The sequence below is a fragment of the Lactuca sativa genome, chromosome 1, assembly GCF_002870075.4.
Source record: "Lactuca sativa cultivar Salinas chromosome 1, Lsat_Salinas_v11, whole genome shotgun sequence".
NCBI classification, from domain to species: Eukaryota; Viridiplantae; Streptophyta; class Magnoliopsida; order Asterales; family Asteraceae; genus Lactuca; species Lactuca sativa.
The window spans coordinates 56,917,960-57,062,138 of record NC_056623.2 but is presented as its reverse complement, the minus strand read 5'-3'; the positions used below and the strand labels follow the sequence as shown (position 1 = coordinate 57,062,138).

Genomic DNA, 144,179 nt, shown 5'->3' with positions numbered 1-144,179 from the left:
AATCTACAAAAAACGGCTTTAAATTAAAATATCAAAAGATTTAATTATTTTTCTTATATGTAGATTCCTCAAGGAGAATTAGATCATGTGTGCACATGTAGATAACATATCAATCATGTTATTTAGTTGAAATAATGATGCATACGTAAACATTAAACAATTTAATTCAAAGGTAGTTGTTTTTTATTATTGAATAGTAGTTCTTATGTCACATCCATCCATTCGTTTTCCATATTATCAAATAAATGTATTGAATTATAAACTGGGTGATATATTTCTAGTTCAGTTTTTGATTAATCAACTTAAAAATAAAACAATACGACTTTTTATATTATTTTTGTTAAAAAGATGATCATGATAATGGGTATAGTGTTATTAGTGAATGAATAAAAACTAAGTGTAAAGATAATCTTTTTTATGATAAGCCGATAGCTCCAGCACGAAGCCGACTCACTCAATTACTATTTATAAGCCTTACCACCATTATATATATTTTTTTGAACCGGCAAATACAAATATACTAATCTACTCTTAAACTAACACCTAATTCTACCTATGTCCACGACGGGACTTGAACCCTCGACCTCAAAGAAGGAGGGCACCACCTAATACCGCTGGGCTAGAAGCCCTTTGGTTACCACCATTATATATACTAAGCAAATCTATGTGCATTGCGTAGTGGAATAATTATATAGTTTAATATGATTATATATATATATATATATATATATATATATATATATATATATATATATATATATATATTATGGTAAAATAAATTGTTAACATTCTTTTTAAGCATATGGTTAATTGAGAAATTATGATTTTAAAACAAATAAGATATTAACATAATGCAATTAAAAAAATTATGGCATTATAATTGATATAATTTAATATATTGTGAATTGATTGTACATAAAGGTTGTATGTGATTTAATATTATTTATATTTACTAATAAATAATGCAAAATTATTATTAGTTTAAATTGTAAATGTAGTATCTAATGTAATTATTTGATAATTGGTTAAATATGAGTTCTCAATTGTGGATGTGTGTCTTTAGTTTATGAAGTAAACCCCACATGTGTTTGAATCGTATTTTTTCAAAATTACTGAAATAGGATTAGAGAACTTACTTATTGCCTGCAATGTTTGGTAATTATCGCATTTTTTTCATTGTAGATTTTGTAGAACTTCTGAAGTTACGCCATTAAATCTCTATGCTCGAGTTTCTCATTCATTTTTAACGGTTTTAAATCTTCTTTCATTCTTGGAGTTTTAGATCTTCAAGAATCGTGGTAGACCACCTGTTCTTGCATTCTTTAGTAAGATTGGAACAAATATAGTTCTGGAAACCTATCTAAAAGGCAAAGGTTTTGATATTCTATCTTGAGACATTAACTTCAGTAGAAAATATCACCTTCACCAGCTGATTATCATAAAACTTGGATTCATTTCTAGGGTATCGTATCTGCTTTAGTTCATCTCCAATCCATATTATCCTATCATAGCTTCTACATATTCATAATCCGTTTAGAGAATTTGAAATTATACAAACTAAAGGAGTGGAAGTTATGAAATGAATGATATAAATGGATTTAATTATCATATAGCGGGAGCAAACTAAAGGAGTGGAAGGTATGAAATGAATGATATAAAGATTACCATGCATGAGCTGGTTTCGTTTCATCATCCTTGCCAAATTTTCATTAGAATTGGGAACATATTTATAAGTACGTAGGAGCAAAATCAATTTTTCATTCATGCCATGCTCTAAACTTACCATCCATAATTCCATTTGTAGCTTCAAAATTTCAGTTATATAAAGTGTGTGATATGTGATTAATTACTATGAATGTGAAAAGGTGTGGGAGTTTTAAATGCATGATGTGCTTGGAAATATGTGTAGGGGTTTCAAATGCATGAGGTGATTGGAAAAATGCCTCCTTTTGTAAGTATAGTATGATAACTTATAATAATTATAAGAAAGACACTAAAATTTATCACTTTTAACTATTTACAAAATATTATTTGTGTTGTTTAAGTTAAACTAAAATTTATATTTAATTTGGCCCCGTAATGTTATATTTAAATTAATAGTTTAAGTATTTTATACAAATTGTTCAAAAGTTGTATCTTTAAAATGATAATAGTTTACATCAAAGAATATATTAAAACTAATAAATTAAGTACAATGTGTTAAAAGTTAAAAAAAACATAACTTTATAAGTAGAAGTAATATAGTTTTTTAATATTGAACTTTAGTTTATATATGATTACACTTCAGGTTTGATATTTATTTAACCTTATAAACCAACTTATAATTATTATTAGAAGGAAATTGAAAAGTCATGGGAATGAATGTGGTGAAAGGAAAAAAGAATGGGAGTTTCAAATGAATGTGGTGAAAGGAAAAATGTTTCTTTTATAATATAGTACTAGGCGGATGCCTGCGCGTTGCGCAGAAACACCTATATAGTTTAATTCTTTATAAATATATGTTTTTTTAAATATAATAATAATGTTGTTGTTAAATTTGATATAATAATTTTTATACTAAATTGATATAATTTACTAATTATTTTGAATTATATGATAATATATACATCTATTATAACTTCATAATCTCAATCGTTTGAATGACTTCTACCCACGAGTTACACATGAATAAAAATAAATATAATATATGGTCTAATGTTATTTATAGTTGTTGTTATTGCTAATTAATTTTTTAAAATTTATTTGCTTAATGTTTTAATTTCTATCATTATAATTATTTAAAACATCAAACATTATTTTTTGATTTTAAAGGTAACAATATAATCATTTATATAGATTTATTTTTAACTATTATTATTGTAAGTTATTTTAAGCTACTTATTTGAAAACTTTTAACGATTATAAAAATATCTTTAAGAAATAATTTAGTTAAATGAAGATTACAATTTAGTTTTTGGATTTATCACTACAATTTATCACTTTTAACTATTTACAAAATATTCTTTGGTTTTTCAAGTGGAATTGAATTTTATATTTAAGTTGACATTGTAATGTTATATTTAAGTTAACAATTTAGGTATTTTGTCCCAACTGCTCAAAAGTTGTAGCTTTAAATTGATAATGATTTACATATAATAACATATTAAATCTAATAAATTAAGTATAATATGTTAAAAGTTAAAGACATAACTTTATACGTAGAAGTAAATATATTATTTTAAAATTGAAATTTAATTTATTTATGATTATACTTTAGGTTGATATTTATTTAATCTTATTAACCAACTTATAATCATTATTAGAAAGACACTACAATTTATCACTTTTAACTATTTACAAAATATTCTTTGGATTGTTTAAGTTAAATTAAAATTTATATTCGAGTTGACCCAGTAATATTATATTTAAATTAATAATTAAGTATTTTATACAAATTGCTCCAAAATTGTATCTTTAAAATGATAATGGTTTACATCCAACAATATATTAAAACTAATAAATTAAGTATGATATGTTAAAAGTTAAAAAACATAACTTTATAAGTAGAAATAAAGATATTATTTTAATATTGAAATTTAGTTTATATATGATTACACTTTAGGTTTGATATTTATTTAACCTAATTAACCATATTACAATTATTATTAGAAAGAAATTGAAAAGTCATGGGAGTTTCAAATTAATGTGGCGAAAGGGAAAATACATGGGAGTTTCAAATGAATATGGTGAAAGAAAAAAAATGTTTATTTTACTAGTATACTAGACGAATTCTCGCGTGTTGTGCATCGAAGATTAAAAATATATTGTTAAAATATTGAAAAGTATATGTTTAAAATGGTTATGTTATTGACATTAAATTTTAGATAATATTTTTACACTAATATATATATATATATATATATATATATATATATATATATATATATATATATATATATATGTGTGTGTGTGTCTATATATATATATATATATATATATATATATATATATATATATATATATAATCTCTATTATTTTGAACAATAATATTCATTGACATCAACCCACATTCATCATTAATATAATTAAATATAATTATCTATTTAGTATTATTTTTAACAATTATTATTATTGATTAATTATATTTTTACTTATGCGATCATTTTCTAATTTCAAAAATGATCTTCATTTAAAATACAATTTATTTATAGCTAAATGTAATTTATAATTTGATGTTATTATCATTTAAAATTGTTATTCATTAATTTTAAACCACTTATTATTAATAATAAGTTAAAGAAGACTTTTAAGAAACACTTAATATTATTATTAAAATGTGAAACATATATTAAATAATAAAGTGATAAGATAGAGAATTTGCATTTCAAAAGAGAATTTGCATGGATAATATGACATATCCATGTAATTTGATGTTATTATTTATAATTATTGCTTATTAATTTTAAAACCACTTGTTATTACTATTAAGTGAAAGAAACTTTTAAAAAACACTTATTGTTATAATTAAAATATTAAACATATACTAAAATATAAAGTGATAAGATAAAAAATTTGCATTTTAAAAAAGGTTTACATGGATACTATGGATAATATGACATATCCATGATTTTTAATTAATTATTGTTTTGAAGCAACATGAACATACAAACATGTATACAATAGTTAATTAAATATTATATATATCACATTCCATAACATATGATCGATAATGAATCTAATCTAATTTACATTAAAATTTCAACCACAACATACAATCATATTCTTAAAAGAATACCTAAATCAAGAAAATACAAAAAAGAATTAGTATATAACAAACTTACAAATTAAAAACTTCAACATAATAACATGGCTCGAAAATTTGTTCAAAGCCCTCAAAACCAACACAAAAAACTTTAAACTTGTTTTCTTTGTGAATTTTGTCAGTGGCGGAGCCAGGATCAAAGTAAAGGGGTATCCTAATTTTTTTAGGGTAACCCAATTTTTTTCCCGGGGTGCTTGGGTTTCCCCGGTTCGGTTTCGATTTTAAACCCAAATCTTAATCGAATCCTTAGCTAACCTCAAGTCTTGTTATATAAACATGAAGTTGAAGTATATTTTGATACTTGAATCGATGTGGGACTCAAAGTAGATATCAAATAAAGCATGAGAATAACAGGTTTATATAATAGAAAAAAATGGTTGAGTTTACATGTGTTTAGCGATGTGGGATTGAATAGCTGGGAAAATAAAACAAAAATAAACAAAGAATATGTAAGAAGCGAGAATTGATCTTGGGACCTTTACTTCAATAAGCCAACGCATTAACCAACAAACCACCTGTTTGTTTGTATTTATAAATGGAGGGATGCGTATATATACACTATACCGAAAAAAAAAATTGAGGTACCGAAAAAAATTTGAGGGGTATCCCGGGATCCCCTTGGATCCACCCCTGAATTTTGTATGTGATTTGTATTTGTGTGTCTACTCAAAAAGATTGACATTTTTATAGTAGAGTATCCATTAATTGTTTATTAAATATATTATATAAGTTATAAAACCTTTGAATTGTTAATCGTTATTAAGAGAATTTTGAGTGGTATTCATTAAAATAGTAGGTTTCAAATGCATGAGGTGTTTGCAAATTTTTATGGGGGTTTCAAATGCATGAGGTTCAAGGAAAAATGTTAGCTATATAAGTATGTATGATAGTCGAATCCCTGCGTGCTGCGCATGAATATAATTATTTAATTAAGATAATAACACTTAACAAATTGTGATTTAATATTTATACACGTAAAACCAAGGTCGATAGCAAAACAAACTCTATAGTTAACATATTAGTTTTATTAATTATAATAAATTTGTGTAATTAGTTATTTTCACTATTAATTCATGATTTTAAAGATCGTTTTATGTTGTGTAAATTATATATCAAACATATATTGATTTCTATGTATAAAAAAACAAAGTAGTATGAAAAAATAAATACTACAACTTTTGATGATTTTATAGAACGTTTTAAATTGTAGAAATTATATATAAAATGTACGCCGATTTATATATTAAACAAATAACAAATAGTATAAAAAAACATTATAGCTTTTAATAAAATAAAAAAACTACAACATTATAACATTTACATTAAACAAAACTTATTAAATATAGTACTTATAAATCATTCAAAATGAATATTTAGAAATCTACATATTAGTTTTTAATCAAAACTGACTTATATATTACTAAATAGCTACAATGTGTAATAACCAAAAGTTTAAAAAAAAATTGAATGTATTGGAAAATATAAAGGCAAATTACGTTAAATTTGAAATCATAATTACATTTAAATAAAAAAAACTATTGAGTTTTAGTGAAAGTTTTAAACTCTTGATAATAATATAATACAAATATTAACATTTATATGTTATAAAAACAATATCATAAGTATTTATCATTGAAATAATGATTTTTATACTAATTTCTAACTAATATTATAATAATTTTAATTATACGATAAGAAAGATATAAAAAGTTGTGCTTGAATCAAATTGAATTAAGTTATTGATTTAATTTTTTTTTAAATTATAGGTATTTTTAACTAATTTATAAATAATTTATTTGAATATTTTTTATTTCCTATATTATTATTATTATTATTACTATTATTATTATTATTATTATTATTAATATTATTATTATTTTAAATAACAATAATTTTTTAATATAATATAATCTATTCTTTAGTTTTATGTTATTTAAACAATTATTACTTTTTACTAATTAAAAAGTACTTATTTGAAAATTTTCATTATTATATTTAAAAAAATTATCTTATTTTTTATTGTACTTTTATCTTTTTCCTTACAGCGATAAAATATATGAAGAGAATGAATTGTCCAAATAAAATGGTAATTTGAATTTTAAAACTATAGTAATTATTATATACTGCGACCAACTTTTAAAAGAATATGTTAAGAGTGGGTTAGGGGAGAAGAAGTGTTACACTTAAGTATATTATATTAAAAGTTAAAGACATAAATTTATAAGTAGAAGTAAAATATAATATTTTAACATTGAAATTTAGTTTATTTATAATTACACTTTAGGTTTGAAATTTATTTAACCTTATTAACTAACTTATAATCATTATTAGAAAGACACTACAATTTATCACTTTTAACTATTTACAAAAGATTCTTTGTGTTGTTGAAGTTAAACTAAAATTTATATTTTAGTTGACCATTTAATGTTATATTAAAATTAATAATTTAAGTATTTTATACAAATTATTCAAAAGTTCTAGTTTTAAAATGATAATGGCTTACATCTAATAATATATTAAAACTAATAAATAAGTATAATATGTTAAAAGTTAAAAAAACATAACTTTATAAGTAAAACTAAAGATATTTTTTAATGTTGAAATTTAGTTTATATATGAGTACACTTTAGATTTGATATTTATTTAACTTTATTAACCAACTTATAATTATTATTAGAAAGAAATTGAAAAGTCATGGGAGTTTCAAATGAATGTGGTGAAAGCAAAAATATATTGGAGTTTCAAATGAATGTGGTAAAAGAAAAAATGTTTTATTTTTTCTTAAATGTCATTCATTGGATCCTCCTTTTTTAACTAATGCAACTCAAAAGGTTTCTTAATTATGATTTAACACTCAAAAGTTTTATAACTTATATTATGTTTAATTAGCATTTAGTGAAAAATTTACTATAAAAAGGCCAATATTTTGGGAAGACATGCATACAAATCAAATACAAATTTTAGAAAGAAAACAAACTTAAAGGTTTTTGTGTTGGGTTGAGGTCTTATGACCACTTTTGGAGACATGCTATTATATTAGAGCTTTTAATTTATAAGTTCGTTATACTAATTCGTTTTTATATTTTCTTCCTTTTTGGATTATTGTAATACAGTCGTTGTATATTGTGGTTTAATCGTTAATATATTGATCATATGTTATATATAGAGCGATGTCGAAAATATTTAATTAAATATTTTAAATATGTTTTTTTAAGGTAACATTTTTTCTTGAATCTCATACATTTGAAACCCCCTTTTTTAATTTCCTCAAACCACATTCTTTTCAAACCCTCTTTTTTAAATAATGCAACTCAAAAGTTTTCTTAATTATGATTTAACACTCAAAAGTTTTATAACTTATATTATATATAATTAGCATTTATTGAAAAGTTTACTATAAAATAGTCACTATTTTGGGAAGACATGCATACAAATCATAGACAAACTTCAGAAAGAAAACAAACTTAAAGGTTTTGTGTTGGGTTGAGGTATTTTGACCACTTTTGGAGACATGCTATTATATTAGAGCTTTTAATTTGTATGTTTGTTATACTAATTCGTTTTTATATTTTCTTTGTTTTTGGATTATTGTAATACAGTCGTTGTATATTGTGGTTTAATCGTTAATATATTGATCATATGTTATATATAGAGCGATGTCGAAAATATTTAATTAAATATTTTAAATATTTTTTTTAAGCTACTATTTTTCCTTCAATCTCATGCATTTGAAACTCCATTTTTTAACTTCCTCAAACCACATTCATTTGAAACCCCATTTTTTAACTAATGCAACTCAAAAGTTTTCTTAATTATGATTTAACACTCAAAAGTTTTAAAACTTATATTATGTTTAATTAGCATTTAGTGAAAAGTTTACTATAAAAATGCCAATATTTTGGGAAGACATGCATACAAATCATATACAAATTTCAGAAAGAAAACAAACTTAAAGGTTTTTGTGTTGGGTTGAGGTCTTATTGTGACAACCGTCAATTTCTGGTCAAGTCAAAGTCAACTAAAGTCAACAAGTCAAACCGGTCGACTTAATTTGCCCATGGGTACTAGGGTTTACGTTATGTAATTACTAAACAACTCATTATTCTAATGAGAGATCATAAATTGAAAACTTCGTACATCTAGATTTCCTTAACCTAAAACTGTGGTAAGTAACGAACCAAACCGATAAAACATTGTTGCATACTCATTGGGAGTGTGTAAGATCCTTAAACATGACATAATGGGGTTTATAGACCTTGCGTTGCAGAACCAAACACTCACAAATGTCACACACGAAACCTCTCTTAATCGTTTTCACTCTATCTCTCTTTATCTAGAATCTCTCCCAGATCTCTCTTTGTAGGAGAAATCTCTCTAAGAATGTGAAATCTCTCCCAAATCTCTCTAAGTATGTGAAATCTCTCCCAAATCTTTCTTTGTATGAGAAATCTCTCCAAGAATGTGAAATCTCTCCCAAATCTCTCTAAGTATGTGAAATCTCTCCCAAATCTCTCTTTGTATGAGAAATCTCTCCAAGAATGTGAAATCTCTCCCAAATCTCTCTAAGTATGTGAAATCTCTCCCAAATCTCTCTTTGTATGAGTAATATCTCTAAGAATGTGAAATCTTTCCCAAATCTCTCTAAGTATGTGAAATCTTTCCCAAATCTCTCTAAGTATGTGAAATCTCTCCCAAATCTCTCTTTGTATGAGAAATCTCTCCAAGAAAGTGAAATATCTCCCAAATCTCTCTAAGTATGTGAAATCTCTCCCAAATCTCTCTTTGTATCAAAAATCTCTCCAAGAATGTGAAATCTCTCCCAAAACCTCTCTCAAAAACCTCTTTCGAGTTTTATAATCATTTGAGCCATCCCGACACTTAACCGGGTCAAAAACCGCTTAAAATGGAGTTGGAATGGAGAAAATACCCTAAAAGACCCGAAATCCCCTTTATAGGGCCGAAGCCTCTTAAGGCCGAACCCTCTTGGACCGGAAACAACCAAGACTGAAGCCCTAGGGTGCAGCCGCAACAAGCTGACCGCAGCCAGCGAGCCGCAGCAAGCCGACCGCAGCTAGCGAGCCGCAGCGACATGGAGCCCGCATCCGATATTCACCTCCGGTTCTCCTGACTTCGGACCGCAGCCTTCCCTTCTCCTCGGACCGCAACCAGGCGACTAAGCTTCAATTCGGATCCTCCTCAGCAGCTGATCCACTCTGGTTCCAAGGCTGCTGATGACCGAACGTTAGCACCTTAGACCCTGAACTTCGGATTTCAGCATTTCCTTCCCGGTTTTCAATATTTTTAACATTTTAAGACCGTTTTTCATCCTTTTAACGCGGGATTTTCTCCAGAAATCATATTTTAACATATAAGACCCTAAATATTCATAATTTAAACATATTTTTAGGGAAATTCATATTTAAGAATAAAATCTATTAAATGAGATCTTGTGGTGGAGTGTTGACTTATCTTTGATTTATGACACAAGCAACCACCTCCCCCACTCCATGATTAACCCACACACCTCCCCACCATACCTTGTCACTTTCTTGTACCTTCCCACTCACTTTACAGCCTCTCCCACGTCCAAAGAGTTGAAAGACTCTCTCCCTCTCTCTTCATTTCACTCATTTCCATCACAAACCAAGCACCACTTTTCTCTCAAATTCTCTCACACAAATTCAAGATTTCCAAGGCATTTTCCAGCTTTTCTCCTTCATTTTGGTAAGTATCATCACCCTCCTTATGATTATCACACTTCCCTTTTACTCAAATCATTGATTCCTTACTCAAACATTATCACATTCTTGTTAGATCTTCGAATCTTCAAGTGATCCTTCAAGTGTTCTTGAGTTGAACACTTCTCTTCTTCAACACTCATCTACTGAAACCACTCAAGGTGAGTTCATACCCCTACATTTTCATTTTTTCTTAAGTTTTTAGGGGGGGGGGGGGGGGGGAATACAAGTTAAAACACACTTTTTTAACAGCTTTCATCAGAAACGTTAGACTCCATTCACGGACTGTTTTGGGCAACTTAAACATTTTAGTTTTCAAAAATGTTTTAGGTGCAAGTAGTTCCAGTTCTTAGATTTAAAATGACTACTTGCACGCCTCCACATGATTTTTCTACGATTTATGGTGATTTTTACAAAACTGCCTATCATTTCAAACATCAATCCGGACCAGTCTGTGATTATGGACTTTTTCACACAAGTTGGAGGTCATTAAAATTCATAATAAAAATTATGAACAAACTAGACTCATTTTCCAAACTATCAGAATTTTTGGATTCTGATTTGGACCTTTGATGATTTTTCTACAAATTTTCTAATAACAAGGATAGAAACTGTTATCAACAGAAAAATGCTATTAATTTCATTTCACCTTGTAACATGTTGAGCAAGGTGTATATATTTATGTGATTATATGTTATTGCAATATATGACAATATTGTCTTAGTATGTAGACATACATCAGTTAACAAATGGATTTTTCTAGACAAAGCATAGAAATAACAATTTGTTATAATCAAAGTACATCTATTACATACAAACATTTGAATAAACAATGTTAAGTATAGTTTATGTACATTACCACTTTTTCCCTTGTTTTGATAAACTATAATAGGTATAGTTTATGATACATCACATAACACACTCATACAAAAATGGTACATTTATACAAAAAGGTTCTACACTCACGCACACTACACGTAAACTTCTTAACTCAGGTTGTGAGACATTCTCTCCCCGTACGTCCGAGTACGGGATCCAAATTCCTGTAAGTTATAACCAAAATCTCTTGTAGGTAGAGCGTGATAATTGTGTATAGATCTATATTGGAGTTGACATCCCACACCTCGCTGCTAGCTACAGCCGGACCGACAGGTCTGCAGGTGACAAGAGTCATACGATCAGGGCATCTGAAAGACGTTGTGCAGGTTACCTCTAGTCATAGTATGGTTATAGCGATTCACATAGGGAGCTAACAACACATAAAGTTTACGGGACTTTTTATAAATCAAAAGGGTTTTATGTCGATTTAAAATCACTTTTTATATCAATAAGTACGGATATTACTATACACTTTCATTCTTGGTATTTAAGACTACACATCATTCGTTACGGGACTTTCCTTCAAACCAAAAAGGGTTTTATGCCGATTTAAAACCACTTTTATATCTTTAAGTATGACAAATACTTGTTATTTCTCGGTCTTGAGATTTAGGACTACATAACTTTTATAAAGAAAATATTGGATTTTCTGGATATATACTCTATCACTTTTACAAGGAAAACGGTTTACTTCTCTAATGAAATCTCTTATGAACTCACAAACCTTTGTGTTGACACTTTTTCAAACAACTTGTATTCTCAGGAAATCAGTGAAATAGGAAAACCAACAGCATTTTGAGGATGGGACATTGAATCGTCAAACAGTTCATTTTGTCATCATAATGTAATTGATTTGAAACATGTAAACATATACTTTGGTGTAACTTTTTCAATTATATTTATGATGGTTGTATTTACTTTGAGCACTATTATACTCGTTGTTGTGATACTACATGAAGTCCTCCACCCTCGGACGTTTCCGCCATCCTTGGTTTGGGGGGTGTGACACTTATGACCACTTTTAGAGATATGCTATTATATTAGAGCTTTTAATTTGTAAGTTTGTTATACTAATTCGTTTTTATATTTTCTTCGTTTTTAGATTATTGTAATATACTCGTTGTATATTGTGGTTTAATCGTTAATATATTGATCATATGTTATATAGGGTGATATCGAAAATATTCGCCTAGTAAGTATACTAGGTGAATACCCATGCGTTGAGCAGAAACACCTATATAGTTAAAATCTTTACAAATATATATTTTTTTAAATATAACAATAACATTGTTGTTAAATTTGATATAATAATTTGTATACTAAATTGATATAATATATTGATTATTTTGAATTATATGATAATATATACATCAATTATAACTGTATAAATATAATATATTATATCAATTTAGTATACAAATTATTATATCAAATTTAACAAAACCTTTATTGTTATATTTAAAATAACATATATTTGTAAAGATTTTAACTATATACGTGTTTCTGCGCAACGCGCGGGTATTTGCCTAGTATACTTACTAGGCGAATATTTTCGACATCAACCTATATAACATATGATCAATATATTAATGATTAAACCACAATATACAACAATTGTATTACAATAATCCAAAAACAAAGAAAATATAAAAACGAATTAGTATAACAAACATACAATGTTAAATCATAATTAAGAAAACTTTTGAGTTGCATTAGTTAAAAAAAAAAAAGGATTTCAAATGAATGTGGTTTGAGGGAGTCAAAAAGGGAGTTTCAAATGCATGAGATTCAAGGAAAAATACTAGCTTAAAAAAACATATTTAAAATATTTAATTAAATATTTTCGACATCGCTCTATATATAACATATGATCAATATATTAACGATTAAACCACAATATACAACGATTGTATTACAATAATCCAAAAACAAAGATAATATAAAAACGAATTAGTATAACAAACATACAAATTAAAAGCTCTAATATAATAGCATGTCTCCAAAAGTGGTCATAAGACCTCAACCCAACACAAAACCTTTAAGTTTGTTTTCTTTCTGAAATTTGTATATGATTTGTATGCATGTGTTCCCAAAAGATTGACCATTTTATAGTAAACTTTTCAATAAATGCTAATTAAACATAATATAAGTTATAAAACTTTTGAGTGTTAAATCATAATTAAGAAAACTTTTGAGTTGCATTAGTTAAAAAATGGGGTTTCAAATGAATGTTGTTTGAGAAAGTTAAAAAATAGGGTTTCAAATGCATGAGATTCAAGAAAAAATGCTAGCTTTATAAGTATGTATGATAATGATATATATATATATATATATATATATATATATATATATATATATATATATATATATATATATATATATATATATGTTCAGGTTCTATGGAAAACAAAAAACCCTAAAAATTATTAAAATGCATAAAAAAATACTTAGAGATCACAAAACTTTTTTTTGAATTTTTTATCAAAAAATCGCAACTTTTAGGTTAAAGTCGCTGAAATTTTTTTTTCTGAAAAAATTGTTTTTTACAAAAAAAAAATGATTTTTTATTTTTTTTCAGCGAAATTGCAAAAAATGCTGTGATTTTTTGATAAAAAAATTCAATAAAAAGTTTTGTGATATCTTGGTATTTTTTATGCATTTTTATGATTTTTAGGGTTTTTTTGTTTTCCAAATAACCCTTCCCTATGTGTGTGTGTGTGTGTACATATATATATATATATATATATATATATATATATATATATAGAGAGAGAGAGAGAGAGAGAGAGTAGGTTATAACCCGTGGAAACCACGGGTATGTTTAAAATTATTATATAGACGAAAAATAATACTCACTCCGTCCTAAAATGATAGTTCATAGACAAAAAAACACATATATTAAGAAAAACATTAATTACTACTAACTCTAACCAATAACATTACATTTTTACCCTTTCTTACATTTAATTTCAACATTAAATGTTTTTGTTAGTTAACTAATAATAAGGGTATTTTGATAAAAAAAAAATGATATTTATTTTTAGAAGTGAACTATTATTTTGAGATAAACCAAAAATGAAAAATGAATTATCATTATAGGATGGAGGGATTAATAAAGAAGATAATTAGGAGAATATGTCCCTGATCTTTGGGATATATTAATATCTAAAAGATTTAATGAGATTTTTAAAAGATGGATACAATATATTTCAAAAATGTTATTAAGATAAAGTTTTTTATTTTTTAAATTTGAATAGAAATTGATTAATTTGATACCAAATCAATGGCAAATAATAAAAATTATAGACAAATATCACGTGTCAAAAAGGCAAAGTATGAAAAGGAATTGTGATAATTTTAGGTTTTATTTATTATGATAGATAGAGATAAATTTGATTTTAATAGCAAATATTTATTTATTTTAAAATTATTCTAAATATTATAATTATAAAAAATAACACATTAAAATTTTATGAAAACTAAAAATTTTAAAAAACCAGAAACCAAAAATACTAAAGGAAAACGAATCTTCTTGTAACGTCCCAAAAAACAAGGTAAAATTTTCATTTTTCAAAAACCAAAACACAAACCATAAATGTTTATAACACTTAGTTTCCAAAAGTCAAAATCACAGATCAGGGTATCCTAAAATCAATTCTCATAAAAACTAAAGGATGTGCACGATCAAACATTTGCCTTGCCTTGATCATCTGAAGTGTCTCAAACATAAAACTTAAACTGTAAGCCAAAGTTTAGTGAGTTCCCCTAAAGTACCTCACACAATTGAACAGATAGCATGCATATATGAGCCTTCAACCTGACTAGACCGCCTCGCACGGCCTACAACCTATCTGGACCGCTCTCCAAGCCTCCGACTTGACTGGACCGCCTCTCAGGCCTTCAATCTATCCGGACCGTCTCGGTTATCTTGGCCTTCAGCATAAAGTAGGACTGCCGCAACCCAACAAACCATAACATGTCGACATATACAATAATAATCAATAACCATCAACACAGGTAATCATACAGATTTACCAATCTAACGCATACTCAGTGCTCGTAGGTAATCATACAAATCTACCAATCTAACACATACTCAACATCACATCAATCCAATATATTAGGATATAAAATCTAGTGGGCAGACCTTGGTGCCTTCGACCCATAAGTATAGTGAGGAAAATCACCTCACAGTCTGAAAATTTAGTTGAACAAGTCAGTGCTCCAACTGCTGCCTCTACCAGTCACCTATACAATAAATAGTGGCCTAGTATCAAACTACTGCGAAAAATACCTAAATGACCTTAAGCCAAACTTGGTCAAAGATCAAAGTTAGCAAGACAAAAAGTCAAAGAAGGTCAAACTGACTGAGTACACCCAACGTACTCAGTATCTACGATGAGCGCAAACGAGACTTAGCCAAAAACATGAGACTTTAACCCAGTACACGCAGCATACCCTTTGGTACGCCTAACATACTTCGTCTGAATTGTATTCTCCCCATTAAGTTCTTATTTCACAAGGATTGTCCATCCAAACTCATATCTAGCCCCAAAAGATTGTCTTAAGTTATAAAGTTTCCACCTTTATGACTTTCCATGGCTAGAAAAGGTCCAAAACTAAAACCCTAACTTATTAATCCATTAATACATCATAACTCTTGCATGGAAGGGATATAAGGACCAAGATCACATTTTTATGATCATTAATAGATCCATAATGGATAAAGTTTCATACTTTATCCATTAGGATGGTCCAAACAACTAATATCTAGTCTTTAAGTCTCAAAGGGACCAAAAATGCATCTTTCTCAACGTAATCCATTAAGTCCAAGTCTCCAAACTTCATATCTAAATTAATATGATGTTTAGATGGATAAAGTTTTCAACTTTATCCATAAGATTGGTCACAAACTTTCAATATATAAACTTTATGCACTAAAGTAACCAAAACGCTCATAAAACCCAAAGCTAGCTAGATCTAACAAATGCATCATCAAGATTCAAGCTTTATACCTTCTGGAGTTGAGAAAAGCAATGTAGGCTTTGGATCCACAAGCTTGAGCTTCAACAATCAACAAGCTTGAACTTCTCTTTTATCCAAATTGAAATTAAAAACACTTAAAAAGGCTCAAGATTTGTTCTAGGGGCTAGGGTTTCGAGTTGGAGGCTCATGATAGGAAGGACCCCCTGCGGGTTAGAGAGATTAAATAGGGCTCAAAACCACAAAAATAGGGTTTTTACTATGCGGCAGCACACCCAGCGTACCTAAAGTTATGCCCATTATAATTCCCTAAAAACGCAACTTCCTCAGCCCAGTACGCCCAACGTACTCCTAGTATACGCCTAACATACTACCAGATTCCCTTTTCCTAACTTCAAACAGTCATAACTTCTTCGCTTCAACTCCGTTTTCGACGTTCTTTATATGCACAGAAAGGTACCGAAGAGCCCCACAATCCTATCCAACTAATTTTAACTCAAAACATACCAAACTAAAATCCTTATTCCATGAAAGAATTCTGAAACATCACTTTTCCCATTTTACCCTTTGACTCCAAAACACAAACCAAGGACTTGGATCGCATAACCAATATTATCAACATCCAATATGGTCTAAAACTTATTCCCTTAAAGCCCATGGCCTTTAGTTGATCCATTTATTGTCCACAATCTCGAAACAAGAAACTTCTTGAAATGGGATGTTAAACTTTTGCAAGTAAAATAAACTTGTGCAAGACCTTAAAACATAAAGTGTTTTTTTTAATTATGACTGTATAGATTACATTTGACCTGATAAGGGCTACTGTAGATATATTACACGTCTTAGATCAAATATTGATTAATAAACTATAATCAATATGGTCAAATTGTTTTAAATATTACAACTTCATATTATAAAAGTGAAGTTCAATTGATAAAGTAATTAATTTGATTAATTGGCATAATGAAATAATTTTTCCATATTTTTAAACCATCATTTTGCATATTTATACATGAAATTGGTCCCATTGTCCACGTTACATGATATAAAGGGAGTCACTTGTTATTTAGATGGCTTTTACTTGAAAAGAAGGCTACAACAACAAAGTCATTTAACACATTACACGCTCTTGAATAATGTTTTCAAATGAGTTGATGTCATCCTTCGATATAAAAAATAAAAAATTTATGCTATTTCTATCAATAAAGATTTAGGAACCTCGAATATTATTTAGAAAATTACATGGATAATAGGGAAATTATCATTGACTTCAAAGTAGAAACCACTTGGAGATTCATAATTCTTAAGGAAAGCACCTACAAATATTAGTAAATATTCATGATTATGTTAGAGAACATTTATTTTTGTAGAAAGATAAATGAAAAAGAATAAAGACTTTAAAACTCATATGTGTAGATGAACCAAGACTTTTAGAGGCCCACAAATAACATCAAGATGCTTATAGCCTTTTGAATCCAATTTGCATGACCAATTTACCCTTTTGCTTAGAAATTATGCTAAATAACAAATGACTCGTGATTTTATATAAATAATGATACATATGCAATTATATTTTATAAAAACATGATTAGTAACTTAAACTGAACAAAAAAAACAAAGCCAAGAGAAGAGAAAATTTGACCTTTACCCCCAACAGAATGTCCAAAACGGTCAATTTGCCACCCAATTCTTGGTGTTACATTGAGTTGTTGCTTTATAAATGCATGTCCAACAAAACATATAATCAGACAATGTTCAAGAGACCCTTTTAATGAATGTGTAGCAACCACTTCACTTTTGCCATCACTGTTTTCCTTCACAAACAATGTTGCAAGATGATTGGTAAGATCAGTTCCTGCCAAATATCCAACAATGGAAAGAGTACCAAAATGATAAGACAAAACAAAAAATTTTGTCATTGAATTGTATATGTAAAGAGTACCAAAATGATAAGATAAATAGAAAATTATGGTGTAATAATTCAGATAAAGAAGAAAATTGACTATGGAAATTTGCTCCTGGTTGCATCCTTCACGATAATTAACTACTAATATATTGGGCATTTTTTGCTTCTATGTGACCTAGAAAGAAGAAGAATAACTTATTTTTTAAAAAACAACTAATATGGTTGAACAATCCGAATAAAGTTTCAAAATAATTTTTGATAGATTTTCTTCAATGAAGATTACACAGACAGAGACTCTGAATCTCGTTTATTTAAAGCTTTGAAATAGTCATTATTAATAAATGAATCACATTATTCTGAGAATGACCCATTCCATTCCATAAATAGATTTTTCCATTTGAATGAAATTAACCATTTAATACCTTCAGTGACTTAATCATAGCAAACACAACATAAGCATCGAGCTATGAGTATTCCATTTGTAGCCCTCAAAAAGACATAATTTTGGGATTTATGTAGCTTAAATTACAGAAACATTGTACTTACTTGATGCATCACAAATGACTCCTTACAAATGGAGATATCAACATAGTACTAGAAAATTCTTTGGAAATAACAAGTGTTTTTTTATGTAATTTCATCAGGTTAATAACCATATATCAAGAACTTGTAGATCCTTCAAACCATCTTGAAAAGCATCCGATTCATCAGTCATTCCATCTGCCCCAAAGCTTTTTCTCTATCTTTATCACCATACTCTAATTTAAATGGTTCTTCCTAATCATTTTCGTCAAGATAAGTTTCAAGTGACGAACTTGTCAAGTTTTTGCTTTATGTTGGCAATGCACCCAATATCAAGAGATTTGAGAAAACACCATAGCCTATCGCGAGCCCATATGAGAAGAAAAAAAAATCAAACCTCGAAAATGAAATAAACAAAAATATATACGAAAACAAAAACAAAAACAAAATAATCAATGGGACTCACAAAAAAAACTCTTGGACTACATTGTCAAAAGAAATTGATGAAATAAAACCCAAAACCTTGGTGTTTTATGTCAAATAAATTCGCATCTAACAAAATTTTACATGTTTATATCTTTAATTAATTCAGATAGCATGACTATGCTAAGAGAGCTAAAGCTAAATGAAACTCCCAGTTTTCATCAAGGGTATGTCTTGATAAGCAATGGCTTTGATATCTTAACCCTTAACCTGTGGCTGGTGTTGTGACGAAGGTGGTGGCAAGCGATGACTTTGATGGAGAATGTGAGATCTAGGCTTTATTTGGATAAGCGGTGATTAAATGATAAACATACATAACTTAATTCAAAGAATAGTGGATTAAACTTTACCTTATATTAAAGAGTTATTCTACCATTGTATTTGAATGGGGCGATTTTTTGGTAATATTACAAAAATCAACAACAATAGGTTAGTAGGAAGATTGAATGGGGCGATTTGGTAATCCAGACGAAAACCCCAGTAATTTGAAACTTGATTTGTTGGCATGATTTTGGAAATTGTCAATAGTTTCATTCTTTCTACAAAACTATGAATGAGACAATACCATATTTACAAAATTGTGATCAATTCTTGATAACGAACCCCTGATTTTTAGTTCAAATATCAATTCAAAATTTTCAAATATCAATGCAAAATATTATTAGATATCAAGAGCGAGCGGGAATTGATATAGGACATGACACATGTAATTTTTAGAATGTATTTGAAAAAAATTGTAAATTATAAGGAAATGACACTTGTCCTAGAAAGTTATTCTTTTATTAGTACACACACACACACACACACACACATATATATATATATATATATATATATATATATATATATATATATATATATACTAGTTTATAACCCGTGAAATCATGGCTATAAAATTAATTAAACTTTAATAAAACACAAAATTATTAATAAATTATAATCGTTAATTTAAATAAATATGTGAAATTATATCACCTTATAATTTATATTAATTTTATTTTAATTTTTATTCCATTGTTATTAATTTATTGTAATTAAAATGAAAATTTTAAAATTTGAAATAGATAATTAATAGGTTGACAAGTGGCATGCATTAATTAAGAAGTTTAATAGGGTGACACATGGCAAAAAAAGAATAAAATGTGTATTAATGAGAAGGCCTAATATGATGACACATGTCAAAAGGAGATTAAAACTATTCTTTTATTAGAATAGGGATATAGTTAGGATTAAATATGAATTATAAGTATTGTGTAATTGTATGACTAGATATGGGCCCTTGGATTATATATTAATGGCTAAAATTGTTAAGGTATACCATAGTTATTGTGACACATTAACAACGCTTTATTAAAAAAAATTATATCTAAGACATTTTATTCAACACCAAGTAAGGAAGTTGTTATTATTCAGGGAGTTATAGTTCTCTCTTTTTTCAAATCCATATCAGCTACCTATTTTCTTTTTTTAACGTTGTTTCAGATCCTATATCCATGAACACAGATTTCTTTCATTCTTAAAGAATCTGACTACACTTTAGTGATTATTTGAGTAATTAAAATTCTTAAAGAATACAACTCATTCTTTGAAAAAAAAAATATTCAAATATAATAAAGAATATATATTATAACAATAAGAATCATTCTTATAACGTAAAACAATAATTTTTATAACAATAAATAATAATGTATACAACATTTTAAAAAATATACACAACCTTATATACTATATATTACATTCTTTAAGAATCTGTTTATAATATATACTACATTATATATGTAATATATATTTCATTATTTAAGAATCTTTTTTTCAAAAAAGAAAAATGAATTACAAGAACTCTATATTTTTCTCCACTGTTCATCGGTTTTCATCATCTCTGATTATGTTCAAACAACCAACACTACCTATATTATTGTTTCCCATGAAATGATGCAAACAACCCTTTTGAAGTATGACTTTCATCCTATTCAATGGAATAATACACTGCAATATATATATATATATATATATATATATATATATATATATATATATATATATATATATATAAGTCATATTACTAAATGAAATAGAAAAACATCTAATATTCTCTTATAATGTTTTTCTAAATATCGACAACTACCAAAAAACAAACTTTTCAATACATTATTGATTCTTGACAAAAGTAGTTGAACACATACTACATTGCATTTCCATATTCTTTATTCTTTGAGATTACAAACATAATTAAGTAAATTGAATAAATTCTTATAGATTTGTTATATATATATATATATATATATATATATATATATATATATATATATATATATATATATATATATATGGAGAGGATGAAATGAAAACACCTAGAAGGTTGAGAACGCGAGAACAGTTCTAGACCAATCATTTTATAAAGGTATATTAGTAACTTTATATAAATATTAATTAATGATTTCCTAAAATCTAGGGATAATGATTTTAATTACCTAACAAAATTAATATTTCCTTTTAGTTAATGAAATATATATAAATGTTTTTTTATGATTTTTCCCAAAAAATATTTATGACGGTTTCAAAAAAATCACCTAAAAAAATTAATATTTCCTTCTATTTTAAATCTGAAAAGAAAATCTTAAAAAAATATTATTTTCTACTATTTCACGTTTTTGTTTTTAAAAAAAATGAATAGAAATCCAATCCCAAATCAATACACATCCAATAAAAAATGAAAACACATCAAATTACAAATAATTCAATGCAATTTTCATAAATTGAAAATAAAAAATAGTGTAAAAATTATCATTTTTTCATAAAATGAATACCTATAATCATAAATAAATACACTCATTCGCATGAATACACTATTATTCATAAATAAATACAATCATTCACACATGAATTGCAATTCACAAATGAATACACTTTTATTTATAAATTAATACACATTCTATCATAAATAAATACACGTGCTATTCATAAATAAATACAACCATTCACACATAACTACAATGTTATTCATAAATGAATACACGTGCTATTCATAAATAAATACAACCATTCACGCACCCCCTTCAAGAAACTATTACCAAAAAATTCGAAAATTAGGATTTTTTTTTCTTTCTTTGCCACTGTTCTTCAAAAAATTTTCCAGTTGGTCCTCCCATTGCAACCATTCTACCTCCTGAACACTCAAGCAAATATTAATACAAAGAAATCCAATTATATATCATCCAGTAAACCAAATCACTAAATATACACACCAATTGGCTAACACAACCTTTTCATTTTGCCTTTTTACAAGTATTTATCATTTATTTTCAAACATGTATCTATAGAAGCTACAAGAAATCAAGGGTAATTCTGTCATTTGTCATTATTTGTATTCTGCAGATTTACAAAGGAATTCCATTCCCTACCAATCAGATCTCAATTCGATTCTCATTTCTTCCAATACTTAATATTTCAAATTTGGTTATCCACATGTTAAATATTAATGGTAGAGGGGTATAATCGTCATAAAAAAATAAATATTAACAATTGTTTGTTAAAGACACACGTGATGCTACCTGAGTACTTAATGCAAAAGCCTACAGTCGATGAAGCCATGGACGCATTAAAGAAAGTCGGTGTCCCTGAAGACGAAATGGCCGCTTTAGAAAGACAGCTGGCATCTGCCGCCCCCAAAACCACCTCCACCACCATGGATTCCAGCAACCGGAAGCTTGGATTTATGAGTGGTGGTGTACAGTCGTCGGAAACTGCCTCCGGAGAGTGATGATGAAGAAGAAGAAGATGATGATGATGGGAAGGTTGAGATCTCACAGAAAGATGTTCCGAAATCTATTTTTGGAGGACTTGTGAGAAAAAGAGATGATGAAGAAGAAGATCAGGAGGCAGCGATTTGCAATGATGATTGAAGACCAGGTAGCAGCGATTGAAAGTGTCGATTGAAGTGGGCTTACCTTCTTGCTGGAGGCAAGACACAACTATCCTTCCTCGTCATTTTCATCTATCTTCCTTCGACAGAGGATGTCTAACAGCCGATTTGCTATGTGGTAGGGATGGAAGCGTATTTCCATCTTCAATTGGTTACAACCCTAATTTAATTAGAGAGACGGAGAAATAATGATGCCATGACCGAATCAGTTAAGCTGATTTTATGGAATCAAAATGGAAATTCCATTACTACCCTTGAGACCCTTAATTGTAAATATAATAATTACAATTTGGTTCCACATTTCTTGTAATTTACATAAATGACACATTAATATGAACCTTTGATTTTACGATTTAAATGGCTCAGATCTGTTCTCGCGTTCTCAACCTTTTTAGTGTTCTCAATTGATCCTACTCCTATATATATATATATATATATATATATATATATATATATATATATATATATATATATATATATATAAGTTAGTTCAACTATACGAGAATGATGAACATACACTATTCTCTAAGAATATATAGTTTGAACGGTCAACTTCTAAAAAAAAGTAATAAATTTTGTATTCTCATATCATAATTCTTAAAAAATGTTCAATGCCAAATTCATAATTGAAAAAAAAACATATAACTTCTCATTTATCATGAGAAAAAAAATTGAATGGTCTATACCATTTTCATAATAATAAAGAAAAAGAGAAAACATTTGAAGTTTAACATGTAATCTAAAAAAGCATGCCTTTCGTGAAATTTTAACATATATATATATATATATATATATATATATATATATATATATATATGGAAAAGTTCAATAAAGAACCATAATTATGGGTTTTTCAAGGAACCAAATCTTTTTTTCAATTTCTATAGCTTATTTTTTATCGAAAAAAATATCTAAATTCATATATTAACATTGTGAATGTGAAAAATGTTTTTCGGATTCACCGTGTGAATCTGGATTCACGTTGTGAATTTTCGAATATTCACATTGTGAATTTTCGAATATTCACATTGTGAATTTGACGTAAAAAAATCGAATTTTATATCATTGGAAAAAGGATAAAAAGTTATGAATTTTTGTATTTTTAGTTTTTTTTTTTATAAAAAATAAGTTCTAAAAGTTGAAAAAAATATTGGTACCTTGGTTAATTACGGTTCTCTATTGAACATCACCATATATATAAGGGTTATACAGTATAACCATTAGGGATGAGCATATGCGGGTACCCGCCTTATTTGGCGAGAACCGGAACCGGAACCGTTCTAGGCAGTTCTTAAATGTTTAGAACTAGTCCCGGAACCGGCGATTCCAGTTCTGGGAGCGGGTAACCTGATTACATTAATTTTGTTAACTTTTATCGATAAAACTGCAATTTAGCTCGATTCAAATCAAGTCAATTCGGGCCAAAGACGAACAAAACCAGACCAATATATATTCTAAACCAATCTTAGTAAGACACATATTTATATGAAATAATATATATATATATATATATATATATATATATATATATATATATATATATATATATATATATATATTAACCGGTTCCGGCGGGTACCCAGCGGGTAGCGGTTCCGAAAAAACGAGAACCGGAACCGCTTAAGGCAGTTCGAGTTCCAAAACCGACAGTTTCGAGATGGTTGCAGTTTCAAAAACGGGTACCCGGTTCCGATGCTAATCCTTAATAACCATAGTGTAAAAATAGAAAAAAACAAAACATACTTTCATCGTCAAGTGATTTAGCCACTTAAAGTGGATTAGAATTTGGAACAAAGGTATAAAAAAAATTTTAAAAAAAATCCATGTGTATAAAAAAGAGAGTCCAACTGGAAATGGCATGACATTTGCTCTATATTACTTAAACTAGTTTATAACCCGTGGAAACCACGGTTACAAAATTAATTAAACTTTTATAGTATAAAAATTCAAAATTATTAATCAATTGTTTTAAATAAATTATTAATTAAGAGATATTTTTAGTTATATAAAATTATAATCATTTATTTAAATAAATATATGAAATTATATCACTTTATAATTTGTATTAATTTTATTTTAATTTTTATTCTAATATTATTAATTTAATGTAATTAAAATGACAAATTTAAAATTTGAAAATTTGAAATGGAGATTGAATAGGTTGACAAGTGGCATTTATTAATTAGGAGACATAATAGGGTGACACATGGCAAAAGAAGAATAAAATATACATTAATTAGAAGACCTTGACACATGTCAAAATGAGAATAAAACTATTCTTTTATTAGAATAGGGATGCTTTGTTGCTTTGTTGAGACCGGGTCCTAACAAACGGGGAATATGTTTGATGACAAATTCAATGTCAAAAAACCTTGGTGTTTTTAGCAAATTTTTTCACTAATTCTTTAATTATTCTTAAGACTCTTTAACCCTTCAAAATCCATGTATTCTAGTCGTATCTTTTGTTCTTGTGTTGGCCATTACACAAAATTAAATGAATAATTTCTAATACAAATTGCAACATGTCATTGAATGTTTATTATTATAGTAGATGTAAACCCCATGTATTACATGAGTTTATTTTAAAGAAAAAAAATAAAATTCTAAACATTTGTAAAGTTTAAATTTAAAAAAAAAATTTGAAAAATATTAATTATTAAAATTAAATGTTTGTTTTTCTTTTAAAGTAAACAAATAATTTAGATAAATAAACAAAGGAAACTAATGAAACTTTAATTTAGAAAATTTAAAATTAAAAGGAAGTTAATGAAATTGATATGCATTTATTATTACATTTATTGCATTTATTACACTTAAATATTATGTGGAAATTAATAAAATAAAAAAAAAACAAAATGCCATGTGGAAAAAAAATTAATTGAAAATAACACAAAATGATATGTGGCCAAATCAATGAGAGTGTGACATGTGGCAAAAGTTCTTTATTTATTAGGGATGATAAGATAAAGTTTTTTTTAAACGAAAATAAAAATATAAACTAAACCACTCCTAAAATATTCCACCTATGTCCACAGTGGGACTTGAACCCTCAACCTCAATGAGGGAGGGCAACACCGAATATCGTTGGACTAAAAGCCTTTTGGTTTAGTTACCTCTTCAACATGTTGAGCATCACCAAACATGAAAATTTAACAGAGGATGAGGAATGGATGGCAACTTAATGCACCAATGGTTCACTCTTGGGAAAATTCACTCAAACAGGTACAAGTATGAATGGTAATCTGCAAACACCAGAAATATGAAAATATGCAACCTAAAATAAAGGAGAAACATCCCTCAAATCAATTGTCAAGAACCTAAAAAATTAAATTTAAATGAGAAAGGCAGGTTAAGGGAAGCAGGTTAATTGGAGGCATAACAACTGAGAGGAGAAAAAGATTCATTCTCAGTTAAAGTAGACATGGACCTCAATTTAATAACCTACAAAACTCCACATCGATTGACCAGATGCTGAAACCTGAAACCTGAATCAAATTAAACAACTAAAAAGTTAAACTCAAAATGGAATTAAACCTTAAAATATATTAAACAACTAAAATATTAAACCTCAAATTAAATTAAACCATAAATCGAATTAAACCCAACTCAAATTTCACCTAGAAGCGAACAAAAACCATGATTCATAATAAAATGCATAAAAACTACATGGTCAAGGCCTATTCTTGATAGATATAGAGGGCACAAAAAATTAGAGACTTTCTTTGTTTGGGATACCTCCCAGAAACAGGAACAACCCATTAATCTATACTATATCTATGTATATAACTTTTTTTTTACCGTTGAAGGCATCTCCCTCTAGTATCATCTTCTTTGGTTCGCCTCTATGCAGAAGATGTGTAGCTCGAAATATACTCCTAAATGCCAACGATTACTGATTTGGGGGGGGGGGGGGGGGGGAAGAAGAGGGATGAAAGTTGGAGTCGTCGAGAGAATGATGAAAATCATGTCCACTTTATATAACTTTCACCTTTTATGGCTTTTTGAAATGATGATGTCATCTTCTGTAAAATGAGAGGATGAATCAATTGCATCTATTGGGGCCACTTTGATAATCGTATATGGTTTATTGGTGATGGAAGCCATAATTAGGTTTAAATAAAAACCCGGTTACCAAAAATATAGGAATGTAAATTTGTGTTATTAAATTAATATTATGCAATCTTTCTAATTTACTCTTAGATATTGATTAGGTCATACATTCATACAATAGTTAATGGATATATATGATCTTATATATATATATATATATATATATATATATATATATATATATATATATATATATATATATATATATATATATATATGGAAAAGTTCAATAGAGAACCTTTATTAATGGTTCTCCAAGGAACCAAATATTTTTTCAAGTTTTAAAACTTATTCTTTATCGAAAAAACTAAAAATATCTAAATTCATATCTTCACATTGTGAATGCTAAAAAATAAATTATATATTTTCAGATTCACATTGTGAATCTGCACAGATTCACGGTATGAATTTGACAAAAAAAAAGTAAATTTTTTTATCTTATTGGAAAAAGGATAAAAAGTTATGAATTTCTATATTTTTAGTATTTTTTTATATATAAAATAAGCTCTAAAAGTTGAACAAAAGATTGGTTCCTTCGTTTCATGGTTAATAATGGTTATATATATATATATATATATATATATATATATATATATATATATAGAGAGAGAGAGAGAGAGAGAGAGAGTGTTAGGTTCATATATGAACCCTAATTATTATGTGATTGTGTGACCAAACTTTAAACAATTGATCTCAAAAGGGTATGATCGACAATTTCTTTTTTATTACCTAAATAAAAATAGCTATATATATGGAATCAATCTGAATGTTTTAAATGATAATATATTTTCCATTGTTTAATTAGGTATCAGTTTGTTTAATTAGGTTTTAGATCGCCGTCTTTATATCATGTCTCCTATATTAATTAGGTTTTGTTGTAGTTTGTTTGAAGCTATCATACTCACAAATTTCGAATTTTCTGTGAGAATGGGTCTCGTAGATGATGAAATCAACACCTGAATAAGTGAGGGATCTGTTTGATTTCTGTTTGGAACAAAGGTATGATTTTCTCTTGTTTTTGTTTATATTATTTACATTATGTGAATTTACACGGGTCTTTTTTCCTGGTTATTGGATTGTGCCATCGTCATATGAAATTCTTAAAGAATGGTCTATTTTATCATTCATAAATCATCTTGGGTTATAACTTTATTAAAGAGATGAAACATATAACTACGTTAAAAGCATATTGATAAAAGACTTTTTTTTTATGATTTGTGAATAGGAAAATATATTCTTATAGAATCATATATTCTTTGAGAATTTTGAAAACAATTTTGAATGTTTATACATTCTACAATATTTTACATAATTAACTTAAATAGTTGTGTTCAATTGAACAGGATTGACTCTGTTTTGTAGTAGTTTCAGTTTGAACAGAACATCCTATTACAGTCATGATCCAGTGAAGTTGCTTGAGTACTTAGAGGAGTTGAATAAGTTGAAAATGAAGTTCTGCCTTTCATCTTTTTCTAATTATTTGGTTTACAGAAATCATTTTGAGTAGATTATAAGTGTTACTCTTCCAAAGGAATGTGAAATTGAGAATCGTTCTCTCATCAACAACAAAGGTTCTGGTAGTCATGGAAAAAGACATAAAAGTAAAAAATATATGTTGACAAATCAATGCAGAAGCCAAAGAGAATGTGTAACTTAAGCAAACAGAAGATTAATCATGATAAGAGAAATTGTCCCATGAAGGCTAAAGTAGTATAGTCTTATTTTTTTTTCCAATTCATGCAACAAATCATTTAAATGACTTTATGTTTTTCAGTTAATTCCTTTTTCAAAAAAGATTATGTGTTATTTACCTTGTTATAGTATCTAAGTAATCTATTATTTGTTTTGCTATATAGCTTTCACATGTTCTCGTTTATTATTCAATATATAATCATTTTTAACACAATGTGTTATAACTAATTCTTTCAAAATATATACGATTATTACATGTAAAAGTAACATACTTGGGAACCATCAGTTACAAGTAATACCAAACTAAATTTTTTTTAAGAATCTATTATGGCTAACAACATTTTTACCTTCATGTATTTCTTACTTAATAGGATAATATTACAAACAATTCTAAAATACTTTATACCATGATAATAGATTACAAACTATTATTAGAGACTGTCCATGCAAATGGTAAATCCTAGGAACCATTAATTTCAATTATTGCTTCCTCATATTCCTAATGAATCTGCAATATAAAAAAAAAATCACATTCCACGGTTATCTGTTAGAGTTACCAGAAAAATGATTTCTTAGTGCTATAAGAGTTAAAAAGAAAAGTCACAACCAAAAAACTTTAATTTTTATTTCAGCCATAACTTCCATAAACCATCATTTTTTGTTCATAACATAACTTCAAAATAGTAAAAGGTTCCATCAACTAAAGAATGACATAAACTAAAACAAACGACGTACATAAACTTAAACCAAACCAAATAAAATAAAAACTATTTTTTTGCAAACCATACATTCAAAAGACTAACATTCTTCTGTTTCCTCATTGTTTGTGTCTTTTAAACTCCTATCAACCCCTAATTGTAATCTCCAACATCAGTAACCCTCTTCTCACTTGATGTTCTATCCATCATATCCAATACTTTATCTACAACTCCAGGCAGTTTAAAGAATTGTGAACTATTCAATTCCTTTATATTACCCTATTCTTTGTTATTTTCACCCATGGGCGTCATGTAGGCATATACAATGCCTTTCCTTTCCTTATGTTGCCCAATGTCTTCTACATTCTCTTTTATCCCAGATGGTGTAACAAGACTTTTATTTGACCCTGAAGCTTGTCCAAAATTTTCATGTTGTGCATTTTTATGTAGCATGTTTTCATATGTGTATGTGTCCTCATCAATGCCATCACTTTCATTTTCAATTGCATCTTCATTACTCGCCACATCCTTAAACAACATTCTCATCAATGCCATCCTTTCTCTCAATAGTTCACAAATTCATGATCAGGAAACTTTTTCAGACCTCCAATTAATACTTTTTCCATGCTGCCTTTTTCAGTCACTATTTTATTGTACCCGATGTCAAATATCGCACAATACGCCTACATGTAGCAAATAATTAAGCTGTCATAAACAAATAATATTACATATTCATTCATTCTGAATAATTTATACCTGGAAAATGTCATATTAATCCATTTAGATTTACATAAGTTTATAACTCATTACATGCTCATATACCTCATACCATGTCATCATTCTAAAGGAATCATATAACATAAACAAGTCAATCTGATAGAATGTGTAATTCAAAATTAAAAAATTCATTTTCATAAGCCCATTCTTATATAAAGTTCGTTTACATCAACACCAAAAGCAAACTTAAGAACATTATATGTCAAATAGAAAATAACAGTGTTTACCTCCTCATCTGCAAATTCTCTCTCAAATGTTTCCAACTCCATATTTGTATCACTACTAACATCTTCCTGATCATCATCTTCCCTTCCGATGAACTTCCACATCCCAAGAGAATCTGCATTCACCTCAAACTCCTCGATCTTTTCCAACTTATCTCCAGTAACATGTGTTATGAAAGGAGTCCTTTTTTTCAATTTAATGCTTTTACTTATGCGAACATTAAACACATAAACAAGTTGCATACATATTACTAATTTGTTAGAAAATATAATAATATAGACATCATAGACTAATAATCATTTGTATTTAAAAATATATTTATGACATTCATACCAACAATACTGTAATAGGCCCCGAGTAATAGCATAACCGGTCATCCCGATTCCACAATCGCATCCTAATCAAGTTGTCAACCATGTACTGACACAAATTATAGTAGCAATGGTTCATTTGAACGTCAAAGGAATTGAAATAAACCACTAATTCTTACACCATTACGTGTACAAGAAAAGGAAAATATTAACAGAACAATTACTAATAAGCTACAACACCAGCAAACCCAAAAAAAAAAACCAAACTTTTTGAATACGTTACCTGTTCAAACCCTACATTATTTTAAACTTAAATTCATACCAAATTCTACAAGAATAACGCTTCATTAATAACGCTTCATTCTTACAAAATGAACCATATTAGACAAATTGCATTAGAATTCTTGAAGAATAAATCGCAAACTTGTTTTTAAGTAAACTAACATGTGTAAACCCAAACTTGTTTTGAACTACACTTCATAAAAATTCTCCTACATTATGTTTTCATTCTTATGGAATGAACACTATTTTGCAAAATAGCACTTCAATTCTTGAAGAACATATCGGAAAACATAATAAAACATTACCAGACAGTAGTGGATCGACAAAATCATGGTCTTCATCAATCCAAAGTGGCGCATATGTGTTTGTGAACTTCGTTTTGAAGTTCTCTTGTAATCTTGAGCTTGAACAGTTTCTCATTGTTCGATTCTTAAGTCGGTGGTTGCGTCTTTACTTTGAATGTAAACCCTCTATCGCTCTTCTTATAGGTCTACTGTATTTTTACAATTGTGGATATGATATCTTTTAGAGTGGATGATTGATTTGTTTTCAGGAAATCGTCTATTCGTTTGTTAATATCATTAACAGTCTGGCCTAATAATATGAGATGATATTAAACGGTGGAACGAAAGAATCGGGTAACATGTCGACTTCCTTTTTTTAAATCCGACAAAAATACTCAATTACACTTCTAATAATATTATCAGTCATTTAATTTAAAAATTAATTAAAAAATTAATAAAATCAACATTCATTCTTAATCACATAATTTTTCTCATCCGATGGTCCAAATTCAGTCTTACATTCACACTACATTTACCATTCACATATAATCCTAACTATATATATATATATATATATATATATATATATATATATATATATATATATATATATATATATATTAAAAGTTAGGTTCTATATGAACAATGTTTTTTTATGAGTTCTGAATTCCGATATTGGCCACATCAATTTCATCTGTTGCCAATTTTAGTCCCTTTTGTTCAGATTCTTTTTTGTCACATGCTTTTAACGTATTCACTTTTTAACTCCGTTGCATTGATATTTGGTTTTGACTAGATGCGTGTTTTGTCTATGTCTTCTCCTGGTGTTAGTCATTATCCTCCATTCTTCAAAGCTGTTTCTTTTAAGTTCTTCTTCCACCGTCTTCCATCCCTCCACCGATTGAATATACCCTTCTTCAACCAAACAACCTTCCACTTCCTTCCATCGAAACCCTACGTTCCTCCAAACCTCCGGTCTATATCAAATTCAACAAAAATCCATGAATATGTATCAATATCAACCAAAAACCACCAAGTTGTGTAGCACTAGAGTTTACAAAATAATGGCATCATGTGCCATTTTTTCATCCTTACGGTGAAGCAGGTCGCCATTGTTAGATGCGGTCTTGGTGTCGGTGGATCTGAAGAATGACGTCGTGGGTTTGTTAAAAACCCTAACCAACATCGCATCGGACCTCGTATATTCATTCTCTGTCAAAACGCCGCCGTTTTAATAGAATAATTCTAGATCTTCAAACTGGAAAGTTGAATTGTTTTTCGTGTTTTTGGATTTCATTCGTGAGTTAGGTGAATGGTTGTTTGATTTTAGTTTTGATTTTGATTCTAATTTGTCTGCTCGTTTTAATTGGTGCAATCGATACATGATCCTTCTAGTTTTGTTTGACGAGTTGTTTCTGGCCAAATGAGTGAAACATTTGAAGGTTCTGAACGCCAATACTGCAAGCTTTCGGCAAGTTTGTCGAAGAAGTGTACATCAGCTACTTTAGTTGACGGAGGTAAAGTGTGGTTCCTTTATGAACAGTGTGCTTTTAAAAATTTAATCTGTTACTTTTAGTCCCTTTCGTTCATTTTTTTTAATTTTTTCCATAGGCTTTTAACTAATTCACATGTTAACTCTGTTGCATTGATATTTGGATTTGACTAGACAAATTGTTTGTCTATGTCTTCTCTCGGTGTTAGTCATCCTCCTCCATTCTTCAAATTTGTTTATTTTATGTTCTTCTTCCATTGTCTTTTATCCCTCCATTGATTGAATATACCCTTCTTCTACCAAAAAAAACCTTCCACTTCCTTCCACCGATCCCCTACCACCATTGTCGTTGTTATGTGGATTAACTTCTTTATAATATATTTTCTAATTTTTTTTTGCAGAGGTTTAGAGAACAGTATAGTTTTTTGTCTTTACAAATTTGCCATATAAGTTTTTTGTCTTTATAAATTTGCCACATAAGTGTTTCCAGTTTTGTAAAGAAGATTAAGACTTTCGAAAGTTGTCAGTTTTGATCCGTTAGGTTTGACATGTTGTCGGTTTTAACCATAAACACAACTTCCTTTATTAAAACTGATTTTTATGAAAATTACAATACAGTCCATGGACTATATATTTCATAATTTATTATTATTATTATTATTATTATTATTATTTCACTACACGCGTCTATGTCCCATACATTCGTTTTTATAATGTTTTAAAAATTGTTGTTTTATGAGTTTTTTGTCTTTACAAATTTGCCACATAAGTTTTTCCAGTTTTACATGGGGAAAAAGATTAAGACTTTCGAAAGTTGTCACTTTTGGTCCGTTAGGTTTGACATGTTGCCAGTTTTAACCATTAACACAATTTCCTTTATTAAAACTGATTTTATGAATATTACAGTACAGTTCCTGGACTATATATTTCATAATTTATTATTATTATTATTATTGACTATTGTCACTACACGCCTCTATGTCCCACACATTTGTCTTTATAATATTTTAAAAATTGTCGTTTTATGTTTCTTAAAAGTCATTATAGATATTTAAAACTTTAGTTTAATTACTATTATACATTTTTATCAAATCTTTTAATTATCTCCAAAATAATGACATACAAATTATTGACTTATTGTCATGTTTTTATTATATCATATGATATTCATTATAAAAAATTGTTTGACATTAACAATTTCAAGCTTATCAAAAAAATTATTTAGTTTAAAACCAATCGATCAAGGTTTAAGTAGAATCTTCACATTTATGTTCTATTTACCTTTATGTTCAAGTGAGTTTCAATTTTATTTAGAATCTCATAATTTTGTGAATTATAAGAATCGAAACTATTTAATAGTTCTTATTTTGTTACAGGTTTGCATAACAAAAAATTTTAACGTTGTGTTCTTGTATCCAAGACCACAAACAAAAGCTTCTTGAGGTTCAAACAACAATTGCTTAAGTTGTGAAAGAAATTTATTCGAACCCACGCCAATGGCGCTGTGACTTTTTACTATTACAAATAAAAAACGCGCCTTTGGCGTGACTGGGCATTTCCTAGTTGCTATGAAATTGAGTAGATTTTTAGAGACTGAAATTCAAGGCTCCATACTAATCTATCATCCTCAACATCTGATCTTCAATTCCATAAATTCAACTCTTTTTGACAAGGAAAAAATTGTCATCAATGGTCAGATACTTACCTAACCTAAAATGATTTTCTAAATCAATTTCATTTTCATTTTGTGTCTTGTGTTTTTTCATTTAATGTTTTGTAGGTTTCTATAACAATTTAACATTAATCATCTTACATTGAGAGCACAAAAGGAAATGCATTGACGTTTCTGGATACTTATTTGTGATGAGCATTTAGGTTTTGCACCTTTGTGTTCAAATTCTTTGTTTGTCCAGTTTTTGCTTAGTATCCTATTCTAACTCTAAATTGTAGGTTGTGCACCTGTTGGACATGGTGGATTTGCTTGAAGATATTGTGAATGCTTCCATGTTTAACCATGATAATCCACTTTTATGTTTTACACAAGTTCTCTGGTAAATGTTTAGATACTTTATGCACTACATACAAATAATTAGTGATTATTTTGAGTTGTCATTCTATCTCTTTTTACAAAAGTTGCTATAAATGGACATTTGTTTTTCCAGGAGTTACTTATCAAAGGATAACTAACTAAAGAAAATACCCAATATTATGATATCTAAAAGCCTCTTGGTATTTGATGCTTCATTCAATGAATTATATTAATCAAAAAGCACGGGTAATCCTTTATGCATATTTTATTTTCGGTTTCCTAACAATAGTTGTTATCAATTATCTTGTTATTTACATTGGTTAAAGATAGTTATATGGACTGGGTGACATTGGTCCTATCGATATAAGGTACTCTCAAAACCTAATTCTCATATATTTTCTCAGTGTGATTTATGGTGCATTTGGAAACTCAGCAGACCCCGATTTTAAACAAATGGAAAGAACAACAGACAAGTAAAAAGAACCACATGGAGAATGGGCAGGGGTAATACATTAAATAAAAAAATACCCAATGCTACCCTTTGTCATTACGTTAGTGTTGGTTTTAATGCATGAGTTTTGATATGTTGCTTATTAGTTGATTGCCCTTTTGTTTCAGGGAAGAAAGTTGCGAACATGATACTTAAACATACAAGCAGAGGACGGGAAAAGGCACAAGCAGAGGTAGAGATTTCATCCGTGTTAATAAATTTATTCCATATTGTTGTAGAAAATCCAAGTCACCATTTGATTAATCTGCCATTACAAGCTCATCTTCTTGGTAATCTTTTCATCTATGATTGTCACCATTGTCAATGCTTCTCATTTTTTTGGTGGTTGTAGATGTGTTTCTAGAAACATGCACTTCGTATTGAAGCTCACTTGTGAGGTTGTTTTGATTTTCTTAAGAAAAATGAAAATTGGAAATCTTTATTGGAAATTTAAGTAAGAAAGATGTGTAAATGAAAATTATGCAAGAAATCTTTATTGTAAATGTTTTTTATTTGTAATTCCTAAAAATGCAATGTCATAGGTAACAAAATAGGCACAATAGTTATTTGTTAAGACTTAAAAAGGTTATCATTGATCCATCATCCATGTTTGTCAATTGTCTTTGACATTATATATATATATATATATATATATATATATATATATATATATATATATATATATATTCAAAATTTTAATATGTCACTATTTGTAATTGCTAATAGGTTACTTTTAATATAAGTAATATTCGGTAGAACCTAATTTTATTTCCATCATTTTCAACAAACTGTTTGAAGTGTTGTATATTTTAAAAGTGTTCAAAGTGTAATATGTCTTATATAATCACATCACAACAAAAGACATGTCTTAAAAAAATTAGAATTATATGTGCTTAAAAAATAGATTTTTTTTACATTTGTTAAATTTCTATGGGTTCTTAATTTGATTAATCTTTACTGACTCTGTTCTTAATTTGATTCATCTTGGATTTACTTCGTATAGAACCACAATCGAGTATTTGTATGATATTTGTTAGGATTGAATTTTGAAATTCTTTGTTATTTTTTTCAGGTCTTGACGAAGTTCTTTTTAAAGTTGAAAAGAAAAACATGAAAATGGCATCCTACTTTCATTAACAACTATTGAAGGATTGTACCGATCGGACACACTTCAAGTATGAACAATAAAGAACAAACTAACTAAACAAAGATTAAACAAAAAAATAAAAAACAAAAAACACAAGTAATCATAAAGATTTTTCACTAAGAAAGAATGTTCTCACAAAGAGAACGAAAGTTACAAAGATGGTCACCAAACATACATTAGGGTTTCACCTTAATGTTGAATATATACGATTAGAATAACTCACAAATTAAGGGATATAAACCCATCTAAGTAAATGTCTGATCATAATCACAAAATTATATATATATATATATATATATATATATATATATATATATATATATATATATATATAATGAATTATAATCGAGTATACATTTTATATTTATAAATTAAATGGATTTCTCAAACAATTATAATTTTATATTTTGATAGATGTTTTGTTATTTATTTAATATTATTTAACTAATTTATATTACTATTATAAAAGAAAATTAAAAAGTAACGAGAATTTTAAACGAATTTGATGAAATGAAAAATATTTTTTTTATAATTAATATGATATGCTATGATATATTAATGAAAGTTTCATATGAGTTAATAAATTATTTTATAATTATTTTGATTAATAATCATATAATAAAATAATTTTTACATATATAAACTCAAATGGTCATTTTTATCGACATTAATTAATTAATGATTGTTAAAAGACAAAATAACAAATTTAACGTTAAATCGTTCTAAAAAAACTAACCCAAAAAGTCACCGGTTTGTAAAATGTCTTTGATCACCGCCAAAACCCGAAAACCGTCACAATATCATAGTATTATGTTAAAAGCTTAACTATCTATTTTGATATTTTATAGTTCTGTGACATGTTACAAAAAATATTATATTCTTGTCAGATAACAAAATAATATATTTTATGTGGTGGCCAGTCCCAACACTATCAATGAAGTGTCAAATGCCAAAAAATATACAACGTATCTCTCCTGGACTCCAGCTTGCTTTATTAAGATTGGCGTCGACTTGAAACATTTATAAATTATAATAATACGACCAAATATTAAAAATTGTCTTGCTTAAATCTTTAAAACGAAGGCTACTTTTCCGCTATAGTAAAATTTATGTAGTACACATTGGTAAATAATGATTGAATTAAAAGTGTTCAAAATTAATAACCGAAAATTTAATTCAATGTCACATGCACAGATTGTTTTTTTTAGAACGGCATATATTAAAAGACCTAGCTATAGCAAGAGGCTAGGAGAAAAAGAAGAGATACAAAAGAGGAAAAAAGAAAAGAAAACAAAATTACAACTAATTCTTGAATTCAAGAACTTGCCACTTGATTTGATCATCTTTTTTCTTCTTAGCATTTAACCAAAGGTGAGACACTAATTGTATCTCTTTAACCAACACCGTTCTCGTTTTAGATTTTTCCTTGAAAATTATAGAGTTCCTATGTCACCATATCACCCAAATGAATATCATTGAGAGGGCTTACCTTAGACAAGTATGTTGGACATAAGAAAGCACGGTTGCAGTTATATAAATCTGAGTATGTAGAATAATTAGGGACCAAGTATTACCACCAACCTTGTAAATCATTCCAAACCTCCCAAGCTAACGAGCAAGAGACAAAAATGTGACCCTCATCCTCGGGCTCGCTATTACACACATGCACCCGTTGTTATTTGCATGTGAATTCCACTTATCAACTACTATATTGTTTGTAATCTCCTCGAAAACTTTTCTCTTGTTTCTTTCTTTTGTCTGCTCCGTCTAGTTATTTGTTAGACGGTGACCTTTAATAAAATATTTGTCGGTTCCGTAAAAACTTACCAACTATAATAATTATGTCATGAAGATAAATTTTATAGAATTAATGCTCATGGTTATTTTATGATTAGTCATGCATATTATAAAACATGGTTTTTATTGATATTTTTAACTAAAACATGTTATTTAAACATGTTAAGATGAATGCTATATTACTTGGAAATTGTGATATATGATAACAGCATGCGCGTGCGCGTGTGTGTATATATATATATATATATATATATATATATATATATATATATATATATATATATATTGAACAGTTGAATTTTTATAAAAAGAATACAAAAAAGCCTTAGCTAAATGCCAAACGGAACTATTACATCATAACATTCCAAATGGGGTTTGAAGCCATAAATTCCACGGAATAGAGAGAGAGAGAGAGAGAGAGAGAGAGAGAGAGAGAGAGAGAGAGAGAGAGAGAGAGAGAGAGAGAGAGAGAGAGAGAGAGAGAGAGAGAGAGAGAGAGAGAGAGAGAGGAGAGAGAGAGAGAGAGAGAGAGAGAGAGGTGAGCCCTCTCATTTTTTTTAATAATTAAAATGAATAAATAATTATTAAATTTAAAAAATGGAAATAAAATACCCCAAGGGTATTACAGTCATTTCACTATTCAGAGAGACAAAAAACGTAACGAAACTAGCTCAAAAGGACCACCAATCCAAAAAAGTCATGGTTTGAACTAAAGCACCAAAAAAATGCATACCATAGGGACCATTTTTGCAATTTTGTCTTTAAATAATAAATGTTGGATATAAACCGTAAATTGAATGAAAATATTAAGACTTTATCATAGATTTCTCATTCATCAATCACACACTTAAATAAGAACAATAATTGAAATTGTAAAAAAAATTAGAATAAAATAAAATACTTGAGTAGATGTTTACTTAGGCAACCAAGTGTTTTTGAAACCTAAGTTTACCCGAAAGAAGACGAAAATGTTAGGGTTTCCAATTAAATTACCTATGGATCATCATGCCAGTAAAGGAACCGTCGATGACAGCCTCACAACAATTTGCGAATTCTATGAAATCTGATAACAATTACAAGAATTTGTATTTTACTGAAGGAAGTTTCGATTAAAAAAAAAGAGTAAATATATAATCAACATCAAAAAATCCCGGTGATTTGCTGATTTCTCGGAGTGGAGCTTGCTGATTTCTTGGGATATACCTATGATACTGTAACACTTAAAATGCATATGTTTCCTTTTATCACTTCGTAATTAAAACATTGCATTTTGGTCCTTGGGGTTAGTATGCGAGGCGTACCATAGGGTACGCTTAGCGTACTAGCTGAGAAACTAGTACGCGGGGCGTACCACATGTTATGCTTAGCATACTAATGCAGATGTTGATCGCAGGTTCGAGCCTCGTATGCTGGGCGTACGAGGGTTACGCAGGGCGTACGAGGGGTTTAATGAAACCCTAATTTTGGGGTGTTGTACCCTATATATTCATCTTAAGTCCCAAGAATTGGCCTCGTTATCAGCCTCCATTGTCCTAAAACCCTAATCTCGAACCCTAATAGCATCTTTGAGTGTTCTTGAGCCTTGGTCTTGATTTTTGGTGGTTTGTGCTCCTTGAAGTAATAGAAGAAGAAGAAGTTGGAAGACTCATTCATTGGAGGGAAGCTTAGAGAACCAGATTTAGCTCAATCTTTTGGTAACTTTTGAGGTATACAGTTCATACCTTGTCTACTGTTTGCTTTGATATACTCTTTAGCTTGTTATGGTCATTTTGGTCCCTTTTTGGTTGGTCTTGATGAGTTAAGACCATTTTAAAAGCTAAATCTTGTAGATGTGGATGTTTGGAGGGTTCCTTAAGCTTGAAGGTGCAAACATTATGGTGTTTATGGTCTCATGCATGTATTAAGTCATTTATTAAGATCTTTTGAGCTCTAGAGTCTCATTAAGCCATGCATGCACGTAAAGTTGGCAACTTTACGTGATAAACTATCTTAAGGAAGTCAGATCTGAGTTTGGGTTGAAGTCTTAATCGGTTAAGAGAGTTGGAAAATGGAAGTTGGCCAAATAGAGGAGTACGTTGGGTGTACAAGCAGTTACACTTAGCGTACAAGCCCTAGAGCGAGTACGCTGCACGTACGAGCTGAGTACGCCCCGCGTACTCAACAAGTTGGGCTTCAGACTCTTGGGCCTTCGGTTTGGGCTATGTTTGGACTCGGATGTTTAGGGCCTTGTTGGGTCGTCAAGTTTTTGGGCTGATGCTTATTCTAGGTTCGCTTGGTGAAGGCCCACAAAGGGATATGGGCCCAATTTTTGGAAAATTGGGCCGTGATTAGGCCTTGGGTGATTAATTTGGAATTGGGCCTTTTGGATGGTAGGTTTGGGCCTTAGTCTTAAACCAAGCTATGTAAGGGGTAAAATGGTCCTTTACCTTAATTTAGATTGATGGTTATGGATTGAAATCTAATTATTAATTTGGAATTGGGCCTTTTGGATGGTAGGTTTGGATGTTATGTTATGTTAGGTTGCTAGATGTCTACGTGACTCTTGCATGTGTTATGTACTCATATGCTTACCGGCAGGGCTCGATGACCATTCTGTACGCTATGTATCTTTGTGATCATTGCATGTGTTATGTGTTTATATATTTATATGCTCTATATGTATACCAGGAGAGGCCCAATGCCGGACGGGGCCCGATGACTGACATATTTGTATACCAAACGGGGCTCGATGCCGGGCGAGGCCCATTATGTTTTTATTATGTATGACATGTGCTTACAGTTTTCAGTTTATGTTTTTGGTACTTCTGGTTCCAAAGGGAAGAACTCGGGATGATTGTAGAACACACACCACTTGATTTCATATTTTGTGATTTACTCTGATATTGATGATGTATCGATACATTTGACTACTTTGGTTTTATGACAATGATATGGTTTGTTGTTTATTAATATAAAAATGAAAAAAATTATGGTATTATTTTTGGAACTTTATAGATACCGAAGATTCAAAATGAACTATAAATAGATAAATGGTAAATACATTATTTATCTTTTATGTGAAATATACTGAAAAACTTTTTAGAAAACGATAATGAGATATGATGTTGCATTATTTTAGAGCACGATATATGATACAAGCCTTGCATTATTTAAAAGGTCATGGAACAAAATAGTTTTATAATTATAGTTAGTAATATGGTAAATTAAATAAAAAATAATATTACTTGGTCAAATGGATTAATATTATTGAAAATGATATATATTTAAATAAAATAAAAAATATCAAAAAAAAAAAAAAAAAATGAAAAAGAAATTACAACAAACCCATCATCATCGTCATCATCTCTCATCCTCCTCCTTTCCCTTTACTCTTTGTTTCACACAGTCTGCTTCTTTCTCTCTCTTCAATGGCTTCTCTCTTCAGTAGAGAAAGAATACTCGGCCAATCCAAGAGAGACTCAAACGGCCCAGTCATGAACGGAACAAACAGCTTACGCTACTCCTCCTCCTTCGCCGCCGCCGCCACCACCACCACCACTTTAGATCCACTCCCATCGCCATTCGGTGACCTCACGCCAACTTTATCCCCCACTGACCTCCGTGAAACAGCTTACGAGATCTTCGTCGCAGCTTGTCGTACCTCTACAGGAAAACCCCTTACTTACATTCCCAATAACGCGTCAAGTTATACTCCCGATCGATCTTCACAGTCGCCGTCACTGTCGGGCTCGCCATCGCAGAGATCGATCACTTCTACTGCCGCGTCGAAGATGAAGAAGGCGTTAGGCCTCCGATCTAGTTCGAGCGCCGGTAGTCCTGGTTCGGCTGGCTCCGGTGCTGGGTCCGGCGGGAAGGTTAAGAAAACGGTGATGACGGTTGGAGAGCTAATGAGGATTCAGATGAGGATTTCTGAGGCTGCCGATTCCAGAGTTCGAAGGGCATTGTTGAGAATTTCTGCTGGCCAGGTATGATGTGTGTGTGATCCTCAAATCGTATAAAGAATTCACTGTTTCACTTCTAAATTCTTCGATTTCTTGATGTGATTTCTTCTTCTAAATTGCTTTCCTAATATTCTCCCGATCCAAAATCGAAAATGCTTTTCACTGGCAAGATTGAAAGGATCATTTTTCAAGTGCAAAATTACTGTGGATTCCAATATCTTTGAAAAAAAAATCTGATTACCACATTGAGAAATTGCATAATTTGCAAATCACCAACAAAAAAATGGAATTACCATGCTCGATAATAAGGTCAAAAAGTAACTGTTCTTCCAAACAATTTATGGTAAATTTTAATTCTCTGGTGCTTTAATGGTGTCTAAAATTGACGATTTTTGTTCTAGAAAAACGACAATTTGATAAAATTAATGCTTTCATTATGACATGACAATTGTAAGGCGGTGTAATGTACCAAAACACCGTCGTCTTGTTGTTTTTATAGATGTGATAAAAGTCGAGTAATCAGACAAAATATACAAAAACTGTGAGTCTGTGACTATACTTCAATATTTTTTTCCCCAATTACCTCAACAAAAAGATCTATTAATCATATGTTTCTACGTTTCTACCAATTTAATTTAATTAACTAACATAAATATTTGTTTCTTTTTGACCTAATGAGCTTAATTATAATGTTTATATCACTTAATGGGTTAACCTAAAGAACATGGTTTAAGGTATTAACACACTAACACTTTATCTAAACACCCAATTTCTTTTTTTTGAAAGAAAGTGATGTAATTGATGCTTAACATGAACTATAAATCTTTTTCTTCAAATCTTGGATACTTTTGTCATATTCTCTTAGCTAAATGTTCAAACATACTATTATCAAATAAATTTATAAATCAACTTTCAACATCAAAAAGATATAAACTTTATTTACATGTAACAGGTTGGAAAACGAGTGGAGCTAATGGTACTCCCTTTAGAGCTATTACAACAATTCAAATCATCAGATTTCACCGACCAACAAGAATACGCCACCTGGCAGAAACGAAACCTAAAAATGTTAGAAGCCGGATTACTTTTACACCCTCACATCCCCCTTCCACCCTCAAACACATCTTCTCAAAGACTAAAACAAATCATTCACAATGCATTAGAAAAGCCAATTGAAACAGGAAGAAACAACGAGTCAATGCAAGTCTTACGTAGTGCTGTAACAACCTTATCCAACCGGTCAACCGATGGTCAAACCGAATCATGTCATTGGGCAGATGGATTCCCATTAAATCTCCGAATCTATGAGATTCTTCTAGAAGCAATCTTTGATGGGAACGATGAGTCATCAATCATAGAAGAGGTTGATGAGGTGGTGGAGCTTGTAAAGAAGACATGGGGTATTTTGGGAATTAACCAAATGCTTCATAACATATGTTTCACTTGGATTCTATTTAATCGGTTTGTGGGAAGTGGACAAATGGATAATGATTTGTTGTATGCTGCTGATTGTCAGTTAGTGGAAGTTGCAAAAGATGCAAAGACTACAAAGGATGCTAATTATGCTAAAATATTGAATGAAACACTTAGTGAAATATTGGGGTGGGCTGAAAAAAGATTGCTTGCATATCATGATACGTTTGATAAAGGGAATATTAATTCTATGCAAAGTATTGTTTCTTTAGGGGTTTCAGCTGCTAAAATATTGGTTGAAGATATTTCTAATGAGTATAGAAGAAGAAGGAAGAATGATGACGTGGCAAAAAGTAGGACGGATACTTATATTAGGTCTTCACTTCGTACAGCTTTTGCTCAGGTGAGTTTATTTTTCGGTTTTAATGAGTTTTTTCTTGTATTTAATATTTTATAGTAATTGGGAAAATTATGGAACAACTATTGTATTTTGGTGAATTTTGCGGTTTAACCACTTATATTTAATTTTTTTTTTGGGTTAATCTTATAAAAGACCTTGTATTTTGTGCTTTTTTGGGATTAAACCTGAACTTTATTATTATTTTTTTTCGTTAAAGCTACTTTGCATTTTTTCATTTTTTCTGATCTAGCCCTTTTAGTCATTTTTCTCCAAAAGAAAGTTGTAAAATGTGAAGGTTTCTTCAGGAAAAACTAAAAAAGTTGAGGATTTATTTGGGAAAATTTAGAAGGGTGAGGGTTTTTTTTTTCGGAAAAAAAGGCAAAGTTGAGGGCTTTTTCGGAAAAAATGAAAAATTTAAGGTTTTTTTTAATGAAAAAATAAAGATGAGGTTTAATCCGGAAAAAAACACAAAATATAAGGTCTTTTATGAGATTAACCCTAAACTTTTTTTTCAATCAAACCATTAAATTTTCAAACATTGCTTCAAATTAGCCATTTTGACCGCATATAATAAGTCAAAATGGTTAATTTGGAAAATTACTGGTGAAACCTGATGATATAACTTGTCAAAATGGTTAATTTGGTAAAAATTATATGGTTTGATATGGAAAAAATAAATTATTAATGGTTAAACCATAAAAGTTGAAATAAAATTTTCCAAATTTTGGAAAATTACCTGTGAATCCTGATATAACACTTCAAACTGGTTAATTTGTAAAATTGTTTGGAAAAAAATAAAGTATTAGTGGTTAAATTACCCAAAATACAACAGTTTTATGAAATGTACCCTTTATAATATACAGAATAGTATTAAAACTATACCTTTTCTTACATATAATACAAAATATTCATGTGAAAATTCATCCCATTCCTACATGTCAACCAAACATGATCATGGAATGGAATGACTCATTCCATTATCTTAACCATTCCATTCCATTCCTCCATAATTCCATTCAATCCATGATTCCATTACATCCAACCAAATCTGAATTGTATTGAAATTTGATCTTTTAAACACACAGATAATGGAGAAAGCAGATTCAATCAGAAGAGCATCAAGAAACCAACCAAATCCACTTCCAGTTCTTGCAATCCTTGCAAAAGACATAGGTGAATTAGCCACAAAAGAAAAGAAAATGTTCAGCCCAATTTTAAAAAGATGGCACCCTCTTGCAGCTGGTGTAGCTGTAGCCACTCTCCATGTCTGCTATGGAAACGAATTAAAACAATTCATTTCAGGAATTACCGAATTAACCCCGGATGCAGTTCAAGTCTTAAGAGCTGCAGACAAGTTAGAAAAAGACCTTGTACAAATTGCAGTTGAAGATTCTGTTGATAGTGATGATGGTGGAAAAGCAATCATAAGAGAAATGCCACCTTTTGAAGCTGAAGCTGCAATTGCAAATTTGGTCAAAGGGTGGACTAAATTGAGATTAGACAGGTTGAAAGAATGGGTTGATAGAAATCTCCAACAAGAGGTCAGTCACAGTCAGTTCATTAAATAAAAAAACAATGTAATCTGGAGGGTATTTTTGGTATTTTACAACATTATATATAACAGGTATGGAATCCACGAGCTAATCAAGAAGGATATGCTCCTTCAGCTGTTGAAGTCTTGCGAATTATAGATGAAACTTTGGATGCTTTCTTTAATCTCCCGATTCCAATGCATCCAGCTTTGCTTCCTGATTTAATTCTTGGCCTTGATCGATGTCTCCAATATTACTCAAACAAAGTCAAATCCGGATGTGGTAATTACTTATTACTAAATACTTAGAGTAAATTACATGAATGGTCCCTATGGTTTGGGGTAATTTGCGCATTTGGTCCCTAAATTGTTTTTTTTTAACTCGGAAGATCCCTTCTGTTTGTTTTTGTTGCACGCTTTGTCCCTTTCGTACCTAAAAAGACTATTTTGCCCTTGATTTTTTAATTTATTTAAATAAACACACCCCACCTCACCTTATCTTACCTAAAAAGACTATTTTTATTCATTTAAATAAGGGCATAATAGTCATTTTAGGTAAGATAGGGACCAAGCGCGTAACAAAAACAAACAATAATGACCTTCTGAGCTAAAAAAAAATAAGTTAGGGACCAAACACACAAATTACCTCAAACCATAGGGACCATTTGTGTAATTTACTCATAAATTAATTTAAATTAGGGTTTGTAATTAAAGTTGTTTACATAAAACGTTTTTTATTTACAGGATCAAGAAACACGTATATTCCCGCTCTTCCCGCATTAACACGATGCACAACCGAGACAAAATTCCACGGAGTTTTCAAGAAAAAGGAAAAAACCACAACTTTACAAAGAAGAAATTCTCAAGTCTCGACAACAAACGACAACACATTAGGGGTCCCACAACTATGCGTACGTATAAACACTCTCCAAAAAATCCGATCCGAACTCGAAACAATCGAAAAACGAATCATAACCCTTTTGCGAAATTCCGAATCTGCCCATGTCTCCGACTTCTCAAACGGATTACAAAAAAAATTCGAACTCACACCCCCCGCATGCCTCGAAGGCATCCAACAACTTTGTGAATCAACCGCTTACAAAATCGTGTTTCATGATCTTCGAAACTCGTTATGGGACAATCTTTATGTAGGTGGGCCCACATGTTCCCCAATCGAACCTTTCCTTCAAGAACTTGAACAAAATTTAACAGTTATTGCGGATAATGTGCAACACGAAAGGGTTCGAACGCGGTTAGTTGCGGAAGTAATGAAAGCGAGTTTTGAAGGGTGGTTGTTGGTTTTACTTGGAGGTGGGCCCACGAGGTGTTTTACTATACAAGATTCGAGAGGGATTGAAGATGATTTTAAGGCGATTAAAGATTTGTTTTTTGCAAATGGTGATGGGTTGTCTATGGATGTGATTAATAAGTTTTCGATTGTTGTGAGAGATGTGATTCCGCTTTTTGGGATGGAAACGGATGCGGTTGTGGAGCGGTTTAGGCGGTTGACTTTGGAAGCGTACGGGTCGTCTGCTAAATCTAGGTTACCGTTGCCTGCGACTACGGGTCAATGGAGTTCGAATGATCCGAATACGCTTTTGCGTGTTTTGTGTTATCGAAATGATGATTCGGCTTCGAAGTTTCTTAAGAAAACGTATAATTTGCCTAAGAAAATTTGATGATTTGGTGGTGGGAAAACGGTTAGTTTGTGTATAGTTGATCTTCGAGTGTGTTGAAGGTAAGGTGACATGTGGAGATTGATTCATTATTGTTGAGTGTTAATATAAGTTCTTGGGATCTTTTATTTTTTTTACTTGTGTTTTTAGGATGGATTTATTGTTTTGTTTTGATGGGAGAATTTGTTTCTCTTTTGGGGAGATGCTTTTCATGGTAGGTGTAGTTGGGCGTAAAACGGTTGGTTTTAAATTCGTGTTAGGTATTTATTTATGATTTTGTATAGTATTATTATACTTGTTATTGGCAGCGGTTTTTGTTGCTATATGGTTCGAATTATTGGTATGTTAAACAGTAGTTTGGATTTTATTTATTTATTGTTCCTGTTTAGCTTCACAAATGACATAAAACTTAATTTTCATACGTTTTTTTTGAGACAGCAATGAGTGTCTTTGTTGTCCACAAAAACTGTAGTAGCTTAAACTTAGTGGGGGAGGTGCTGAATGCAGAGTTACAAATTTTAACTATGTTTAAAGAAATTCATCATTATGTATACATATTAAAGGGACAATGTTGGGGAACAGCACCTAACCAGGATACTGTTCCTCAGGTTCACTTTGTCAACCATGGTAACCGCCTATCACCGTCCCCCTTTCCCAATGACATGCAGTTGCTTCCACCGCCTTCTATTTCTTTCATCTGCCTCCGTCTTTTCGAGACAATCATTCCTTCCGTCGTTTCTTAGTGTAAATAAACCCAAATCCAGCGGAAAACGCACCATCGAGATATGGAATCGCAAAACGACTTCCATCGGGTTTGCCTCGCCTCTGGTGATAGAAGGTCACATCGAAACTGGACCTGCAGATGGTACCGACGTCTGCTTCGGTTCCCCGTTCCCTCTCGCTTTCTTCTCTATTCGATTACGGTTCTACAGATTTCATTCGATTGACCAGTTTTGCTCCGGTTGGTAATTGCTTTTGACTTCGACCCACTCTTTCCTTTTCTACTTTCTTTCTGAAATTGGAACTTGCTCTTCTTATCAACTTTGCTCACCACATGTTCGATAAAATGCCTTTGAGGCATTCACAACGATTGTAACCAGCTCACAAGGTTTCCTTTTTCCATTCAGTCTTGGAATATTAAAGAAAATCTTTTTTTTTAGATTAAAGCGGAGAAACTCTTGAACCTTTTCTATTTTTTAAATCGATCGAGCCTTCCACGATTGGAGGTCGTCAACCGTTTCGACCCCTAAATCGGTTGAAGGAATACCTGTCGATTTCCAGTTCGGAGGTAAACGTAGACCCTCTTTTCCTCTATCGAGACCACGAAAGCAATACAATACGTTTTCTTTTGCGTTTTTTTAATTTTGATTTTTTTTTCCTTTCCATGTTAACAGCTTCAATTGCGTTTCGACCTGTGCTTGCTCTAGCTATTGGATACACAATATCTAAGGTTGGTTGTTTTGTTTTTTAGATATGCACACCACCTGTTCGATATAATTCCTAAAAGATTATAGTGAATTACGGAACTTATGATTTTACTATATTGACTATCTTGCCAATTTCCTCTTAACAGGTGTTTCCAAAAAAAAAAAAAATTAGTATTTACATTATTTTAGATCATTACATGAATGTTTTTTTTTTTTTTTTTTTTGTAATAGGAACTGTATGGATTATATAAAGGAATTTGTAAGCAAAGGATACCAATCAAGATTACTACTTCATCCTCTAAGATAACTTCTCTTTCCATTTTCCATATTTCATTATCTTTTTTTTTTTGTGTTTTCTTTAGATGCTGAAAGTACATTGACTATGTTGACCAGGATGGTGCTGAATTTATTTGTGGAGGTCCCCCATGTCAAGGAATAAGTGGCCATAATCAGTTTAGAAACTACATGGATCCTCTAAAAGATCCCATGAATCATCAGCTTGTGGTTTATATGGATATAATTGATTTTTTAAAGCAAACATTTGTTTAATGGAGAATGTTTGTGACATTGTGAAATTTGTTAATGGGATTTTGGGATTTTTTGCGGTTGGAAGAGTAGTTTCTATGAATTATCAGACTTTTTTATTATAACTGTAATTCAATATTTCATGATATTCGATTTTTCATTTTGTAAACAAATTTTTTAAGTGATAAGTAAACATTTTTGTACTATTGAAATACATGATGTGAAATATAAATATTATTGTATTTGTTTATGAATTCAATGTCATTTAGTTTTCTAATTGGACACATGTTTGAATGGCTCATTGGTATTGGAATGTAATAAGTCATTCCAATTCCATGGTCATTCCATTCAATTCCTTTCTGATTCATTCTATTTCCATCATGTTAATTATCTAACAACATTTTATCCAACATAATTTTCCACAGTTTCCTTTACCTACACATCAAGTTGTTGGGAGAGGTGTTGTTCCGGTTGAATTCAAGGTGTTTATACTAATTTCACATATAAAATAAATCTCCGTGAAATGTCTATCACAAAGTAAGTTGCTATTTTTTTTTTGTCAGGATTGTATTGTTGGATCCGATGCTGACAAGTACTCTAATTACTTTTATATCTTGCAAATTGCAACTAAATAAATCTTGAAAACAACTCAAAAATAATTATTGAAATTCAAGTCACAAACTACAATGGAAAAGATGAAATAGAATACGAAGGTGCCCTACGTACAACTTATTAAAAATACATCCGAATGAGAAAACAAGGTGAGTATATTTATCTATTCAGTTATATAATTCTTATGAAGATTATAACCATGATCCATTTTTTTTAGTTTTGGGGAAAGATTCTTCAAAAAGAAAAATGCTTTATAGGCCATTGGAACTAAATGAAGATGATTATGCTCGACTTTGCCAAATCCCAAAAATAAAGGTTTTATTTCTCTTGCTTTATTGTCACATTAACACTTTTTTTTTATAGGAATTTACATTAACATTTTTTTTGTAGAAATTTACCAGAGGTAAAAGTTGGAACAAATAACAAAGTGGAATGGGACCTTTAGTTGAAAGAGTCATGCTATCTTGAGGAAAACCTTTGGTACTCTTATTTAAACATCAAATCTATTTATATTGATTAAAGGGTAAATTAGTAAAGAAACCATTACATTATACAGGTTCCAAATTATGCTATCATCTTTGTTGGTGGAACTTCAAAAAAGTAAGTGTTTTTTTTTTTTTTTTTTTTTTTTTTTTTTGAAGTATCTTATTATTTTTTAATTTAATAACATTGGTTGCTAAAACTTACTAATACAATAAATAAAATACAGGGCATTTGGTGGTTTGGGAATGGATGATGTTGTCAGAACTGTAGTGAGTAGAGCCGAGCCACATAACCAGGTTTGTAAAATTTTAAATTGTATTTTGTGGTAAGATTGAGGAAACATGTATCCATGTTTTTCATGATGGCAAGTGTAAAATTGTAAAATTGATTTTCTTTCGCAAATCACTTTGAAATTTCTAAAGAATAGTAATAATTTACTTCTATTGTAATATAATGGAGATGGTATTTGGCTATTCTTAAGATTACTACCACATCGTGTTGAAACGTAAATGGAAAAGGTACAGTTTATTCTTATTAAACATATAAATATAATTAAAAATAAGGTACTGTTTTATTAAAAATAAGGTATTTCATTATTTCTGCAATATTAGAGGTAAGAAGTTTTGTTTTCTGTTACTCTGATGTAGCTTTACTATTTATCGTGTTCAATATGATTATGTTAAATTTGATCCTATGTTAAAGTACTGATTTAATAAGATTTATAGTATTGAAATTAAATCTTTTGTTTGTGGAATTATAACAGGTGAGATAAATCATTGCAGTGTTGGATGTGGATGTACTATTTTACTCTTTCTCAAGAAATGACCCGACTCTTCGGCCCCAAGTTGGCCAGATGCAAGTTCACCATCAAAAGATGCTTTACTTGAAGAGGCTTGCAAAAAGTATGATAAAGCAACCCCTTTAAACCCTAGATTTCATGGTGTGCGCATTTCCAGTCCCTATATTTTAATCAAGCTGCATGATATTTTTACTAAAATGATTGATTTGTATGATTATATGCCTATTGCCATATCTGATCCCGAATTGTGGAAACAGGTTTTAGACCTTTAAATTATATTAGTGATTTTTGTTCCATTTTATGTATTTATATGTTTTACAATCGTTCTGGTTCTATTAAAGTTAATTAGTGAAGATTGTCAAACAGTAAGAAATATGTGTTTTTTGTTTCCTTAATATTGCATGCAACAAATAATTAAGAAAAAGTTGTTCAACTAAATTGGAACAGTCCATAGGTAACTTTGAGAAATTGTTAGAGCATGTTTGCTTTTCGGATTTGGTGGAATTGGAATTTGTGATTACATTCCATATGGTCTTTGGTTGCCAAATGGATTGAATTCAACTCGACTGGAATTCTTTAAATTGAAATTTTGATGGGTTTCACCATACCTAGGGAAGGGTAGAAGAAATTCAGTTCCTTACTTCCCTTTTATTTTAAAGACCAAAATTGTCTTGAACTATATGTACATAGTTAGAACAGTAATAATGCTTTGTAAATTGGATAATACTTGCAACAGTACAAATTAACTTTTCACTAAGGCTTCCAACCCCTGCAAAGCGGGGGTATGCATCTAGTTCATATTAAGTATAGACCACAATTCTTGTTTCAAACATACACATACTAGTCAAATAATAGTTACTACCAAAGATTCATTAGAACTTGAAGAACCTGGTTGAATCCTGGCTGAATTACCATTGGGTATCTGACTCTTTGATAATGCATGCCACTTATCAACATACCCCATCGACTCAATGTCTAAGTTGGGAAGTTGGCGCTTTTTAAGCATTTTCAGGATGTTTTTGGATCTACCAAGAAGCTGAGCTGCAGTTCTGATGTTATCTTCCCTTTTCTCTATTGCATCAACATGACACTTCATGGTTATGACACGTGGCAAGTTGGTAAAGCAAGCACATAGCAGATCTGCGATTATGGTTGATATCCACTCAAAAAGCTCTTCATCTGTTGGACAATTTTCTTGCTCATGGCAGTGAAGCAGTATGGTTTGGCTGATCCTATACATAGAACTTGCAGCAATGAACTTAGAGAGTGAGTGATCCAGACTTACATTTTTCCTTGTCTTGAACTGTATCACAATTTTTGCTGCTTCATCACCCAACCATTGAAGAATGTCCTTTGATGTTTTTCCTTTACGAGCCTTCTTTTGAAGATCAATTTGTAGCCACTTGCAGTATACTTCAATGTCTGTCCATACGTGTGTAGCTGCTTTTCGTGCCTTTATCATCTCATCATAATCATTGAGGCTTTCTTCCACATGTCTCACAAATTGAAGACCTTCCTTCATACTTGAAAGCAACCCCTTAAAATGGCAGTTTGCAATATTAGGAAGCGCAAGAGCAATGGCAGTTAATGTTACTGTTACTAGGCTCCAGCAGTTCTGGACTTCTTCTGGATGTAATGGTGGAACTTGATCATTGTCGAACTCTACTACGCCAATGAATCCTGTAGATTTCTCTAGAAGCTTCATAAGATTCCTTGGCTCTTTCTTTTCAGACTCTTGAAGAAGTCGAGTTATAGAACTGAGAACATTTCGTAATATTCTCTTTGAAAGCTTCGCATCCGGTTCGATTTGCAAGATGTAACCAGTATATTCTTCCATATCTGATATCACATTACTATCAGATGCATTTGGTTCTTCCTTAAACCTTTTCAAGTATGACTTGCCGAAATGGTAACAATAAGAGAATAAGATTAGAAAAAATCTGGGAATAAGACATTCTGTTTTACATATAACTACAATCGTTATCTGAAGTGCTATACAAAAGTTCAAAATCAAGTTTCGGATTTTATGGAAAACCTTCTTGCAATGGCGACCTGGGATATGCTTAGGGACAGGGCTGCTTTTCCACAGCTGAAGTGTTTGGATCCAATGTTTCTCGACTCGGAACACGTTTATATGATGCTTGCTCCATTTCATGGAGAGGTTGAAATGACCTGTGGTAGTCAAACATCTGAAAATTGGTGCTATACTACCTACTATTGCCCCAATTGATTGAAAAACAATAATCACATTGATTGACCACTTATAATCTGAATCATAATTCTGAAAATTTGATATATCAACAAACTGGTCGACCAAAATTATAACTGAATTGAAAGCAAGGACTAAGCATACATCTCCAAAAGCACAAGAAACTGGTGAACAAGCAATTACAAATTGGGGGTTACCAGTCTCTGCCATCATCCAATACTTTTTAACATAACGTATGAGTTCCTTGCTGGAGAAGTTTATCTGTTCATAATTAGAAGCCAAACTGTGCAACTCCTTGTACCGTTGCTCTAAAGCTCTTCTAGATGCTGACACTGTCAAGGCTACTGAAAATGGACATGGAATTAAAAGAATCAATAAAAGGATTGTTGTCCAGCTTACCAAACTCGACTGAGCAATAATAACTTGAATCCACATATTTACATTAATGGTAAGTATGAGGATACACAAGGCCACCGTATTCAGCAGAAGTTCCTTGTCATTCATAAGCCCTAAAGAAGGGAGAATGTTGGCTAACATGGCGACCAAGAAGCAAATGCTCACAAACTTTGCTATATTCTCATGATCGTCAGACAAGTTGGTGCTCAGATCCACTAGTAGCTTTGTTGTTATTGCTATCAGTGTGATAGAAGCAGCATTGATAGTGAAAAATCTGCATGGAAACCAAAGTTTCCATTGTCCAAAGCCTCGAAAAACATCGGCTACCATTGCTAGAGTGCAAACCAGAGATGCTACACAAATATATAATCCCACCCATGGTATGGCGTCTGCAGGAGATGTCCATGCCATCTTTCTAGACCAGAGAAAATGAAGATTTATATAACTTGATGTGGTAGAACAAGAGCTAGCGGATGCTTGATATATATATATATATATATATATATATATATATATATATATATATATATATATATATATATATATATATATATATATATATATATATATATATATATATATATATATATATATATATATATATATATATATATATATATATATATAAAAGTTCCAGGAATCTGTGATCAATGCTTCTATTTTCCATTTTAGCGTGTTTATATAATATTCCACCCTCCTTCCTTCTCAAGGGCTGAGCAATTATTGATGAAAGCGTGTGGTTGGAAGAGCGTAGTAAACGTATAATGTGTGCATAGCTTGAGCCCAAGTAACATTTCTTAATTTGACAACAAAACCACTTATTTTAAAATTTGTTAATTATTTATTTAATATTTAATAATATTATTTTGAAAATAAAAAAATACCCGGCACCCCACACATGCTGCCCAACACCCCACCTAATGTATTTTTTTTTCTCTTTCTATAATATAACATGTCATTTGAAGCTGCTCCGCCAAGACCAACCGGATTGCCGTTGCCGTCCGCCAGACTGCCACAGGTCAATTGGACCACCGTCGGAAAGCTGTTTTTTCGCGCTCTATGAAACTGCTTCACTTCCTTTTCTCCTATAAACCACCTCCCATATCTAGTTTCACCAGATCTGTGAAAGGTTCGTGATCTGAAATCCAGAAGACATCGATAGTTGCAACCCATTGGTGTCTCCCGTCAATGAAGACAAACAAATTTGCCGGAGAGGCTATAGCGGCGGCGAAATTGATGGAGTTGGTAGGAACATCCTTCCTTGTTGGAACTTTCCTTATAGCCTAAAAGCATTATCCTACATTGGAGAAAGAAAGAACATTCACTAGATTTATAAGCGTTTGTCTCCATTTAAGAGATTCTTAAATGGATAAAGCAAGACAAAAAGGCATTTGGGCTAGAATTGTGATATTGGGCTATCAAATTAGTCTCGCATTAAGCTTGTCATTAAATATAATTAATGGTCAAAAGATGGCCTTAGGGATCTTCTTGCCTAATTAATTAACTTTTATATACACAAATTCCGAAAATGATTTTTATTTTTTAATTATAACATCTATTAATTGTTAATTAATTGATTGGAAGTTAATTAGGTAGTTAATTTTGGTTTTGGAACATGTATGATGGTTGACAGTTTTAACTGCTACATGATAGGCTATAAATAGATGATCAATTGACAGATTAAAGGGTTGATCAGATACACAATAACACCACTTTCTTTCACTTTCGTTTTTCTGAAAATCAAGGAAGCATGAAGAATTTCGTCAGGATCATGATTCAATCTTGATCAGATTGTTGTATCCTCTAGACAAATCCCTACCAGGGAAATTTCTATATTATGACACTGCAAATCAAGCCTCAATCTCTACTAATTTTCATGATTATTGAAACTGTTGCAAACATCCAAATACAAGTATGTTCTTCTGATTTATGAATCTGTGCATATTAATTTGATTTATTTATGTTCCTGTTTGTTAAATTCCGTATTTGATTACTTTTGTCATAACAATCTAAGAAATAAATCAAAAGGGTGAACAATGGATCAAAATTCCATCATCAAAACACATGTGGAAAAGCCTGAGAAATTCAAAGGCTCAAACTTTCGGAGATAGCAACAAAAAATGTTGTTTTATCTAACAACCTTTCATGTTTCCGATGTTCTCACTGATTATTTTCCCTCTCCCCATACTGGTGTACCATTGTAGAAGGAACAACACCACCCACTGCAGCCCAATTGACAGAACATCAAAGGGCTGTGGAAACTTGGAACACAAATGAGTATAATTGTAGAAATTATTATTCTGAATGCCTTGGATGATTCCTTCTATGATATCTACTCTACCATGACTACTGCAAGAGATATATGGGAATCACTGGAAAAGAAATACAAAACATAAATGGCATGTTCCAAGAAATTCGTGATTGGACATGATCTTGAAGTTGAAGGTATGGCAACTAACTCTAATTTTTTTTGTTGGTTCATCTTTGAAAAACTTCCTCCTTCTTGGAGGAATTAAAAACAATATCTTAAGCACCTAACTGATGACATGAGTTTTGAGCAACTTGTGTTGAGAATTCATGTGGAAGAAGATAACAAATTGAATGAGAAGGCAGATGCAAATTCATTGGAACCAAGTGCAAACTTTGTTGGAGAAGCAAGTACTTTAAGGGCCAAGCATATCAACAATAAAGGGAAGAAAGGCTCCAAAAACTCTTCCAAAGATGGCAAAAATCATGGCCCAAACAAGAAGAATTTCAAAAAGAATTCTGGTCAATGCTATGTTTGTAGCAAAACTGGACACAAGGCCAAAAATTGCAGATTCAAGAGGGGTCAAGGAAGAAACAATGGAGGGAACAATGTAAATAATGGTGGTAATTCTGGTGGAGAAACGTTTGGTCAAACCAACATGGTTGAATCACCAAATCAGTTTGTTGTTGTGATTCAAACCAACATGGTTAGCAATTGTGTGGATTGGTGGATTGATACTGGAGCCACAAGGCACATTTGCAACTCTCGAACCATGTTCTCTACAAACCAAAAAGTCTTTGATTCTGAACCAATGTTTATAGGGAATGACTCTATTGCAAAAACTGAAGGAAAGGGAAAAGTGAAGCTACAATTAACTTCTGAAAAAGAACTTGTTTTAAGTGATGTCTTGCATGTTCCTAAAATTACTAAGAATCTGATTTTTGGTCCTATTCTTAGTAACAAGGGATTCGAACTTGTATTTGAGTCCAGTAAGTTTGTTCTCACCAAGGGTGGGATGTATGCTGAAAAGATACCTTAATGAGGGTCTCTTCAATGTTAGTGTCTTACCTTTGTGCTAGGATGCTGAAACACCAAACAATGATGTAAATAATGTTAATGCTAATGTAATAATGGTCACTACTAGCCCCTCTTCTATGTATATGCACAATCTTTTTTTTGTGGCATTCTCGATTGGGACTTGTCAATTTTCATTCTATTCAAAGAACGGCAAAACTTGGCATGTTACCAAAATGTTCATTAGATAAAAACATAAAAAGTGACGTTTGTGTAGAGTCAAAATTTTCACAACATCCTTATAAATCAGTTGAAAAATCTAATGAAATACTTGGCTTAATCCACTCTGATTTATGTGATTTTAGAGCAACACCTACAAGAGGAAGAAAAAATTATTATATTTCCTTTATTGATGATTACAACAAGTATTATTATATTTACAAGGTTGTTAAATACCAAAGATGAAGCCTTGAATTCTTTTAAGAATTACAAGGCTGAAGTTGAAAATCAAATTAACAAAAAGATCAAAATTCTAAGGTCTGATCGAGGAGGAGAATATGAATCCAAAGACTTTGCTGGATTTTGTTCTTTAAATGGTATTATACATCAAACAACTGCTCCATATACCCCTAAAAAATGGAGTGGCAAAAAGAAAGAATAGAACATTGAAAAATATGATTAATTCAATGTTAATTACTTCTGGAGCACCACATAATCTGTGGGGAGAAGCATGTCTTACAACAAATTTAATACTTAATAGAATTCCTCATAAAAAGACTGTTAAATCACCCTATCATATGGTTTGATTTGGAAAAAATAAAGTATTAATCATTGGACCATAAAAGTTGAAGTAGAATTTTCCAAATTAATAACATGTCTAAATGGTTAATTTGGAAAATTAGTGGTGAAACCTTATATAAGAAAATTTCTGGTGAAAATGATTATATAACATGTCAAAATGGTTAATTTGGTAAAATTTTTATGGTTTGATTTGCAAAAAAATAAAGTATTAATTGTTGAACCAGAAGTAAAATTTTCCAAATTAATAACAAGTCAAAATGGTTAATTTGGAAAAATGTCTGGAAATTTTGTGGTTTGATTGGAAAAAATAAAAGATAAGTGGTTAAACCATTTTACTGCCCAAAATACACTAGTTTTTAACTTTTTATATAGTGTGCCCTTTATAATATAGAGAATAATATTAATAATATAGAAAATAGTATTAAAACTATACCTTGTATTTACATATAATACAAAATATTCATGTGAAAATTCATCCCATTCCTACATGTCAACCAAACATGATCATGGAAACTAATGACTCATTTCGTTACCTTAACCATTCCATTCCATTCCTCCATGATTCCATTCCATCCAACCAGATCTGAATTGAATTTAATTTGGTCTTTAAACACACAAACAATGGAGAAAGCGGATTCAATCAGAAGAGCATCAAGAAACCAACAAAATCCACTTCCAGTTCTTGCAATCCTTGCAAAAGACATTGGTGAATTAGCCACAATAAAAGAAAAAAAATGTCCAGTCCAATTTTAAAAAGATAGCACCCCCTTGCAGCTGGTGTAGCTGTTGCCACTCTCCATGTCTGCTATGGAAACGAATTAAAACAATTCATTTCAAGAATGACCGAATTAACCCCAGATGTAGTACAAGTATTAAGAGTTGCAAATAAGTTGGAAAAAATCTTGTACAAATTGCAGTTGAAGATTCTGTTGATAGTGATGATGGTGGAAAGACAATCATAAGGCTATACGGTGTGGCTGCGGTCTGGGACCGCGGTTTGTGCCACCTGGACCGCGCACACCTCCCCCAGACCGCGGTCTTGCGCGGTTTTGGCCGCAGTGCGGTCCTTTAGTGTCGTGTTTGGTGATTGGCTGATGGATGTATGGATCGTTGAATGTTGTTGCGTAATTATTTTTTTCTTTTTTGCTTTTTCTTTCCTATATATATATATATATATATATATATATATATATATATATATATATATATATATACATATCAACTTCATTTGTTTTTCACAACACAATCTCTTCTCTTTCTCAATTTTTTTTTAAAAAAAAATCACCACTCTCTCAAAAATGTCATCTTCTTCATCTTCTGAAGAATTTCAGACTATTTTTGATACCGCTATTGCGTGTGTTCAAATGGTGGAACAAACATACAACGTTGTATGTAACAACTGCAAGTTCTCAACGGAGAACACGGAGATATATTTGCAGAAATCGTGAAGAAGCCAACCAATGTTTGGTGCAAGACTATTTTGCAGAGAATGCCACTTATCAAGGGTATTATTTTCGTAGACGCTTCAGAATGCTCAAAGGTTTATACGAACGTATAGTTGGAGATGTAACGAGGGAGTGCAGTTTTTTTTCAACAACGCTACGATGCTAGAGGTACACCCGGTTTCACTCCCTTACAAAAATACACGGCCGCACTTCGTCAGTTAGCATATGACATTCCCCCTGATGTGTTAGACGAAAGTTTTAGGATGTCTACTAGGATTGCACGAGACAGTCTCCATTTTTTCTGCAAAACTGTGATTCAGTTTTATGGTCCAAAAAATTTACGTAAGCCTACACGTAATGACATCCTGCAATTGCAAGCTCATCATGCTAGTGTGCATGGGTTTCCTGGAATGCTAGGAAGCTTAGATTGTCTCTATTGGGCATGGGAAAATTGCCCTACATCATATCATGGGCAATTTACCCGAGGTGATCATGGTCACCCAACGGTCATAATTGAAGCAGTTGCATCACAAAATATGTGGATTTGGCATGCTTTTTTTTAGTTCTCCCGGTTCAATTAACAACATCAACGTTCTTAATCGTTCACCAACATCTAACAACATATACGATGGATCCGCACCAGATTCTTCTTTTCAAGTGCGTGGAACGCCATCTAAGTATGGTTATTATCTGGTCGATGGAATCTATCCTGAGTATGCTGTGTTTGTTAAATCGTTTACGTGTCCACATGGTTCTAGACAAAAGAAATTCAAGAAAGCTCAAGAAAGAGCTAGGAAGGATGTTGAGCGTGCTTTTGGAGCTCTGAAGAAACGGTGCATATTGAAAAAACCAGCAACTTATATAGGTGAGGAAAAACTTCCAGAAATCATGTATACATGTCTCATATTGCATAACATGATTATTGAAGACGAAGGAAGAACGATATGTGAGTTTGACGAGGAAGAAACCATACCAGAGACACAACCAATAGAAATTGGTGGCGAAGAGTATATGAACAGGAGAGCAGAGATACGTTGCACTGAACCATTTCACAATCTTCGCAATGACTTGGTGGAACACATTTACGGGGTTCAAAACATTAACCTTAATTTGGATCCATCGGATGACCCTGAAGACGTGTTCTCGGAGAACGACTTTATGTAGTTTGCTTTAGTTATTTTATTTGTGTTTTTTAAGTTTCTAGGATTATTTAAATGTCATGTGTATGGTTTTCGTGTTTTTTTTGGGTAATGCAATGTAACGTTTTTTTAAAATTTTCAAGTAATGAAAAATTATGTTTTTTTTTTATTAAAATAGAAGCTTTATTAAAATAAAATAGTTAAAAAAAAGAAGTTTTATTAAATTAAAATAGTTAAAAAAACAAAGAAAAAGAAAATAAAAGTATGGCACCACTCCCTTGGTGTGGCAAGAAACCACACTTGTGTGGTAAAAAATGACATGACGCTTATGTGGCAGGGGAGGGAGTGCGGTTTCGGTGGCACCACTCCCTCCAGCCTAAGAGAAATGCCACCTTTTGAAGCTGAAACTGCAATTACAAATTTGGTCAAAGGGTGGACTAAGTTGAGATTAGACAAGTTGAAAGAGTGAGTGGATAGAAATCTCCAACAAGAGGTCAGTTCATTAAATATATAGCAATATAATCCAGAGGGCATTTTTGGTATTTGACAACATTATATATAACATGTATGGAATCCACGAGCTAATCAAGAAAGATAAGCTCCCTCAGCTGTTAAAGTCTTGAGAATTATAGATGAAACTTTGGATGCTTTCTTTAATCTCCCAATTCCAATGCATCCAACTTTCCTTCCTCATTTAGTTCTTGGCATTGATCGATGTCTTCAATATTACTCAACCAAAGTCAAATCCAACTGTGGTAATTACTAATTACTAATTACTAGACATACTTTCAATTAATTCAAATTAGGGTTTGTAATTACACTTGTTTACATAACACATGTTTTTTATTTACAGAATCAAGAAACACATATATTCCTGCTCTTCCCGCATTAACCCGATGCACAACCGAGAAAAAATTCCATGGTGTTTTCAAGAAAAAGGAAAAAACCATAACTTTACAAAGAAGAAATTCTCAAGTCTCCACAACAAATGACAACACATTAGGGGCCCCACAACTATAAACACTCTCCAAAAAATCCAATCAGAACTCGAAACATTCGAAAAACGAATCATAACCCTTTTGCGAAATTCCGAATCTGCCCATGTCTCCGACTTCTCAAACAGATTAAAAAGAAAATTCAAACTCACACCCCCCGCATGCCTCGAAGGCACCCAAAAACTTTGCGAATCAACCGCTTACAAAATTGTATTTCATGATCTTCAAAACTTGTTATGGGACAATCTTTATGTAGGTGGGCCCACATGTTCCCCAATCGAACCTTTCCTTCAAGAACTCGAGAAAAATTTAACAGTTATTGCGGATAATGTGCAACACGAAAGGGTTTGAACGCAGTTAGTTGCGGAAGTAATGAAAGAAAGTTTCGAAGGGTTGTTGTTGCTTTACTTGGAGGTGGGCCCACGAGGTGTTTTACTATACAAGATTCGAGAGGGATTGAAGATGATTTTAAGGCGATTAAAGATTTGTTTTTTGCAAATGGTTATGGGTTGTCTATGGATGTGATTAATAAGTTTTCGATTGTTGTGAGGGATGTGATTCTAGTTTTTGGGATGGAAACGGAGGCGGTTGTGGAGCGGTTTAGGCGGTTAACTTTGGAAGTATACATGTCGTCTGCTAAATCTAGTCTACTGTTGCCTGCGACTACGGTTCAATGGTGTTCGAATGATCTGAATACACTTTTGCATGTTTTGTGTTATCGAAATGATGATTCGGCTTTGAAGTTTCTTAAGAAAACGTATAATTTGCCTAAGAAAATATGATTATTGGGTGGGTTAATATTATAAAAGCCCTAAATTTTTAACGCGTAATTGGAAGAAGCCCTGATATTTTTTTTTTCTTATTGCTGTGGCCACAACTTTCTCGCAAAATTATCACTCTAGCCCACTTAACGAGTTTCATGGTTAAGTTGGTTAACTTTTTTGCATAATTAGTCCTAAAAAGTTCAAATTTAGTCCCTGAGGTTTGAAAAAAATTACACCACATGGTTTTTTAACTTTATTTTTCGTTTTTTGTATACTTTATTTATTTTTCGGTTTTTTTTATAAATATATGTACATTTTTTATTTTCTTTATATATATATATATATATATATATATATATATATATATATATATATATATATAGATATTTTATTTATTTTCATTTTTTAACTTTGTTTTTCAACAATTTTTTAAAACCTTTTTACCTTTTGTTTTCTATTTTTTAGTGGATATATAGAGTATATTAGGTTTTTTTTAGGTTTTTTCATATTTCTTTTCGTATTATATTTTATTTTTTTCATCTTTTTATTTTATTATTTTTTTTCTTATTTGTTTTCCAATTATTTGTTTTTTTTTGTTTTTTTTATTTTTATCTTTTTGTTGACATTTTTCAAAAAATATAAAATATATTAATATATTAGAGTATATTACAATTTTGATAATTTATAGTTTTTGTAATTGTTTTTTATTTTTATTCAAGTAAATAAAGTAGTTATGTTTATATTTGTAATTTCGGTCCAACTTATTTATTTTTTTTCTTTAGTGCTATTATATTTATGTTACGAAAAAATGAAAATTAAAAAAATAGTTTGTTTACTAAGAATTAGTGTTTCAATGTGTTATATAACTTGCAAATTAAATCATATTTCTAAATGTGATATCAATAGATTAAATTCAAGATAATATTTTTCAATTTGATAATAGACTAAAAAAACAAAAAAAATAATAATAGTCGATCTTTATAAAAAAAAACTTGTTATAGTAATTTATATTGAATTCAAGTTCGTTTACTTGAATCAAAGTAAATAAAAACATTAGAAAAACCATAAATAACTAAAATAGGAAAAAAAATAGAAAACAAAAATTGTAATATGAAAAAACCTTAGAAAAAATATTAGAAAAACCATAAATAACAAAAAATAGAAAAAAAATAAAAAAATAAAAAGGCAAAAAAAATAAAATATAGTATGAAAAAACCTAAAAAAAACTCTAATATACTTTATATATACATTAAAAAATAGAAAACAAAAAGTAAAAAGGTTAAAAAAAATTATTGAAAAATAAAGTTAAAAAATGAAAATAAATAAAGCACACACACACATATATATATATATATATATATATATATATATATATATATATATATATATATATATAAAGAAAATAAAAAAATGTACATATATTTATAAAAAAACCGAAAATAAATAAAGTATACAAAAAACGAAAAATAAAGTTAAAAAACCATGTGGTGTAATTTTTTTCAAACCTCAGGGACTAAATTTGAACTTTTTAGGACTAATTTTGCAACAAAGTTAACCAACTTAACCATGAAACTCGTTAAGTGGGCTAGAGTAATAATTCTGCGAGAAAGTTGTGGCCATAACAATAATAAAAAAACTATCAGGGCTTTTTCCAATTACGCGTTAAAAATTTAAGACTTTTATAATATTAACCGTTATTGGGTTGTGGAAAAATGGTTAGTTTGTGTATAGTTGATCTTCAAGTGTGTTGAAGGTAAGGTGACATGTGGAGATTGATTCATTATTGTTGATTGTTAATATAAGTTTTGGGATATTTTTTTTACTTGTGTTTCTAGGATGGATTTATTAATTGTTTTGTTTTGATGGGAAATTTTGTTTCTCTTTTGGGGAGATGCTTTTTCTTGATTGGTGTAGTTGCGCGTAAAACGATTGGTTTTAAATTTGTGTTAGGTATTTATTTATGATTTCGTATAGTATTATTATACTTGTTATTAGTGGCGGACGCAGACTGTTTGTAACACCCCAAATTCTAGAGGTGCTATTGAAAGACTTAAAATGTAAATTAAGGAAAGGGAATCAACGAGTAGGCATGCTTACTCGCCGAGTCGGAGCGGGATTTTGTCACGGGTTTAAGTGGCCAACTCGCTGAGTCGGCGGCTTGGACTCGACGAGTTGGTGCTGAAGAGAGAAAACCCTAATCCCGGGAGTTGGGCCCTATATAAAGCACATTATAACCCACCCTCAGCCTCTTTGCTACCCTTTTGAGATCCAGAAACCCTAGAATCGAGTGAGCGTCCATTAATAGAGAGAATAGAGCTTTAGAGGAGAAAATCTTGGAAAGGGGCTTGAAGATCAAGAGGCTTGCTGCAAGGGAGTGGTATAGATCCGGGATCTACTTCAATTGGAGCATATATTGGAGGTAATAATCTGTTGCTTGGGCTCTTTTGTATCTAGATTTATTATCTTTTGAGATTTGGGGCATTTTTGGTATGATTGAGAGCTATTTCGAGTTAGAAGCTTAGATCTGAGGTTGCTACTTCAGATCTAGGCTTGTGATGGTCCAAAGGTCATAAAGCTTCTGTCTAAGAGTTGTTGGTGAAGCCCCTTTGTCATAAACCCTAGCCCTAGTGTGTTTTGGGCCTATATCTCCTTGGTTTCACGTAAATTTTGCAACTTTATGTGAGGGTTAGACTGTAGAAGAGTTGATCTATGGATTGGAGCCCCTGAATGGCTCGAAAAGCCACTGTATGGATTGAGAACTGGAGAGACTCCGCGAGTCATATGGGTGTACTCGACGAGTTGTATGAACATGAGCATGGACTCGGCGAGTCTGTTGAAGATTTCCTTGGACTCGGCGAGCCTGTTCTTGGACTCGGCGAGTCTGGTCGCGGAACCCTAACCTCTTATGGTTAAAGCCTCGAATCAGTGAGTTGAGGGGTGACTCTGTGAGTTGAGCAGGATGGGACTCGGAGATCGTTGGACTCGACGAGTCTTGGGGTGACTCGGCGAGTTGAGTCGTATTTTGGGAGTTTTCTGAGAATAAGAACTCTACGGGTCGACGGGTTGACTCGGCGAGTAGAGTCAACCAGGAAGGTTGACTTTGACTGAGGACTTTGACTTTGACCAAGAGTTGACCAGACCAATTTGACTTCCAAGGGTACTTTGGTAATATTGGTATTTATGGAATTGGTTCTTTGGTAGTGTTTTATGGGGAAGTTCGTGTTAGTGGTCAGAGCAGCTTGGTCTTATCTCTTCAGTCGGCAATTACAGGTGAGGTATCCTCACTATATCGACAGGGTCTACGGCAACAAGGCCGACCCTTTATCGGATGGAAATCCGGGTATTGTTTGTTATGTTATTGTTATGCTAGATCTGCATCCTGGTATTTAGGATGGTGTTATGTTAGTGACCCGGTTAAGGTCGGTACCCGATATATAGGGTAATGTTATGTTAGTGACCGGTTAGGTCGGAATCCTGGTTAGGATGTTGATATGCTATGTGATCTGTTAGACTGTTTGTCTGGTTAAGGATTTGTTATGTGATTAATTGTTTTATGTGCACATGGTTGTTGACGGGGGTTGGGTTGAGGTGGGTCCTACTTTGTGCTGTAGGCCAACATACCCAGGGCGGACCGGATATTTCGAAGGCCCAACGAGAGGTCCGGATAGGCTGAAGGCCCCAAGAGGGCGGACTAGATGTGCCGAGGCTTGGAGAGTGGACCAGGTGGATTGAAGGCCCGGTGCAGGCGGACCAACCATATTGTAGACTTGATGTACATGACTAGACTCGAAGGGTGGACCAGGTGGACTGAAGGCCTAGTGCGGGCGGACCAGTCACACAGTAGACCCGATGTGCATGGCTGTTCTATTTGTGATATGTTATGAGTATGTTTATGTGTGGTTAGTATTTTGGGGGTAACTCACTACGCTTTCAGGCTTACAGTTCAGTGTATTGTTTCAGGTACTTTAGGAGATCGTGGCAAGGCGAAGGCGTGATCGTACCACTCCTCATGTTTTATGATTTATGTGATATGGTTTTGGGGGATACTCTGATGTTTAAACTTTTTTGGAAACAAGATGTATGAACTTAATGGTTTTTGAATGAAATAAAATGTTTTAAATTGGTTGAAATTTTGGTCGTTACACTGTTTTAGTAGGGGTGTCCCTCGTGATAACATTGTCATATGATTATAATAAAGAGAAAACACATGAGTTTTCAATGAAAAACATAAAGACTACAAAGAACAAAGCGGATATAAATACTAGCTAGATAAAAGCCTAATGGGCTAAAGACCAAAGGGCCCATAAGCAAGTGGGCTAATAATATATAGGCTAACATCCCCCCTCAAAGTCACAATGCCACAACAATAAGCATTGAGAGTTTGTCACATAAGAACCGAAACCGAGAAGCCGATAAAGACTTCATAAAAATATCTGAAATCTGCAAAGATGATGAAACGAACGGAAGCGATATGGTCACGAGCTGCAGGTGATGACGGGTTAAATGACAATCAATCTCAATGTGCTTTGTCCGCTCATGAAAAACAGAATTCTTTGCAATTTGTATTGCACTTTTGTTATCACAATGCAAGGGAGTAGATTAAGAAATATGAACTCCCATATCCGCAAGCAGCCACTATAACCAGATAATCTCACAAGTAGTTACAGCCATAGCACGATATTCAGCCTCCGTGGAAGATCTTGAGACAACGTCCTGTTTCTTTCTCTTCCACGAAATGAGAGACTCTTCAAGAAATACGCAAAATTAGTGGTGGACTTATGATCATGGCGATCACCATCCCAATAAGCATCACTATATGCACATAACTCAATAGAAGAAGTCGAGGGAAACAAGAGGGTCTGAAACTGAGTGCCATGAAGATATCTCAGAATACGGAGAATAGCTCCCCAATAAACAGAGGTAGGGGCAGTAACAAACTGACTGACAACATGAACAACATGGGCAATATATGGACAAGTAACTGTGACATAGAACAAACTTCCCACAACAATGCGATAAAGGTTCAGATCGGACAAAGGAACACAATCAGTAGGAGAGTAGCGTTCATTGGTTTAAAGGGGAGTATCAACTGTCCGATTGCCAGAGAGGCCTGCCCGTGTAAACAATTCAGATATATATATATTTAGTCTGAGAGAGAAAATACCCTTTCTTAGACTGTTCTACCTCAATACCCAAGAAATAACGCAGCAAGCCCAAATCCTTCAGAGCAAATCGATGAGCTAGATAATGCTTCAAAGACTCAATACCAGCATGGTCATCACCTGTAATAATCACGTCATCCACATATAAGGATAGAAGAATCCGTCCTACAATCGAGCATCTAACAAACAAAGCAGAATCGTGATTACTCTGGACAAATCCAAGTAGGCCTGGCAATTGGGTCGGGTTCGGGTTGGCGGGTCACGGGTTGGTGGGTTGGCGGGTCAGAAAACATAAACTCAACCCAACCCATATAATATATGGGTTGATGGGTTGGCGGGTCACGGGTTGGTGGGTTAGAAACCTCAACCCAACTCAACCCATATAACCCATTTAAGTATATGGGTTCGCGGGCTCATAAGTTAATGGGTCAAACCTAACCCATATAACCCGTTTAATAAATAAACAACACATTTTAAAAGTAAGGGTTTTTCAACATAAATTCATAAAATGATTAAAGTAATTAACATAAAAAAAGAGTTTTCAACATAAATTCATAAAGTTAATAACATCCAAATAATAATAAAAAATAAAAACATTCATAGAATGTGGATGTGTTTTTCGTTGTGACTCGTGAAAATAATAACATGTATTTTTTCTTTTTCTGATTAACTAACCGCAAATGCAGATTATTCACATACGAATACGGAAGGAATTTAATGATATGAAATATTACGAATACGGATGGAAATCAAATTTCATTAATAATTAAATATATCATTTTTTTTAAAAGTAATATATATATATATATATATATATATATATATATATATATATATATATATATATATATATATATATATATATATGGGTTGGCGGGTTGACCCGCGAACCCAAATAGATAACCCAACCCAACCTATGAAATAAACAGGTTGGTGGGTTGGCGGGTTAACGGGTTAGAGGGTTAAAAATCTCAACCCAAACCCGTCTATTTTCAGGTTGGGTCGGTGTCGGGTTACGGGTTGGGTCGAGAGTTGCCACCCCTAAATCCAAGAGAGGTAATTACTGTGAAGAATTTCTCAAACCAAGCACTAGGGGCTTGCTTGAGACCATACAAAGCTTTACGAAGCTGACAAACCTCACCCGGCCGGTGCTGAATTCTTGGGGGAGGAGTCATACAAACCTCTTCATAGAGATCACCATTCAAAGAAGCATTCTTGACATCCATTTGAAAAATCTTCCACTATCGAACGGATGCAACTGCAATCATAGTACGGACTGTCATCATCTTTGCAACTGGGGAAAATGTCTCCTCATAGTCAAAACCATACTGTTGAGAATACCCTTTTGCTACAAGCCTGGCCTTGTACCGCTCAACAGATCCATCAAATTTTGTTTTTATCTTGTACACCCAACGACAACCTATCGTATGTTTCCCAGGAGGAAGGGAAACCAAATCCCATGAATGAGTCTGATGAAGAGCAGTGAGTTCCTCAGCCATAACATTCTGCCAAAGAGGATCTAAAACAACTTCTCTATATGATTCAGGTTCAGACAGATGATGGATACTCTCTATAAATGAAGCAAATGGTCCTGAATATGTAGAGTAAGTAAAATCTGGAAGCTTGGTGGACTTGACAGGACGAGTAGATCTCATGAGGGGTGGGGGTGGAGGTGGATCCTCGATTTCAACAATCGGAGGAGTAGGCTCGGGAACAGGGGGAGTCGAGGGACTCTCTGAAGAAGTGAGTGTGTGATGAGCTGAAGGATCAGGTGGCGGAGACGGATCTCGTGCCTCAATCTCTTCATTAATAGGATCAATATGTAGAAGATCGGACTTCGTCACATTGTGGGCTGTAGCAGGAATTGAGTAGAAAGGAATATGTTCCAAAAAAGTGACATGCCGGGAAACATATAACTTCTGACTCACAGGATCATAGCAACGGTATCCTTTCTGTCCAATACCATACCCCAAAAGATACATAAATAGCTGATTTCAGCCCCAACTTGTTCCTCTCAACATGAGGACGAAGAACAATACATGGATATCCAAAAACTCATAAGGAAGAATAATCTGGTAGATGACCATATAACTTCTCAAAAGGAGACATTCCTGAATTCAATGAAGTAGGGATACGATTAATCACATACACAACAGTTAGGACTACTTCTCTCCAAAAGGAACTAGGGACCTGCACAGACACGAGCAATGAATGGGAACTCTTAACAATATGACGATGTTTTCGTTTTGCCACACCATTTTGCTATGGTGTGTCGGTACACGAGGACTAGTGTATGATACAAACAAAAGTAAGTAACTGAGTAAAATCATTAGAGGTGTATTCACCCCCTAAGTCACACCTGAAGCACTTAATCACAACCGAATGTTGAGTTTTAACAAGAGCTCTAAAATTACTGTAAATATCAAAGATATCAGATCTGCGTTTCATAAGATAAACCCAGGTATATCGAGTATAATCATCTATAAAAGATACATAATAGGTTGAACCACCCTTTGTGGATACTGGTGTAGGACCCCATACATTAGAATGAATAATGTCAAAAGGGGCAGTAGAACAAGACATACTTTTATTAAAAGGTAAAGCAAAGAATTTTGCCAGTTTACAACCACTGCAATCAAAAATATCACAAGTGTCTAAATGACCCAAAACACCACTAGATGCTAAAAAACTCAAATGTGATACAGACACATGTCCAAAACGAGAATGGCAAAGATAACCATCAGACGACAAAGGATTCAAACGGAAAGAAGATAAATCAATGCTGGAGGCAGTAACAATAGACACTGTAACACCCATAAAAATCATGCCAAATTTGAACTTTTAAAACATTTCAAACCATTAAAAATCATTACAACTTTGTTTTGAAAATGTATAATATCAAAGTTTTCCTAGAAACATAAACAAAACATGAGGAGCTGTATGATCATGCCTTCGCCTTGCCGCGATCCCCCGATGTACCTGAAAAATAAACTGAACTGTAAGCCCGAAAGCTTAGTGAGTTCCCCCAAAATACTCATACCCACAACAATACATAGAGAATCATAAACAACATACTATGGGTCCATTCAACCATCAGGTTGGAATACCCCAGGGCCTCAACCATCCGGTTGGAATGCCAATATACTATGGGTCCAATCATCCTCGGTATGGAATACCCCAGGACCACAACCAACAGGTTGGTATGCCCACATACTATGAGTCCAGTCATCCTCGGGATGGAATACTCACGGCCCACAACCAACAGGTTGGCATGCCTATGTCTATTGGCTTTCGCACAAAGCATATAAGCCTTAACCGCCCAACAAATATGTGCACATATAACAGATAATGACATAACAGTCTATAGACAACAACTGAACTAACGGATCATACCACATACTGCATAATATTATCCTACCCGCTAGGATACCGGACTAACAGGTCATACCACATATCACATAATATCATCCTACCATCTAGGATACCGATCTAACAGATCAAACTAGCATAACATAACCAGATAACAATCCAAAGGGCCGACCTTGGTGCCATAGACCCTTGAGTATAGCGAGGATAACTCACCTCACACTGTCGACTCGAAGATAAACTTAAGCTCTCGGATTTCCGGTACAAACTCCACCACCTAATGCACCATGGAACCATGCTTATAAATTCCCAATTATCCAAAATGTCCCAGAAGTCCAATAGTCAACCCTTGGTCAAATTCACAGTCAACTATAAAGTCAACAGTCCATGTTGACCTCAACTCGTTGAGTACAACCATCCACTCGCCGAGTTCCTTGCATAACTCGCCAACTCGCCGAGTCACTTGAGTGACTCGTCGAGTTCCTAGTGTCAGTGGCTGCAAACTCCTTGGCCAACTCGTCGAGTTTCCCTTACAACTCGCTGAGTTCATATGTGTCCAAAGGTTGGGAAAACCCTAGCCGACTCGCTAAGTCACTCATCTGACTCGCCGAGCCCACGACAATCTTCATCGGACCGGTCGAGTCGACCAAGCAACTTGCCGAGTCCCTTTAGTCCTTCATCCATACAGAGGCTTTTTAAGCCATGCTAAGGCTCCAAATTTTAGATCCAGCTCCCCAAGGCATGTTTATCATGTAAAGTTGCAAACTTTACGTGCATGCAAGGCCCTAAAGTCTTAAAATGATAAACTAAGCTTTTAAAGAAGCCTCACACTTGAGGGAAGGTTCATGCTTGTCAAAGCTAGCAAATTTATTGATTTAGAGGCCAAAGAGAGCCCAGATCTGAAGTTGCAACTTCAGATCTTGGCTCAAACACAAGAAAACTTTCCTAAAACCCAACCAAAAGATATTTAAGATGAAATGAGCCAATGTAACAGCCTAATACCTTCAAGAGGGTGTCAACTGAAGTAGATCTTTGCTTCCCATGAGTTCCTTTCTTCAATTCACTTGTTTCCCCAAGTTTTTCCTCACCAAGATCCTTCTTCCAAGCTTAAACACACCAATAAGGCACACACACACGAATTAGGGTTTTAGAGTGTCAAGGGGCTGTAAAGCGGAGGCTAAGGGAGGCCAATGATCCTTTAAATAGGGTGCAAAACCTCGGAATTTAGGGTTTCATCTGCCAGCTCCTACTCGTCGAGTCCCTTCTAGGACTCGGTGAGTAAGTCACTAAAATACGTGGACCGACCCGCTACTACTCGACGAGTAGGGCAACCAACTCGTCGAGTAGACCTTGAAATCAAGAAAAATCTTATAATAAAACCAATACCTGAGAATCGAGGCGTTACAGACACTTTGAGAACCTTCAATACATATAGTTCCCCCAGCCTACGGCCGATGCCAATCACCTTCTGGGTGTGTTGATCCTGTATAACACAGACATAATCAGAAAAGAACACCCAGTTACCAGACTTACATACCTGACTGACTGAGGCAAGATTCAAACTAAGTTTGGGAATGTAATAAACATTAGGGAGACTGATATGAGAAATAGAGACAGACCCAACACCCTTAACGAGCATAGATGTATCACTAGCAGACTTAACAGAAATAGATGACACTTGCGACAAAGAAGTAAATGATGACTAATAAGGGGTCATATGATGGGTTGCACCAGAATGTAAAATCCACAAAGATGAGGGAATACCTGATGTACCAGATGAAGTAGGACCAGAGTGAGACATAGATGCAGCCATGGCAGTGAAATTAGAAGCCAAATATTGTCTGAAGCTCTCAAACACCTTGGGATCCAATGCATATGGGGGTGTGTTTCCAACAGAATCTGTATCAACTGGTGGGATAGCAACAACAATAAACTATAGAGGATGAGGGGTCCATGGAGGAGTACCAGATAAACGTGGCTGAAACTTCTGTTGACAGACCTATTTTGTTGTCCCGACTGAGGTTGACCAGATTTACCCTTGTTGACTAACAATGGACACATAGCTTTCCAATAATTCTTCTGTTTGCAGAATGCACACTCATCATAAGCAACCCTTGAAGTTTTTTGGGACTGATTTGAGGAGACAGCAAGCACAACAGGAGCGAGAGTAGGAATAGAGGTTGCTTTAAACCCTTTATCTGCATGAGACTTGATACGAGTCTCTTCTTCAATTAACTCATGGACAACAGAATGAACTGAGGGAAGAGGAGAGCAATGAAGAATTGTTCCATATAGACCATAAAAATTAGAATGCAAGGCCTTCAAGAACTGGACCAAGTGTTGTTCTTCCCTCCTAGCAATGCAAGGCTCAAAATCTTTTAACTCTTTAGATTCAGTAAGAGCAAATTGATCCCATAAATCAGACATAGGATCATAGAAATCTTGAATACTCTGGTCATTCTGTTGAAGGGCATAAATATCATATTCTAACTGGTATTGTTTAGCAAAATTGGATTGAGTATACAGTCTCTCCAAGTGATTCCGAACTTCCTTTGTTGTGTTATACTTAGCCAACTGCATACCAATGGACTGAGTAACAGAGTTATCAATCCAAGTAATAACTTTGGAGTTATCAGTCTCCCAAGCATCAAGCAACAAATCAAAATTCTCAGTTTGAGGCACTGAGGGTTTGGCTTTAGTCCCAGTAACATAGCCCCACATATTCTTCCCACGAAGGAAGTTCTTCATAACGTAATTCCAATACATATAATTCTTTCCATCTAGATGTGTACTGATTGACTGAAGAGAATCATCCTTTCCAATCATGTTGACAGCAAATAAATAACGGTATAACAATATGAGAATGAAAGGAGTAACAAACCAACAGAAGCAATCAATCAGACAACGAATCAACAACGACAACGAATCAACGTAACAACGAATACTGACAACAACGAACGAATTAACAGCAACAATGAACGAATCAACAACAACAGCGAATCAACACATCAACAATTTGATTTGCGCCATAGATGACTGCTACAAAGGCTTCTAACAACATATCAAACCTCTGCTCTGATACCATGATAACATTGTCATATGATTATAGTAAAGAGAAAATACAAGGGTTCTCAATGAAATGCATAAAGAGTACAAAAAAGGAAGCGGATATAAATACTAGCTAGACAAATCCCTAATGGGCTAATGACTAAAGGGCCAATAAGCATGTGGGCTAATAATATATAGGCTAACACCTCTTACTTCAAGCCGGTGCACCTAATAGAAAGAAAAAATTTACACTACGTCTAGGAAATTGAGTAGTGGCCCGAGACCCCAAATGCTCCACTAAGGTCTGCCACTGCTTGTTATTGGCAGCGGCGTTGGTTGCTATTGTTGGATTAATGTCTAAGTCCATAATTATATTTGGTATGTACTTGACCCAACCAGGCATGGTCCATTTGGGTTGCATGGCATCATGCACTTGGATAGACTAAATGAGAGAAATAAGACACTTAAGGTTATTAATATATTATAAGTTCTAATATGTTAATAATAAGAATAATAATATTTAATTAGTATTGATCAAGAATTAATTATGTGATCAAAAGAAGACTAATTAAATATATGGGTTGATTGTGTAAATCATCCATAACTTATATAGTGGGCCAAAGCTCCATGGATAATCAACTTAGGTTAAACCCATAGGATGCTCCATGGATGCTCCATGGAGGTTACATAACCCATGGGTCATGGAAATGAAAGGTCGTGCCAATTAGGGTTTACATGGTGTAATCCTAATTGTAACATACTATATTAAGCATCATATTATTCACCAAAATCGGCCACTACTATGTGAAAAAGAAGGGCTAGCCGATTTCTTGAAGTGTGGATTTCTCTCTAAGTTATTCCAAGAGCATTTGATGTTGTGTGAGCCATTTGAGGTGTCACATTTGAGGCACTGGGCACTCAATCCCCATGGAGTCAAGATACACTACAAGAGGTATGTATTCTATCTATATTATTACCCAAGTATCTATGATTGTATGTGTTGGATTAGTGTCTAAGTCCATAACTATTTTGGTATGTACTTGACCCGATTATGAGCATGGTCCTTTTGGGTTGCCTTCACCATAGCAATATGTAGGATGATTTAAGGAGAGAAAGGTTTAAATATGATTTATTCATATATTATGAGAATAATATATTAAAGGAGAAATCATATTGTTTAATTAATATTAGTCAAGAATTAATTTTGTGGCTAAAAGAGATTAATTAAATATAGGGGACTGGACTGCAATTATTGGATAATTGAGTTATTGGGCTAAGGAATGCTAAAGGAATAAGGGGTGAACGAAATTATGATGGAAGCCCATCATATTTTCGTCCATGGCCTTATCCAGAAGGTTCCATGGGCTGCTTAGAGTTTAAGCTGTCCATTAGGGTTTTGACTGAAACCCTAGCAGCCCACACAAGTATATAAAGGACCCCTTAGGCTCCAAAAACGTGTACAACCGATTCTCTAGGGTTTCTAGTCGTTTTTGGGCAGCCTCTCTTCTTTTCCTCTTCATCCAAGTTGCATAAGGTGTTTGTGACTCCATTAGAGGTGCAGCACTTGAGGCACTAAGCTTTTGAAGCCAATCCAAGCAAGGAATTGATTGTTATTGCTATATAACAATTAAAGGTAATTCTATAAACCCTAATTCAGTTTATAATATGTTAGATCTAATTTTATTAGTCTTGGATTCAAAGCATGTACAATAGAGAAACCTAAATCCAAGCATTAGGGTTTGTATGAGCACATAGGATTGTTCTTATGCCTAAAACCTAACAGTATGCTAGATAGGGTAATACCTTGGAATATTAGTATTTGCATGTATATTAGAGAAAACATAGATCGAAGGTATTTAGGGTTACATGTACACCATAGGAGTGTTAGAATGCTCAAAACCCGACAGCTATATGGTACAAATTATTGGTGTGTTAAACAGTAGTTTATATATTTTTCATTTATTTATTTATCGCCGTGGTTACTTTTTCACATCTAGTCGAATTGAAACTCATGAGCTATAGACAAGTTATACATCCTTTTCCTGTTTACCACACTAGTAATGAGCTAATTCTAGGTAGATTTCGAACATATACATACTAGTCAAACAATAGTTATACGAAAGATTCATTAGACTTGAAGAAGCTGGTTGAATCCTAGCTGAAGCATTGTGTATCTGACTTTTTGGTAATGCATGCCACTTATCAATGTACCCGATCGACTCCATGTCTAAGTTGGGAAGTTGGCGTGCTTTGAGAAATTTCAAGATCTTTTTGGATCTACCAAGAAGCTACCCCACTGTTCGGATGCTATCTTCCCTTTTTGGAGTTTCAATTCATTTAAAACTTAATCTTCCTTTTCGTTTTTCATGGTGGAAATTGGTAAATCGTCATTTACCTACCTACAAATATTCTGCAACTAGATTACGACATCCCTCTTTTAGGTTGTAGTGTATTGTGTTGGATCCTAGCTTGATGTTTCATTTGGGTGTTGCATCAAGAATTCTAATCAACTTAACTTGAATTTTCTCCCGTTTTGTAGATGTCTACATCTTACAATGGTCTTCCCAAATCCTTTGGAACAAGCTTTCCGAATGAAGATGATGTTCCGAGATACGATCAAGGAAATGAGAGTCATGCTTCACTTCCTCCACCTCCTCCAGTTGTTCTCCCTGACCCACAAGTTCAAAGGCTTGAAAAGTTCAAGCTCACTCAAGCCCTTTTGGCAAGTAAACACGAAGATGGGAAACCTGTGTGTGCGCACGTCTTAGAGATGAAGTCACACATTGATAGGTTAAACGTGTTAGGTGTCGAGATTTCAAGTGAGTTGGCTGTTGACTGGGTTCTTCAGTCACTTCCTGAATCATATAGTAAGTTCGTCAGAGAGTACTATATGATGGACCACGATGTGACCCTAATTGATCTCACCTATTTGCTTATAGCTGCTGAATCAGCAATGATTTGGCGTGCCGGTCAAGCAAATTTGTCTGGTGAATCAAACTCCCAAACTTCAAGGGACACTGGCAACATTGGAAATCCAGAAAGAGCTAAGGTTGTGATTTTCCGATGTGCTGTGCCAAAGGAGTCCATTTGCTTTTATTGCCAAGAGAAAGGGCATTGGAGACGAAGCTGCCCAAACTACCTGAGAGATCTAAGAGATGGGAGAGTCAAGACGTATGGCTCTACTTCAGGTAAAATCCATTAACCGACTCTTTTAAGTTCCTATTCTAGATTTTTAATACATGATGTGATAAGATTACATTTTGATGTTTTGCAGGATCGAAGAAAAGAAAGGAAGCTTAATGAATAAGCTGCTGAATCTGATCACGAAGAAATGGATTTCGATCGCATGGATTCAAAGATCAGATTTTTGAGCTGCCACTTAGGAGTTGGGGTAGATTGGTAAGAAATATGTAATAGCATAGTTTTTCAGTTGAATTGCATTGTAAGGACAAGTTTTTTCCGCAATAAAATAAATTTTGATTTTATCTTATTTATTTATCCTTGCAATGGCATGTATGAAAAAATTGATGTTTGAATGTTTCTATAATGGATTTGATTCTTAATTGTATTATTTGTGGAAATGTCAAAGGTTTACCAAATAGGAAGAGTTTCTCATCGCCCAAGTTTCAATTGGACAGAAACTTGGAATCATGCAATGTGTATTGTATGATGAATGAAAAACTTTCACATTTGGGAAACTTAGACTAATTCTTTGGCAAAGTGTCAATTGAAGGACAAGGAGATCAAGTACACAAGGTTGTGCGTTAATCAAGTCCACCACAAGAGTGACAAAGATATTCATCATCATTTACTAAAGTTTAGTAAATATGATTATACTTATAAGATTAAGTGTAATTCTGAGTTGATTGAAAGAGTTTCAATGAATAGTAGAACGAATAAAGAAGAATCAAGAAGGCAGAAAGATAAAAGTTTCTCTTTTCTAAGAAGAAGGGAGAGTACCTTTTATTGTGTTTTATGATAAGTCTTAAAGATTAAGAACCATGTCTCAATAGATACTCTAAGTGAGTCTTAGTGCGATTGCATGTCTAAGAAGAGGAATCGAGTATTGTAGAAATGGTTAAATCAATAAGTCAATCATACTTCGTTCCAATATCAAGTCTTAGAGTCAAGATTGTGACATTGAGTGAAAAGTCTTAAGTAGGTTTATAACACTCATCAAATGTGGAACTTGGAAAAGTTTTCTTATTCTTGCACATTTAAAATTGGTAAGTTGTGCTGTCTTGGATAAGACAAAGACCAACTAGGACCAATTATGTGAAATGTTTTGTCTTGATAAGAACTACACTAACTCTTGAATATTTGCTTTGTCAAGAAATGTTTCTTGACAAGAGAATCTTATATATCAAGGAGTTAGTGGGAGTCTTAATGGTCTTGAAAGGTTTCAAGAACAAACCAAGAATAAACCTTATCGATCATCACTAGCACACGACTTGAGGTTTACAACATATCGTGTTGACATTATTTTGTTTCTTTGCCATTCCAATTGAATTAATTGTGCATGTGAGTTCTATGAGTTCTCATTTGAATGCATACTAGCGCCTTAGTCGATGGAAAGTACATTGATATGTACAGATAAGTTGCTAAACTACATGGAAGACATGGTGGGCACTCGTGTTACCATAAGGCAAGAAATCAAGATTAAGAAAGTTCAGTCCATATGAGTTTGGATTTGTCGCAAACCTTGGTTTTAGCAAATTCACATGGATAGGAACTCGTACACCATAAAATCTAAGTGTCGTAAGATTCCCTCCTTCATGAAAATGACTGTGAGGAAATGCTTTCACTAAGAGAGATCTTAAGAAGATAGCAATTGTGAAAATTGTATTCTCAAATTCGATTATGGTTATGGCATCCCTTTCCATAGTTCGAATTGTGAGATTTGGCAATTAGTTTGAACATTTGGAACTTAGTAACATAAGTTCTAAATTATTTAAGCACACACATGAGCTATCTAAGCCAAATGTGTATAAGTTTAAGAAGCCTAGATAAAGGCTTATCGAAACATCTGGTATTAAGAATATGAATTTCAAAAATTCAATAGGCATTGTTTTTCTGAAAGCTCATTTGTTTTCTGAATACATGTCAAAGCTAGTGGGAGTATAAGTGTTATGCTTATATGATAATAATCATCATGATAGTGGGAGCATAAGTGTTATGATTGTATGATTATTATGGCAAGTATTGCAAGTTAGCAATATTAATTATAGAAAAACAAAGATTCAAATTGCAAAGTTGCATGGGTTGAAAAGTTGTTTTGCTATAATTAAGGGAGAGAATATTATACTTCATTTCAAAATATGAAGCTTAAATTGAGAAATTTTAATATTTTCAGTCAAAGGATACATTGTGTGTTCTCAAATTTCGATTATGATTACGGCATCCCTCTTCATAATTCGAATTGTGAGAACATGACACATAAAATATTATTACAAAAGATTGGTAAAGTATCATATCTTTATGTAAGACATTATGCATCGTGTTCCATATGCTTCGGGTATAGGATCGATTGCAAATGCTATAGTATTTTATCATTCTAAAATTTTCCAAATGTCTAGCGCATTAAGAGGGAAAAAGGACTAGAATTGGTTTTGACTAAAATAATTAAACAACTATCAAAGGACAATCCAAAGTTCGCTGAGGATTGGTCGCTTGTGAGTAGTTGGAAGTATGGTATTGGATGGAGCATATCGACATTATTATGAATAGATAAGATTCTACTAAGAATGAGTTGTCATATGGCAAATGTGGAAATGTTTCCATATTGGGAGTTGGATATTGAGAGTCTATGTCTAGATTAGAAACTTTTATGCAGGAAGGATGTTCAAATGAATGTATTTTGAATGTGAGACTTCACGTCTATGGAATTGTCTTGTAACAATTTCCGATAGAGTACTTCATAATTTCATTAGCCAAGTCTTGTTGACTTTTGTGCTATGACTTTACGGAAGGATCGTTGCATAAGATGTTAGAATCTAACATATTCTAATAGTAGCAAAGAACCTTGCGTTCTTACACTAATGATAAGGATTGGGAATTGTGAAATGAGCATCATTGAAAAGGTTTTTCAATTGATCTATTTCACAAAGTAAGGCCCATAGGAAACATAGTGTGCATGCTTTATGCATGGGATAGTTGTTGTTGTAATTCAAGTAATGAGTTGATTATTCGAAACATTAAATGATAAATAATGAGTAATCAATATGGTGGATAAATAGAAGTGTTTTATTTACTCTCACAATTTTGAGGCCATATAGGATTAAGTATTATTGTTATGTTTCAATTTGCATGTTTTGACTTCCAAATAACTAGGTTATTCAAACATCCATAGTCGGTCATACGTTGGGAGTAGGTATGAAGGAAGACTGTCATGAATATGTCTGTGGATTGTCTGAAGTGTTTAGACATGACACAAGTTTGCTACAGAGTTCATGAGTGCTTTAATAAGATTAGAGTATTGGATTAAACCCACGCTCACTTGGATCACTTCATGGTTTTATCACGAGTGATTAGTGAGACGATAATATTGTATATTCTTGAAACCGAGACGTGTGAGTTGTTATTTGTTGATCGGTTGCACATTGATAATAAGTAAACGCACCAGTAACTTGGTGTTATAAAACTTATTGTTGTGTGTGATTCGATTAGTAAATACAAGCGAGCATTTGAGTCGAAGTTTATCCATTCCTTTTATCCAAAGTAGGATAAAAGCGATATTTTTGGGCCTCTCGATGATTTAGTGATGATACCTAAGCGCTTGGCCAAGCCGAGATTAAGTTGATGTGTTCAATTGTAGTCTGTTATCAATCATCATAAATCGGAAGTCGGGAAACAGTATAGAGAGAATGATTAAAATTCATGTCTTATGTCTATACGATATCTTGAGAATGGAGGAATATATAATCCCTTATCTAGAGGACACGCTATCTGATAAGATCAGAGTTGACAACGGCTTTTGAAAGCTACGATTGCTGATCAGGTTCTGAAGTCATATGGAAAATAGTTATTAGACTTATCAAAGTAGGAGACTGTTGGATTAGTGTCTAAGTCCATAACTATTTTGGTATGTACTTGACCCGATTATGAGCATGGTCCTTTTGGGTTGCCTTCACCATAGCAATATGTAGGATGATTTAAGGAGAGAAAGGTTTAAATATGATTTATTAATATATTATGAGAATAATATATTAAAGGAGAAATCATATTGTTTAATTAATATTAGTCAAGAATTAATTAAGAATTAATTTTGTGGCTAAAAGAGATTAATTAAATATAGGGGACTGGACTGCAATTATTGGATAATTGAGTTATTGGGCTAGGGAATGCTAAAGGAATAAGGGGTGAACGAAATTATGATGGAAGCCCATCATATTTTCGTCCATGGCCTTATCCAGAAGGTTCCATGGGCTGCTTAGAGTTTAAGCTGTCCATTAGGGTTTTGACTGAAACCCTAGCAGCCCACACAAGTATATAAAGGACCCCTTAGGCTCCAAAAACGTGTACACCTGATTCTCTAGGGTTTCTAGTCGTTTTTGGGCAGCCTCTCTTCTTTTCCTCTTCATCCAAGTTGCATAAGGTGTTTGTGACTCCATTAGTGGTGCAGCACTTGAGGCACTAAGCTTTTGAAGCCAATCCAAGCAAGGAATTGATTGTTATTGCTATATAACAATTAAAGGTAATTCTATAAACCATAATTCAGTTTATAATATGTTAGATCTAATTTTATTAGTCTTGGATTCAAAGCATGTACAATAGAGAAACCTAAATCTAAGCATTAGGGTTTGTATGAGCACATAGGATTGTTCTTATGCCTAAAACCTAACAGTATGCTAGATAGGGTAATACCTTGGAATATTAGTATTTGCATGTATATTAGAGAAAACATAGATCGAAGGTATTTAGGGTTACATGTACAGCATATGAGTGTTAGAATGCTCAAAACCCGACAACTATATGGTACAAATTATTGGTGTGTTAAACAGTAGTTTATATATTTTTCATTTATTTATTTATCGCCGTGGTTACTTTTTCACATCTAGTCGAATTGAAACTCATGAGCTATAGACAAGTTATACATCCTTTTCCTGTTTACCACACTAGTAATGAGCTAATTCTAGGTAGATTTCGAACATATACATACTAGTCAAACAATAGTTATACGAAAGATTCATTAGACTTGAAGAAGCTGGTTGAATCCTAGCTGAAGCATTGTGTATCTGACTTTTTGGTAATGCATGCCACTTATCAATGTACCCGATCGACTCCATGTCTAAGTTGGGAAGTTGGCGTGCTTTGAGAAATTTCAAGATCTTTTTGGATCTACCAAGAAGCTACCCCGCTGTTCGGATGCTATCTTCCCTTTTCTCTATTGCATCATCATAACACCTCATGGTTATGACACGTGGCAATTTGGTAAAGCAAGCACATAGCAGATCTGTGATTATGGTTGCTATCCACTCAAAAAGTTCCTCATCTGTTGGCCAATTTTCTTGCTCATTGCAGTGAAGCAGTATGGTTTGGCTGATTATGTACATGGAGCTTGCAGGAGTGAACTTACAAGGTGAGTGATCTAGACTTACATTTTTCCTTGTCTTGAACTGTATCACAGTTTTTGCTGCTTCTTCACCCAACCACTGAAGAATCTCTTTTGAAGTTTTTCCATTTCGAGTCTTCTTTTGAAGATCAATTTGTAGCCACTTGCAGTATACTTCAACGTCTGTCCATACGTGTCTAGCTGCTTCTCTTGCCTTTACCAATTCTTCGTTTGCATTGAGGATTTCTTCGATATTTCTTACAAATTGAAGACCTTCTTTCATACTTGAAAGTAACCCCTTGACATGGCAGTTTGCAATATTAGGAAGCGCAAGAACAATGGCTGTTAATGTTAGTGCGACTAGGCTCCAATAATTCTGGGTTTCTTCTGGATGTAAAGGTGGAACTCCATCATTTTCGAACTCTACTACTCCATTGAATCTAGTAGATTTATCGAGAAGCTTCATAAGATTTCTTGGCTCTTTCTTTTCAGACTCTTGAAGAAGTCGAGTTATAGAGTTGAGCGCATTTTGTAATATTCTCTTTGAAAGCTTCGCATTCGGTTTGATTTGAAGGACGTAACCAGTATATTCTTCCATATCATGGAGAGGTTAAAGTGATTGGTGGCAGTCAAACATCTGGAAATTGGTGCTATAATACCAACTATAACCCCAATTGATTGCAAGGTACTAATCACAGTTATTGACCACTTATAATCTGATTCCTCATTCTGAATATATGATCTACCATAAGGCAAAAAATAAACAGAATAGAAAATAATGAGTGAGCATATAACCCCAAAAGCAGAAGACACAGGTGAACAAGCAATCACAAATTGGGGGTTACCAGTTTCTGCCATCATCCAATACTTTTTAACATGTCGTATGAGTCCCTTGCTGGAGAAGTTTATCTCTTGATGGTTAGAAGCCAAACTATGCAAATCCTTGTACCGTTGTTGTAAAACTCTTCTAGATGCTGAAACTGTCAAGGATACCGAAATTGGCAATGGAATTAAAAGAATCAATAAAGGCACTGTTATCAGGCTTACCAACACCAACCAATAACTAATATCCTGGATCCATATATTTACATTAATGGTGAGTATGAGGATACTCAAGGCTACAATATTCAACAAAAGTTCCTTGTCATTCATAAGCCCTAAAGATGGGAGAAAGTTGGCTAACATGGTGACTAATAAAATAATTCTTACATACTTTTCTTTAATGTCTCCATAATGAGATAGGGTGGTGCTTAGATCCACTGGTAGCTTCATTGATATTGCTATCAGTGTAATGGAAACAAAATTAATGGTAACAAATCTGCATGGAAACCAGAGCTTCCATTGTTGAAATCCTCGGAAGACATCGACTGCCATTGCTAGAGTGCAAACCAGAGATGTTGCACAAATATTCAGTCCCACCCATGGCATGGCTTCTTCTGGAGATGTCCATGCCATCTTGCTAGACCAGAGAAAATGAAGAGTTAACTTGATCTAACAATACAAGAGCTAACTGATGCTTCATATATATATATATATATATATATATATATATATATATATATATATATATATATATATATAGAGAGAGAGAGAGAGAGAGAGAGATAGAGAGAGAGAGAGAGAGAGAGAGAGAGAAAGAGAGAGAGAGAGAGAGAAATCTCCGGAAAAGTCCTAAAATTTTAGTCTAATTTATGAAAAAGTCCCAAACTAAATTTTATTTACAGAAAAGCACAAGATACCAGCTAAAACTTCGAAAAAACCCCTTTCGGCCGGTTTCGCAGATTTTGCCGGTATTCTGTCCTTTTTCGTTACTGTGCTTAAATTTTTAGGACTTCTCCAAAAATTACATAATAACCAAACTCTCTACGTTGTTCCTATGCATTGTTGTGGGTATGATGGTAAGATGAACTTAGTTACCATTCCTCTAATGTTGGTCTTCCTCTTATGTTGTTTAACCTAGCTACCAGCCAATATTCATATCTTACATGTTAACAACCATCGGCTAACACACATCTATAAAATGTGAAAAGTGAAACGTGAATGATATTTTATATGGAAACAAGTGAAGGGTTATTATCTATTTAAATTGTCATTCAAAGTTTACTTTTCACTCTCAATAGATGTGTGTAATTTTATGGTTGTTACCGGGTAATGTTTGGAGGTTAGGTGGTAGTTAGGTTAAAGAACATAATGAAAAATCTATATGTTCGTGTAATGATATTTTCTGATAACACGTGATCATATAACATCATGCCTAATTGCAAGTAGACACTTATTGATTGTGTATTAATAAATATTATCAACTATTGTATTGGTCACGCCTAACATAGTACTTCTCACTATGACACCCACAACGATACATAGGAAGAACATAGAGACTTTGAAGTGGTCAACAAACAATAGAGAAGTACATAGTCGACCATTCTATTCTTAGAAATTAGCAACAAATGTATTTCCTTTGTTTATAATAAAAAAATTATGTTTATAAATGATTTGTTAATAATAATATCCATTAATTCCATAGTAATTTTCAAAAAAGTCCAAATATTTTGGTTATCGGGTAATTTTCAGAAGAGTCATAATATTTTGAGCAAACTAACGAAAAAGGACAGAATACCGGCTAAATCTACGAAACCGGCCAAAAAGGGTTTTTTCTAAGTTTTAGCCGGTATTTTGTGCTTTTCTGTAAACAAAAAATAGTTTGGGTCTTTTTCATAAATTAAACTAAAATTTTAGGATTTTTCTGGAGATTTTCCTATATATATATATATATATATATATATATATATATATATATATATATATATATATATATATATATATATATATATATATATATATATATATATATATATATATATATATATATATATATCAAGGTTGTAAAAATCGCTTGACGGTAACTCGACGGTCGACTGGTGTTAAGGGATTAATCGGTCTTGGCGGGGATTAATCGATGATTAATCGGAGACCATAGATAATTAATAAAATATTAAAATTAATTAAATATTAATATATCTTTATAAAAACAAGTACTTCACAATTAGAAAATAAGAAAAATTGTAATTGGGAAATTTGGAAATACGAAAATATGAACATTTTGGTACAATATTTGAAATTTTGGAGTAAAAAAAGAAAGTTGGTTTTTTGAATTATTTAAAAAAATCTTGATTTTTTTTTCACTTTTTTGATTTTTTTTGACTTTTTTCGATTTTTTTGACTTTGGTTGACCGATTAATCCCGCCAAGGCCGATTAATCCCGCCAAACCCGATTAATCCTAAATTTCCGATTAATGCCCTAGTTCTTGACGGTTGGAAAACGCCAAACGATTAATCCACGATTAATCGCCGATTAATCCCGATTTCTGCAACCATGATATATATATATATATATATATATATATATATATATATATATATATATATATATATATATATATATATATATATATAGGGTTATGATTAAATGTGAATGGTATATATTGTGTGATTATATGACAAGTTTTGAACCATTAGATTTAGATGTGTATATGGCTAAGATTATATGGTGTACTATAGTTACAATGGAACACAACACACATAAACATTTTTTTTAATAAAAAATCAAAAATAATTATTATAAAGACATAATTTATAGTTTGATTAATTCTCAATAAGGAATGTGTTAAATGAATTTCTATAACCAATCGCAACCACATTGAATTTTTGTAAAAAGAGAAGTTTAATATTATCCATGCATTTTTTAAGAATACAACATAATATATTCTGTGTATTTAAATTCTTTAAGAATAACTTCATCATTTAGCATGATTAAATTTATTAATACCATCAATTGGAGTATATTCTTTTAGAATGAGTGCTACCTTTGTTCTTGTATTTCATTTTTGTTTATTATTGTTTGTGTATTCTTTAAGAATATGATATAATACAACATATATTATCGAAAATAATAGTTTGAATAAAAAAATCATTCTTATTGCAATATTGACATATTCTCTCAACAATCATTTAAAAAGTAATACAAATGAGGATGCAATTCTTCTTAAAATGTGTCTTCTATATTATAGATAAAAAAATTGACAAATACATTTATGTGATAATGAAGTATATCTCATTTGAGAATGTACAGGGCAACCAATAACAAAAATATTTTCTCCAAACAATCCTATAATCTAAATCATTCTCGAAGAATACATGAGAATGACAATCTATGAAAATGAGATTCTTAAAGAATGATTTCAATGAAATCCAACTCTTCCTATTGCCTTTATATATTTGTTGTCGTCCTCTTTTTTTCCAAGTGTTACTGATCATCCCCTTTACATCAAAAAAAAAAAAAATGCAGTCATCACTTTAGAGAAGACCTAAGAAATCGATAGAAGATGACCAGAGACAGTTAAATCAAAATATGAAACAAAAAAAATGGATTCAACAAAAAAAATTAAGAATGCATTAAAAAATAATTAACATTCGACACCATCACATACTAGGTTTTAATATTTTACAAATTTCATACCTTTTATGATTATGTTCTTCACAAATCATATACTGGCAAAAAAAAGGGGGGAGAAAAATACCTAGATTAAATTACAACAACAAAGAGACGGAAAAAATAATTTCAACATCCAAACAAATTTAGTAAAGAAGATGTTCATCCATGTGATTTTTATGTGAGGAGAATCAATGAAAAAGAAAAAGAGGTTATCCAATAAGAATCCACACACGTGAAGCAAATAATGAGACTCCATTTGCATGACTTGCTCATATAGTAGTTGAATTTGTTTGGAAACAATACTAACCTTGCTTAATCATAATTTCAGAACAAGGAATGAACTTCATTCAAATTCTGTACGTGTGCAATGGCTGTTGAAAGATATTGGTGGCGATGGAGGATGATGACGCTGAATAGGGTTGTGGTAGGTTTCTTTCCATAAATATAAGCTTTTAATTAGGATAATTTAATTAAGTAATTAATGGAATTATAATTACAGTATATAAATTGATTAATTTTCTTCTAAATAGTGATCAGTCCAAAATTGATCATACAATCACACAATATTTATAATTCATATATGAACCTAATTCTCTCTCTCTCTCTCTCTCTCTCTCTATATATATATATATATATATATATATATATATATATATATATATATATATATATATATATATATATATATATATATATATATATATATATATATATATATATATATGACTTCAATAAAGATTTTTATTTGATCAAGGAGAATATGGACCAAACAAAGATATTTTCAGGAATCTGTGGTTAAGAATTCTATTTCCATTTTATCATGTTTGTGTAATTTTTGTCCACGTTTGCTTCTCGATGGCTTGGCAGTGATTGATGTATCTAGCATATGTATCTAAGGCTTGACTCAAAGTAATTAAACGCATCATGTTGCTATAGCTTGGCCCAAAAATAAACGCATTAATTTCGAATGGATGAAATTTTCTTGTTAAGAAAATGATCCAATTAATTTATGGATAGTAATAAGAATAATAACAAAACCTTGGTCCATTGCGCATCATTTGAAACAGCGAGTTTTAGAATATATCTATTCTTTTATCTCATTAAGCTATAACGATATAGACTTTATTATGAAGTTATCCCTGTTTATTTTTCTTTAGTAAATTACATTTTTGGTACCTGATTTTAGCTGTTTTTTCCGGTTTTGGTCCCAAAAGTAATTGGGTTGCAATTTTGGTCCTTATTTTGATGGTTCATAACGATTTTGGAATTGGTCCCGGGTGGTTAAGGTTAACAGCCACCCATAATTTGTCTTCTTATTATTATTTTGTCTTTTATTATTGTTATAGACTAAATATCATGGTTTGTCCTTGTGGTTTAAAAAATTTCATTCAAACGGCCCTTATGAAAGTTTTCCATGCACGAATGGTCCTTAACTTTGGATTTTAGAACATGACCTGTCCGACTAACTTTATTAACAAATTCTGTTAGATATCTGTGAAATGAAGAAAATACCATTTATTTTAATTCTTTATATGTGTGAAATGCTGAAAATAAAATTTATTTTAATTTATTATAGTATTTTATAGCCCCACCTACCCTCTTGGCCTCTTTCACCCGCTCTTGAAATCATCCGGTCAACTTTCATCACACCTCCGTGGAACCAACTCCTCCGGCAACAAATCTGTACAGACAAATATACCCAGCTAAACTTCGTGATTCCCAACAATATTCTACATTACTACTGCTCAAATGACTGACATTTTAACGAGAGTCGGACAAAAGACGAGAATAATCATTTTCTTATAGAAACCCAAAAACTGTTTGAATTCAAGGATGATATTTTGCGTTTTAATTTGGTATACAAACCCAAAAACTCTTTGAGGTATACAAAGGCTTTTTGAACTCAAAATTTGTGACACATTGAATGTAAGATCTTGTTGATGAAATTTCTTGATTTTTTAAAAATTTCCATCTCTACATAGTGATCTCAAGTAAATCACTATACACTCCAAACAACAATTGGGTTTGACTTCTATTGACCATATTATTAAGGAGAGTAAGGTAGCATGACAACGATGGGGACAAATTTAGTCTCCTCATTACATCGTACATGTGAATACTCTTTTCTAATTCATCTATGTTAACATGCCATTCGATTAAAGCATCAACCATTTCATGATTATCCGATAAAATTCCTTCTTTATCCAAGGCCAAAAGCAAGGACTCAACATCCTTGAACTACCCGTCCTGACACGCACCAACAACCCCTAAACCTCCTACTTTGGTTGCTAACAGAACTGATGCAGGGGCATCCACGACATTTTCAGCTAGTACTAAAGCAGCCCATTTCATGTTTCCATCTCATCTTGGGTTTGAATCAGAATTTTGTTTTGGGTTCAAAACAGATAAATGGAGAAGTATAAATTTCTAGCAGCCTAATGGAGTTGAAAAGTCTTCCTAATCAGCCAATTAATGTTTTTAATGCTTCCTTAATTGTCTTTTAATTGATTGCAACTCTTGGTCTTTCATTAGTCCTTTCATTTTCCTAGAGTTATGCTCCTTTTAATTTCCAATCTTATAGAAAGAGATCTAAGTTGTAGCAGAAAAATGCATCTTTGAATAATGAACTTACAATAGCTTGTGAAGCTGATTTTGAGTGTTCATTGATAGGTTATTTTATTTACTTCTTCTTATAGTTTATTTTACAATTTTTAGATGTTTTTATTATTAATGCTTTGTATATTCTTTATTTTCTTTATTATGGATCGTACCGGGTGCTTTTTATTTTGCATAAGGTATTTTGCAGGTTTTCGGTGTTCATTGCTGTTGTGGGTTGATTGGAGTCGGACTCAGTGGGCTCTCGAGGCATTGTTGGGCTTGGTGGATCCATAAAAGAAGATTTGGGCTTAAAAATCTAAAGACTTGGATGGAGTGGGCTTGTGAAGATGGATCTTGGACTTTTATTTTGGGTTTGGAGCATCCACATTTGAAGCTAAATGATGACTTTTATTTTGGGTTTGGAGCATCACATGGATATGGAGGGGACCAAATGAATCTTTGGTAGTGGAAGGGTGGAGTGGAGAAATGAAGAGCCAATAGCATTACAACAACACTTGCGCGGGTGGAATTTCCGCCGCACCGGTAGCCGTGCAACTGCCCAGTTTGGGCATTTTGGTCATTTGGCACACCATAAACTTGGGGGATCAGATCCATCGGCTAGACTCTTGATTTTTCACCATTGGAGACTTGGAGGAGGCTATTTTGAAGCTGAAGACTCATTTCTTTTCATCTTTCCAAGATATTGGTAGTTTCTTTTTACAATTAGACTTTGGTGATTGTTATTTTGTTGCCATGAGTGGCTAATTTCTCTATATTGGTTAACTTTGGTTAAAACCTTTGAATGTTTGTGGGTTTTTGAAGGATTCATGCTAGATTATCAATTATCTTATGTTTATGGTTCTAGATCATATTTCTTATGCTTGTTTAATGCTTTGATCATGAGCTTGACACTTGAATGAGCTATTGTTAGTGTATTTCTTTGGTTTTGCATTGAATCATTGAATTAACTTAGAACAAGGGCTTTATGATGGTAAAAATCATCTCTAGTTTATGAATCATAGCTCCTTTATGGATGTGTAAGCATTGACATCCTCTAGGAATTGGGGATTCCTTCTTTCTTAAGGCTAATTAACTTCTTGGGTTCAATTGCTTCAGTTAAACCCTTGATCTTGATTAAGAAGGTGTGTTGTGGGCTTCCCCAACCTCCATACTACCTATGAGGAATCTTGGCATATCATGCTTCATGATTGCTATAACCAATTTGGGATGAATGATAAGCTTCATGTTGAATCCTAATGATAAACACATAAATGTTCATTGTGTTGAATTGCCTTAGTTAACCAACTCTATCCAATATTTGAGCATCTCACTATCTTGCTTAATTGCAAGTTTTTAGTTATTCAAGTCTTTTAGGTTTCAAGTAATCAAACACCCTCCTTTTAGTTTAATTGTAGTTAGTTAGTTTATTTACAATAGTTCTTTTAGATTGCATTGGTGATTGAATACAACCATTTCCTCGAGGATCGATACCCCTTTTTACCATTATATTATGTTTTATTTGCAAACAAAAGGGTGTAATTTGCTTGGTGGACTTGACATCCCATCAAGTTTTGGCGCCGTTGCCGGGGAAATTGGTTATTGTTATTTCATTGTTTATGCCTAGGTCTTCAAGAACCGGTGAGCTACTTTACAATCTAGAAATTGAAAAAGAAGCAAAAAGGTTGAAGAAGTTAGCAAAACATGCAAAGCAACAACAACTTGCTCAAGCTTCTTCATCATCTCCACTAATAAACATAGAAGATCAAGTTCATACTTCAAGTGATACCGACACCGAGGTGAATTCTCCACTTGTTGGTCAATCCTTTGAAGACATTCCTTTTGAAAACTACATAGCCATGAATCACAATCTACCTCAAAATCCCAACCCAAACCCAAATAATCCAGATGCTAATACCCCACCCCATCAACCAAGACAACAACCACAAGAACCTCTCATTAATATGCTACCTTGGAATCAAGCCACTCCTCAAAACCAACCCAATTGTCAACTACCACCACAACCACAAAATCAACACTTCCACCAAAACAACCAACCTCAAAACAATGCTTTTCAAGTTCAACAAGTACATTCCTAAATCAACCAAATTAACAACACCCTCCAATGGACCAAAACCCAATGTACCCACAACAACAACCTCTCTACAACCAATATCCTAACTACCAACCTTATCCACCACCAATCTACAATCCCTAACAATACCCATATCCAACTTACCAACAACATCCCAATTACTTGTAACAATATCCCAACAACCCCAATCCACTCAATCGCCCTCAAGAGTTGACACTTAGACAAATGATGGAAACGGATGTTACTCATACACCTCTTGCTATTGTTTATCCCGCAAACCACCGAGGAATTGAATTGAAGTCAAGTTTCATACATCAACTTACCAAGTTCTATGGATTGGATAGAGAAGATCCTCAAAAGCATTTGAAGTCATTTCATATGATATGTGTTAGCATGTTTGCCCGAAAATGTGACATTGGATGATTTCAAGCTAACCGCCTTCCCGCTCACCTTGGAAGATAAAGCTAGAGAGTGGTTATTCAACTTACCACCGGGATTTATTCACACATGGAAAGAATTACTCAAAGCCTTCAATAGCAAGTTCTATCCCACATCCCGGATATCAAGCCAAAGAAGTGACATTTTGGGGATTCGTCAAGGGGAGAATGAGACATTTCATGATTTTTGGGAGCGATTCAAAAACTTATGTACAAGTTGTCCTCAACACAACATACCCGAACAACTACTTCTTCAACAATTTTATGAGGGTATGAATAAAAAAGATCGAAGGATGATTGATGCTTTAAGTGGTGGTGACATCTTCAACAAGACACCTCATGAAATCCGATCACTTTTTGGCACCATTTCTCAAAATCAAAGGAACTTTGGGACTCGAAATGAAATGAAGAGAAGTTCTCCACAAGTTGTTGGTGAAGTTAGTAACACTCTACACTTGGAATCAAAGATCTTGGATTTGACTAATGTGCTGAGTCAAATGGTGGTGGGAAGTGGTCAACAATTGATGGTATGCGGCATTTGTGCAACGACGGTGCATTATACGGATAAGTGTCACTCACTTAGTAATGAACCAGAAGATGTGAATGAAATGGGAGGATGTCACGGTCAACCAAGACCAATGGGATTTCAAAACAATTTCAACCCAAATTGGAGGAATAACCCAAACAACCCATACCCACCAAAGCAAAATCCTCCAAACATTTTGATGAGCCTCAACATCCACAATACACCTCTAAAAAAACTCCATATCCACATACTTCTTTTAACCCTCTAAATTACCAAAAACCTTTACAACAAGGCCAATCAAGTGGTAACCATCAAATGAGCATTCAAGAACTCGTTACTTCTCTTGCTCAAAGCCAAAGCTAATTTCAACAAGAGAGCAAGAACACTTTCTCCAACATTCAAGCACAAATTGGAGACTTGGCCACTGCTCTCAACAAGATGGAACAAAGGCGAAAACTTCCATCTCAAACCGAGAGGAACCACAATGTGAGAGAAATAACCTTGAGAAGTGGGAAAACACTTGGAGAAAGAAACCCTAAAAGAATTTCAAGAGAAGAAGAAGATGAAGTCATTATTGTTGAGCCTACAAAGGTTGTAGTTCCTCCAAAGGAACCGGTTGTTCCAAACATTGGTCAACCCGAATCTTCCAACAAGACCATAAAGCCATTGGTCATACCACCACCTTTCCCTTCCCGGTTAGCCTTTTCCAAGAAGATAGAGGAAGAAAATGAATTATTTGAAACTTTTCGCAAGGTCCAAATCAACATTCCACTATTGAATGCTATTAAGCAAATTCCAAGTTATCCAAAATTCCTCAAGGATTTATGCACCAAGAAGAGAAAATTCAAGGCAAATGAAAATATTCAAGTTAATGCAAATGTGTCTGCGGTTATCCAAAAGAAGTTACCTCCCAAATGCAATGATCTAGGAATATTTGATATCCCTTGTACCATTGGTGATTTGCATGTCGAAAGGGCCATGTTAGATCTTGGAGACTCGATCAATGTGATGCCATATTCGGTTTTTCAATCTCTCAATGTTGGACCTTTGGAAGAAACTGGAGTAATCATTCAATTAGCAGACAAGTCAAGTGTGTCTCCAAGAGGAGTGTTTGAGGATGTGTTAATACAAGTTAATCAACTTGTTTTTACCGTGGATTTTTATGTCATTGATCTTGAGGAGAAGACTCCTTCCAAATCATCTATGATCCTCCTTGGAAGACCTTTCATGCATACCGCTCACACAATCGTTGATGTCCATAAGGAAAGATAACTATGGAGTTTGATGGAGAAACCATTCACTTCAACATCTTTGTAGCAACATTTCTCCATTGTATCGGGTTGATGTGATTGAGCCAATAAACGAGATAAGCCCTAATGTATGCACAAACAAGATACTCATGGAAGATGATTGTAAGCCTAAGAGGGAAGCTCAAAGAAGATTGAATCATCTAATGATGGAAGTTCTCAAGAAGAAGATAATTAAAAGGTTCAAAAGGTGCAAAGAAGAAAAAGACATTTCATGACAAGTACATAACCTAAAAACACTTTATTCAGGGTCAAAAAGTTATTCTTTATCATTCACGGTTAAAGCTATTCCCGGGAAAATTTCAATCTCGATTGCACATACCTTTTATTGTTATAAAAGTGTTTGATCACGGTGTGGTTGAAATTAAGAGTTTAGAAACAAACCAAGTATTCAAAGTGAATGGGCAACGCTTGAAACCATTTTATGAAGTCTTTGACATGGGAGAATTTGACAACATAACATTGGAAACTTCGAATTACGAAGCTTGATGGAAACAAGGCTAAGTCTTGGCAAAGACGTTAAATAAGTGCATTGTAAATAAATAATCTCCACTTAAAGTTTTGGGTGTTTCTAAGCTTGAAGTTGGTCTAAATAGGAGCATATGTAAGTCTTGCAATGATCTTGGTGAAGTTTGAAAAATGCTAAAAATTTGAAATTTGCGCGGGTGCCCGCGTAGCCGTTGCGCATGCGACCCCAGCCGCGCAGATTTCGAGTTCCATATTAACCCCACATGGGATGCATTCTGATGTATGTGTGCGGCCGGATCTTCACCCGCACAAATATTTGCACGACCGACTACCACCCGCGCGACCCTTGCGCGACCCAACCATAGTCGTGCAAATCTGAGCTCGAAAATTACCCCAACATGGGATGTATTCTGATTTGTGCGTGCGACTGCCCCACCACCCACGCAAAGTTTGCGAGGGTACCCGCGCAAATATGTCACTTCATAAGAAAATTTCGAGTCGTTTCATATGCTTCCTTTGCACGACCAAGCTTTCATCCATGTGTATTTAGGCGGCCAAGAACTCCACCCACACATCATTGTGCGACCCATGTGTTGCTTCCATACCGTCCTCGCGTACCTCCTCCATCTTGATCCTGATATGATCCTTCCTTACTCTCATCCTAAGCATTGAGGATAATGCTTAATTTTAAGCTTGGGGTTGGGTATTCTTTCTCTTTTAAATTTTTTTATTGCATTTTGGTTGTATATAGTTGCATTTAGATTAAGTCATTTAGGTCATTCATAAAAATTGCATTAAAACAATATGTTGCATATTTTATTTCTTTCTTTTCTAATTTTCATACTTTTTAGATGCATTCTAGTTTAAGTTCATGCATTTTTGTTCTCTCTTGTCTTCTCATCCCTACATATACTAGAGCGTCGAGTCATAAGTATTGAATCATAGATTGGTCCCGGGTCTTGATATGTAATTCCTTGTATTGGATAAACGGGACACGTTTTGAGCCTCACAGACCACTTTGAGACCACTTGTGTGGGGGTCAGATGCAGGTAGCTTGATTGGGTCTAGGTGCGGAGGGATGTGGTTGGTCATGCCAATGTGTGCAAGCAAAGATTAGCCCGGTATGGTATTTTGAAGTCATTGAAGACTCGCATCTTGGTTTTGGGGGGGAGTACCCCTTAGTACTCCCGAGTCTCGTCCGAGCCTTGCTTAGTTAGATTCTCACCACCTTTTTAAGATAGGTCATCATTTTTCTAGGGGTCTAGAGTAGATAATTAGATAGATTTTGTTTATCACACCTTGCATTGAGGTGCTTGATGAACTTTGAAGTGAGTCTCCCAATTCACATCTTTTGGGACCAAGTTTTTTCGGTAACACCCATTTTTGAGTCATATCCCACCCTTTTTTGTTGATCTTGGCACATTGTCAATGATTATTAGGTGTTCATGTTAGCCTTCATCCTATGTTATATGGTGAAATTCCTTAGACCTTAAAAAAAATGATTGAAGAAAAGTTGGAAAAGTGAAGACAATAAAAGACAAGTAAGAAAATTCAAGAAAAAAAACAAAAACAAAGACAAGAAAAATGAAGAAAAAGAGCAACAGAAAAAGAAGAACAAGACTCCAAGTTCAAGACTTCTCTAAAAAAATCAAGCAGCAAAGAAGACTAAAGACCAAATAAAAGAAGTTCAAGATTGAAGATTTAGGTTAAATAGAATTTTTATTTATTTTTTGTTTTATTTTTGATTTTTGGTGAGAAAAGGCCCCGACGATCAGACGGTAGACTGTAAAGGACAGTACAAGGGAGAAGCCTCTGAAACCGGAGGTTTGCCCGGAGGCCGTGCTAAAAAGCCCTATTTAGTTATTATACACTTTAGCTTGACAAATGTAGGAATCATAGTGTGTGAAGAGGATCCTTTCCTTCATGCATTATGATCTGCATTGTCGATTTAAAGTGCCCCCACCGGGCGCATCTCTGTTTCCTTTGTCTTGCACACCGTGACTACATCCAACTGTGATCTATTTGCACATCAAGTGGTTGAGAATGTGGTTTCTGGCTCTAAAGCGGGGAACATTTGGAAGATGTGTAGGGTCCATGAAGGACTAATTCTGACCATGTTGACTGATGTTGACCAAGTTCTATAGTATCTTTCTTTTTTCCTTTTTAGTTTAGCTCATCCCAAGCTCATTTTAGTCTTGTTCTAACTTGAGGACAAGTTAGGTTTAAGCTTGGGGTATATTAATGGTTTATTTTATTTACTTCTATTTATAGTTTATTTTAGAATTTTTAGATGTTTTTATTATTAATGCATTGTATATTCTTTATTTTCTTTCTTATGGATCGTACCGGGTGCTTTTTATTTTGCATAAGGTATTTTTGCAGGTTTTCGGTGTTCGTTGCGGTTGCGGATTGATTGGAGTCGGACTCAGTGGGCTCTTGAGACATTTTTGGGCTTGGCGGATCCATAACAGAAGATTTGGGCTTAAAAATTATCTAAAGGCTTGGATGAAGTGGGCTTGTGAAGATGGATATTGGACTTTTATTTTGGGTTTAGAGCATCCACATTTGAAGCTAAATGATGACTGGTTGGTTTAAATCACATGGATGTGGAGGGGACCAAAGGAATCTTTGGTAGTGGAAGGGTGGAGTGGAGAAATGAAGAGCCAATACCATTACAGCAACACTTGCGTGGGTGGAATTTCCGTCGCGCGGGTACCCGCGCAACTGCCCAGTTTGGGCATTTTTGTGATTTGGCACACCATAACCTTGGGGGATCAGATCCATCAGCTAGACTCTTGATTTTTCACCATTGGAGACTTGGAGGAGGCGATTTTGAAGCTCAAGACTCATTTCTTTTCATCTTTCCAGGATATTGGTAGTTTCTTTTTACAATTAGACTTTGGTGATTGTTATTTTGTTGCCATGAGTGGCTAATTTCTCTATATTGGTTAACTTTGGTTAAAACCTTTGAATGTTTGTGGGTTTTTGAAGGATTCATGCTAGATTATCAATTATCTTATGTTTATGGTTCTAGATCATATTTCTTATGCTTGTTTAATGCTTTGATCATGAGCTTGGCACTTGAATGAGCTATTGTTAGTTTATTTCTTTGGTTTTGCATTGAATCATTGAATTAACTTAGAACAAGGGCTTTATGATGGTAAAAATCATCTCTAGTTTATGAATCATAGCTCCTTTATGGATGTGTAAGCATTGACATCCTCTAGGAATTGGGGATTCCTTCTTTCTTAAGGCTAATTAACTTCTTGGGTTCAATTGCTTCAGTTAAACCCTTGATCTTGATTAAGAAGGTGTGTTGTGGGCTTCCCCAACCTCCATACTACCTATGAGGAATCTTGGGATATCATGCTTCATGATTGCTATAACCAATTTGGGATGAATGATAAGCTTCATGTTGAATCCTAATGATAAACACACAAATGTTCATTATGTTGAATTGCCTTAGTTAATCAACTCTATCCAATATTTGAGCATCTCACTATCTTGCTTAATTGCAAGTTTTTAGTTATTCAAGTCTTTTAGTTTTCAAGTAATCAAACACACCCCCCTTTTAGTTTAATTGTAGTTAGTTTATTTACAGTAGTTCTTTTAGATTGCATTGGTGATTGAATACAACCATTTCCTCGAGGATCGATACCCCTTTTTACCATTATATTACGTTTTATTTCCAAATAAAAGGGTGTAATTTGCTTGGTGGACTTGACATCCCATCAAGTTTTGGCGCCGTTGCCGGGGAAATTGGTTATTGTTTTTTCATTGTTTATGCCTAGGTCTTCAAGAACTGGTGAGCTACTCTACAATCTAGAAATTGAAAAAGAAGCAAAAAGGTTGAAGAAGTTAGCAAAACAAGCAAAGAAACAACAACTTGCTCAAGCTTCTTCATCATCTCCACTAATAAACATAGAAGATCAAGTTCATACTTCAAGTGATACCGACACCGAGCCGAATTCTCCAATTGTTGGTCAATCCTTTGAAGACATTCCTTTTGAAAACTACAATCCGAATTCTCCGATTGTTAGGAGTTTTGATGTGATAATAGGCATGGATTGGTTAAGCCCCCATCATGCTGATATTATGTGTCGCGAGAAGGCTGTTCGCCTTCATCTACCCAAACACGAAACCCTAATAATCTATGGTGATAAACCTGGAGCCAATCTTCGTCTTATCTCGTGCATCAAGGCACAAAAGTGCCTTCACAAGAACAACTATGCTTTTCTTGCTCATGTTGTGGATAAAACCAATGAAGAAGTAAACATCGAAGACATCCCAGTGGCATGTGAGTTCCCGGATGTACTTCCAAAAGAGCTTCCGGGGATACCCCTAGAAAGACAAGTCAATTCTAAATCGACCTACTACCAGGAGCCACATCAATTGCTGAATCACCTTACAGGTTAGCTCCCGCTGAAATGCAGGAGTTATCCAGCCAGCTAAGCGAGCTGTTGAGCAAAGGATTCATCTGACCAAGCTTCTCAACCTGGGGAGCTCCGGTCTTGTTTCTAAAGAAAAAGGACGGATATTATAGGGAATTAAATAGGCTCACTGTCAAGAACTGATACCCACTTCCTCGGATTGACAATCTATTTGACCAGCTTCAAGGAGCTAGTTAGTTTTCTAAAATAGACATAAGATCCGGTTATCATCAACTTCGAGTCCGAGAAGACGACATTCCAAAAACTGCCTTTCAAACTTGATATGGTCATTATGAATTTGTTATGATGCCCTTCGGTCTAACAAATTCCCTCGTTGTATTTATGGACATCATGAATCGAGTCTGCCGCCCATTCCTTGATAATTTCATGATCGTCTTCATCGACGACATTCTTGTATACTCTCGAAGCAAAGAACAGCATGGTCAACACCTCTGTCAAATCTTGGAAACCTTAAGAGCTGAAAGATTATATGCAAAGCTCTCCAAGTGCGAATTCTGGATCTGCAGTGTAAACTTTTTGGGTCATGTAGTTAGCGAGGAAGGGATTAATGTAGATCCTTCCAAGATCAAGGCTAATGAAGGTTGGGCGATCCCGAAAGCACCAACATAAATCCATCAATTCTTGGGTCTCGCAGGCTACTACCGAAGGTGTATACATAATTTTTCCAAGATAGCCAAACCCCTTACCACATTGACATAAAAGGGTGTGTCTTTCAACTGGATGGAAAAGCAGGAAGCCTTCTTCCAAACCTTGAAACGAGCCATCTGTAGTGCACCGGTGCTATCCTTACCTGAGGGAACTGAAGATTTCATAGTCTACTGCGATGCTTTGAATCAAGGGTTAGCCTGTGTCATTACGCAACATGGAAAGGTGATAGATTACGCATCCAGACAATTAAAGACGCATGAAGTAAATTACACCACCCATGATCTCGAGTTAGGAGCTATGGTTTTCGCCCTAAAGATTTGGAGGCACTACCTCTATGGTACAAATTGCACCATCTTCATTGATCACAAAAGCCTCTAGCACATTCTAAACCAGAAGGAGCTAAACATGAGGCATCGAAGGTGGGTTGAGCTGCTAAGTGACTATGAATGTGAGATCAAGTACCACCCAGGCAAGGCTAACGTGGTAGTTGACGCCCTGAGCAGAAGGGAATACTCGGGTCGCCGGGTGAAAACCTTATCAATAACCATCCAATCCCACCTAACCTCGCAGATCAGGGAAGCCCAAGCGGATGCATTAAAGTCAGAGAACGTCACGAATGAAACACTGCGTGGGATGGATAGGAGCCTTGAAGCCAAGGAGGACAAAACTTACTATTTCATGAATTGAATCTGGGTCCCTAAACTTGGGGGATTCAGATAAATGATCATGAACGAAGACCATAAAACGTGATATTCCATCCATCCGGGTTCGGATAAGATGTATCTGGACATTAAGCAACATTATTAGTGGCCAAATATGAAGGCAGAGATCGCCACTTACATGGGCAAGTGTCTCACTTGCGCCAAGGTGAAAGTGGAGTACCAAAATCCCTCGGGATTATTACAATAGCTAGTAATACCCGAGTAGAAATGGGAAAGGATTACTATAGACTTCGTGACCAAATTACCTAAGATGGCAGCCAGATTGGATGCTATTTGGGTGATTGTCGATAGGTTAACTAAATCCGCTCATTTCCTGTCAATAAAAGAATCGTACAAGATGGAAAGATTAATGCGAATCTATATCAAAGAGATTGTGAGACTCCACGAAGTGCCGATATATAATCTCGGATCGGGATAGTAGATTTACTTCACAGTTTTGGCAGTTACTCCCGAAGGCTATGGGAATACAGCTAGACATGAGCACTGCTTACCACCCTCAAACCGATGGCCAAAGCGAATGAACTATCCAAATACTTGAAGACATGATTTGAGCCTGTGTGATCGATTTCGACAAGTCATGGGATACCCACGTGCCCTTGATTGAATTCTCGTACAACAAAAGCTATCACACAAGCATAAGGGTTGCTCTTTTTGAGACCTTATATGGACGCAAGTGCAGATCGCCCCTTGGATGGGCTGAGGTGGGTGACACCCAGCTGTCAAAAGGGCAATCACAGGACAGCATCCTTATAGGACCATAAATCATTCGAGAGACTACATAAAAGATAATCCAAATCAAAGCCCGACTCCAAGTGTCACGTGACCGACAAAAGAGTTACCCTGACAATTGACGAAAACCTTTGGAATTCCAAGTCGGAGATCGAGTGCTATTAAAGGTCTCTCCCTAGAAAGGGATGATCCATTTTGGGAAACAGGGAAAACTAAACCCACAGTACATTGGACTGTTCGAGATTCTTTCCCGAATTGGTCCGGTAGCTTATAAGCTGCAGCTACCTTCGGAACTCAGCAATGTAAACCCCTGTGTTCAACGTCTCGAATTTGAAGAAGTGCTTATCAGATGAAACCCTTGTCATTCCTTTAGAAGATATCGAGATAAACGAGAATCTCTTGTTCGTCGAAGAACTAGTCGAGATAATGGACAGGGAAGTGAAGCGTACGAAACAAAGCCGCATTCCGATTGTGAAGGTTCGATGGAACGCCAAGCGTGGACCGGAATTCACATGGGAACGCAAAGACCGGAGGAAGCAGAAGTACCCTCACTTATTCTCTCATTCATAATCCTACCTTTCGAAAGAATTTCGGGACGAAATTCTCTCTAACGGGGGGATGATGTCACAACTAGCATTTTCAGCTAGGAAATTCTATTCCCATGTAAACATCAGCTATTGTAAAACTTGTACTCTAAGTGAATATCATAATATATGCTAAAATGAAATCATCCGTTTGAATCCAAACTCCTAAGTGGAGTTCAAAATCCAATATAATACATCTCATAGATTCAACTATGGGTTGAAAACCCTAAAAATCCTGGTTCAAGTTTATTATGGACTAAGATCCTCTTATTGGGCCTAATGGACCAATAAACTTTCAATTTGACTATTTTGGGCCAAGGAACCCTATTTGGGCCCTAATTGGACCCACATCCATGAAACTAAGGTGTTTTCGGTCATGTAGGCTTAGAATGATCCATCTTATCTCTAATGGGCCATGATGGGCCATAAATAGTTTCATAATCCCAAATGGCCCGTAAACTACATTCATAGGCTTTATTGGGCCATGAACCCTCATAAGGGCCCAAAAGGCCGAAAAATATTTATTTTCGGCCACATAAACTTGAACTAAGTAAAGAAAGGGCCCAAATCTTCTCTTTTCCTTTCCTATTTCCCCTCTCTCGACCCAACAACAAAAAAAGGAAAAACAAATGGGAGGGAAATGGGGTGACACCTTATTTTTGCCTAATGGATATCCATGCAAGGTTTGCATGTATTTAGACAAACATCAACTTACTCTCTTCATAAATAAACTCACCACTCTCCCACCTTATCTCTATCTCTCAGCCTCTCTCTCACTCTCTAACCTCTCTCACATTTCAAGACTAACTCATTTCCTCTCAACCTTCAACATTCATCCATCTCTTTCCCTCTAAATTTTGTGTGAGTGTGTATGTGTTCGTCAAGAATTCTTCATCAAAGATCATCATTTTGGTAAGTTATTCTATCATCAAAGTTTTTAACTCCATTTTATCATAATCTTCACTTCTTAACACTTCATTTCATGGTCCTTGCTCTTAGAACTACATAGATCTCGAAATCCACTCAAGAAAACTTGCTAAAGGCCAAAATCTTATCTATCCTTCACCCAAAACCGAAAACATCATAGCAAAGTGAGTTCATACCCCTTATTTTTTATTTTTATCTTGTTTTGGAGAGAATACAAGTTGTTTTGTGTAGATCTATGTGTGTATGCATGATTTTGTGTGTTTTCTTTGGTTACATATGTGTTTATGTGCTATAAACTTCATGAACTAGAAGATCTACTAAAAGATGATGATATTGGTATAACATAACACTTATTTTAACATATCTCACAAGAAAAAGGTTTAAAAATACATCAAGGATACTTGAATCTAAGAAAACTTCATGAAAGGCACTAAAAATGACAAAAGTGACAAAATATGGGTTGTTTATGTAGGTCTCGGCTAATAAGGGGTTCAAAAGAAATTTTTTGCTAAATAATGGCTATTCTCGACATTTGACACCTTATAGGGACCAAAAATGTAAATATTTTCATAATTGGGCCTTATTTGGACTTCTCACGGTTTTGGACCCAAAAGTTGTAATTTTTGGTCTTTTGTGAGTTAAATTGTCATTTTCAAGAAAGTTGTGTCAAAAATGTAAATTTTTTATAAAAAGGGGTCAAAATTGCGAAATTATGAACATTTGGGCCAAAAAGATGAAATTTCCTAAAATGGGCCAAAAATGTATATTTTCACAAAAATCAAGCCAAAAATGAGTTAAAAGTGTTATTTTTACAAAAAACTAGCCTTAAAATACAAGTTTTGTCCAAAAGAGGGCCTAAAATGTTATTTTTACTAAAATTGGGCCTTAATTGCAAAATTTTGGATTAATGGGCCAAGAATGTCATTTTTACAAAAAATGAGATTTTTATGCTATTTTAGTAAATAACTGAGTTAATACTAGCAAAACAATAGCAAACAGGCTAATTTTGTCATTTTCATGATGTTGGGCCTTAGTGGCCATTTATATGTTTGATAGGTCCTGAATACTATTTATATGTTTATTGGGCCTCATTGACCCATTAACATGCGCGACAGACCTTGGATACTATTTGCGTGCTATTTGGACGTGTAAATATCTTACATGTGAAATGGGCCTTAGTTGTCCTTTTACATATATTTTGGGCCCATGTTATATAATCTCGTTCCTTTCGGGCCTAAAAGTGACTTACGGATTTAGTAAGCCTTAGTGGTTCGCTTATATGGTTCACTGGGCCTGGAATGAGTTTTATATGTTTCTCTTAGCGTAAAATTCGATTAAGGATCCAGTGAGACGTGTCGGTTGACACCTATTGAGTGTACGATTGTAGCCTAGTCTCTTGGAGGGAGAGCGGGGGTTTGTGTATAGATCTATACAGGGATGACACCCCACACCCGAGCTGTTCGCTACAGTTAGACTACATCAGTCTAGGGTGAACAAAAACCTTTCTATTTTCTGTCGGCGTTCATAAATGCCAAGACATGCGAACTTGTCATTATCTAGCATGGTTATAACGACTCACTTACAAGAATTAACGTTATGCAATTTACGGGAGACCATTCTCTTTTCTCTTTGGATTACTCGGGAACATACTCACACTGGTGCTCAACCTCGGGGGTTGATATACCAACATTCTCTTTTACAGATAGCATAGGGTTGTTTGGGGGCATTCTCTTTACATTCTCTTCACTTACTTTTGGGATTCTACTAAACAAAAACACACATGCATTAATACAAGATTGGACACAAATGAACTAAACTATTTTAAGAAAATACAGGATTTTCTAGTGATTACAAAGTTATACAAACCATTTTCTCAAAACATGCTTATGAACTCACCAACATTTTTATGTTGAACTTTTCAAATTAACTTGTATTCTTAGGAAACCGTTGAAGCAGGTTGGGCTGAACAGTTTAATGAAGGTTTTGTTACATTTGGTTCCATCACACTTTAATTATTTTGGCATGTAAATTTAAACACAATACTTGATGTAAACAATGTATGTTGTTATATTACATGTGTGATGGCGATGATGTTATGTTTCAATTATATAATATTTGATGATACTACAAGGATGAAGTCACGCACAAGCCCCCAGACGTTTCCGCCGTCTGGTTCGGGGGTGTGACATAGGATCCCCGTAGTAAGGTGTTGGTGTATTGTCACACCCCAAAACCATGAACAGCGGAAACGTTCTGGCGCAGAGGACGTCATGTACAGTATCACAAACAATGAATAATAGTAAACAAGCAACAACATCATCCATTGCATTAATAGTATAATTTCATACATGTGTGTTCTGTCAAAGTTATAGACACCAAAAATATACATATCAAAATAAAAGATGAGTCTTGAACAAACTCCATCTTCTCAAAAGCCTGGCACCTGTACCTGTCTAGTGGTGACCTGACAATACAAGTTATTTTGAAAGCGAGTATCAGCTTAATGCTGGTGAGATCATAAGTATATTAATGTCTGACTTTGTATGTAAGTACTTGTAGGATGTTTTGTACAATGTTTTGTAAAATGTTTGAACTCTCCTAGAAAACCCTATGTTCCCTACTAACTGTAGCCTTCTACCAAGGCATCTAGTGTCTATGTGTATGTCTCTTGTTAGAGTGTGTGTGTTTTCCCAATTCTGACTATCATTAACCAAAAATATAGTTACTACATTACCGTGCATCGTGTGAATATTCACGAAGTGAATGCAAATGGGAAAATATTATCGTACCGTAGTATTTGTAATAAGTGACTACCGTGGTACAAACTACCTTAAAACAAAAGGTATTCAATGAAACATGCGATCGACCTGTATCCTGCTACCGACTCTAGTAAAACGACGATGTAAGACGCCGTAAGAAATGACATTTGGCACCCGTAGACTTGCAAGTCCCACTGTAGCGAGTAGCAAGGTGTAGGATAGTCAATCCAATATAGATCTATACGCAAACTCATACGCTCCCCAATTAAGGAGATTCGGATACAAAAACGGTCATGGCAGGAAGTGCCATGACCTGCTTAATGGTTCACATAACTGCATAAATGTACATGTAATGAATGTGCTAACTGAAAGGTGTACTCTTTCTCTGTCTAGCCTGTATGTACTGAAATGTTCTGCGTGTGCTAGCTGTAATGTATGTTCTCTCTATCTAGCATGTATAGTAATGTACTGTGTGTACTAGCTGTAATGTACTGTATGTATTACTCGTACTGACTCATGAATGAACTGACTCCTTGTATGTTTCATTGTTCTAGTAATAGAAATAGTATCCTCCTGTGCTACCCCTATGGTAACTTACTAGTGATGTAACTGGTACGTATGAACATGGAAGTATACCCCTTGCTACCCAAGGGTATTGAATGAACTAGAAGAACCTTTATGACTATATATGTACACATGATATATAACTAATATTTAAATGACCTTCGGACGGATACCCGATATCCCACCAGACCACATCTCAAGCGTGAAAAGGAAATAGGGCGGGCAGGCCTTCCTAAGCTTTTTAAACATTGCTTATATAACTATACATACCTAGCCATGAAATTGATAATAAGTAAAACAGAGCTTAAGTAAATGTATTTGATAAGTATAAGAATTTGTAAAATAGTTTGAAGCAAAACAGTTTGATAAACAATTTGAACAATAAGAAAATCACTGGTTTTGTAGTTATTAATCACATGTGATTGATGTAATAACTATAAGTATTTGACTTGTATTCCCCCCATGAAAGCAATTAAAAACATTTAAACCATTGATTAAGGGGTATGTACTCACCTGTAGTGAGTGGTACGAATGTACTGAAGATGTAGGATTGCTAGGTGTCAAGTGAAGTCTTGAACACACGCTATGATCCTAGTTAACATATAATCACACATATATGTACCCAATTAGCTTTAAACTACTAATTGAAAATGTTTAGACCACCTAGAACATGTTAAACACTTATAATAAGTGTTATTAGCCCTAAGGATTTCATCTAAGTTGTTGTAGGTCAAGGCTAGGGTTTTAGGGTTCCAAAGGACCCTATACATGAATTTACTCTCCAAGAAACCTCACACAAGGAGTTTACGGTCGTAAACCCTTGAGTTTACGGCCGTAAGCTCCTAAGCTTGATGTCATTTGGTGTTTTGAAGTTCTAAATGATCCCTAGAAGCATTCCTACTTGGTGGATTAATCCTTGGAAGGGTTTAGGGCTTAAATACACTCCTTTGAGGAGTTTACGGCCCCAATGCCATTTCCTTTTGGGTTTACTGCCGTAAACCCATATGGAAATGGTATTTTTATGTCTTCAAGTCCCATGCTCAACTAGGATAGGTTTTTAGACAATTATCTAAGGCTAATGAAGGCCTTAGGCACACTTTGGTACCCTTCTTTGATGTTCACGACCCAAGGACCAAAACCATTAGAGATTACGGCCGTAATCTCTCTTTGGGATGGGTTTTTGATGATTTAAAGTCCCTAAATTAACTAGGATTAAATCAAGGCTATTGTCCAAGGCTTTAGGAGTGATTAAGGCACCTTTTGGCCCTTGAGTTTGGAGTTCACGGTCCAAGAACTTCTTGGGCCGTGAACACCTTACTCTTGGTGTTCATGGATGATTTCTAGTCCTATATACACACTAACATACAAGCCTAGCATAGTTTCATATCAAGAGGAAAGGACTAGGCACTCATTTGTCCCTTATAAAAGGGTTTACGGTCCAAGATGTTCTTGGGCGGTAAACTCTTAAATCTTGCTGTTTGGATATGATTTCTATGTTATTATGCACATATTAAGCTCTATAATACAACTAGAGAGAGGTACTCACGATTTGGGATGAAAACCCGAAGATCTGTGAGAGAGAATCTGGTTTTCTCTAGTTGGAAATGGAACTAATGAATAAATATGGCTCAGAATCCTATATATACTCCTGGGATTTTTGGCAGAAAATATTTTATTCAAGAAATGAACTCTAATATCATAGAGTTTTGAAATAACAGAGTTGCACATAACCCTAGTGCATCCTCTCTCTTGATATCTCTTTAGGTGTAAATCCTGAAATACTCAAACTTATACTGAACTGAAAATTTACTGCAACTGTTCTGACTTCTATTGAAGTGCTAATGTTTGTACATAATAGAATTTCGGGTTGTCACAATTATTCCTAGGCACCAATTGTAGCAACTTTAAACATTGTGAGTATTCACGACTCCCCCTATTTTCAGTTTTTAAATTTTTTTTGGGGTGGAAAAGCATGTCCTAAACTATTTATGTTCGTTGTATTTATTTTGACTCGTATGAAACTTGGTTGCTATATTTCGTATGTATGTGTATGTTACATTAATTCACGAGGACTGTATCACAGTTAAGTCCCTGGAATCTCTCAACACAACTCATTAACTCTTTTGAGCCTATGGTTATTATGGATAGCACTATCAGGAGGTAGACAACTCCTTACTCGCACGATTCTCTTGAGTGCATTTTACCATTTTATTCTCTATGTTTGCGATACACATAGTTGTCAATAGGGCACGATTCGGTCATTAGGCTTGGGTTGTGAAGTCTTGAATAGAAACTTGATGCACATACGAATCTCACATTGTATTTTAGCAACGAAGCTTGTATACTTATGTTAGCAATGAAGCTTATATACTCACGAAGCTTGTATACTCATTTTAGCACCAAGCACACACACTTTGAGGCTAAAAACTCACACAAGGGATCTAGGGTTTGCAAGGGGTGATTTGGAGAAATGGAGGCTGATAGGAGGGAGGCTATGAGAGGATAAGGAGTTTAAATAGGGGCTCAGCCCTTAAACTTTAGGTTTTTCTCCAACAGTCGCCACCATGTCATGGCAAAAACCACCACGTCTTGGTAAGTCTTTAAACTCCCGCGGCCCAAAAGCTTATCACCACGTCGTGGTGAGGCTTCATCGCGTCATGGCCTTCCAAAAGAAATCATCTTACACACGAAAATAATTTCATACCTGGAATCAAGTGTTATACTCCAAGCCTCGTCATTTCCTAGATTTCACAACTATCACATCAACTGCTTTACAAACGGTCTTCTTACCTCATAAAAATTCAAATGGCTTCAAATAAGCCGCTAAACATTCCAGATGGATTGACGCCATGAATACTGAAATACAAGCTCTTCGAAATAGTAAAACACAGGACTTGGTTCCTAGACCATCTACATCCAACATTGTTGGAGCCAAATGGGTCTTTCGAACGAACTATCGGTCTGATAGTTCTATAGATCAATACAAGCACGCTTAGTCGCCCATGGCTTCACTCAGATACCGGGTCTCGACTACTCTCATACCTTTATCCCAATTGTGAAAGCTTCCACTATGCGTATCATCCTTTCTCTTGCAGTTCATTTAAAGATGAACTGGAATTTACATCAACTTGATGTAAATAACGCATTGTGGATGCCTGATTTCCTTCTCATGTGTACCAGCTCAGGAAATCTCTATATGGACTTAAACATGCCCATCGTGCATGGTATACTAGATTTGCCACTTTCATCACCTCATGTGGCTTCCAGAGCAGCATATGTGATTCTTCACTATTCATATATCAACATGGCCGACACCATGCCTACTTATTACTCTATGTTGATGACATTATCTTGACTGCCTCCGATTCTGTTTTTTTGAGTAGTATCATCACCTCTTTGTCTTGGTAGTTTGCAATGACTGATTTAGGGGCCCTTCACCATTTTCTAGGTATCACGGCCACACGTGATCAGCATGGTTTGTTCTTGTCGCAAGCATCTTATACTCGTGACATTCTTTGGAGAGCTTCTATAGCTTCTTGCAAGCCTTGCACTACCCTGGTAGACACTTCCACTAAACTCAGTGCCACGGATGGTGAACTTTTTGCTGATGGCACTTTATACAGGACTCTTGCTGGAGCTCTACAATACTTAACGTTACTCGCCCGGGTATTATATATGCTGTTCAACAAGTCTGTTTATTCATGCATGCCTCGAGAGAGCCCCACTTTCAATTCATGAAGAAGATTTTTCGGTATCTACAGGTCACCGTTGATTATGGTCTTCAGTTGGTTGCTTCCCATTCACACACTTTGACTGCTTACTCTGATATGCTGCCTGGTGTAGATGCCCCGAATCTCGCAGATCTACCCCCGACTATTATGTATTCCTTCTAGTCTCTTGGTCGTCTGAACGATAACCTATGATCTCCCGATATAACGCGGAAGTAGAGTATCCAGGAGTTGCAAATGCTGTCTCAAAGACCCATGGCTCTTCTCCCGGTTTATCTATCTCAAAATCCGGTTCAACATCAGCACACAAAGCATGTGGAAATCAACATACACTTCGTGCGTGAGAAGGTCCGCCTCGGTCAAGTCCGCGTTCTTCACATTCCTTCGTCTATGCAATATGTAGACATATTTACCAAAGGCTTGCCACGTTACTTGTACCAACAATTCAGATCCAGTTTGAGCGTTCCCCCCCCCGCCCCCCCCCCCCCCCCCCCCCCCCCCCCCCCCCCCCCCCTCAAACTGCAGGGGACTATTAGCCGATTAGAATATTGTTATATATTTAGGAGATTATTTTATTATTGTATATATCCTTTCCTAATTATTTGTATATATATATATATATATATATATATATATATATATATATATATATATATATATATATATATATATATATATATATATATATATATATATATATATATATATATATATGGGATCTTTATTTAATGAAAGCATGTATACAATTTTACATATTCACTGTTAGTTTTACACCCTTTTGCTATTCAGCTCCCCAATTTACATAAAACTTAATTTTACACTAAATTTTTTCAGACGCAATGACTGTCTTTTTTATCCGCCAAAAACTTAGTGGGTGAGGTGCTGAATGCAGAGTTACAACTTTGTTTTCCATTCTTAAACCAAAATATGCACAAAGTCATCATTCACATTAAGTTTAAACTGCAATTTTTGTTTTAAGAAAGAAATATGAAAAAAAGGATGAGAGGCTGAGAAACCAGAAATTCCAATAATACTTATGAGATTAATAACAAGTACGACACTATTAATGAGCTTATTCTAGATATGCTAAACCATAAGAAGGCTCTGTAAATTTCAAATATACACATATTAGTTAAATAATAGTTACAAACAAAGATTCATTAGAACTTGAAGAAGCTGGTTGACTCCTGGCTGAAAAAGAACAACCATTGGGTATCTTACTCTTTGGTAATGCATGCCACTTATCAATGTACCCAATCGAGTCCATGTCTAAGTTGGGAAGTTGGCGCTTTTTAAGCATTTTCAGGATCTTTTTGGATCTACCAAGAAGCTGAGCTGCAGTTCTGATGGTATCTTCTCTTTTCTCTATTGCATCATCATGACACTTCATGGTTATGACACGTGGCAAGTTGGTAAAGCAAGCACATAGCAAATCTGCGATTATTGTTGATATCCACTCAAAAAGTTCTTCATCTGTTGGCCAATTTTCTTGCTCATTGCAGCGAAGCAGTATGGTTTGACTGATTCTATACATGGAACTCGCAGAAATGAACTTACGAAGTGAGTGATCCAGACTTACATTTTTCCTTGTCTTGAACTGTATCACAATTTTTGCTGCTTCATCACCCAACCATTGAAGAATCTCCTTTGATGTTTTTCCTTTACTAGCCTTCTTTTGAAGATCAATTTGTAGCCACTTGCAGTATACTTCAACGTCTGTCCACACACGTCTTGCTGCTTTTCTTGTTTTTACTAACTCATCATTTGCATTGAGGTTTTCTTCGATATGTCTTACAAACTGGAGGCCTTCCCTCATGCTGGCAAGCAACCCCTTGATGTGGCGGTTTGCAATGTTAGGAAGAGAAAGTGCAATGGCTGTTAATGTTACTGCTACTAGGCTCCAGCAGTTTTGGGTTTCTTCTGGATGTAAAGGTGGAACTCGATCACTGTCGAACTCTATTACTCCTTTGAATCCTGTAGATTTCTCAAGAAGAATCATAAGATTCCTTGGCTCTTTCTTTTTGGACTCTTGAAGAAGTCGAGTTATAGAGCTGAGCGCATTTCGTAACATTCTCATTGAAAGCTTCGCATCCTGTTCGATTTGCAGGACATAACCAGTATATTCTTCCATATCGGATATCCATTTGGTGCTAGATGCATTTGGTTCTTCCTTGAACCACTTCAAGGCATACTTGGCAAAGTGGTAACAATAATAGAATAAGATCAGAAAAGATATGGGAAGGAGACATAATGTTTTACATATAACCACCACCATTATCTGAAGCACTATACAAAAGTTCAGAACTATGTTTCTGATGTTGCAGAAAACTTTCTTGCAATGGCGGCCTGGAATATATGAAGGGACATGGCTGTGTTTCCACTGCCGAAGCCTTTGTTTCCAATGCTTCTCAACATGGAACACGTTTAGATGGTGCATGCTCCGTTTCATGGAGAGGTTGAAGTGACTGGTGGCAGTCAAACATCTGAAAATTGGTGCTATACTACCTATTATTGTCCCGATTAACTGTATGTAAACAATTAATTTGATTGACCACTTATAATCCGATATATCATTCTCAATATCTGATCTAAAAACAAGCAAAAAATTAAATGCACTGAAAGCAAAGAGTGAGCATAGAACCCCAAAAGCAGAAGAAACTGGTGAACAAGCAATTGCAAATTGGGGGTTACCAGTCTCTGCCATCATCCAATACTTTTTAACCTTATTTTCAGTTTCCTTGTAGGAGAAGTTTATCTGTTCATGATTAGAAGCCAAACTGTGCAACTTCTTGTACCGTTGTTGTAAAACTCTTCTAGATGCTGAAACTGTCAAGGCTACTGAAATTGGCCATGGAATCAAAAGAATTAATAAAGGGATTAATGATGCCAAATTTACCCAAGCACTAATAAATTGGATCCACATATTTACTTTAATGGTGTATATGAGGATACACAAGGCCACGGTATTCAGCAGAAGTTCCTTGTCATTCATAAGCCCTAAAGATGGGAGAAAGTTGGCTAACATGGTGAACAAGAAAATGATGCTGACACTCTTTGCTAGAATCTCATGAAAGTCATCAGACATGTCGGCGCTCAGATCCACTGGTAGCTTTGTTGATATTGCTATCAGTGTAAGAGAAGCAGAATTGATGGTGAAAAATCTGCATGGAAACCAGAGCTTCCGTTGTCGAAAGCCTTGGAAGACATCAGCTGCCATTGCTAGAGTGCAAACCAGAGATGCTACTGAAATATACAATCCCACCCATGGCATGGCGTCTGTAGGAGATGTCCATTTCATCTTGCTAGACCAGAGAAAATGAAGTGTTAACTTGATCTAGTAAATACAAGAGCTAGCTGATGCTTCATATATATACATAGGACTTCAAGAAAGATTTTTATTTGATCAAGGAGAGTATGGATCAAACAAAGATATTTCCAGGAATCTGTGGTTAAGAATTCTATTTCCATTTTATCATGTTTGTGTAATTTTTGTCCCGTTTCTTTCTCGATGGCTTGGCAGTGATTGATGTATCCAGCATATATATATCTAAGGCTTGACTCAAAGTAAACGCATAATGTTGCTAAAGATTGGCCCAAAAGTAACTTCTGAGGAGCTAGAAAGATATTTCCAGGAATGTGTAGTTAAGACTTCTATTTCCATTTTATGGCTTGACAGTTATTGATGTATCCAGATTCCAACATATGTATTCAAGGCTTGACTCAAAGTAAACGCATAATGTTGCTATAGCTTGGCCCAAAAATAAACGCATTAATTTTCAATGGATGAAATTTTTGTTAAGAAAATGATCCAATTAATTGATGGATAGTGATAAGAATAATAACAAAACCTTGGTCCATTGCGCATCATTTGAAACAGCGAGTTTTAGAATATATCTATTCCTTTATCTCATAAAGCTATAACGATATAGACTTTATTATAAAGTAATCCCTGTTTATTTTTGTTTAGTAAATTACATTTTTGGTACCTGATTTTAGCTGTTTTTTCCGATTTTGGTCCCAAAAGTAATTGGGTTGCAATTTTGGTCCTTATTTTGATTTGATAACGATTTTGGAATTGGTCCCGGGTGGTTAAGGTTAACAGCCACCCATAATTTGTCTTATTATTATTATTTTGTCTTTTATTATTATTATTATAGACTAAATTTCATGGTTTGTCCTTGTGGTTTAAAAAATTTCATTCAAACGACCCTTATGAAAGTTTTCCATGCACGAATGGTCCTTAACTTTGGATTTTAGAACATGACCTGTCCGACTAAGGTGCTGTTTGTTTTTCTATAAAAACCTCTTCAAACCACTTATTGCTGCGCGGCGCAGCACACGCGCAGCACTTTAACTCTCGCAGCAGTTTGTTTTTTGGAAGACTTCAGACTACAAAACCTCTGCGCGTGTGCTGTGTGGCGCAGCACTTGACTTGCCTCTTCTAACCTCTTCAACTTTCATTTTTTTAAGTGTTTTTTTAAGAATTTTTGTATAACTTTTTTTTTTAAACTTTGATTTTCTTAAATTTTTATTTACGGATGTGATACAATTTATTTTTATAATTTCAATGATTTTTTTTTAACTTGATTTTTTTAATTTTTTTTTACCGTTTTGTTAATAATATTTTCAATTTCAGTTGCATCTTTTTAAGGTGTGTAATTTTTTACGAACTTTGTAGACATCATTTGCAATATTTTCTTAATTTTTTTATTATTTTCTTTTTTAATTTTTTTTTAAAATTAGTTTTTTTTTCTAGAATAAAACTATTAGCTTCTTTTACATTTTTTTAAGTTTTTTTTTTAAAAAAAAGTTTTATATTTTTGTTTTTTATATGTTCTTTTTATTATTATTTCAATGTGTTAAAACTAGAATTATTAAATTTCGATGTTGATAACTATTTTCAATTTATAAAATTAGTTTATTTAAATTTCAGTTTACTGCAGCAGTCTGCAGATGTTAAAAAACAAACATGCTTCTTATTATAGGCTGCAGCCGTTTGTTCCACCTCTTCTGCTACAGAGGATTGCAGAGGTGGTCCGCAGACTTTATGAATTTTCACTTCGAAAAAACAAACAACACCTAACTCTATTAACAAATTCTATTAGATATTTATGAAATGACGAAAATACCATTTATTTTAATTCTTTATATGTGTGAAATGATGAAAATACAATTTATTTTAATTTGTTATAGTATTTTATAGGCCCACCTACCCTCTTAGCCTCCTTCACCTACTCTTGAAATCAACCGCTCAACTTTCATCGAACCTCCGTGGAACCAACTTCTCCGGCAACAAATCCCTATGGACAAATATACGCAACTAAATTTCGTGATTCCCAGCAATATTCTACATTACTACGGATAAAATAACTGAGATTTTAACGAGAGCCGGACAAAAGACGAGAAGAATCATTTTCTTACAGAAACCCAAAAATTGTTTGAATTCAAGGATGATATTTTGCATTTTAATTTGGCATGATAAGCGGAAGTATCTCTATAATTGTTGCTTTTGATGATTTTTGGTTCTACTGTAAAAACTAAAAAGAATACTACCTGGATGTTTTTTTGTGCATATCTTCTTCTTGTTGTATCAGAGCTTTGAATAATAAAAATGACAAAAGTGTAGGCCTTCGATTTGTAAAACTAAACTATAATAATGTAACCGAAATAATCAGATTTACAAAAACACAAACTTTTCTTCAAAGGAGCTCATCTAATTTTGAAAGAAAGATAAATTGAGAAAAAGTGTGGATTTCTTGAAACAAATCACCTGTAGAGCCAACATAAGCCATCAGCTTTGAATTGTTCTTTGGATCCATATTTAGAGTTGAAGGGTATATCAGGGATGAAGCCCAAGTACTCTAATTCTTTGAGGTGTACAAAGGCTTTTTGAACTCAAAATTTTTGACACATTGAATGTAAGATCTTGTTGCCAACCATGGCATCAGGAATCAGGAACACAATCCATCTCGGTAAAAAGACTAAACAAATCATCATAATCCTATTTCTTACGGTACCCACTTTCAATTGAATTAAGAACTACAGAGGTTGGTTTGATTCCATACACAAAGGCTTCTTCATGAAATTTCTTGATTCTTGAAAATTTCCATCTCTACATAGTGATCTCAAGTAAATCACTATACACTCCAAACAGCAATTGGGTTTGACTTTTGTTGACCAGATTATTAAGAAAAGTAAGGTAGCATGACAACGACGGGGACAAATTTAGTCTCCTCATTACATCGTAAATGTGAATACTCTTTTCTAATTCATCTATGCTAACATGCCATTCGATTAAAGCACCAACCATTTCATGATTATCCAATAAAATTCCTTCTTTATCCAAGGCAGAAAGCAAGGACCTGACCCGACCCGCACCAACAACCCCTAAACCTCCTACTTTGGTTGCTAACAGAATTGATGCAGGGGTATCCACGTCATATTCAGCTAGTACTAAAGCAGCCTATTTCATGTCTCCAACTCACCTTGGGCTTCAATCAGAATTTTGTTTTGGGTTCAAAACAGATAAATGGAGAAGTATAATTTTCTAGCAGCCTAATGGAGTTGAAAAGTCTTCCTAATCAGCTAATTAATGTTTTTTATGCTTCCTTAATTGTCTTTTAATTGATTGCAACTTCTCGTCTTTCTTTAGTCCTTTCATTTTCCTAGAGTTATGTTCCTTTTAATTTCCAACTCTATATAAGGAGATCTAAGTTGTAACAGAAAAATCCATCTTTGAATAATGAATTTACAATTCTTGATTGTTGTTAGTGTGGTGTTATTTCTTTATCACTATTAACCTCAATCATCGCCAATTTGGTTGATCTTGGTGGTGTTTAATTATTTTATCCTTGATCTAATCAGGTTGTTTACCTTACCCTTGGTCGCATGCATCCCTTTTCTTTTATCCTATTTCCACCCACTTACGCATCAACCGGTATCACAGAGCAAACCCAGGTTCTCTCGGTTGTGTTCTTATCACTTTATTGGTTTCTCTCCTCCCAAACAAAATGACATTTCCTCATGGTATGAGTGCAAAAGAAGCTAAGAATATCAGACACGATAGACAGATTGAATAACTCTAAAGAACTACCGCAATCACAACTCAACAGCTTGCAATACTACTGGATGAAAAACTGCGAAGGGTCAATCAGATGCATCAAGAAGATTATTCTAGTGGTGATTCAACTGGCTCTGATTCTAGTTCGGATGAATATGATAGAAGAAGGGTCAGAGATGATCTTAGATATGTCAAAGCAGATGCTTTGGAGTTCCATGGAGGATCAAATTCACATGATTTTATTGAATGGTTGAATGATATCGAGAACCTTTTCGATGTCAAGGGATACTCTGATAAAAAAGTTACAAAGTTGCTTGTTTTGAAACTTCAGAAGTATGTCTCATTATGGTGGGAGAACATGAAAGCTAAAAGAGAACGAAGTGGCAAGTCTAAGATCCGGTCTTGGAGACATCTTAAGAAATTACTCAAGGAAAGATTCCTTCCAGATTCATACAAGCAAGATCTCTACATCAAGACGACCAACATCAAACAAGGTAATCTTAGTATTGATGACTACGCTCTTGAATTTAAACAACTTGTGTTAAGGAGTGGAATTCAGGAGAAACCAGAACAAACTATGTCTCATTATGTTGGTGGACTGAACCATGACATTCATGAAAAAACTAGAACCGTAACCTTACTAGTCTTTTGAAGAAGTTTGCAAGTTAGCTTCGAAGATTAAGAAGCGTGTTGTAACATCCCGATGTTGAGGTATTTTCAATTTAACCCTATGTAAGAATAAACATTGCATTTTGGCCACCAAGTTTATGAATGAGTACAAAATGTCCCATAGTGGCATTTTGATAATTTTGGACATTGGGATAATATGATGGGCGTACGTTGTGTACATTGATCGTACTAGGGCGGACCCTAGTACGTTGGGTTTACGTGGAGAAACTCCAAACCCTAATTTTTAGGGTTTGGTCCATATATAAACACCATTATAGCCTCATTTATCATTCTCACATCAGCCCTCATATGAGATTTTGACCCTCTAGCAAACTCTAAATGAGAAGTGTTTTGTGCTCATTTGTGTGCCTTTTTGGTGTTCTTGAAGAAGGAGAAGTTGGCGCAAGAACCTTGAAACTTGGAAGCAACTTAGATCTAGGATTCCTCACTTGCTAGCAACCTCTTAGAGGTAAAAGTTCACAACTTGATCACTCTATCTTGTAGATCTAGCCATTTGTTCCTTTAGGGCACCTTTGGTCCCAAATGTGGTGATTCTTGAGCATAGCATGTTCTTGATCAATAAGTCTTCCTTTTAGAACTTATTGGGGGGTCTTAAGTCATAAAAATGTGGTCTTGATGGCTAGTTTTACTCCATATATGCATGCTATAGAAGGTCTTAGTGCATTAAGATTATGTTGAGATTTTGTGTTTCAAGCACTTAATAGACATGCAAGGTTATAAAGTTGAAAACTTTATGACTCTTGATGGTATTATAGCCTTGAATCTTCTATGGGGCATGTTAAGTCGATGGAATAAGCATTTAATAGGCTAAGAAGGGGGTTGCTGCATACGTTGGGTGTACCGAAGGGTACGCTGCGTGTATGTAGATTTGGCCCTGAAGCCTCGGACAACTTGTACGCCCCACGTACCTCCGGAGTACGCCCTACGTATGAAGCCCAAGTCAACTTGACTGAGTTGACTCGATTGACTTGTTGACTTTGACTAGCTTTGACCAAGGGTATTTATGGGGAAATGTTATTAAGTTTGAATGGAAATGTTTTGACATTTAGGATTTGGGTTGAGCCGGTATCTGGGAGCGGAGTATTGATCAGATATTCATCAGACTGTGAGGTGAGTTTACCTAACTATAATTAGGGGTCGAAGACACCAAGGTTGACCCATTGGATTGATATCCTGGTTACAATATGTTGTTATGCTGTTGTGATTCGTTAGATCCGTATGATTATCTGTATTTGTCGTCTTTGTGTTTATGCTGTTTGTTGCATATGTTGACGTGTTGATTTGGGTTGAGGCGATCCTACTTTGTGTTGTAGGCTAAGACATCCGGGGATGACTGCATAGGCTGTAGGCCAAACAAGGCGGTCCAGTCAGATCAACGACCCATAGATCGGTTCGGATAGGCTGAAGGCCTTGCGAGGCGGTCCAGTCAAACTGGCTGCTCGTTTTTGCATGTTGTTGTTTGTTATGTTTATGTGGTGGTACTTTTGGGGAACTCACTAAACGTTGACTTACATTTTTAATTTTATTTCAGGTATTTCAGAGGACAGTGACAATACGAAGGCATGACCGTACACATTCTTAAATCAAAGTACATGGAAATTCGGCATTCACAATAAATATAAACCACAATTTCTTTTTCAAGAAAGAATGAGAAAAACAAAAACGTAAGAACATGAGAATCCTGAAAGCCATAAGATTTGATGGAAATCACACTAATGAGATTGGTAACAAGTACCAAACTAATGATGACTTAATTCTAGATATATATGCTAAACGATAAGAAGCCTGGGAAGATTTAATGAGCACACAATTAGTAGACCCACACACTTTTCAAATAATAGTTATTACCAAAGATTCATTAGAACTTGAAGGAGCCGAATGAATCCTGGCTGAACCATTCGGTATCTGACTCTTTGGTATTGCATGCCACTTATCAATGTACCCCCATCGACTCCATGTGTAAGTTGGGAAGTTGACGTTTTTTAAGCATTTTCAGGATCTTTTTGGATCTACCAAGAAGCTGAGCTGCAGTTTTGATGTTATCTTCCCTTTTCTCTATTGCATCGTCATGACACTTCATGGTTATGACATGTGGCAAGTTGGTAAAGCAAGCACATAGCAGATCTGCGATTATGGTTGATATCCACTCAAAAAGTTCTTCATCTGTTGGCCAATTTTCTTGCTCATGGAAATGAAGCAGTATTGTTTGGCTGATCCTGTACATAGAACTTGCAGCAATGAACTCACAACGTGAGTGATCCAGACTTATATTCTTCATTGCCTTGAACTGTATGACAATATTCACTGCTTCATCACCCAACCATTCAAGAATTTTCTGTGATGTTTCTCCTTTACGTGCCTTCTTTTGAAGATCAATTTGTAGCCACTTGCAGTATACTTCAACGTCTGTCCACACATGTCTAGCTGCTTCTCTTGCCTTTACCAACTCTTCGTTTGCATTGAGTCTTTCTTCGATATGTCTTACAAATTGAAGACCTTCTTTCATACTTGAAAGCAACCGCTTGACATTGCAGTTTGTAATATTCGGAAGCGCAAGAGCAATGGCTGTTAATGTTAGAGCGACTAGGCTCCAGCAATTCTGGATTTCTTCTGGATGTAAAGGTGGAACTCCATCATTGTCAAACTCTATTACTCCATAGAATCCTGTAGATTTCTCGAGAAGCTTCATAAGATTCCTTGGCTCTTTCTTTTCAAACTCATGAAGAAGTTGAGTTATAGAGCTGAGCACATTTCGTAATATTCTCTTTGAAAGCTTCGCATCTGGTTCAATTTGCAGGACGTAACCACTATATTCTTCCAAATCTGATATCACATTGCTGTTAGATGCATTTGGTTCTTCCTTAAACCTTTTCAAGGAAGACTTGCCAAAATGGTAACAATAAGAGAATAAGATCAAAAATGATCTTGGAACAAGACATATTGTTTTACATATAACTACAATCGTTATCTGAAGTGTTATACAAAAGTTCAAAATCATAATTCGGATATTATGGAAAACCTTCTTGCAATGGCGGCCTGGGATATGTGTAGGGATAGGGCTGTTTTTCGAAAGCTGAAGCCTTTGAATCCAATGTTTCTCGACTCGGAACACATGTAGGTGGTGCCTGCTCCATTTCATAGAGAGGTTGAAATGAGTGGTGGCAGTCAAACATCTGAAAATTGGTGCTATACTTCCTATTATCACCCCAATTGATTGCAACACAATAATCACATTGATTGACCACTTATAATCAGATTCAACATTTTGATAATCTGATCTATCAACAAACAGGAATATCAAAATAACAACTGAAAAGAAAGCAAAGAGTGAGCATATAACCCCAATAACAGACACTACTAGAAAATTGGTGCAATAGCTACGGCACAATCCATAGCTATAAGCGGATAGCTACAGAATTGCTACGGAAAATTGGCTGTAGCATAATGGCCCGTGACTAAATTATAGCTACGGATTAGCTACAGAATCGCTACGGATTAGCTACAGAATCGCTATAAAATATTCCGTAGCTACTATAGCTACGGAATAGCTACGGAATTAAATAGCTACGGATTTCCTACGGAATAGTTACGACACTAGATAGCTACGGAATAGCTACGGAAGTAAATAGCTACGGAATAGCTACGGATCCAAATAGCTACGGAATAGCTACGGAACCTAATAGCTACGGAATAGCTACGGAACAAAACAGCTACGGAATAGCTATGAAAGTAAATAGCTACGGAAATCCGTAGCTATTCCGTAGCTAACTTCGTTTTATTTAAAAAAAAATTAATTTAAAAATTTCCAATTTTTTGTTAAATACCACATTCAATTCACATTTGTCCCAAATACCATATAAAATACACCAAAAAAACGTCCATAATACCAAGTTTGACAATTCCAATCCATTATCCAAAATACCTTACAAAAGTAAGCACTACTTAACAAAACAAACAATATCAAATGTTTACAAACTAAATTGTTCCAAAATACTTATCAATTGTCCTCAGGTGGATTATCGGGGGGAGCACGGGGTTGATTTCCAGACATATTCATCATCCTCATAACCATTTCCATTTGTTCTTTCATTTGTTGTTGTTGTTGTTGTTCCATGGTAGAAACTTGTGCACGCAACCTATCAACCTAAAAAAATGGCAACACAATGCAATAGTTAAACAATATTAGCAATGTCTTTAGTTTATTATATCAATATTATCAACATACTAATTAACGTTTAAACCATAACAACATACCTCTTGTTGTGTACTATCCGATTGGGTGGATTGGGTGGATTGGGAAGACGGTGTCCCAGTAATCACAAAATGTATATCTGATGCTCCTATGCCATAGATATCACCCTTCTTCTTTCCTGTTCTCCTAAGTTGAATTTCCTCCCATACCCTCGCATCATCTTTATGGTTTGAAGAGTCTTCTCCGTGTTTTTTGACCATCTCCTCTAGATACATCTCCTACAAATTACCAAAACAGTACCATTGTCATGTACAAAAATACTAAGACAATCAATATACATAAATGATAAAAGATAAGTTACTTGTGCTTCTTTGGCAGTTAGTGAGCAATATTCGAGATTTTCATGATCTCCCGCAAAATATCTTTTTTTCGCCTCAGCTGTGCCATGCGTCTTCATGAAAACATCAAATTGTGTGGGTGGTTTACCCATAATCTTTTCCTACATAAAATACAAAGTATAGTTGATGTAGTTGGTGTTAAAAAAAATAAGATAAGTAAATTTATAATTATGATACTTACTAAGTTGTTACGGTGCTCGTGAAATCCTATACAACCCGCGGTGTGCCTAGCTGTCGACCCATTGGCATCTGCGACTTTGCGGTTCTGCTGAGCAATTTTTGAATTCTTTCTCCACTTATCTGTCGACCAATGCTGTGAAAAGAAAAAAAAATATAAGGATACTAATACAATAGGAGATTAAAATTCAACAAAATAGATAATAAAGTATCATATCCATTACATCACACAAACGTCGCCACACATTCTCTGGTACGCGCCCAGGGCGGTAGTCATGCATCCCTTCGTAGTAGGTACAATGACCTAGGGTGACGGGTTTCCCATCATTTCGTGCCATTTCCCCAGATTTAATCCTGATACGCTTCATCCGATCCCTGTATCTATCCTTGAGGACACACTTGAAGGCATCAAATATGTTACTATTCTCTAGTGAATTCCACCTGTACATGGTCTGTAAAAAAATAAAATGTAAATCTAAAAATACAAAGTAAAAACAAATGAGTATAAGATACAATAATTTATATTTAATATATTGCCTTGAAACGCGAAAACATCTGCAAAAGGGCCTCATTGGGAATATCACTAAATCGGGGCCACGGATGATCCATATTCTCCCAATAGAGACTAATACACGTGCTGTGGATTTTCCTAGACCCAAACCTACATTGAAAAGAATTATATAAGTAGAATTTTAACATCAAAAATTAAAGTTTTAAAATATGAAAACACTAACTTTTTCCCTTTTCGGCTGATGAGGGGCAACGAAGACTCCTGAAAATCACTCGCATTCGAGTCGTGGCCGCCCGTAACACCTCTAGAGGTGGAGCCATGCGGCGTCGGTGGTGTGTTCGGTGGCCGTGGCGTGTGCGGGGTCTGTGGCGACCGAAAGGTTGTCTGTGCATCTGCACCCTCAAAATAGTACTCCTCAAATCCATCACGACCACCCGGCCTCAAAACCGTTTGTGGGGTCGGCAACTCAGCACCTGTATTTGGAAACTGAGGCGTATAACCCGTTCCCTAATGATATGTTGGATGTTTGTTGCGTTCGCATAAGCAACATCCAAAAAGAAATTAACATAATGTGGCCATTGTGGATTAAACAAACGACGATTATCGAGTCTTTTTGTGTACATCCATTCTCTATTAGACAACATTTCGATCTAAAACTACATTTAGATATAAAAAATGTTAAAACTTTAAACTAAACATGAAGTAATAATGTAACATCTCATTTAATCTAATATATATAACTAATGATACATAAAAAGCCCATAAAAAATTATTAACATAATACACATATATAACTAATGATACATATATAACATCCCATTTAATCTAGCATTTTTAACAAATTTATAAAATTAGCCTAACATTTCAACAAAATTAACATTTTTAACAAATTAAAGTTCACAACATTTTTTATATATCACATTTCAACAAAATTAACATTTTTAACAAATTAAAGTTCACAACATTTTTTATATATCACATTTCAACAAAATTAACATTTTTAACAAATTGAAATTAACCAAATATTCAACCAAGCTATGAAATTAACCAAATATTCAACCAAATTAAATCTAAATCCTTAAATTCGACATCACATTCAACAAAACATATTAGCATTATCAATGAATAAAGCATCTAAATTGTATACATCAAGTAATTTCAAAAAAAAAAAAAAACTAGGGTTTTACCTTTTTAGGGAAGAATCGAGCAAAAGGCCGAGAGAGAGAAGGGAATGTGCGCCGGAGAAGAAGGTCGGCGACGGCAGCGCTCGACGAACGGGAAGAAGTTGCCGGCGATTGTCCACGAACGAGAGGGAGAAGTCTTCAGTTTCTTTCTTTTCTTTCTGTATTGTTCGCTGAAGGGAGGGGGTTAAAAGTCGTGGGGTATTCAACATAACAAGGAAATATAATGGATTTTAATTAAAAAAATAGCTACCGATTTGCTACGGCCCAGCTTCGGAATCTGCTACGGACCGGTTTTAGCGACGGTTTAGCTACGCATTAGCTACGGCCAGCAGAAAAAAAAACATGGGTGGGATTCGAACTCAGGTTGCCTACTTACAATGACACAAACTTACCAACCGGCCGGGCATGCCACATCCATGCCAACATGCTTGACTATTCTATTTAAACATCTTATTATTATTATTATTATTATTATTATTATTATTATTATTATTATTTCTATTATTATTATTATTATTATTATTATTATTATTATTGTTATTTCTATTATTATTATTATTATTATTATTATTATTATTTCTATTATTATTATTATTATTATTATTATTATTATTATTTCTATTATTATTATTATTATTATTATTATTATTATTATTATTATTATTATTATTATTATTATTATTATTATTATTATTATTTCAGGCACCAAAAGTCGAGTGCACAAATGGGATCCATTACTCATTTAATGGTTTAAAACTATAATGATTATCATCTACGTTCACATATAAATACTCACAAACACGTATACATAGACATATACACATACATATATACCACAAATTATTCATGTATACAAACATAAACCAATCACAACTTGGTGAAAAATATAGTCATTATATTATTAAATTGTGCAACGAGTACTTGATCCCGAAGTGCAAACGACTTTATGAATGATATTAATAGCTATAAGTTGGTGAAAATAGAGATAATCATTTATAATAGAGGTGTGAGAAAAACGAAGCGGAAAAACGACGTTTGGTGCCCGAAAAATCGAAAATAAGTATAATCCGTAGCTAATCCGTAGCTAATTAGCTACGGACTAGCTACGGAATTCTAACGGAAAGCACATTCCGTAGCTAATTAGCTACGGATTAGCGACGAAATGTGCTTTCCGTTAGAATTCCGTAGCTAGTCCGTAGCTAATTAGCTACGGATTAGCTACGGATAATTCTTATTTTCGATTTTTCGGGCACTGAAAGTCGTTTTTTCCGCTTCGTTTTTTTCACACCTCTATTATACATGATTATCTCTATTTTCACAAACTTTTAGCTATTAATATCATTCATAAAGTTGTGTGCACATACAAGATCCATTACACGTTTAATGGTTTAAAACTCTAATGCTTATCATCTACATTCACATATAAATACTCACAAAAACGTATACATACACATATACACATACATATATACCATAACTCATTCATGTATACAAACATAAATCCATCACAAGTTGGTGAAAAATATTGTCATTATATTGTTAAACCATTAAACGAGTACTTGATCCCGAAGGTGCGCAAGACTTAATGAATGATATTAATAGCTAAAAGTTAGTGAAAATAGAGATAATCATGTATAATAGAGGTGTGAAAAAAACGAAGCGGAAAAAACGACGTTTGGTGCCCGAAAAACTGAAAATAAAAATAATCCGTAGCTAATTAGCTACGGACTAGCTACAGAATTCTAACGGAAAGCACATTCCGTAGCTAATTAGCTACGGATATATCTTATTTTCGAAAAATCGGGCACCAAACGTTGTTTTTTCTGTTTCGTTTTTTTCACACCTCTATTATACATGATTATCTATATTTTCACCAACTTATAGCTATTAATATCATTCATAAAGTCGTGTGAACATACGAGATCCATTACTCGTTTAATGGTTTAACACGCTTATGATCTACATTCACATATAAATACGCACAAACACGTATACACACACACATACACGTACACATATGCTACAACTCTTTCATGTATGTAAATATACATATACAAAAATAAATTCATCACAATTTGGTGAAAAGTATAGTAATTACATTGTTAAAACTATGAAACGAATACTTGATCCCGAAGGTGCACACGACTTTATGAATGATATTAATATCTATAAGTTGGTGAAAGTATAGATAATCATGTATAGTAGAGGTGTAAAAAAAACGACATTTGGTGCCCGAAAAATAGAAAATAAAAAAAAATCCGTAGCTAGTCTGTAGCTAATTAGCTACGGAGTTGCTACAGATTTTTGTTATTTTTGATTTTCCGGGCATTAAACATCGTTTTTTTCTCTTCGTTTTTTTCCCACCTCTATTATAAACGATTATCTTTATTTTCAACAACTTATAGTCATTAATAGTGTTGATACAGTCGTTTGCACCTTCGAGATCCTTTATTCATTTAATGGTTTAATATTATATCCGTAGCTATTCCGTAGCCATTTTGTAGCTAATTAGCTACGGAATAGCTACAAGTTATCATCCGTAACTATTCCGTAGCTATTCCGAAGCTAATTAGCTACAGAATGGCTACGGAGTTGCATCCGTAGTGATTCCGTAGCTATTCCGTAGCTAATTAGCAACGGAATAGCTACGGAATTGCGTCCGTAGTCATTCCGTAGCTATTCCGTAGCTATTCCGTTACTAAATTAGGGCGTCCCATTCTGTAGCTAATCCGTAGCTAATTAGCTACGGAAATTTTCCGTAGCTATTATCCGTAGGAAAACACCCTTTTTTCTAGTAGTGAGAGGAGACCAGTGAACAAGCAATTGCAAATTGGGGGTTACCAGTCTCTGCCATCATTCAATACTTTTTAACATAATGTATGAGTTTCTTGCTGGAGAAGTTTATTTGTTGATGGTTAGAAGCCAAACTATGCAACTCCTTGTATCGTTGTTGTAAAACTCTTCTAGATGCTGGAACTGTCAAGGCTACTGAAATTGGCCATGGAATTGAATGAATCAATAAAATGATTATTGGTCTGACAAATCTGGCTGCCCAGAAAGTACTAATAAATTGGAGCCACATATTTACATTAATGGTGATTATGAGGATACATAAGGTCAGGGTATTCAGCAGAAGTTCCTTGTCATTCATAAGCCCTAACGATGGGAGAAAGTTGGCTAACATGGTGACCAAGAAAATAATGCTTACATACTTTTCTTCAATGTCTTGATCATCAGCTAGGGTGGTGCTTAGATCCACTGGTAGTTTCATTGATATTGTTATTAGTGTAATCGAAACAGAATTGATGGTAAAAAATCTGCATGGAAACCAGAGCTTCCTTTGTCGAAAGCCTCGGAAGAGATCGGCTGGCATTGCTAGAATGCAAAACAAAGATGCTAGGCAAATATACATTCCCACCCATGTCATGGCGTGTTCTGCAGGGGATTCCCATGCCATCTTGCTAGACCATAAAAAATGAGTACTTAACTTATAGAAATTTACTTTCATCATATTACTTGTTTATGATTTTTACAGGATATAGTGGAGCAACTAACACGCCTAGTAATGTTACACTTTGGAGGAAATATTTTAACAAGAATTCTAAAACTTTTTGATCAATACATGGATGAACTCATAAAAGCTTTACCTGAACCTTCTGAAGATGACAGTTTAGTGGAGTTAAAAGAAGCTGTACCTTTTAAAGCTAAAACAGATTCCCAACAATTTGCCCTTTTAGGAACTGCATTCACTATTGCAGAAGAGCTGTTACCAATGGTTATGTCAAGAATATGGAGTGTTTTAAACGAAAGCAAGGAAGCAGGAAATGACAATACTGCCCCTCTATTGAATAGTGGGATAGATTGTAAGGACTAGAGGAAGCAGCTTCACCATCCACTGGATAAGCTTAGAGATCATTTCGGTAGACAATATGTGTTGAATTTTATATATTCAAGAGATGGGAAAACACGCCCTGATGTAAATATTTATTTATGTGGTGAAGGTGATGATGTTAGTTGGAATTCTGATCCTTTGCCTTCTTTGCCCTTCCAGGTAATTTAATGGAAGAATTTTTGTCTAAACAAGCTACATGCTTTTGAGTTTTACAAATTTGCACTTATTTATTTTGGGAATTGTTGTGTTTATGCAGGCATTATTTCGGAAGCTGCAGTAGTTAACAACAGTCCTGGAGATGTGTTACTTGGGAAAGAAAAGATACAGAAAGTGTTGCTTGCAAGGCTAACTGAAACTGTTGTAATGTGGGTGATGTCTAATGAAGAGGATTTTTGGGGTGTTTTAGAAAATGAAGTGGCAAAACTTCAGCCACAAGGATTACAACAGGTAACTAATTAAGGACTAAATGCAAGAAATAGCAACATATTTAGTAAAAATTCTACATTTTTTTTCATTGTAGTTGATTCTAGATATGCATTTCACTGTTGAAATCGCGTGTTTTGCTGGTTACCCTTCAAGAAATGTAAACCAAATGGCATCATCTATAATTGCTCGTGCTATCAGAACATTCTTAGGGAGAGGGCTAAACCAACAAAGGTAATAAGGGTATTTAAGTAATTTTACTTTGAAAAATATACCGAGTTATAGCATTCAAAGTTGTTTTTGTATTTGGATGGCATTGCTATAATTGGGTAGTTTTTTTTTTCAAATATAAGAAAATATATATGCTATAATAAACAAACCAACATAAGTACATTGCTATTTGTGTAAATTGTTGTGTGGATAACAACTAAGCTTACCTTTACAGGAAGTTCATCCACAGAAAAATCCAATTCTTCTCCCCACATTGGATTTCTTCAACCAGGAACCATTTAGTTGCAGATCAACATCCATAAAAATGACCATTTCTATAAAACAGAAGCAACCAGTGAGATTCTTAATTGAAATTGACCAAATCTTGCTATAAATTTTACCTAAAGTGCTTTTTTGTACCACAAGTGACGATTGCATAAGGATCTTACATGTCATTCAAGTTGGCACCAATAAGATTCTTATCTGCGAACAGTTCCACCTTCAAAACATAACAGATAATGCTACAAATTAGCAAGAACAAAAGAAATGAAAAGCCATTTAGAATTTTTGATACACGTACCTTGATTACATAAGTAGAGCTGCCATTAGAGTCACCCTTCTATTGATCTATCTACAAAAATACGTATAGAAGTGCTTGTCATACACAAAAGGACAAGCACCTGTGAAACAAATAGTATGTAAAGTAACCAAAATTATCACATTTTTTTATTTATGTTTCTTGCATCTGATTTAGTTAAAGTAAGATATGTTATATTAAGTTCTATTATTTATATTTATGATGCAGTGCAACCTGAGGATAATTTGAGTAAAAACACAAATAGAATAATTTCTCAAGGGAATAAAAAATGTGATAATTTCATATTGTTGGGCTTGTTACAGAGCTTATGGATGCATGTACATAGATGACAGGAGAGGTTCAGGGTGAAGCTTTGATGCACAAAACTTATGCTACCAGGCTTATATATGACTAAAGCAACCAATCAAGCCCTATATCAAGTTCTAATTCTAAGTATTTGTTCTAATATAGATGCAATGGATATAAGAGGAATGATGATTGAAAAAGGGGAAAAAATTGAGAAATTAAACCCTAACGTAATATAGTGTGGATTTGAACCAAACCTAACCTAATATATGACTAAAGCAAATAAAATCAAGAAATTTATCTGAATCGGAAGTTAACGAAGAATAATTTTAGATTTTAAAAATGTGGAGGCTGTCGGATTGGGAAGCTGCAAGGTCCATGGTGTCGTCATCTGTTTGAACGGAGAGGGTGAGATTAGGTTAAGCTGCAACTCGAGAGTTATGCGTGTTCAGTTGGAGTGATAAAGCAGGTTTGGGAGGGACGGAAACTTACACAAACTCTGTGAAACTGGAATTGGATTCACCAATTTCTACGAGAGACCGTCAATTAAAAAAATAGCGTGTGTATGCTCCGTCTGTATTCTCTCGCTAAACACATACCAGATGGCAAAAAGTCGACGATTTTTTTTCCCTCGTTGAACCCTCGCCAAATGACTTAGTTTTCCACCGATCACCGAGGAACAAGGGTGCGTCGATAAATACTTGTAAGATCCGTAGCTTATCCCTTGCTAAACCCTCTCTAATATGCTATATATTGAATAAATAAAATACTTGTTTAAACCATCGCAGATCTCTCGCAATTCCCTGTCTATATGCCAAAAATTTTCTACAGAATAAATCCCTCTCTGAATCTGTAGCTGAAACTCAAGTTTCTAGTAGTGTAAAACTTATTTTTCATATGTTTTTGAGACAGCAATGAGTGTCTTTGTTTTCCACAAAAACTATAGTAGCATCATAAACTTAGCGGGAGAGGTGCTGAATGCACACATACAGCTTTTAACTATGTTTAAAGAAATTCATCATTCACATTAAGTATAAACCACAATTCTTGTTTCAAATACACATACTAGTCAAATAATAGTTACTACCAAAGATTCACTAGAACTTGAAAAAGCTAGTTGACTCCTGGCAGAAGAAAAACAACAATTGGGTATCTGACTCCTTGATAATGCATGCCACTTATCAATGTACCCCATCGACTCCATGTCTAAGTTGGGAAGTTGACGCTTTTTAAGCATTTTCAGGATCTTTTTGGATCTACCAAGAAGCTGAGCTGCAATTTGGATGCTCTCCTCCCTTTTCTCTATTGCATCGTCATGACACTTCATAGTTATGACACGAGGTAAGTTGGTAAAGCAAGCACATAACAGATCTGCGATTATGATTGATATAAACTCAAAGAGTTCATCATCTGTTGGCCAGTTTTCTTGCTCATTGCAATGAAGCAGTATGGTTTGGCTGATTCTATACATGGAACTCGCAGCAATGAACTTACGAAGTGAGTGATCCAGACATACATTTTTCCTTGTCTTGAACTGTATCACAATTTTTGCTGCTTCATCACCCAACCATTTAAGAATCTCCTTTGATGTTTTTCCTTTATGAGCTTTCTTTTGAAGATCAATTTGTAGCCACTTGCAGTATACTTCAACGTCTGTCCACACATGTCTAGCTGCTTTTCTTGCCTTTACCAGCTCATCATTTGCATTGAGGCTTTCTTCCACATGTCTCACAAATTGAAGACCTTCCTTCATACTTGAAAGCAACCCCTTGACATGGCAGTTTGCAATATCAGGAAGCGCAAGAGCAATGGTAGTTAATGTTACAGCTACTAGGCTCCAGCAGTTCTGCACTTCTTCTGGATGTAGTGGTGGAACTTGATCATTGTCGAACTCTACTATGCCAATGAATCCTTTAGATTTCTCTAGAAGCTTCATAAGCTTCCTTGGCTCTTTCTTTTCAGACTCTTGAAGAAGTCGAGTTATAGAGTTGAGCGCATTTCGTAATATTCTCTTTGAAAGCTTCGCATCCGGTTCAATTTGCAGGACATAACCGGTATATTCTTCCGTATCTAATACCACATTGCTGTTAGATGCATTTGGTTCTTCGTTAAACCTTTTCAAGTATGACTTACCGAAATGGTAACAATAAGAGAATAAGATTAGAAAAAATCTGGGAATAAGACATTCCGTTTTACATATAACTACGATCGTTATCTGAAGTGCTATACAAAAGTTTAAAATCAAGTTTCGGATTTTATGGAAAACCTTCTTGCAATGGGAACCTGGGATATGCGTAGGGACAGGGCTGCTTTTCCACAGCTGAAGTGTTTGGATCCAATGCTTCTCGACTCGGAACACGTTTATATGATGCTTACTCCATTTCATGGAGAGGTTGAAATGACCTGTGGTAGTTAAACATCTGAAAATTGGTGCTATACTACCTAATATCACCCCTAATGATTGCAAGGTAATAATCACATTGACTGACCACTTATAATCTGAATCATAATTCTGAAAATTTGATATATCAACAAACTGGTTGACCAAAATTATAACTGAATTGAAAGCAAGGACTAAGCATACATCCCCAAAAGCACAAGACACCGCTGAACAAGCAATTACAAATTGGGGGTTACCCGTGTCTGCCATCATCCAATACTGCTTCACATAACGTTTGAGCCCTTTGCTGGAGAACTTTATCTCTTGACGATTAGAAGCTAAACTGTGCAGCTCCTTGTATCGTTGTTGTAATGCTCTTCTAGATGCTGACACTGTCAGGGCTACCGAAAATGGCCATGGAATTAAAAGAATCAATAAAAGGATTGTTGTCCAGCTTACCAAACTCGACTGAGCAACAATAACTTGAATCCACATATTTACATTAATGGTAAGTATGAGGATACACAAGGCCACCGTATTCAGAAGAAGTTCCTTGTCATTCATAAGCCCTAAAGATGGGAGAAAGTTGGCTAACATGGTGATCAAGAACATAATGCTGACACACTTTGCTATATTCTCATGATTGTCAGACACGTTGGTGCTCAGATCGACTAGTAGCTTTGTTGTTATTGCTATCAGCGTGATAGAAGCAGCATTGATAGTGAAAAATCTGCATGGAAACCAGAGTTTCCATTGTCCAAAGCCTCGAAAAACATCTGCTACCATTGCTAGAGTGCAAACCAGAGATGCTAGACAAATATACAATCCCACCCATGGCATGGCGTCTGCAGGAGATGTCCATGTCATCTTGCTAGACCAGAGAAAATGAAGATTTAACTTGATGTAGTAGAACAAGAGCTACCCGATGCTTGATATATATATATATATATATATATATATATATATATATATATATATATATATATATATATATATATATATATATATATATATATATATATATATATATATATATATATATATATGTGTGTGTGTGTGTGTGTATATGTGTGTGTGTGTGTGTGATCCACACTTCTATTTTCCATTTTAGCGTGTTGATATAATATTCCACCCTCTTTCCTTCTCAAGGGCTGTGCAATCATTGATGAAAGCTTGTGGTTGGAAGAGCATAGTAAACGCATAATGTGTGCATAATGTTGTTAAAGCTTGAGCCCAAGTAATATTTTTAATTTGAGAACAAAACCACTCATTTTAAAATATGTTAATTATTCATTTAATATTTAATAATATTATTTTGAAGAAAAAAAATACGTAACACCCGCCACATGCTACCTACACCCCACCTAATTAATCAATTTCTCTTTCCATAATATTACATGCCATGTGAAGCTGCTCCACCAATACCAATCAGATCAACTTTGCCATCGACCGCCGCCGTCCGCCGGACCGCCTCAATTGAAGGTCAACCGGACCACCGTCGGAACACTACTTTTCCGAACTCTATGAAACTACTTCACTTCCTCTTCTCCTCTAACCACCTCTCATATCTTGTTTCACCAGATCTGTGAAAGGTCCGTGATCTACCACAATCACCCTTCATTGTCACCCACAACAACCACCCCCACCACCACCTATCACCCATACCACACTTCACCACCACCACCACTCACAACCACCACCAACCATATATAGACACGATTCATTTTTTCATATAATCATATGTGATTAAATACATTAGAAATAATTATTGAATTGATAACACAAAAATTAATCTAGTATAGATAAATCATATGTGATTAAATAAATATAATCACATGTGATTATAGATATCTAGTCACATACAATTTACGTGGATAATGTTCATTTTCGCGTTCTCGTTTCAGTAGTTATTCTTGTTTACTTAATTACATGTGATTATATATATGTAATCACATATGATTTATATTTAATACTCGTTCTTGTATATTAAATCATATGTGATTAGATACATATAGTCACATGTGATTAAATACATGAGAAAAATTATTGAATTGAAAACTCGAAAATGAATTTTGTTCATATAAATCATTTGCTATTAGATACAGATAATCACATGTGATTATATATACGAGAACAACTATTGAATCAAGAATGCGAAAATAAATCTTTTCCACATAAATCATATGTGATTAAATACATATAATCACATGTGATTATTCTTGTTTATTTATATGTAATCACATATGCTTTATATTTGATACTTTTTCTTGTATAGTTAATCATATTTGATTAGATATATATAATCACATGTGATTAAATACATGAGAAAAATTATTGAATTTTGTCCATATAAATCATATGTTATTATATATATATATATATATATATATATATATATATATATATATATATATAATCACGTGTGATTATATGTATTTAGTCACATATGGTTTATGTGAATAATATTCATTTTTGCGTTTTCAATAACGAGTCAATTAGTCAAGTTTTGATCCTTGATGAAAATTTTGATCAATGTTTCCACTTTTTTAAAAACCTTGGTTTTTGTAGAAACTTCAAGTCAGCTGATGGGTTTCCACATGGTAAAACAACTTAATCTTTTTATATTTTTTTAATGTTGCAAAAATTCAAATAATCTAAAAAATGATGAAAAATGTAAATTTTACAAAAATAAAAATATTCTAAAAATGAAAGTTGCAGACTTGTCACTGTTCATTTTCATTAGTAGAACAGAGCATTTTGTTTACAATAAGTTGGCGTTCATTTGGGGTTCCATAAGTTAAGCATATCTTAACAACATTTGAAGCAAACTTTTGTAGACTCATTTTCATTGTTTTTCCTGCAATCTTGTATACAATAGTTGATCGCTCATGGGGTTTACCATGTTGTAGTACACGCTAATTATAATAGACCAACAATATTATAGTATTTAACTAAATCTCAAATCAGAAAATAAAAACATATATTCATAAGGTGAGTGAGTACCTTAATAACATCATTTCCATATTGGTCTCATGCAAGATTACAAACCATTTTCATGATTTCATCCACTACAACTTATGTATTCTGATCATCACAGTGCTCCAAAACCCTCTGTTAATTTCACACATAAGAAGATAAAGAAATTGATAATGAATTTTATTTTTAATATTTTTACCCGAATGACTCGAAATCCATAAGGATGTGACGAAAGAGAAACAACTTGTCCAAATAAAGAATGATTCGACATCCATAATGACTCGACACAAAGGTAAGGTTAGGATTCCGTCTGCAAGAAGTGTCAGCTATAGGACTTAGGACCGGAAGGATTTCTTTCGGTTCGGATTGCAGATATAGGTCATGTTGATAGTATTTCGGAACGGTTTGTATGTCGAGAAGACGGATAAGGTATTGGATTCTTGGACTTGAGGTGAGTAGTTATGGCAATCCTTTATTGGTTAAGGTTAAAGGGAGAAAGCATTCATTCGTCGTCAGTAAGCGAGTCTGCTAAGGATGAGTTCGATTATTGGAAGGCCATCGTATGTTGTGGTTGAATTTCAACAAGGATCTTAAAGAATTGGCCGGATCATTTGACCACCTGGAGAGTAAAAAGGAGTGATTTCGAGGATGAAATCTTATTTAAGTGAAGGAGATTTGTAACACCCTGTTTCACATCGTTTCATGAATTAGGTTCGTGACCCGAAGATCAAGTATCATAAGGCTTTGGGCTTTGGGTAAAGAGAGGTTTAGACCCATTTGGAAATGGATAATGTGGATTATGTGATCCAAGAATTTGATTTGTGCTTCGGAGCCCAAGGGTATAATGGGAAAAGTGGTGTTTCAGACTTCTTTTATGAGTTAAAGATTTCAGTTCGTTGTGATTTAAGTTAAAATTAATTAGATAGAGTTGTAGAGCTCCTCAATACCATTATGTGGATATAAAGATCATCGAAATCGGATTTGAAATGAAGAAGTTATGACCGGTTGAAGTTAGGATGATTTTGGGTTAAGTCGCATACGCGAGGCGTACTAGGGTATCCCTGAGTATGCTGGGCTTACACGATCATTTCCCAAAACCTATTTTCATGGTTTGAGCCCTATTTAACCTCCTTAACTTCCCCAAACCCATTCCATTCTCAGCCTCCACCTCTCCAACACTCTCCATTGAAACCCTAACACTAGTTTAAGCCTTATGAGCAAAAAAGAAGGCGTTTTTAAGTGATTTGGAGTGTTCTTGGTGCCTTTTGGAGAAGAAAGAGCTCATTGGAGAAGTGTTAGTTGCATTGGATCTTGTAGATATAGACTTTGTTCACCTTGATCTTTCTTCTAGAGGTATAAAGATTGAATTTTGATGATGTATTTGATAGATCTAGCTAGTCTTGGGTGATATGAGCTTTTGGTCACTTTAGTGCATAAAGTTTAGATCTTAAAATTTTGTGACCTTGTTATGGATAAAGTTGGAAACTTTATCCATCTAAACATCATATTGATTCAGATCTAAAGGTTTGAGACTTGGACTTAATGGATTAAGTTGAAAAAGATGCTCTTTTGGTCCCTTTGAGACTTAAAGAAAAGAACTTGGTTATTTGGACCATTCTAATGGATAAAGTTGGAAACTTTATCCATTATAAAGCTATTAGGAACCATAAAAATGTAATCTTGGTCCTTAGTTTTCCTCCATTCTTGCTCTAAGATGTCTTAGTGAGTTAAGAAATTAGGGTTTTTGGTATTGAGCACTCCTATCGATGCAAGTCATAAAGTTGGAAACTTTATGACTTAAAATGTTATTTTGGGACTAGATTTGCCTTTGGTCGAAAAGACTTAATGGAATAAGCTCTTAAAAAGAAGAAATGAAGTTAGCCAGCGTATGTTGGACATACATTGGCGTACATCACGCGTACACGATGAGATGCCCGATTGTGGATCTTGAGTATGCTAAGCGTACAAGATGAGTATGCTGGATGTACTCAACTGAGTCAACCCGGATGACTTTTCGATTAGATTAGGTGTCTAAGCCCATAACTATAATTGGTATGTACTTGAACCGATAGTAGCATGGTCCTTTTGGGTTGCCTTCACCATAACAATTTGATAGGATGAATTATGGATAAAAAGGTTAATTGTGATTTATTAATATATTATAAGAATAATATATTAATTGAGAAATCATATTATTTAATTAGTATTGGTCAAAAATTAATTTGGTGATCAAAAGAGACTAATAAAATTAAGGGGACTGTTATTGTAATTATAAGATAGTTAGAATTTGGGCTTGTGGATCCCAATGGAAGGGATGCAAAAATTCTAGGTGGAAGCCTACATAGATTTCGTCCATATGGAGCTTCTTGAAGGATTAAGAAGTTAGATTAGGGTTTTACATGAAACCCTAACAACTCAACTATATAAGGAACTCCCTGGATCCTTGAAATCGGCTAGTGAAACCCTAAGAGGATGCCCTAGCTGATTTAAGTCTCTCTCTCTCTCTCATATTCTTCCAATTGATATTTGGTGTTTGTGACTTGCTAGAGGTGTAACAATTGGGGCACTAAGCTCTTGAAGATCAACATTGTAATTTCCGGATTTCCATGTATGACAATCTGAGTATTTATTTTTGATATATGAGGAGTGACTCGACGAGTTGACGCCCTAACTCGTTGAGTAAGGCCGCGACTGATGCTTCAGATTAATGAATGGACTCGACGAGTCGGTGAGTTGACTCGACGAGTCCGTGCTGTTGGCAGAAACCCTAAATTTTGGGCCCGAGCCCTATTTAAAGGCACTTATGGCCTTCAATTGTGGCTACCTTTCCAGAAGAGAGAACCCTAGCGAGCTTGAGTGTGTAGAGTGAGAGAAAGAGCTATCTTGAGCTATTTGGTGTGATTTTGCAAAAGAGGAGAAGAGTTCCAGCAAGAAGGACCAGAGGAGGTTGTTGTTCTAAGTTATTCAAGCAAGGATCTTCATTCTAAGGTACCAAATCGAACCCCTCTTCTTCCCTACTGTGTAGATTCCATTTTTGGGGTTAGGGCTTGAACCACTTCATTTTTGGGGTCTTGAATGCAGCAAATCCCTCTTTCAAGTTGTGTTATAGATCTGGACCTTTCTAGGTCTAGAGCCAGAAAGTATGAAGCTTTAGTCGATTAATCATAGGGTTTTGAAACTAGGAAGCATTAATGGGGTTTCTATGGTATATAATGCAAGATACACCATGCATGGACACCACGTTCAAACCTTTACATGATTTGAGTGTTAGAAGGGCAGATCTATAAGTTAGAGAAACAAATCTGATCTCAAAAGGTCAAATGAGTAATGCCATGGAGGAAACTCGCCGAGTCCATGAGAAGACTCAACAAGTCGGATCCGATTCGTGATCAGTGGTAACCCGTTGAGTTGAGAGGTTAACTCGACGAGTCGAGTGAGCACTTAGGAGGAGTCAGAGGACACACATGGACTCACCGAGTCACCCGAGTGCACTCAGCGAGTTTGGTCAAAGTTGGACCGTTGACTGAGTTGACTTCAGTTGACCTTAGCGTTGGTTAAACTGATTTAAGAGAGGTCAGGGAGGGGTAGAATAGTCTTCTACCCATTCTTAAAGAGGAGGATGTAAGGAGTGTATTGATTAGAGATGTTATCATTTTGATAGGCAGAGGCTAGATCGAGGATTCGAGCACGAGAGTTTTCTAGACCTCTTAAGAGGTGAGTCTTCTTACTATACATTACCTAGAGTGGTATCTATGTGAAGACCGTAGGGTCTTATGTGTTATGTGCTTGCTTGAGATTTTGTGCTTTGTGATTTATGTAGGCTATGTGATATTAGACCGGACCGGAGATCCAACGACTTACGAGGCTAGAGGGTCCTCAACCAGACCGAACCGGAGGGTCCAATGATTTAGACCGGACCAGAGGGTCCAGCGCGCTACGAGACTGGAGGGTCCCGCTGAGACACATTGACCGAAGGGTCTTACCGAGTTATAGCTTTGAGTGGCTTATGTGTTGTATGTGGTATTTTGGGGAACTCACTAAGTATTTATACTTACGGTGTTATGTGAGATGTGTTTCAGGTACTAGCGAGGATCATGGGAAGGCGCCGACATGATTTGTACACACTGACAGAGGATTTTCTATTTGAGATTCTGGGATATGTTTTACCGTGATAACATTTGATACACTTGAGTTGAGATGATTTATATGAGATATGTTATGTTTGAAAAATAAAAAATTGTTTTAAATTATCACGTTGTCACAAGTTGGTATCAGAGCCTTGGTTTGAGGGATTCGAATGCACCTTCGGGCGTATCTGAACTCAAACTGAGGATTTGAGAAATTTTTTCATAAAAGGAACATTTTTTCTAAAAGAGTCAAAGATTTTGAGAAAAGAAGAAAGGAACAATGTGTACGATCAACCAGCGCCCGAACGACGATTTCCTAAAATACCCTTACATTGTGTGTTATGAGATATTATGTGATATGTTATGCATGCTAGAGTAGGCTAGGTATTCATATTTAGGACTAGAGTGGCCTGATTTGTGATGCCTTAGCCTAGGAGATTACTGCTACCATGAGTTATTTCGAGAATGAGTAGGTAGAAGTGAGGAGCTTATGATAGGTCTACTGGAGGGTAGCCTGTGTTTAGCGATGATGGTGTGCCTAGGGCAGCACAACAGAGCTGCGTCCAAGTCCTAGAGTCGGGCACACCAGCCAGGCCCAGCCCAGTAGGCTCAGCGCCCGCTCGCACCCTCGGGAGCGGAACACCCAGGTGGAAGGCTCGTGCCCGCCAAGTGACGCTCCTTGCTCCAAGACAAAAGGTACGGTCAGGAGACAAACAGTGGGATCAGAGCATTACCGTCAGAGCCAATGAGAGCGCCCTAGCGGTTGAGGGCGCACGACCCTCCAATTAGCGCCTCTGATCCTGTCTCCTCAAAAAGCGATACTGTCTGGTACGGACCAGGCAGGAGCGCTAGTTATAAAAGGATGCATTCTCAGACTAGCGAGGTAAGTTCTCTGGCCCCTCTAGAGAATGCATACACAAACCCTATATCATCCTCTAACTTGACCATCGGAGCGTTCTTCCGGGAGCTCCTCCCGCAAAACGGCTGACGGCCCTCATTCTCCGTGATCTTGCAGCGGAGACTAGGTAACCAAGAAGAATTCAGCTGAAGTAGCAGCAAGGTCTTACGAGGAACAAGGTTCCATCATTTGGCGCCATCCATTTGTGGACGAAGAACACAAGCAAAAAGCACGAAAACAAGCAACATTGGCGTCCAACGATAGCGAGGGACAACCAACTAGTCCCATACATCCCATGACGACGTTGGACGAAACACCACCGCCTGCAACGACCAGCAGGGCCGTTTTGGACGAATGAAGTTCTACAACAGACGCCGGAAACATTTCACAACCGTCATTTCCTCAGCAAGAAACATCTCCGGTGGAGCTACTCCCGTCTACACAGCTTTAGATGTCGCCGTTCTTCACGCCGTCGCTGCAACAGACACGAGCAATCCACTTGACAACACCCCCGTCGAGTCACATTTTCAACATGCCGCCACCGTTTGCAACACCTTCGCCATTTCAGATGACGGGTGGACAGAGTTCCACAACCCTATTACGACCGTTGGCGTAAACCATGATGAGCCACTCACCACCCATTTTCCCGAAGGCCGGTACATGGACCGGACCGACTATACTTGTCAACAACAACCTGAAGCAGCCGGTAACGATCAGCCCCGCTACATCCATACACCCTTTCTCCACTAGTTATCCCCTCCAGTTACCATTCCAGCCATACCCCTTTTATGGCCCAAGTCCGGGCTACCTTACGCCACCACCGCATGGTATGAACTCCCAATACCAGCAAGGGATGTCGACTATCCCAGGCCAGGATGGTTTTTCCCGAAGCGTAACGTCTCCATTCGTCAAAGAGCTATTGGATTATGAAATACCAAATACCGCAAAACTCCCAACACTTAAAATGTATAATGGAACCATCGACTCGGGCAGTCACATCGACACATATGAATGGACGATGACGTCGCTAAAGCTTAACGAGAAGTTCTGGTGCACATACTTCCCAACGACACTCGAGGGCAACGCCGGCACGTGGTTCAAAACGCTACAGCCAGGCAGTATTTCAAACTTCGCTCAGCTCAAGTATCTTTTCCTCACAAACTTCATGCAGTTACGCAAATTCAAGGGGACTCTCATTCCATTATCGGCTGTGAACAAAGAGAGGGGAAAACTGTGCGAGAATACTTTACAAGATTCACAAATGCCACGCTGGATGTACCAGGGCATGACGAAGGCCTTATAGCCGGAGCCTTCACGTGGGGACTCCTGCCAGGCCCTTTGTCGCAAAAACTCATGGGAAAGAAGCCCTTATCACGAGCCGAGTTGAAAGAAAGGGTAGAGCGATATCTACGGCAGGAGGATGGTGAAGCAGCTAAGCAAGCCTACTTGAATGCCATGATGACCAGGCATCACCACCCGAGTCATACGGACTTCCGAGGGGGAGGAAGACATTATGGACAGGCAAGAAGACCGTTGGTGCGTTTTCGACCATTTGTTAAAGACGACAGACGGGGTCGTCGCCCAGAAGTGTACGCGGTGTCTGAGAAACTGCAACCGGCCAAGTCACCCAAGAGTCGGTACTGTGAATACCACAAAAGTAAGACGCATGGTACGGTTAACTGTTTGGTACTAAAGAAGGAGATGGAGGAGAAACAACTCAAAGGAGATTTGGTGGAGGTGGCGCAAAGCCTGCGCGCCAAGTTTGATGCTGAGAATGCCAAGGTTCCACCCCGCGAAGGGGTTCAGCTCAGGGAGATATTCATGATACGCAGCAAAAGAAGTAGGGAGGAACAACGGCGAGAGCAAACGACCGTTAAACCTTCAGCACGCGCACTGACGTTTTCCATTCAGGATCCCCGGCCGGATGGTTGGAGAGGTGACAACCCGCTGATAATACAAGCATCTATCAGAGATGTGACTATACATAGGGTCTATGTCGACACCGGGAGTTCAACAGACATCATCTATGAGCATTGTTTCGGACTCCTCCCAGATCACTGGAAAGATAACTTGCGACCTACGACTGGTAGACTAGTGGGATTCACCGGCCATAGCCTGTGGCCGCTGGGCACAATCCATCTTCCCCTGACAATCACTAGCCATGAGAAGCAGCGAAAGAAAACTGCCTTGATAGACTTTGTGGTCATCCGACATTCAGCAGAGCACAATATCATCCTAGGAAGGACAGCCCTCTTGAAGCTAGGGGCAGTACCATCAACCATGCATGGGATCATGAAATTCAACACACCGAAAGGCGAGGCCATGATACTGGCCACTCCACCCAAAGAATTGCAATGCCATATAGTCATGAAGCCAGCAGAAATAACCAAAGGGTCCAAAAGACCCAAGGGCAGTCCCATAAAGGGGAAGGAAGTAATCAATGAAAGACACCCTGATCATCCGCTCAGCGTTGAATGTGACCTCCCAGATCACACAAGAGGAGCGCTGGTCGACTTGCTCAAACGCTACAAACATGTGTTCGCATGGACTCCTACAAACATGGTGGGAGTAGAAAGGAAGGTCATTGAACACAAACTGATGATCAGGCCAGGAGTAAAAGAAGTTAAGCAGAAGAAGAGGGTCTAGGGGGAGACCGTAATAGGGCGATTAATGCAGAAGTGACTAAGTTGACGGAGGCCGGGATATTAAGGGAGGCAATATTCCCAACGTGGATTGCGAACCCAGTTATGGTTCGCAAACAGGATGGATCGTAGCGTATGTGCATAGACTTCTCCGATCTAAATAAGGCGTGCCCTAAGGACTACTACCCCCTCTCGGAGATCGATCAGAAAGTAGAATCGCTACAGGGATTTAAATTGAAATGCTTTTTGGACGCATATAAGGGGTATTGCCAGATTTTGATGAGCAAGGAAGACGAAGAGAAAACTGCCTTCTATACAGATCATGGCACTTTCTGCTACACTAAGATGCCTTTCGGATTAAAGAACGCAGGGGCAACATATCAACGTCTGGTTGAATCGATATTCACTAAGCACATTGGAAGAAACATCGAAGTGTACGTGGACGATATGGTAATTAAAAGCCCGAATGAGGAAAAGATGCTGCAAGACATTGAGGAAACTTTCCAGACATTAGAAGCGGTCAAGATGAAGCTAAACCCAACCAAGTGCACGTTTGGAGTGGAAGAGGGACAATTCCTGGGATACTATGTCACCAGACAAGGCGTCCAGCCTAGCCCGACCAAGGTTGATGATTTCATTGGGACGCCAACCCCAAACTCCCTCCGAGATGCACAGGGTCTAAACGGGAAGCTTATAGCTCTAAGCGGGTTCATTTCGAAATCCGCTGACAAGGCCATGCCATTGTTCCACACCTTAAAGGGGTGCATTGAGAAGAACAACTTCCAGTGGACGAATGAGGCAGGAAAGGCGCTCCATAAATTCAAGGAAGTGCTACACAAGCTGCCAACTTTGGCCACCCCTATCCCTGGAAAAATGTTACAAGTGTATCTTTCAACGTCAGGCGAAGCGATATCCTCGGTATTGGCTATGGAAAGGGACGTTGTTATTAGCACTAATCTACACCGCAAGACGACTAAGGCGATATTTCCAGGCACACCAAATCGAGGTACTCACGAGCTTCCCCATTAAGTAGATCTTGATCAAGCCAGAGACGTCAGGCTGGATGGCCAAGTGGGCAATTGAGTTGGGGGAACACGACATAGACTACCGCCCAAGAACGAGCATCAAAGGACAGGCGCTGGCCGACTTCTTACTGGAGATTCCAGACGGAGGGAACCCGACGAAAGAGAAGGTGTGGGTAGTTGAAGAGGCCTCGGCTGACCATGGTTCATGGACCCTATATACGGATGGAGCATCCAGTAAGAAAGGCTCGGGGGCGGGGCTGATCCTGACTAGCCCAGAAGGAGAGGAGGTAACCTATGCCCTCCGCTTCGACTTCCATACATCAAACAACGAAGCGGAGTACGAAGCACTCCTTGCAGGATTACAGTTAGCCAAGCAGATGGGTGCAAAAGCCGTAACAGCCTTAACCGACTCGAGGTTAGCACCAAACCAAGTCAATGGAAGTTTCGAGGTAAGAGATGAAAGAATGGGAAAATATGTAAAGATGGTGAAATAGCTAGTAGGATCATTCGGTCGGTTTACAATCAAGCAGATACCCATAAGTGAAAACAAGAGGGCAGACACTTTGAGTAAGCTGGCGTCCACATGCTTTGACCACTTATCAAAGAAAGTTTTAGTAGAGGTACTTCGAGAAAGGAGTATAGATGAGCAACAAGTGAACACCCTAACCCCCGCTGGACCCACATGGATGACACCGTACCGGGAATACCTCCAAAGAGGAGTGATGTCGGACGATCATGATGAAGCCAGGAAAATACGTATAAAGGCGCCCTCATACGCAATGGTAAATGGAGAATTGTACAAGAAGGGGTTCACGTCTCCACGGTTAAAATGTGTGGATCAGGCCAAGGGGGTAGAGATATTGCAAAAGGTACACTCAGGACAGGTGGGTGCACACGAAGGGGTGAGAGCCTTGACGGGCAAGGTGTTACGAATGGGAATATACTGGCCAACGATACAACAGGATG

General features: G+C 34.4%; 9 protein-coding genes and 2 pseudogenes across 30 annotated transcripts; 5 read left to right on the top strand and 6 right to left on the bottom strand.

The window, feature by feature from the left end:
- Window positions 1-41,904: 41,904 nt before the first annotated feature.
- Window positions 41,905-47,900, top strand: LOC111891289 (protein unc-13 homolog). The gene is made up of 5 exons (XM_023887353.3): window positions 41,905-42,533; window positions 43,462-44,325; window positions 45,408-45,863; window positions 45,947-46,136; window positions 46,598-47,900. The coding sequence occupies exons 1-5, from the start codon at window positions 41,976-41,978 to the stop codon at window positions 47,530-47,532; spliced, it is 3,003 nt and encodes a 1,000-aa protein (XP_023743121.1). The 5' UTR covers window positions 41,905-41,975; the 3' UTR covers window positions 47,533-47,900.
- Window positions 47,901-51,994: 4,094 nt separating this feature from the next.
- Window positions 51,995-54,451, bottom strand: LOC111891290 (uncharacterized). 2 transcript variants are annotated; one of them, XM_023887354.3, is made up of 2 exons: window positions 53,782-54,451; window positions 51,995-53,547 (listed from the first exon to the last, which is right to left on the bottom strand). In XM_023887354.3, the coding sequence occupies exons 1-2, from the start codon at window positions 54,389-54,391 to the stop codon at window positions 52,220-52,222; spliced, it is 1,938 nt and encodes a 645-aa protein (XP_023743122.1). In that variant the 5' UTR covers window positions 54,392-54,451; the 3' UTR covers window positions 51,995-52,219. The 2 variants fall into 2 exon arrangements, with proteins under 2 accessions (XP_023743122.1, XP_023743123.1); XM_023887355.3 differs by having other exon boundaries at window positions 51,995-53,928; window positions 54,026-54,165.
- A 4,154-nt stretch (window positions 54,452-58,605) lies between these two features.
- LOC111891291 (protein unc-13 homolog) lies at window positions 58,606-62,404 on the top strand (annotated as a pseudogene).
- A 19,906-nt stretch (window positions 62,405-82,310) lies between these two features.
- LOC111891313 (uncharacterized) lies at window positions 82,311-83,111 on the bottom strand. The gene has a single exon (XM_023887373.2). The coding sequence runs from the start codon at window positions 83,109-83,111 to the stop codon at window positions 82,311-82,313; it is 801 nt and encodes a 266-aa protein (XP_023743141.2).
- Window positions 83,112-93,096: 9,985 nt separating this feature from the next.
- Window positions 93,097-93,930, top strand: LOC128127312 (uncharacterized). Its single transcript, XM_052765772.1, has one exon. The coding sequence runs from the start codon at window positions 93,097-93,099 to the stop codon at window positions 93,928-93,930; it is 834 nt and encodes a 277-aa protein (XP_052621732.1).
- A 15,301-nt stretch (window positions 93,931-109,231) lies between these two features.
- On the top strand, window positions 109,232-109,710 carry LOC128127311 (uncharacterized mitochondrial protein AtMg00810-like). Its single transcript, XM_052765771.1, has 2 exons — window positions 109,232-109,483; window positions 109,579-109,710. Exons 1-2 carry the CDS (start codon window positions 109,232-109,234, stop codon window positions 109,708-109,710), a joined length of 384 nt encoding a protein of 127 aa, XP_052621731.1.
- Window positions 109,711-110,677: 967 nt separating this feature from the next.
- On the bottom strand, window positions 110,678-112,843 carry LOC111891314 (uncharacterized). The gene has a single exon (XM_023887374.1). The coding sequence runs from the start codon at window positions 112,841-112,843 to the stop codon at window positions 110,678-110,680; it is 2,166 nt and encodes a 721-aa protein (XP_023743142.1).
- A 6,385-nt stretch (window positions 112,844-119,228) lies between these two features.
- Window positions 119,229-120,293, bottom strand: LOC111891315 (uncharacterized). The gene has a single exon (XM_023887376.1). The coding sequence runs from the start codon at window positions 120,291-120,293 to the stop codon at window positions 119,229-119,231; it is 1,065 nt and encodes a 354-aa protein (XP_023743144.1).
- Window positions 120,294-121,123: 830 nt separating this feature from the next.
- On the bottom strand, window positions 121,124-124,873 carry LOC111891281 (uncharacterized). 3 transcript variants are annotated; one of them, XM_052770505.1, is made up of 9 exons: window positions 124,008-124,873; window positions 123,761-123,927; window positions 122,797-123,229; window positions 122,600-122,723; window positions 122,287-122,514; window positions 122,067-122,198; window positions 121,849-121,986; window positions 121,550-121,765; window positions 121,124-121,439 (listed from the first exon to the last, which is right to left on the bottom strand). In XM_052770505.1, exons 4-9 carry the CDS (start codon window positions 122,669-122,671, stop codon window positions 121,293-121,295), a joined length of 933 nt encoding a protein of 310 aa, XP_052626465.1. In that variant the 5' UTR covers window positions 122,672-122,723; window positions 122,797-123,229; window positions 123,761-123,927; window positions 124,008-124,873; the 3' UTR covers window positions 121,124-121,292. The 3 variants fall into 3 exon arrangements, with proteins under 3 accessions (XP_052626465.1, XP_052626462.1, XP_052626464.1); XM_052770502.1 differs by having other exon boundaries at window positions 123,761-124,873; XM_052770504.1 differs by having other exon boundaries at window positions 122,797-123,080; window positions 123,761-124,873.
- Window positions 124,874-125,773: 900 nt separating this feature from the next.
- Window positions 125,774-132,464, bottom strand: LOC111891317 (uncharacterized). Of its 19 annotated transcripts, none has more exons than XM_052770486.1 (6): window positions 129,658-132,464; window positions 128,863-128,913; window positions 128,684-128,781; window positions 128,510-128,617; window positions 127,453-127,506; window positions 125,774-127,218 (listed from the first exon to the last, which is right to left on the bottom strand). In XM_052770486.1, the coding sequence occupies exon 1, from the start codon at window positions 132,410-132,412 to the stop codon at window positions 130,235-130,237; it is 2,178 nt and encodes a 725-aa protein (XP_052626446.1). In that variant the 5' UTR covers window positions 132,413-132,464; the 3' UTR covers window positions 125,774-127,218; window positions 127,453-127,506; window positions 128,510-128,617; window positions 128,684-128,781; window positions 128,863-128,913; window positions 129,658-130,234. The 19 variants fall into 19 exon arrangements, with proteins under 19 accessions (XP_052626446.1, XP_052626450.1, XP_052626438.1 ...); XM_052770490.1 differs by having other exon boundaries at window positions 127,453-127,497; XM_052770478.1 differs by having other exon boundaries at window positions 125,774-126,745; window positions 126,846-128,617.
- Window positions 127,284-128,310, top strand: LOC111891316 (exocyst complex component EXO84C-like; annotated as a pseudogene).
- Window positions 132,465-144,179: the final 11,715 nt, after the last annotated feature.

Coding starts and splice junctions, on each gene's coding strand:
- LOC111891289 (XM_023887353.3), top strand. CDS start 41,976: ATGGCTTCTCTCTTCAGTAGAGAAAGAATACTCGGCCAATCCAAGAGA. Junction 42,534..43,461: donor TGAGAATTTCTGCTGGCCAG/GTATGATGTGTG, acceptor TACATGTAACAG/GTTGGAAAACGAGTGGAGCT. Junction 45,864..45,946: donor ATAGAAATCTCCAACAAGAG/GTCAGTCACAGT, acceptor TATATATAACAG/GTATGGAATCCACGAGCTAA.
- LOC111891290 (XM_023887354.3), bottom strand. CDS start 54,391: ATGGCATGGACATCTCCTGCAGACGCCATACCATGGGTGGGATTATAT. Junction 53,548..53,781: donor TTGGATGATGGCAGAGACTG/GTAACCCCCAAT, acceptor TGACTACCACAG/GTCATTTCAACCTCTCCATG.
- LOC111891313 (XM_023887373.2), bottom strand. CDS start 83,111: ATGGAAGAATATACTGGTTACGTCCTTCAAATCAAACCGAATGCGAAG.
- LOC128127312 (XM_052765772.1), top strand. CDS start 93,097: ATGGAACAAAGGCGAAAACTTCCATCTCAAACCGAGAGGAACCACAAT.
- LOC128127311 (XM_052765771.1), top strand. CDS start 109,232: ATGACTGATTTAGGGGCCCTTCACCATTTTCTAGGTATCACGGCCACA. Junction 109,484..109,578: donor ACTTAACGTTACTCGCCCGG/GTATTATATATG, acceptor CGGTATCTACAG/GTCACCGTTGATTATGGTCT.
- LOC111891314 (XM_023887374.1), bottom strand. CDS start 112,843: ATGAAATGGACATCTCCTACAGACGCCATGCCATGGGTGGGATTGTAT.
- LOC111891315 (XM_023887376.1), bottom strand. CDS start 120,293: ATGATTTTGAACTTTTGTATAACACTTCAGATAACGATTGTAGTTATA.
- LOC111891281 (XM_052770502.1), bottom strand. CDS start 122,671: ATGGATCATCCGTGGCCCCGATTTAGTGATATTCCCAATGAGGCCCTT. Junction 122,515..122,599: donor AGATGTTTTCGCGTTTCAAG/GCAATATATTAA, acceptor ATTTTTTTACAG/ACCATGTACAGGTGGAATTC. Junction 121,440..121,549: donor CGGATAGTACACAACAAGAG/GTATGTTGTTAT, acceptor CCATTTTTTTAG/GTTGATAGGTTGCGTGCACA.
- LOC111891317 (XM_023887377.2), bottom strand. CDS start 132,412: ATGACATGGACATCTCCTGCAGACGCCATGCCATGGGTGGGATTGTAT.